This window comes from Magallana gigas, chromosome 10 (genome assembly GCF_963853765.1).
Source record: "Magallana gigas chromosome 10, xbMagGiga1.1, whole genome shotgun sequence".
NCBI classification, from domain to species: domain Eukaryota; kingdom Metazoa; phylum Mollusca; class Bivalvia; order Ostreida; family Ostreidae; genus Magallana; species Magallana gigas.
The window spans coordinates 4,061,427-4,165,761 of NC_088862.1; the positions used below are offsets into that span (position 1 = coordinate 4,061,427).

At 32.6% G+C, this 104,335-nt stretch overlaps 6 protein-coding genes across 20 annotated transcripts; 4 read left to right on the forward strand and 2 right to left on the reverse strand.

Moving 5' to 3' along the window:
* Window positions 1-212: 212 nt before the first annotated feature.
* On the reverse strand, window positions 213-11,902 carry LOC105342718 (RNA-binding protein 45). Of its 7 annotated transcripts, XR_010710045.1 has the most exons (16): window positions 11,687-11,902; window positions 11,412-11,509; window positions 10,944-11,069; window positions 10,605-10,731; window positions 10,182-10,352; window positions 9,478-9,567; window positions 9,109-9,171; window positions 8,589-8,774; window positions 7,611-7,773; window positions 7,270-7,357; window positions 6,596-6,836; window positions 5,877-6,043; window positions 3,407-3,469; window positions 2,861-2,964; window positions 2,652-2,697; window positions 213-629 (listed from the first exon to the last, which is right to left on the reverse strand). XR_010710045.1 is itself a non-coding variant. In XM_066073122.1 (13 exons), the coding sequence occupies exons 1-12, from the start codon at window positions 11,871-11,873 to the stop codon at window positions 5,880-5,882; spliced, it is 1,683 nt and encodes a 560-aa protein (XP_065929194.1). In that variant the 5' UTR covers window positions 11,874-11,902; the 3' UTR covers window positions 4,440-5,209; window positions 5,877-5,879. The 7 variants fall into 7 exon arrangements, 5 of the variants coding, with proteins under 5 accessions (XP_065929194.1, XP_011448046.2, XP_011448045.2 ...); XR_010710044.1 differs by lacking the exon at window positions 3,407-3,469; XM_066073122.1 differs by lacking the exons at window positions 213-629; window positions 2,652-2,697; window positions 2,861-2,964; window positions 3,407-3,469 and adding an exon at window positions 4,440-5,209 and having other exon boundaries at window positions 9,499-9,567.
* A 2,625-nt stretch (window positions 11,903-14,527) lies between these two features.
* Window positions 14,528-33,956, forward strand: LOC105342717 (polypeptide N-acetylgalactosaminyltransferase 13). 4 transcript variants are annotated; one of them, XM_066073926.1, is made up of 16 exons: window positions 14,528-14,879; window positions 15,850-16,102; window positions 17,534-17,647; window positions 17,938-17,979; window positions 19,158-19,326; window positions 19,703-19,875; window positions 20,379-20,483; window positions 21,256-21,358; window positions 21,745-21,915; window positions 22,161-22,278; window positions 22,749-22,929; window positions 23,079-23,218; window positions 23,724-23,822; window positions 25,054-25,188; window positions 28,451-28,529; window positions 29,798-33,956. In XM_066073926.1, exons 2-16 carry the CDS (start codon window positions 15,901-15,903, stop codon window positions 29,851-29,853), a joined length of 1,887 nt encoding a protein of 628 aa, XP_065929998.1. In that variant the 5' UTR covers window positions 14,528-14,879; window positions 15,850-15,900; the 3' UTR covers window positions 29,854-33,956. The 4 variants fall into 4 exon arrangements, with proteins under 4 accessions (XP_065929998.1, XP_065929999.1, XP_065930000.1 ...); XM_066073927.1 differs by lacking the exon at window positions 25,054-25,188 and adding an exon at window positions 25,891-26,016; XM_066073928.1 differs by lacking the exon at window positions 17,938-17,979.
* A 2,197-nt stretch (window positions 33,957-36,153) lies between these two features.
* On the reverse strand, window positions 36,154-45,675 carry LOC105342715 (putative defense protein). 3 transcript variants are annotated; one of them, XM_034453500.2, is made up of 6 exons: window positions 45,539-45,675; window positions 45,270-45,413; window positions 39,199-39,397; window positions 38,405-38,574; window positions 37,314-37,402; window positions 36,154-36,847 (listed from the first exon to the last, which is right to left on the reverse strand). In XM_034453500.2, the coding sequence occupies exons 3-6, from the start codon at window positions 39,386-39,388 to the stop codon at window positions 36,673-36,675; spliced, it is 624 nt and encodes a 207-aa protein (XP_034309391.2). In that variant the 5' UTR covers window positions 39,389-39,397; window positions 45,270-45,413; window positions 45,539-45,675; the 3' UTR covers window positions 36,154-36,672. The 3 variants fall into 3 exon arrangements, with proteins under 3 accessions (XP_034309391.2, XP_034309393.2, XP_065930002.1); XM_034453502.2 differs by lacking the exons at window positions 45,270-45,413; window positions 45,539-45,675 and adding an exon at window positions 42,147-42,297; XM_066073930.1 differs by lacking the exons at window positions 45,270-45,413; window positions 45,539-45,675 and having other exon boundaries at window positions 39,199-39,488.
* Window positions 45,676-52,053: 6,378 nt separating this feature from the next.
* LOC105342714 (uncharacterized) lies at window positions 52,054-58,085 on the forward strand. The gene is made up of 10 exons (XM_066073931.1): window positions 52,054-52,286; window positions 53,563-53,662; window positions 54,004-54,064; window positions 54,998-55,083; window positions 55,173-55,306; window positions 55,514-55,676; window positions 55,909-56,135; window positions 56,379-56,444; window positions 57,027-57,088; window positions 57,492-58,085. Exons 2-7 carry the CDS (start codon window positions 53,583-53,585, stop codon window positions 55,919-55,921), a joined length of 537 nt encoding a protein of 178 aa, XP_065930003.1. The 5' UTR covers window positions 52,054-52,286; window positions 53,563-53,582; the 3' UTR covers window positions 55,922-56,135; window positions 56,379-56,444; window positions 57,027-57,088; window positions 57,492-58,085.
* Window positions 58,086-59,645: 1,560 nt separating this feature from the next.
* LOC105342713 (receptor for retinol uptake stra6) lies at window positions 59,646-72,269 on the forward strand. 3 transcript variants are annotated; one of them, XM_011449734.4, is made up of 18 exons: window positions 59,646-59,742; window positions 63,260-63,366; window positions 63,534-63,594; window positions 64,036-64,121; window positions 64,212-64,345; window positions 64,586-64,749; window positions 64,896-65,122; window positions 65,500-65,579; window positions 65,927-65,988; window positions 66,537-66,684; window positions 66,821-66,896; window positions 67,470-67,548; window positions 67,947-67,995; window positions 68,129-68,240; window positions 68,775-68,876; window positions 69,728-69,891; window positions 70,114-70,257; window positions 70,867-72,269. In XM_011449734.4, exons 2-18 carry the CDS (start codon window positions 63,281-63,283, stop codon window positions 71,094-71,096), a joined length of 2,004 nt encoding a protein of 667 aa, XP_011448036.3. In that variant the 5' UTR covers window positions 59,646-59,742; window positions 63,260-63,280; the 3' UTR covers window positions 71,097-72,269. The 3 variants fall into 3 exon arrangements, with proteins under 3 accessions (XP_011448036.3, XP_034309390.2, XP_011448035.3); XM_034453499.2 differs by lacking the exon at window positions 59,646-59,742 and adding an exon at window positions 59,749-59,909 and having other exon boundaries at window positions 63,309-63,366; XM_011449733.4 differs by lacking the exon at window positions 59,646-59,742 and adding an exon at window positions 59,749-59,909 and having other exon boundaries at window positions 70,867-72,268.
* Window positions 72,270-87,292: 15,023 nt separating this feature from the next.
* On the forward strand, window positions 87,293-93,293 carry LOC105342712 (uncharacterized). Of its 2 annotated transcripts, none has more exons than XM_020073110.3 (5): window positions 87,293-87,429; window positions 89,962-90,073; window positions 90,875-90,947; window positions 91,993-92,137; window positions 93,041-93,293. In XM_020073110.3, the coding sequence occupies exons 2-5, from the start codon at window positions 90,010-90,012 to the stop codon at window positions 93,101-93,103; spliced, it is 345 nt and encodes a 114-aa protein (XP_019928669.3). In that variant the 5' UTR covers window positions 87,293-87,429; window positions 89,962-90,009; the 3' UTR covers window positions 93,104-93,293. The 2 variants fall into 2 exon arrangements, with proteins under 2 accessions (XP_019928669.3, XP_011448034.3); XM_011449732.4 differs by lacking the exon at window positions 87,293-87,429 and adding an exon at window positions 89,456-89,589.
* The last annotated feature ends 11,042 nt before the right edge of the window (window positions 93,294-104,335 follow it).

Consider the following 104,335-nt stretch of genomic DNA (forward strand, 5'->3'; position numbering starts at 1 on the left):
GAAGTTCATAATGTTATGTCAAAATTTGATAGTCAAATATCAAATTATAAGCAAGATCCAGAGTTCATAATTCTTTGTTTTGTAAACAAAGCTGGAATATTGTCATTTTTACACGTGTGTTGTATTGGTGTAAGTTTTAATCAAATGTTTCCTTCTTTTGTTGATAATCATATTTATGAAGATATTGAATAAGTTTAAATTACATGTAAATAACATGTCATTTTGTCTAAGAAATGGCAATTCTCTGCATTACATTTTTTGTAAACAACTATAAGACTCGAGCTTTGTTTACAAAACAATCAATTATTACCTCTGTATCTCAATTGTAAATTGACTTTAACATAAAATACTTTTGTCAATCATTTAAAATGCACCAGTAAACCATTTTATGCATAAAAATTGAAGAAAAAAAATTTTTGATTTCAAATCGTGTCCAAGTCCCGAAACTTCTAACTAATAAAATCATTCAGTCAAACAACCAGATATAACACAAAGTCCTCTTTCCAGTTCTTCATAGTACGTCTTTTCCTCACAGCTAGTTGCTGCTCAGAAAGTTGAATCCTGCTGCAACATATGCTCATTTCACTTTACGGAGACATTCTACCACTTGTCCATTCCTCTGATTGGTCCTAAATAAAAAACCAAATGCAATACATTAGCAAAACATTTACCAATGTATGAAACTGCAGTATTGGTTAACCTTCACAATCATCAGAACCTACCTCTAGAGATTTTAAAAACTTAGTTTCTACAATCATGTATACATGTTCATATATCCCCCCCCCCCCCCAATTAGTGGTGCATAATACAAAAGACAATGCCCTTTTAAAATTTCTTGTTAATTGCACTCACTTTCCAAACTGAAGTTCACAAGGTGATGTTTTGTATTTTTAGCATGCCTTTTTAAGAAAATAACTTTAAATCCAATCCTAACTTCTCACGGTTTGATTTCATTGTGCAGATGGTCGTTATATTTTAAATGAATATGATTTCATTTATTTAATCACCACAGAAAGATTATTATTTTATAATTACAAAACATTCATAAAGAAAATTCATTTATTCAAGAAACAAACAAGTTTTGGGGGAACAATTTTTTGACAAGGTTTTAAGGAAGGTTTTTAGACAAAAATGACAGAAAAAAGCAATTTTATGAATTTTCAATATACTTTACTTTTTAATTATACTTTATTCATTATTCACATTTCTAACATCTGATAAGTTTGTAACATATTCAATAGGTTCTGTGTGTACAAAATCAAATCTTGAGAGAGTGATAGATGTTTAGCATAAAAGCTTGCAAGTGTATAGAAAATGTCTTAAATTTCAAATTTTGCAAGAATTTACCATTGAAGCCATATATCTAAAATTTAACATCACTGACCCCCATTTCTTATATTGTCAAAATGATAATGAATACATATCTAGGCAAACTGGATAACTCTTATAAAATTCTTGATATTCAAAAAGTTTTTTATAGAAATTGTCTATTTTAAGTGCAAAAAGGTCACACACAAAATTTATGCTGCTTCTTTCAATTTTTTTCTCTCGTAATTCCTCTATTCAGAGTGATTAATGTGCATAATTGAAAACAATATTGTTTGAAAAAATAATTTTGCTTCATAAAAAAAATTCTGACAACGAATCCTAATTAGGCTGAAATTGCATTTAAGGTGCAAAAAGGTCAAATTAAAGTGGCCATAACCCAGAGGGATGAGCTCTAACGCCCCATTATTTTTGTATTCTTTAAGCATGTTTTGTCTATAGATTTCAATGGTATACTTCTCAAGAAATTCTTGATACAAGAACATTGAGGAGTGGGATACCGATGAACTTATTTCTAAAACTTTTAATTATCAAAACCAAACTTTATTCATTGGTGCAAACAAACAATATTCAAGTTGCAGCCTGACATATAAAAAGCAGTGCGTTTTATTTCATGGAACAAAATATAATTTATTAACCACATTTAAGGTATCCGATCAATAATAGCCTCAGATTCAATGAATCTTGGTGCATAACAGATATTTACGGGCTTAATACTCATTGTACTTCGACCTACTTTTCCTATTTTAGTATCAATATGTAAGAGTGGAATGTGTCCCAATTAATGACCTTTTCCTTTTTTTGAAGAGTTGTCCCCCTTTGCTTTTATTCTATAAAATTAATTCTAAAAAAATATACAAGGTATAAAATTTATTTGCATCAGTTTTTGTATTCATAATGATAAAATACATCTTTCCACCAAAGCATTTTTTGATATTCCTAATAATTACTTTTTTATTTTAAAAAATGTGCTTGTCTCCATAGACCTTAATGCAATCTTCATTAATAAATACTGCTTAGTTAATAATATTTTTGAAAATTTCTCTCGGTAAATCTTTTTCTTCTCTTAAATGCTTTATATAAATATCAAAGTATGAAATACATGATGAATATTTAAGGTCGGAAAAATTTGGTCCTAATATGGATCGGATACCTTAATACATTTACAGTTAACAGCAAGTATGTACAGAGCTAATCCATCAGGTATTTATTTCATAATTGGATTCTCTTAGTTACATGCATGCTGTTACATATATTTTTTTTCAAAAGTCTTCATTGTAATCAATCTAATATTTTAAGCATAGAAAATCTCAAGTCCAACATACCATAGAGATGATTTTAAAATGCAAGAACTTGTCTTCAACTTCAAATCTGAAACAAGTTAAAAATAAAGTTAAAATCAAATTTGAGAAGACGAGTTTGAAGTATAATCTGAATAAAGCATCTTCAATCTATTAAAATATCATCAACATTGTTTAAAGAATCAAATCAATTAATTTTTAGTCAAAGAATAAAAATTTTTCCTTAAATTTACCCTTTATCCACACAACAAGTATGGTCGTGGTCAGTCAATATGTCACATACAGTTAACACTTGGCAGAGATCAGCAACAGAATACTCCAGTGCTACTTTCGCCATCTGCAATCACATGACGGCAAGTAAAAAAAATATTTATCATATATAATTAATTTCTACTCTTCAAACAAACCCACATGCATCAAAGATTTAAATGGTTTCACAATTCAATAGGTCTCAATACCAATATACCAATCATTGATCTGTTTACTGAGTAATTTAATCCAGCATAACTAATTTTTTCCACTTTTACAGTTTCAACCATCTTTAAAATGAGATATTAATAACTTATAATTCTTTACATCGATTATATATGCAGTTTGAAATTCAAATTCAGAATAGTATTTGATTTGCTTTTTGCTCATTTTAGCAAAATACCATAGTAATTAATCATATTAATTTAATCCTGCAGATGCTTTAAACACAAATGGGGTTTACTTTTAAACTGTCATTTCTTCATAATTTGTAATGTCATCAGTATTTTTGCCCCAACTTAAATTTATACCTGGTCAGGGTTACCTTTACTGGTTCTCTCATGTCTGTCAATGAGTCTTTAACTGGTGGTCTTCTGACAATGTCAAAGAGTCGTAAAAAAAAAGATACTGTCGAACGATATTAATCCAGATGAATAAGAAAATCATATACAATGGATGTGATATATGTTTGGCCTTTTCCTTTTATTGTGCCAATATATGTGTAGTAAATAATTTTTTGATACGTGATGTAAGGACCAACACAATTGCTGTATTCTTTTATTTATTGTCTTCTGCAAATCTAAATATTCAAAGGTGTGTATTAACATCAAGGTTCAAATTATACCAGCAAAGGAACTGCAGTTCATTGTGTTATGTTTGATGAAATTTTTATAACTTTAATTCTTACAGAGAGTGACTGCATTCATAGAATTATAAATGCAACTGGCAAATAAAGTAGTGATGCAGTTGGAATGCAGACACTGTAATTTGTATTGAAAACTCCAACAAATCTGCATGTTGCATGCAGGTTTTTTCATCCTACACAGCAAAACTGACTCGGTTTTAAATCATGTAGCTTGCAATTAGATATGGAGGTTAACTGTCCCATCCATGTAAAGGTCTCAAATCCTTGACATAGTCGGCAACTTTTCACAGCACGTGGCAAAGCTATACAACTTTTTTTTAAAAAGTATTTGCAGAATTATGGCTATCATATATAATGTGGAAAAAGATACAAGTACCAAACAGAGCAAACACCCCACCCCCCCCCCCAAAAAAAAATTGTTTTTGTTTCTCTGAATAAAAATACATTTAATATTTTGGTTACGGTACTGGAAGTATATTAATTTTTCAGAATCAATTTAACAGGACCTTCTGCTAGCATCACCATTTTGTACCACGCCATTTTACTATAGAAAATGAAGAATTTGACCCTCCTTCCTACATCGTTCATCTATTTTATCAAGTAATTTATGGTGTTTCTCGATAAAGAAGGTGATGGGCAATAATCTACCGTACACACTGTGGTATAAGGTTTTGGATGACAGAATGAAAAATTCAATATTTACAATATGCAGTAAATTTATTACCATAAAATGAAACGTGATCAACTAACAGATACAATCATATCAAGCAACAACAGCAATAACGTTCAGGGCTGCATTAAGAAAAGAACTCAGTTAAGAGGGCTGGATGGTTGGGACCATTTTTAGACTGTATTAATCTCTTTTACAAGAAGAGCTCTGTATAAAGATTTTTAAAACTAAAATGGAATTTTTTCTTTACTAAGTAATACTTTATAATTAAATAAATCATCTCTACAATTTTAAAGACCACCAAGCCTCCTAAGACCCATGACCAAATTTATCATTACCTACAAAAAGTTTGAAGTAAATATCAGTGAAATATTTTTATGGCTATTAAAACAGTTCCAAAGAAATGAATTTTAAAATATATGTGCATTAAGGATTTTCCAATTTGTTGTAAGTTCTTTTGTAAAATGCAGCTCAGAAATACAGAAAACAGTGTAAAATCATGATGAAATATAACTGCTTTTAATTGATTTAGATGAGTGATGTTGATCTAAGTCAATAATGTACGTTTTGTAAACGTTCTCTGTCATGTATTATAACCCTGGTTTTTTTCACAGTTATTGTAAGTCAAAATATTTTTTTTTGTCAAGAGTAGAGAACCTTTCCTCTCAGTCGTCCAGTTTTGTCAAGAGTTATTTCCCATTGTCATCTCGAGTCATCCAGAGTTGTCGTTCTTTGGTATTCCTTTTATTCTGTTCAATGTCGTCAGTCGTAATTTTCTGCAGGTCAATGGAAAATCTTCTGTAAACATAAGCATCATATAAAACGCTTAAAGGTAATAAATTTTACGCCAAAAACAATATATATAAATGTGTCGGTTCTCTGGCATCACTCCAAAAAGTTGAATGCTACTGCTTTATTTTATTGCCAAATTGAAAAGAGAACAAAAATAATTTAAAATTGAATATCTGTCTTTGCAAATCATGCAATAAAATAAAATATATGCCTGTCACATTATATTTTCAAACTGTTTGTTTATGAACCAATTATTTTTAAGACCTTGCCAAAAATTTTCATACGAGCTTTCAAAACTTGGTATATCAAATGTTAAATACATGTATGATCATTTCGCTTTGAAAAAAAATAAATTAAATGCATTCTTTTGAGACAAAGGTTTCTGGGAATTACACCATTTACATAGTGTGAGTAGTGTACGAAGTTGTCTGTCTTGTCACTATTTTTTTCTTCCTTAATGTCTAAAACTGTTAATTATTAAATAGAGTTCGAAGTGAAATAATAAACTTTATGATATTAGTTTAAAAATAATTTATAAATACACAAGTGTATACAGAAATTACAATAATGAATAAACTTCAGACTTAGAGAGTCAAACTGTTTCAATTATAAATGACTCTAAAGTCTTCTAGTAAGGATATGCATGGTTAACTTTTAAATATATCATTCTTACCTGTTACATCCTTGGTTTTTTAGAGGGTTCCTCCTCCTCTGGTCCCCGCGGTGGTTCCGCCTCCAGAACTTTCAGCCTGTTTCCTGCCAGGTTTTGGCCGTGTAATGTCTGGATTGCCTTCATTGCACACTCCTTGGTGGCAAACTTGGCATAACCATAGTTACGAGCTGTGAATGGAATAACAATGTGTTTCATTGTATCACAATTATAGGATTAGTTATTGTTACACATTTCATGATAAAGGTTTTACCTTATCAATGATATATTATCATGCTTTCTTGACAAAGATGGACAAAACCCACACTTACATAAAACATCGATTTTTTCAGTTGACAGATAAACAAGAAATATAGAAATTAGTCGATACCTTATAGCTGCCCCTTCTCTACATATTACTGTAGATTCCTAATTAAACGCAAGGAATTAATATTTGTGTAAATATGTTAGAAGCACATCTTGCGAATTTTAAAATCTTGCTTTTATTTTTTGGACATATGTAAACTACATGAAACTTTAATAAACTGTAATAAACATTTGGCATTTGCTATTTTATGTTCTCACAATTTGATGGAAAACGATTGAATTACAGAATTAAGTACTCGCGTAAAATAAGGAATCTACAGTATAGGGGAGTACCTGGAATCATCCTCAACATATCTAGATTACACCCTTCCCCTCAGATTATTAAGGAACACTTATTCTCCCCTCCCCACCCTTACCTGGCAGTAAATACACATCAATGAGGTTCCCCATCCTACAGAAGGCGTCCCTCAGAACTTTCTCCGGGATCCCCGAGGGCTGGCACACAATGAACAGCCTCTGAGCCACCTCTGTGTCCTCAGGCATCATCTGTTTGGGTGGGGGGAGGGGAATGGAACAGTATGGCACGCGCTCAAAGTTGTAGGATGTGTTAAGGATTGTGTCGGGATTCAGACCCGCCTTCTCTAACACTGCCGCAGCCTGTAAAACAAGGAGGCACAAAAATAATGACTTGATGCACTAGTGAATGATCCAAAGGTGAACATCTTGTCATTTGCCATTCATATTTGTTCCAAAATATCTCTCTTTCTCTCTCTCCATGCTGTATTTTTGAGACCAAATTCAGTCACAAGAAAGAGAAGATAAATGGAAAAATTGAAGCTGACGAAAAGAGCTTTCTTTTCAAACAAATTCGATGATTATCATAATGCAAAAATATATTACACTTCTTCAAAACAAAACACAACAACTGAACTAGCAACTGGTATCAAAGAAACTAATAACTTTGGAAAGAAGAGCTCTAGATTGTCCAAATATTACAAAACAAGTAAATAACACAGTTTGGCAAACAAGGGGCTTTCTTAATGACAGAAGGTCCCCATATTCTTTCTATAATTCCAGCCTCTGAACTTACCCGTCTGAGAGTCTCGTTCTGGTTGTCTGGGGGTGGCCCTCCTCCTCCTCCTCCCCCTCCTCTTGGACCAGGGTACCCACCATAACTTCTGTATATAAAAGTACATATATAATAGTTAACACATTTTTTTTCAATTTTTTTTCTTTCTAGTTACATGTCATCTCAAAGTATTTCAAAATCATGAATGTGATAACTTAGTATGCAATTTTTTTCCAGTATCTATTTTTTTAACATGTAAATATTATACCCTAGGAACACAAAGAAACACCTCATTACGCATGCATGAATCTACATGTCAATTTAAAAGCTTATTTTAACAGGTGCCCCCCTTTGGTACTTACGTGTCCATCATGTTTGGAGTCCCCATGGGGGGCCCCTCCATTGGTCTCTGCTCATCAGCAAACCTGACCAACAGGCGGCTACCAATGGGGTACTCAAAACCATTCAGCTTATCTCGGGCGTAGTTTGCACACTGGGGACTTATGTAACGCGCATACGCCACACCTGAAAATTCATGTGTTTTAATGTAAATGTACAAGATTTTGCACACTCAAAGTTTAGTGCAATATTGTCGTTCACATGATATGCATAATCATGAAAAACAGCATTTAAAGCCAAGCTTCTTTGTTTAAATTCCACTTGAATGAGAATGTACTTGATTAAGGATGCTAGATGGTCAACAACCAATTAACCATCAGATCTGCCTTCAACTTCAAAATATGATATTTCTGGCCATGCAGAATTATTCAGTAAAGAAAATAATCTAAATATTTTTGCTTTAGAATTTGCACATTTTCCTATAGAGATCCATATCTACATTAGATTTTTATATGTGCTTTTTTGCCATACACTAACACTTAGTAAAGCAAACACAAAAGCATTTTAATTTTAAACTTATATATTTTCCTAAATAATTTATACAGCGCTCTCCATCTAAAGGAGGTTATTATAGCCAAAAAATGGGCAAAACCATCTACAGGTATCCCTCTTAAGAGGACAGGATGCAGCACAAAAGGTGCTGTAAAATGGTTACTCCTAAGTGTTACAGTAAAACACGGTTAAAGCAAACACGCTTATAATGAATTGACGCTTACAGCGAAGTGATATTTATTCCCCGTGACTATATAACATGTTGTAAACTTGACGGATATAACGAATTACGCTTATAACAAAGCAAAATCACCCATCCCTGGCGCTTCGTTATAACCGTGTTTTACTGTATATGATTACAGTACATCAGCTGTAAAGAGAAAGGCTCTCTACAGAATGTCTCTCATTTAGTATGAATATCCAAGGATACAAATCGTAGAGGAGCTAACCTGTTGTTTCATTCAGGTCACAGTACTCCAGTCCAGGGATGAGGCTGAAGAGACGTGTGAGGTAGCCCTGGGTCAGGCCGATGGGGGCGGTGATCTGTAGCCGCGTACTCATCGTGGAGGTGTTGTAGGACTGTAGGATGTCCATAGGAGTTTGTCCACCACGGTTCACCGGCACAGCAGGAGAAACTAAACAAAAACAGAGAAAATAGTGGGGTAAAAACAAAGGAGCAAAACAAGTTGTAGGAATGTAGGATGTCTGTGTGAGCCTTACCTACATGATACACCAGCACAACTGGAGCAATTAGATAACACAGCAAAGTAGCAAAAACAAGTTGTAGGACAATAGGATGTCTCTATGAGCCTGGCCTCAGGATCATGAAGCTTTTTTGACAATAATTTTGTACAGTTTATACATGCAAACTAAATTCAAATTTTTTGGTTTCCTTTCTCGTTGCTATCTAAATATTTTAAGTGTCAATCTATGATTAATAAATATTTGCTGAATGACTAAAATGTTCACCTAAATCTCGGATCAGTGATCCTGGGCTCAGGCCTCTAAGGTTTACTGGGACTGCAGAGGCAACTTATGAAAAACATGAACAATATTTGGGTTTAACAAAGGAATCAAAACATGTACAACACAGAAAACAATTTAAGTGTGCAACAAGTGTCAAAATAGAGACATTATAGGGGAGAAACACAGGAGCCAATAACTTCAAAATATTTGTACATAATGTTAAAGTGCTCTTGACAAAAACTTCGTATTGGGGTCCAGTACAATTGACGGACAAAAACAAATAAATTAGTATCTTGAGAATTGCAGTAAGATGTGAGGTTTGAATATTTGATTTGCTGAAGGGTTTTGTGTTGCAGGTTGGAGTGTAATCACCAGGAGGTCCAGAATTTGCACCTTCATGCATGTAGGCATCATAAATATCCCGTGGAGGGCCTCTTATCGACTCATACTGTCTCTTTGAACCTACAAAATAAGAACTACAAATAAAGCAGGCTTTATCTTTTTATAATTCTATCAGACAATTTAACAATACTCTCATTTTCAAAACAAATGTGTGGAATAAAATCTAATCAATGCAGTCACATGCAAATATGAATGGAAATTAGACACAAAATTATGTTCTAAAATTTCTTTGGGACATCATTCTCATTAAAGCCTGTATAAGTCATCCAGTCGGAGATTAATACTCAATTAATTTTTTAACCTCTGATCCACAGGGGGCTGATCTAAACAGGATTATATCAAAATAATGCTCAAACAAATGTTGCGTAAAGAAAAACACACCCTTGTGCAAGTACAAGTACAATTTAACTTTGGTGTCTTATATCTCAAATCTCGAGATATCTCACACTTGCCCAATCAAGTTCAAGAATCCAAGGTTTGACTTTGTTGCAAATGAGTACTACAGTAAAACATGGTAATAGAGAGCACGCTTATAATGAGTTGACGCTTACAGCAGGATTGATTTTGATTCCTTGAGACTTAATTACAAGTTGTAAACTTGTCAGATATAACGAATTACACTTATATCGAAGTCCCTGGCACTTTGTTATAAGGGTGCTTTACTGAATACTGACCTCTGTCTCGGGAGTCATAGTCGTTGAAGTCATTGTAGCCACCCCCGAATCGGTTTGTCTCCCGATCATAGCCCCCTCCACCATATCCTCCCCCACTTCCCAGGTCAAAATCACGATCTCGTTCCCGCCCGCGTTCAGAATTCTTAGGGTCTGCAAATTTGGGCTTGAATGCTGAAATAAGAATGAACCACATTTACAATCAAATGTATGTTTGACATGTAAAATGAATTGAGTCTGAGCATCATTACCCCAATAAATGATATATACTGACTTTGTTATTAGCAATAATAATTCATAAATACATGTACATACATCTTCTTTTAATGTAATGAGATGCTAGAAGCTCAAAAAAGTTTATATATTTTTCTTTACAAATTCTTAGCTCCTCCCACAAGTCCTAATTTAGACAATGATAAAACTTACATGGGTCGCAGTTTTCAAATGCAAGAGCTGCATGATAGGGTCTGTGAAAACGGACGTAGCCGAACCCCTTCCTCTCTCCCGAGTGTTTGTCTGATACCACCATTACAGAATCAATGTCCCCAAATTTCTGTAAAAAATAAAGAACTTAAAGGTAGTTGCTTCGATTATGAGGATGAAATCTGTATATTTGGCTTAACTCTAAAATGTGCAAATCTTGACATTATAGTCAGCTAAAGGCTTAATCATCATCTGATAACTCGTAAGTCATAATAATGTACATGTACACCTAAATGCATTTGCACTTTAAATGAATTATATTAACACTGCTACTGCTCTTACCTCAAACTCCTTTTTGAGGTCCTCTTTGCTGTAAGATTTGGGACAGATGACAAACAGACGGAGGTTTTTCTCATCCTCCCTGGGGTCCCTGACTGCACCCTCTCTCTTACTACTGGCAATCAGTACCTACAAACAATAACTATGTGCTGTAAATTGTGAAGTAATCCGACATCTTACTTGATCTAAGAACCTATACTGGCGTGCGACCAGTTCTCACTGAGTACCATTTCTCGCCAGTACATTGTGACGTCATATTTCATCTATAATTTTATGTGTTGATAAAATGACGTCACCATGTACTGGCGAGAAATGGTACTCAGCGAGAACTGGTCGCACGCCAGTAGAGTTGCTAAACAGTTGATCATTTATCTTATGCGGCAAAGGAAAAAGAGAAGAAATCTGACACCTAAAAACCTATAGTGTTGTTAAACAACGGCATCCTCTAGCCCCTTTATATTTAACACTTACTTTGAGTGGTTTGGGGTGACCAGGCAAAGTCTTCATATTCATTTCCTCCATAGCTAGAGCTGCCTCTGATGCCTTGGAGAATTTGATGTAAACGACCCCTGTTTATGATGGAATACAAAACGATTGACAAATAAATATATGAAGCTAAAATGTGAAGTAACTTCAAGCAATAGTTTTTACTTACAATTTCATCATCAAGTTATCTTTTTGCGGTATCAAGAAATAAAAACATAATCAATGTACAGTAATTGAAAACGAAAATAGAAATTTCCAACCCTTCTCTTCCATTGTCCTGCGGTCTTTGACAATCCATATATCTTCCACGGTTCCAAACTTTCCAAAGGCATCCCTAAATGTATCCTCTCTTATTCCTTTGCCGCATAAGATAAATAATCGACTGTTTGGAGGCTTAACATCTTCTTGCATCTCTCGGTGTCTCTTGTCATGCGGTCGGAACGCCATTTTCTATTTGTGGTAACGGAAAATTTAAATATCAAAGTAGGTCGAGCATGGATTGATTCGAAGTCTTAGTGTGACGTTATTTCGCGCTCCTCGCATATTTGGAATCGATGGTGGTTACCTTAGTCCACCTGTTTGGCTGTTCTTTCATCAAATTGTCCTAAATTCTACTAAGCCAGTTTTGTGAAAACATTCATGGCGCACAACTATATGTAATTTTTGGAACGTTTAATAAATTAAGAATCGCATGTTTTAAACTGTTTAAATTTCTCCCGGATCATCATAATTTCACCCAAACTTGTTTAAGTAGATACCATTTTACAACAAAGATAAAAAATCAACAGATATTATATCAACAATACCTACACCTGTTTGGAAAATTTAGGAATATGAAGTTATAAGTGAATCATTCACAAAGACATTTTCATTTTAAATTTGTATCGTTTACATGGAGTTGGAATCAGTGAAATAGAGCAAAAGATAAAACAATATTTCAGTAAAATTTTCTCAGGAAAATGAAAACATTTGCTAAAAGTGTAGTATACACAGCTGAATATATATTATCCCCACTTCATTTTAAAAAAATCAACTAATTGATTTTTCTGATTTTTTTTGTACAGTTCAACCAAACAACTACGACAAATTAATTTCCACTTTATACAGTACGGGGCAGTTTAAAATAAGATGTAAGTTAGAATCCGGCTCTATATATAAACGTAGTAAATATAAATACAAATTGTCAGAGGTATACTTATAATAGATAAAGAAAAAGATAAAATCAAGAATGGACGTTTACTAACAGAACCAATACATGTATTTATGTAGGATTTTGGTATAACGGGTCAGATCAGGTAAACATCAAAGAGGAACAGACAGCATCAAAAATCTTTGACATAAATTCACGCAATTTTCTCATAGATTTAGAATTATGATTTGAAAAGAGTTCAGAGAACTTTAAAATATTTGGTCTTTTACATTATTTTGTGTTTAGACATTTTCCTCATTTCTTCTAAGGCCAAATATGATAAAATACAATAAATAAACTTTTTTTGCGTGCGAGAAAGATGAGCCTCGTAGTCGCGAATCATTCTCGCCGCAACCTAGTTTTTGATGTTTGGGTATAAAGACAATTCAATGTTGAACAAGGCTTGATGGCAAAAAATAGTCTTCGCGAACCAGTTTATCTCTGTTAAAATAAAGTTGCAGCGAATAATAGTTGCATGGTCTCGCGCGACTAGCACGTGTATAATGAAACTCATCACCGGCGAGTTCTTGTTACGCAACGAGCTTGGTCTCTTATTTAGAGGGATACTATACCATGTGGCCGTCTCTACAGCTAGCGAGACGATGGATTTGATGTACGAAATTTCAAGAGAGAAGTGTATAATTTTGAACTCATGCACAAGACTGAATTATTGTTCAGGTTAGTGATTTTGCCCGTGGATCTTTTGATCTTTATCTTTTATAATTTAATTACAAAAAGCACGCGTGTGTGCATAACATATCATAGTGATTTATGATATATCATATTACTCAATATTTCATGTTCAATGATATATAAACAGAAATAATTGATCAATATTGAGGATATTCAAAATATGAAGTACGTCGGCTTTGTAAGATAATTATAGTGAAAACCTTTATTCAAATTAATGAGTTTCTTCTTCACTGAAAAAAATAATCAATGACACTGGGAAACTGATGAAATCTGTCAGTCACTTCATTAATTAGACAATCGTGTGTGTTAATCACGTCCCGTGTGTATTTTTAATGAATTAGATGAAGGGCACCTGACCACACGGGGAAATATAAACAAAACGCGATGGAGTAGCTGACATTTCGTGGTTTGTTATTTTACACCAATTATATAATTAAAGATCGCTCAAGGTATACTGCTTGATTCGTTAACACAAGTATAAAAAGATGCGGTGAATGATTTAATGTAACTGCTCTCTGATATATTATCAAGTAATAATATTAAAGAACAAGAAATTTACATATGTTTAAATATGATTTAACCTATTTATATCTCCCTATGAGCGGATCAATGCAAATTTCTTTTTTTGAACACTTGAATAAAGCTAGGTTCGCGTAGATCTACCACTGAATTCAATATGCACATTTTAATCTGCACTGTAATATTTGAACCCATATATATTTTTTTAAACCTTGGTATTATTAGAATGCAAGTTCTTTACTCTTATACCTACATAAAATTACTGTTGAATTGATAGAGGCAGCGTATTAATTTTACTGATAGCTAAATAATCGTTGGGTATTTGTTTTTAATCGAATATCAAATATTGGATGTTTGATATTATAAAAATTCTTATAAATTTAAACTTTTTATATATTTTTCTAGATAAAAAGGTACATTGAAGTAATTCACACATCTATTTATTGCACATTGGTAAGAAATATGAATATGTTATACTTCTTTAAATATTTCGGCCTATGTATGAAAAGAGGAAATGGAAGTTTACAAGAACAGAATTATTTGGGTTTATTGTTGGGCTAGATAGAAATCGACCCCTGGATCAGTATAAAAGAAGACACAAAGTTTTACTTATATAAAAATTACATGTTTCCTTAAATTCGTGTAGTTATGCAATATTGGGCATAATGAACTTTACGAAATAACTAAGATCGTATTATCTAGACATTTGTCGTCACTTCCGGTGTCACCAAATTGTGAGACGTGGATGAACAGTACGATAACTTTATTTAATTTCTGTGTGGATTACAGCTGTTGCATATTGATTACAGGTGTAAATTTTCCCGCGGAAAGTGAAGTTCTGTAAAAGGTTTCTAGAATACGAGCTTAACACATATATTCTGCAAGTTTGCTCATTTTTATCGATCATCCCCGACCGGGCCAATTTGACATAAATTTCGGCTGATTGTCTTAAGTGACAAGCGTGTCGCGTAAGAATGCACGCGTGTTGTCATTAATGGTCGTAAGCGATACAAAACAGACATGGAAGAGTGAATGGAAATTCTTTATAAAATGTGAGTTTTATCCCCCATTCATATAGGAATTCTTTGCTGTGTGCAATGTATTTGTATTTTCAGAATAAGAAACAGGAAGGAAATAGAATCGCATTCGATTCAACGAAATTTTTCCTGTGGTGTTGAAAATTCACTATTCAAGTTCAATATTTGGCTTTGTTGAGTAGAAGAAAACTCAACAGTTGAATATAGTTGGCCTGTTGATTGTAAAATAACCTGATAGAATTGAGATATCTTTAACTGTTTAAAGCAGATAAAATCTTGACCTGTTGACTGTTATGGTATTTTTTTTTATGAGAGATGTTATTTCTAGAGCTGGACATGAGGTTAGCTGGTGCTAAATCCAGGAAACCAATATGTCCTATGTCAGATTATAACCAAATAACTAAGAAAAAAAAAACACTCCTGAATTATAAGTCATCTATTCTGAGCTGTATTATTGTGCAAGCTTAATTGAGATTGAGTGTTGAATTAACAAAGAGATAAGATGTAGTTAAACTTAAAGAAATGAATACTTTCATATGTACCATTGTGCAGTTTTAATCTCAACATGTGTTTTCTTAGGTTGTCAGCTGAATACTATGATAACATGTTTCCTTATCTCACATTTATGTATGTTACATTATCTCATATGTGAGAAACATTGAGAAATTTCTTCTAAAATGAAATAATCTATTCAATACAGGGTTACATTATTGCATCAATTTTCTATTGTTAACTTGATGAAATATATACTTAAACATTCATGCATAAGTGCATAGGCAGTCTAATACAAATTAATAGCCCTTAAGTTTCATATACATTTATATACATATCAAGTATATATGAGATCTCTCTCTTTTTTCCTCTTGCTAAAAAAGTAAGCTGAATAACAGTAAAAACACAAAACAGACAGAATATGCCACATGATAACTATCAGTAAAATTTTTCTTTCGAATGAAAATTACTTCATTCTTCTTTTGCCTTTCAGGATGTGAATGGTAGTGAGAAGTTTGTTTTGACATTTCAAACAAAAATCAAAATGGTCAGCCGGGTGCGACTCCATTACTGCAAAATAATTCTAGCCACCTCGCTGGTGTGGTTCCTTTTGGATGTGTTTATACTGATGTACTTCACAGACTGCGCGGCGAACAGCGTCAACACCAACTGTAAACAGGACCACCATGAGGAGTCAAAGAAGCAGCAGGACAGCGGCGGCTTCCTGGAGAAACTGTTACCTAAAGGTAAAGAGAGGGAGAAAAAAGAAAGTTCTATTAGATAAAATTAGAGAGAGAGAAATTCCTCTGGTACTCTCCCTAAAGAAACTTACAGAGAGAGAGAGAAAGAGAGGGGGAAGAGAGAAAGAGTCCTGTAGAACTCGTATGTAGGTGTAGGGAGATATATAGTAAGAAAGATGTCTTAATAATGCATTGTGTGTCAGTGTTGGATTCTTAACGTGAAACTCTTAACTCAAAGTTATACAGATCCACCTCTGAGAAGGAGATAGAGAGAGAGACAGAGAGGGAAGAGAGGAAAGAACAGAAAGAAAAGAAAAAACAAGAGAGAGAAGAGAGAGAGAGATCTTTATGGCAGATTTTGTCACAGTGTACATATGTAATTGCAGGATAAAGATCAATGGGAAGTGATATGTTACACCAGAGCTCTTTTGCTTTATAGTTTAGTTTTACACATATCATTTTATTTTGCAATGGTATTTTATTTTTTTCTCAATTTTGAGTATATTTACTGCTTTCAAGCCTTTCATTTTGCAACCAAATGAGTTGAATGTTCTAAAAAGGACTATAACATCAACACAAAAAAAAGACCAATCCTAAAAACATGACACGTCTGATAATTTTTTTTTTCAATGGATATAAAAATATAATAGCATCATGCATTCTGATTAAGTTTCATAAGGATGTGATAATATTATAGTAACAAAATACTATTGAGGTATGAAAATATGATTTGATATATTATTACAGAGTTACTTAGTAGTAATGCATTACTTTATCCATCAACTGATTGATAATGTAGATTTCATTGCATCACTTTCCCCAAGAGGCAATATTTGTTTTGTATTGTGAGAGGTGCATACGTTAGGACAGATATCAGATGTATACATTAACAGGCCAATGTCTGGTAATATTTCCCACAGGGGTATACACCTGTTGAAAATCTATAGGTATGCCACTCCACCCACGTAATAACGAGCTGTCAATCAATCAAACAATATCCAATCACTGTTAATCAGCCTTGTCAAACAACGGCACGTTCAATAATATATTCTGAGTTTGGTATTTTATCTTCAGAACTTTTTTCTTTAAAAAAAGACATCTTTTTATTCTCATTGTCATTCTCTGACAGACACATGTAGCTTGGGATGTACAAATAGCATTTTATATTGAAATAACTGATTTTCAAAGATAAAATTTAGTTTTTCTTCATTGTATCATACACCTGTATGTAGGCCTAAATTATGGTCTCGTCTATTTGATAATGCAGTTTTTGAAACGAATACTAATTGTCAGGATTATATGCACTCGACAAGGTGGTCTGTATTCATTTAGCATTAGTTGGCCAAAAAAAAAACCCCACCACATTGTCTGATCAACTTTAGAACCAGGTGTTCACTAATAATGTATAAATTCATGCTAAAATGTCAATAATTACAGACGAAGCCAAGTCTAAGGACCATGACAAAATTGTCAAACCAGGCTCGGACATTATGTATGTCCCCAAACTCAAACCAAAGCATAAGACCCCGCAAGTGGATGTCAAAAATGAAGGTTTGAGGATATGAATTTATTTTTGCAATGCCCGATGAAAACCCTGCCCAATGGTGGATGAACATTCTTGAATGAGTTGACCTTGACCCCATTTTCTTTGGTGGATGGGCTTTACCCTCAATTTCACTTTCACTTTATTTTTATTCTTTTAAATTGTGGTGTATGGGTGCTAGATCCCTTTTACAATTCTCCTTTGTTTACCTTTAAAGGGCAGCAGAATGGCAAGATTTTCAAATTAATAAAAATGGCTGTTGCTTTAAGGGTTATTTTTCCCTTGTTTTATTTTACAGTATCTCATTCGCGTGCGCACGCAAAAAGAAGCAATACTGAAGGTAGTTATGTGTAGAATGAATTTAACACAGAAGGGAATGTTTTACAGTGCCAGTTGGTTAATAATAACTAGGTGTGGTAGATTAACCATTCATAACATAGTTAAAACCATTGCTGTTTGTTTTGAGATTACAAGACTCCACGATCAAGCAATTTTAGAGATGAAGTCTCACTATTTTCAATTCTGAATTACACTGAAAAATGTGTAGTATACTATATGTTCTGTTTTGAATGTAAGAAAATTAAGATGCAATCTGAATAGCTTCTTACAGCATGAGATATTCAGAAATATTTGGGTAGGGGGTGGGTGGGGTGGGGTGGAGATGATCAGGTACAGGAAGAATATTCTATTTCTAACAATACATGTATTTGTAATTACACTGGTGTCATTTACATGTTTACATGTACCGTTACATTAAATATGAAATAAGAATTATCCATAGTTGTTGCTAAACTTCTATAAGTTTCTATACCAATATGAACAAATATTTTGCAGCCTTCATTATATCTGAAAAATTACGTACACCAGCACAGAAAAACCTGCCCAAATGAAATCTTGTAATCTGTATCACTGTCCATTACGGTTTAAATTGAATGTATGAATTCCTGTACTCCAAAAATCTGTCTGACTTTAAAGAAAATTCTTTTACCAAAGATTGAAGTCAGAGTCATTTTGCACCAAATTCTTTGTTGACAAAATTTAATGTCACAGCTGACAAAAAAATTACTATAACAGTGGAATCATCTTCATTTTTAGTGGCATAGTGTACAGTAAAACTTGCTTATAACAAAGTGCAAGGTACGGACGATTTTGCTTTGTTATAAGTAATGATATCTGTCAAGTTTACAACACATAAATGATAATTAAGTCACGGGGAATGAAAATCACTTCGCACCAAGCGTTGATTCATTATAAGCATGTTTGCTATTACCCTGCTTAATTACTGTGTATTGATTTTGTGGATACTATTCCACAAATTAAGATGATCCCACAGCAAACTAATAAAGCAAGTTTGCTGATACTTGAAAATAAGGAATGACAATATGTTGAAAATAATCGCCAATCATTACTTGCTGGTACATGTATAATACAGAGAGTATCAGACAGGTAAAGTAGGAATGCTGATACATGAAATTAAGGAATGATATATTTGTTAGTAATTGCCCATTTTACTTTCAGGTATTATACAGAGGGTCCCTACAGGGCCAGGAGAAATGGGGAAACCTGTAGTGATCCCCTTGGACAGACAGGCTGAGTCCAAGGAGAAATTCAAAATTAACCAGTTTAATCTGGTGGCCAGCGACATGATATCGCTCAACCGCTCACTTCCTGACTACCGAATGGATGCGTAAGGACACTTTCTCCTTAGTCTTGTAGATCTTATCTGGAATCCTTTGGGGGGATGGGGGTGTGGTTTGCTGAATACAGTGGTGTAGCAGAATTTGAATATTTTTCATTGAATTACATACAGTATAAAATGTCTTAATGATAAAATTAAAAAACAAAAATTCTTGGCATACTGTCACAATAGACAGTTCTCTCTATTTATTGATTTTTCACAATTTAGAATTGTCTTAATGCCCTGTACTTTAAACCAGTTGAAAACAAAGCTGACACAACATTGAATTTATTAATAAATAGAATTAGAAGGAACACTTTCACACAAGAGCTTCCACTGTACTTTAAGTTACAAGGTAATTTTGTTTTTGCCTCCTTTCTTTCAGATGCAAGAGGAAGTCCTATCCCCCCAACTCTGAGCTTCCCGACACCAGCGTGGTGATTGTATTCCATAACGAGGCCTGGTCCACTCTCCTCAGGACCGTTCATAGTATTATAAACCGCTCACCACGGGAGCTACTTAACGAAATCCTATTAGTTGATGATGCCAGTGAAAGAGGTATTATAGAGGGATTAGCTGATTCACATGTTAGCATTTATTTGTTCTCTATTGGCTTTCTGGTCATAATACTTTGTATTTTATTTTGAAAATGCTCTTTTACAACTGGAAGAAGATTTAGTTTTGGGAGCCTGAGATTGAATTTCACATTATTGCTTTATACAGATTTCCCATTTATCTAAATCAATACTACTATAAATTGAGTCTCTTCAGGGCTAGAATAACATCTGTATTCACTAAATATGTATTTATTTTTCCCCCTAAAATAATCCATATTCACATTCATCTTGTTTTTAATGTTTGAACTGAAAAAGAAAAGAAAAACAGCTTTTATGCAAGAGATATCCTAAATATTGAGAATTCAGAATAGCTCATTGTAGTATACACAATTTTTCATTTCTCAGTATGCAGCAGTAAATTGTTTTTTATTTGTTGTCTTAAATCTTTTTTGTCAAGTTATAACGTACTTAACCAGTGACACTCTTTCTTCAATTGTTTTACAGAGGAGCTAGGGAAGAAGTTGGAGGACTACATTGCTCGCTTACCTGTCTCAACTCGTGTCATCAGGTCCGAGGAGAGGACAGGGCTCATCAGAGCCAGGTTAAAAGGTCAGGGTCATGTGCAAATGTCAAGGTCATATATTGAAATCCAGATATGAAAAATTGGGTTAACACATCAGGGTTGTGTAAACAAACCATTTTAAAGGTAGTAGTTTCAACACAAAAGAAAATTTTTTAGGTCTCTAAAAAGTTTAATTTAAAAGAATTTTATAATATTTGTTCCTATTTATCAAAATCATACAGCTGTTTAAGATCAAAGATTAACCTTGAAACATGTTTGAACTTTCTCAATCTCTTTCCGACCACAATTTCCTTTTATCAAATCTTTAATACATAACTTCCTTCTTGATATAAAGATCAGATGTGAATGACTGCTAGAGTTCAAGGTCATTCATCTAATTCATGACAAAATAGATCAGATCAGTGATGTTTGTGATTTTTCAATACCAAGTCATCCTAATATAGTGATGAACAAACATGTCATACATATTTGTGATGTAATGTCAAGTGATAATCATTTTCAATGACTTTGCACTCCACTCTATAAATTGAAACAACAAAATCCGAGGAAAGAAAGTGAATTCAGGGCAGAATTTGACAAACTCCAATAAGAACTATGTGTAGTACTTGGAAAGGATAATCCTACAATCATAGAGATGGACATCCAATACATTGTATTTGATTTGCTGCAGATCTGTAGCTCTATAAGAAAAGTTGGGTTGACATGGCATAACACTACAGTACTTCATGTACAAAAAAACTATTCAAAAGTAATGTGTCTTGTAATGATTTTATTGCAATCTTTGATTTTGTTTTTCAGGTGCCAAACAAGCTAGAGGGAAGGTGATCACTTTCCTGGACGCTCACTGTGAGTGTACTGAGGGCTGGCTGGAACCCTTGTTGTATGAAATCCATAAAGACAGGTACAAAACATTGATAGTTCATCAAATGTATATAAAAACCCATTAGATTACTGTATACGGGGAAATATTTGCTCCCATTTAATTTCGCCCCATTCGCACTTGTTGTCAGCGGGCGAATTTAAGACTGGGCCAATTCAAATGTTTCTAATTATCTCTTTTTAAAATCAATTGCTTCTTAAGACGGGGCAAAACTGTTTGCAATAGTAGAAGGGCGAAAATTACACAGGGCGAAAGTAACCCTGTTTACAGTAGGAAATTTTGGCCAGAGAAACTTCTGTAAACGCACTACCATCAATGTATACAACATTTTATGGACATTGAATTTTCAGCCAGTTAGCATAATTTGATACTGAATTGACTGATGATGTTTTGTCTGATTAAAACAGAACTGCTGTGGTGTGTCCAATCATTGATGTGATAGGGGACGACTCGTTCGAATACATCACTGGCTCGGACATGACCTGGGGAGGCTTCAACTGGAAGTTGAATTTCCGCTGGTACCCTGTCCCCCAGAGGGAACTAGACAGGAGAGGAGGCGACAGGAGCAACCCCACAAAGTGAGTGGCTGTAGACTGAGGTCTCATTTATAATTGTGGGCACCAGTTTTGGTGGATTAACAGGGTTGTCTCATAAAATTGAAGTAGAAGGATATATGAATTTTTAGGCATCAGCTTTGTAGATTAAGTGAAATTGCTGTTTTTATGATACATGTTTCAATCCTAAATATGTACATTGTATATATTCTCAGTAATGTATTGTTTTGTAAGGTCTGTTTTGATCTCTGTTTTGTTTTATTTAACAGGACACCAACCATGGCCGGGGGGTTGTTTTCTATAGACAGGGACTACTTTTATGAGGTCGGTTCCTATGATGAGGGAATGGACATCTGGGGAGGAGAAAACCTAGAAATGTCCTTCAGGGTCTGTACTTTTTAATGATTTAATTGCTAGAAATTGAAAAAAAGTAATTTGAATGTAAGAAGAAAGTTTTCATATTTCACAAAATACCTTATTCAATTTTGTGTGTTTTTGCTAGGCTTCAATTTAAGGTTATAAGATGTAAGCTTTAAAAAGTGTTATTCTAAAACATCAAATTTGAATTTGAATTACTAAAGGCTATTGTTATATACTATTTTTGATGGTGGGGTGGTTGAGGTGGAAAGTACAAAATGGCGATTTCAAATTGTGCTGATTGCCAAAATTTACCTAATTTTGCTTTGTAGGTGTGTATGTGTGGGGTTAAAGTGTAAATAATGACCTTTAATATTTATCTTTGTAGCTGTGGGTAGGAGTGGGGGAGGGGGGTAAAGTGTACAGTGACCTCACTTATCCTTGTAGGTTTGGATGTGTGGTGATGATAGTAACCTCATTGACCTTATTTTCTTTTGTAGGTTTGGATGTGTGGGGGCAAGGTTTACATAGTGACCTGTTCCCGCGTGGGTCATGTGTTCAGGAAGACCTCGCCCTACTCCTGGCCGGGGGGCGTGGCTCGCATCATCAACCACAACACGCAGCGAATCGTGGAGGTCTGGATGGACGAATACAAAGATTTCTTCTATAAAATCAATCCAGGTAAGAGAATTGTGACTGCACTATAAACTATAAATCTTTTTAATTGTGTCTGGCCTAAAGAAAATGTATCTGTTCTCAAATTTATTGAAATGCTGTTAGAAGTGGCTAAGTATAACAATAATTTGCATATTTTCTTGTTTCTCCTGTAGGTGTGAGGAGTACGAGCTATGGGGATGTGTCGGAGAGGAAGGCCCTGAGAGAGAAGCTGCACTGTAAAAGCTTTAAGTGGTACCTACAGAACGTGTACCCAGAGTCACAGATGCCGGTGGAGTATCACGCCCTCGGAGAGGTAACGGCTGATTTGTGTTTATGTGTGTAGTAATACAGCAGGGTTGTCTCTAAAAATTGAAGTAGAAGGAAGAAACAAAAAAGTAGAAGGGGATCTGGAGGTCTAGCTTATAGCTAGATTGTGTTTGAAATGATAAAATAGGTGGGTAAAACGTCACTTTAGGCTGGAGAATACCCCGCCTCCCAGGTCTTAGCGACAACCCTGATACTGTAAAACACGCTTATAGCAAAAATGCTTATAACAAATTGACACTTATTAATAGTGAAGTGATTTTCTTTCCCATGAGTTTATAAACATATTGTTTATCTTAAACAGATTAGTTCGTATCTCTCCCTGAATTTTACTTGTCATAAGTAATTTTCATTTTGATTATCTCCCCTGACAATTATAAGAAAAATTGCATTTCATTGCAGCTTTTCATCTAGTTTTTCTGCCTGTATAATGATAAAATCAAAAACTGTTGCAGTACAGACAGCAATGTCCTTATTGTTGAATGTGTTTGTAGATCAGGAACAAGGCTACAGGGCAGTGTATAGACAGCATGGGCCGCAAGAGTGGGGAGAAAGTGGGCATGGTGCAGTGTCACGGAATGGGCGGCAACCAGGTCAGTACAAGAACCAGTCTATTAAAACATATATAGAGTCATAGCAGTAGTATATGTTAATTGACTGTAAAATCAAAGGAGAGGGCGTTTATATCTGTCACATTGATGAATTTATAGATATTGAAAGAAAGAAAATGAAAAGATTGTTCCTTCTCTGTGCTGGATTAGGGATTGAGAAATTAAGTGCTTGAAATAATATTCACGATACATCTATTAAATTGATCTGTTAAAAGATTTCTTATATATTTACTTGGATTTGATGTACCAATATTTTGATGAACTTTCAGAAATGTTCATCAATATTTTTCTCAATTTCTTGTTAATATTTGAACAAGATGGCTCAAGAAATTATTTTAAAAGTATAAGAAGTAAAGTAGAATTATGGTTTCGCCTTTAAATTTTTTTTGATTTATTGAAAAATTATACTAAGAATCAAGCATCATTTTATATATAAAAAAAAGTTCTGTTTGATATGCATTGTACAAAAAATCATTTCAAGAAAAAGTAGTTTGGAATTCACTGAATTTTAAATCATATTCACCTTGATTTGTTTTTCTCTGAAATTTTTACAAAGAAGTGAAGTACTGACTTTATGAATATTTCATGTATTAGTTAAGACCAAGTTACAACTAAAAGTGTATTGATGATTCTTATTTATGAATGTGGGTGCACAGTGGTAATTTAGATGACTGTACCTACCTTTCTTTGTATCACACCCGACATTAAGCTGTCGCATCAATACCAGCCCTCGGTAAGGTCTCAGACCTTCTAGGTCTATATTGATGTCTCAGGTGCATTAGAAGTTGCGATATAAGGAAAGGTATGTGGTAGTTTTATCACATTCTTGGTAACAAAATACAAAAGGAATAAAAATCTGGTTCTCTAACCTTGGAATATTTCATTTTTTGACTTGGCAGGAAACCTTTATATTGATGAAACCGGTGCATAAACAATATTGTAATCATTTATGAATAAATATGATAAAACAAATTGAATCATTTTAGTTTTCTAAACAGATATGCAATGTTAATCCTTAACCAATGCATTATAGATCCAAAATGGCAAGTCACAGATTAGATTTTATATCATTAAAATGGAATTTATGTCCAAAAGTGAAGAACAAAGTAATTATTACCAAGGAAGTGATGAAAGTTTATAAATGTATGCAATTTACCATATGGCAGAAATAATAATGAAGTTCTATGAGCATTAACCGAGACTTGTGTTACAGATTTTTTCATACACAAAAAAGCAAGCTTTACAGACCGACGATGTCTGCTTAGATGTTTCCTCGCTTCACGGACCAGTTAAATTATTCCAGTGTCATGGTTTAGGGGGAAATCAAAAATGGGAGTATGATCGTCAGGTAAACATATCTCCTGGTGCTGAAGAGTGCATTATAGGGGGGATAACTCCACACTATCTGTGTATTTCTTAAAAGCTGAACTTTCCAATTTGTTTCTCTGATTAATATTTTGTAGCATGGCTGTTTTTGTTTGTGTAGTAGTTTGTGTATTTTTTTTTAAGGGGTTGGGGGGGGGGGTGAGAAAGAAAGATATTTGAGGAATTAGATGTACCTTGAATGAGAATAGTTGGAGAATTCAGTTTTTATTTCTAATCTTTATTTTTGTTTCAGTCTGATATTTTTTAGTGTTTCAGCCCAGTGGACCAAATTTCCCCAGCATGGCCTGTTTCTCTCTCACTGCACAAGCTTGAACTTTTAACCTTTCCCTCCAACATATATATATTTCTTGGGATGTTGGGTTATATGCTCCAATACCAGTGAAAACTATTGACAGAGGAAATAATGATATTCTCTTGAGTGCAATTTTATAATCAGTTTGATAACATTGAAACCCTAACCCCTCCTGACTATTAAGTCTGGCTTAAAGATAAAAGTAAGATAATTATACAGGTAGATAGGAAAGAGTTTCAAAGAGAATCAGGCTGTCCTGCAGTTGAGAGAGGGGCATTGGTTTAGTTAGTTAAGCGTCGGTACGACGGGTCTTAGACTACTGTTAGTAGTGGTAGCCTCTCTTTAATGTCTCCCTCTGCATGACTTACGTAGGTTTTTGCGTACACGGGATCCAAACAACTAGCCACGGATGACAATCTGTGTGTTGACGCGACCTACAACTCTCCCGTATTTACACGCTGTGATTCGGGCAAGGGACAATGGGATTATGTTAAAGAGGTAGAATTTACTAAACATTAATCTGTCTTTTCCCCCACTCCGCTCGGCTTTTACATTATTGCCATTATCCGCCATTGCTTTTATGTATGTTTTATAAAATTGGAAAGGAATAGCATTGGATAGGACATGGTTTAGTTGATGGCTCGGAAAGGAAGGAGTTGTGTTGCATGATGGGAAAAAGAGGCTTGTGGCTTAGAATAAATAGTATAACTGCATGTTTACTCAAAATGGAATTGAATTTCTATGAAAATATGAAAAAAAATATTGAAAGAGAGATAATCTGTTACAAAAAAGTATCTAATTTTGTGATACATGTAATTAAATGCTTATCTGAGAATTAATTAAAATAATAATTTTTGCTACAAATTCTTGTTGCAAAAATTTAAGGAAATACTTTATAGTTAGATTAATAATTGATATTTTTGGAGAAAAAATAGGTTTTTTGGCATTGTATTCAAGGAAGTTGTACACCTGTCTAGTGATTAAGATTAATCGTCCTGTAGTATGATATTTGAAGCCAGGAATGCCTCTCCAATACTCTTGATTTATTCTGATTAGTAGGTTGTCACTTCTCTTTTTTGTTGCTTTGTTTGTGTGTTTGTCTGTCTCTCCTGAGTGTCTATAATTAGATAACCAGACCTTGCCTTTGCTTTGTTCGTGACCTTTTTTTTAATTTTGTCATAGTGGGATAGGTCTTATCTAACATCTAAGAAACTAAGATATTTTAAGTAATTGAACAAAAGAAAATTAGATGAACTCAACAATATTAGAAACATTTCTCTAAAGTGTTTTGAAATATTTCTTCAGAAACAGTCATTCGTATTCTATAAAAATAATTTTACAAATGCTCTTAAGATTAGAAAAAATCCATTTTCATGAATTTTTCATAGCAAAATTTTATTTCTATAATAAGTATCTGCAACTGATTAATTGCTATTTCCAATTTTTAAATCTAGGAAATGAATTGATATCTCTGGTTGCAGAATGAGATTTTTGAGAGACAGAAGAGAATAATGTTTAGAATAGATGGGGTTGCTATAATTTGAAGATATGAAGAACATTTATTTAGTTTCTGTTTGTTAGTCTAGACATCAACTCTTTGATGAGAGGAGGTTGATTTTGTGTGCTTGTGCTTGATGGGTTTGGGATTTTACTTGTCAACTTTTACAGGACTGTGGTTAAAGATATTTTATTACAAGATGTATCTGTAATATGGAAAAGCCACTAACAGATAAACTTTGATATCTCGAAAACTGATATCTCGGAATACAATTGATATTTCGAAGTGATTTGTAGCTCCCAACTACTTATTTTTTAAGTATTTTACCCGCGATATCTCGAATACTCGAATATCTCAAAGTTTTTATACAGTCCCATCTAGTTCGAGATAACAAAGTTTGACTGTATTTTTTTATACAGCACTATCTTTTTAAAATGTGTACAATATTAAGTACTGTATATATTCTGGAGGTGAAGGAATAATAGATATTTTGACAATACATTCTTAACTTTCTTAATTACTTTGATGGAGAAAATAAAAAAGATGCTTTATCATATCTTGCAAATCATTTTTGTTTATTCAACATAGCTTATTTGTAACCAAGAATAAGACTCAAGCAAGCTTTTCTGATCAGTATTTACAAGTCCTCTGTCGTTTTTTACCTTAGAATTATTGGGTAAAATTTACACAAATTAAACTTGGCATAAAGTGATTCAAAGAAGTTTCCCTAGCAATCCTTTGATTTAAAACAAACTACATGTATCCCTTGTTTTCTTTTTCCTATTTTTTTTATTCCTTTGTTAAAGTCAGAATGAAAGCAAAAAAAGAGCTCATCTTTATTTAATGGTACTCGGTGTCAGATTTTTAACTTTCATTGAAACACCTAAAGATTTTAGTGATGCTGTATCCCATTATAACAATATCATGCATAAGTATAGACCCATCTCTGTGTGCTACAAATAGAATCCATATTTCTAATAGTAGAATCAGACTCAAAGAACTTGGACAAGCTCACTTTTTATATCAGTTTCACATATACATTATTTATTGTTGTAAATTGTCAGAAGCAATGATAGGTCCAAAAAATTTTCCCTCCAAAATTAAAAAAAAAAATTGCACAAAATTTGTCCCCCCCCCCCTCCCCATTCCTTAAAGTAGAAATAAATGGTACATGTACAAAAATAGGAAGTTATTATATAAGCTTAAAAAAACTACAAAGATGGACCCAATTTTTTAGGGGGGGGGGGGGTGGGTGGGTAGTGAGCAATGTAATTTTTTATTTGGTTGCGTGCGTTGGCCACCATATTTTATCTTTGGCATTTGACTAATTATAGGCTTTATAAGATTTGCATTATTTAATTTTTTTTTATTTGATGCTTTTTTTAAAAATGGAAGAAAATTCTTCAATTTACAAATGAACCTTACCTTTTTCAGACGCTGGAGTTGAAACATGTAAACAGTAAGCAGTGTCTAGGGGCGGCGGGTCCTAACGACAAGGATGCACCATCCATTGGTAAGTGTGTGGGTGGGTGTGAAGGGGGCGGCGGGTCCTAACGACAAGGATGCTCCATCCATTGGTAAGTGTGTGGGTGGGTGTGAAGGGGGCGGCGGGTCCTAACGAAAAGGAGGCACCATCCATTGGTAAGTGTGTGGGTGGGTGTGAAGGGGGCGGCGGGTCCTAACGAAAAGGATGCTCCATCCATTGGTAAGTGTGTGGGTGGGTGTGAAGGGGGCGGCGGGTCCTAACGAAAAGGATGCACCATCCATTGGTAAGTGTGTGGGTGGGTGTGAAGGGGGCGGCGGGTCCTAACGACAAGGATGCTCCATCCATTGGTAAGTGTGTGGGTGGGTGTGAAGGGGGCGGCGGGTCCTAACGACAAGGATGCTCCATCCATTGGTAAGTGTGTGGGTGGGTGTGAAGGGGGCGGCGGGTCCTAACGAAAAGGATGCACCATCCATTGGTAAGTGTGTGGGTGGGTGTGAAGGGGGCGGCGGGTCCTAACGACAAGGATGCACCATCCATTGGTAAGTGTGTGGGTGGGTGTGAAGGGGGCGGCGGGTCCTAACGACAAGGATGCACCATCCATTGGTAAGTGTGTGGGTGGGTGTGAAGGGGGCGGCGGGTCCTAACGACAAGGATGCTCCATCCATTGGTAAGTGTGTGGGTGGGTGTGAAGGGGGCGGCGGGTCCTAACGACAAGGATGCACCATCCATTGGTAAGTGTGTGGGTTGGTGTGAAGGGGGCGGCGGGTCCTAACGACAAGGATGCACCATCCATTGGTAAGTGTGTGGGTGGGTGTGAAGGGGGCGGCGGGTCCTAACGACAAGGATGCTCCATCCATTGGTAAGTGTGTGGGTGGGTGTGAAGGGGGCGGCGGGTCCTAACGACAAGGATGCACCATCCATTGGTAAGTGTGTGGGTGGGTGTGAAGGGAGGCAATCTCACTGTCAATTGGTTTGTGAGTGTGAGTATGTGATTTGGGGGAGAATGACAGACAGCTTTACTTCCACTATCAAGTTTAAATTTGTTCTTTCTTTAAGAGTCATTATGTAAAAGGAGATGGAAATCTATTTCATGTCTATTTTATCCATTTCATTAAGATTTTTAGATGTCTTTAGTAAATATGTCAATGTTTGATATTTATTTACTTAATAAGTTACAAATTTTTATCCTGCTTTGGTTAAAAGAGAATATGGATGGGATTTAATGGACTCTGTTAATTTGTAAGAAATGAAATGAGATACATGTATATCATGATTTAATCTGTACATCTTTTCAGGGCCTTGTGATGGCAGTGTTCGGCAAAAGTGGGTTCTAACTGACATGAAATGGTAGCCATGATGAATTCTAGTGTCATGTGATAATTGTGAGTCTATGGCTCGAAACCAATCTTATTCAGCGGGGGTCAAGAGGTCAAGAACTCAAACTCTTGAGTCGTTTAACCGAGTGATCCGCAGAAAGTATACGCATATCCAGATTGGTGCTTGGATTTCTAGTCATTGGATCTTAAATGGGTCAAGGTCATTTGACTGACCTGTCCTTGACCTATTTGGAAATGAGAAGTAGAGTAGATAGAAGTGAGTGCTTGGATGAAGAGGCAGTGAGAGGTAGTTCAGAGTTGAATGTGTTTGACTTGAAGGGACTAGAACTTATTGTTGAATATTGAATATATTTTTTGTTACTAATACTGTCTAGATTTTAAAACAGACTCTAATTTATACATAAATGGTTTAAAAGATGGATTTAGAGTTTAGTAGATGTTTGCAAGGCCATTCAGATGTAGATTTTTAATGTCAAGCAGCTTTTTGTTTGGTAATTTATTTATATACAGTGTATATTATAAAGGTCATGTACGGAGTACGCAACTTCTGGTTGTGTTTTTGCATTGAAAATTATTCAGATTTAATGTCATTCATTTTTAATTTATTGCAATCCACATTCTCTGTAGACTGTGGTACAAATTGATGGTATTTTTGAAGTGTAATATTGATAGTATTAATCTTACATCATGTATCTTTGTTTACGTATCCCCTTAAATTTGGTCTCACACAGAGAATAATTCTCATCTTTAATTGGTCACATTTAATCTAGTGGGTTTTTACGATTAGTGAAATTAAAAGGTTCCGATTATTGAATTATATCTCAATATAAGTATATCTGTGTATGGTATGTGTGTATATGCATTAAGTATACTGCAATATGGCTTCTAAGGTTTAAAAAGAGGCTTCCTGTTTGGGTGTGTTGTATCTTGTTTTCGTGTACAATTTTTGTTATTAGTAAGCATCTGTGGAGAAGTTTTGCTATATGAAGAATGATTGATACTCCAATGTTATTTGTCAAGATGTCTGAAAGCTTTAACACTGGTGATGATGCATCACAATGGAATATTAGAGAAAAAGTGATAGACTGTTTTGTTTTTGTAATTTAACCATCTAGATGTTGGTGTGAAAGTATTTTATCTTTTCTTTAACAGTTATATATCTAATTCTGTGTATCAAGTATCTATTTGAGATTGGATTTGTTCAATTTTGTGGATTCAATCTGCTCAAACATATTGTTGCCAATCTTTCTTCATTAGTTGAATTTTCAGTTGGTAAAGATAAGCATCTCTTGTGTTATTCTTTTTGGATATGATTCAAAATTTCTGTGTAAACTAACAACTGCTTTTCAGAGTAATTTTAATCCATTACTTTAAAAAAAAAGATCTTTTTCCCACCCTTAGAATCAACTTAAGTTAGATGATAGATAAAACACTTGATAGATGAAACAAAACTTTTGATAGTTGAAGCAATCTAAAAAATGAAATTATCAATTTTAGTGTTTAAAATATGATTAACTCTGTACTATTCAATTATTTACTCTGATTTGATTTTAATGGAAAAAGATGTAAAAGGTGCAATTTTTGAAATTTGTTTTTGAACGTACGTAGGTATGATAATTAATGTGCATGTATACTATGCAAAATGTCTGTGTATTATTTTATGAATTAATCAGAAAAAAAATGCTCACAAATCTTAAGGGATTTTTTTGTTGCTGACTGGAATCATATAATGATAAGTATTAGCAAAAATTGTCAATATTTTAGTTTTTGATTCTTAAAAACCCTGTAAGAATAAATAGATAGGGTGAACTCCAAATAAGACTAGATATATCAGCAGCATGCAGCATTTAATTGACAAATAAACGAGCATCAGAAAGACTAATTAATCATACAATGCTTGGTGATGTTTGGTTGAGATAAATTGGTCTCCTAAAGTGCTTTGCACACCTTAACACTTCTTTTTAATCTAAAACTGAAACAAGGTTTTGGGAGCATTTTTGGATGATTAAAATTGAATTTTGTTGATTTTTAACAGCCAAGTAATTTGTAATGTTTATCCCATTATCTGTAGGATGCAGATTTTGTCAGTGTTCTTTTATTACTATTCATTTGATTTACACGCATGTATATGAATAGACAACCCTATTCAATTTTTGACAGGCACACAGACCTCGTGTTCCAATCCTATTTTTTCAAATTTTTTTGTTTTATGTATTCAAAACCTTGCAGTAACTCGTCAAACATTGAGTATTCATACTTGAATATGTTCTCAAACCTCATGTCACATATACTTTCTAGTCCAAATCAGTTCCCTTATTTTTTTTACAAAAATGTTCTGTTTAAAACATCAACATTTTATAATTTATAGTATACAGATTTTTATATTTTTTTTCATTCATGTATTGTTTCTTAATTCATCTCTGACCAATGTTGTTCTAGAGCTGTCCAAATCTTAATTTTTCAGACATCTGTTCAAAACTATTCCATTATTGCTACAGCATTCAAAATATTAGGGAATTGAAAACTGTGAACCTTTTGTTATATGAAAGAAACTTGAACATGTATAAATATTTTATTCACATAGGAGTTGATCCATTAGATTTAATCTTACAACAAATTATAGATAGTGACGTATAAGACGAAGAAACTGTTTTCGGTAGAAATGACTTAACATGTATTAATTATGTGCTAAATGGTTGGCTTTAATTGAAGATATTTTTTGTGAAATGGGACATGAGTATGTGACATCTATGTAGTGCTTGTAATATGATATTTAAAATGTATAAACTATTCTAGATTGGTATGAAAGAAGCGTTTAGTTTTAAAATACTGTTATGTGATTAAACTTTGCAGTGTTTTTTCAGATAGCAATGTGAATATAGAGAGAATATATTTAATTAACACGCAGTTTCCAGTGCAGTCGAATTCTGTATGTCATTGAAAGTTGCTATGCATTGCAAATTTTTCCTTTCCTTTTGGACGGATTTTAATTTCTTTAATTATGAAGGGGAATAACTCTTTTGAGAATGAGAGCGTTAGGGATAAAATGAAAAGACGATGCTTTACTTCATTTTTTATGTACCAAAAGTGTAAAACTGATTATTTATACAAATGTTATTTATTTAAAAATATCTTGCCATAGGTATGGATAACCAAGGGAGCACAGAAAAGGTTATGTCATATAAACTATAGAAATTAATATATTTGTGCATGCAGATTTTTTTTCACACTAGGGTTGTCTCCCCTGACATTCCATGCACAGGCGCAACCATTGTTTAAAGAAAATTCAGAACGTGGGCCAAACAAGCTGGGTATATTTCTGTATCGATCATTCCAATTGTTAGTGAGATGGGGTCATTCAGCAAACCTACTGTTTGTACAATTAAGAGGGATGGGTTGTCAATTTTAGACTGTGCTAATATCCTTTAAAGAAGAGCTGTGTATATAGATTTAATAAAGATATTCAAAGCTAAAATATCCAGATCTTTCTTTTTCTAACTTACAGTTAATTGCCATAAAAATCATGCTGGAAATTTTAAGGCAGATTAGGCATATTGTAATTAAGAATTCTTATTTTTATTTACAAAAACATTTACATTTTATAATGAGATTTAAATTTAAAAAAAATTACTTGTTAAAACGTCCGAGAAGTAAGTACCAATGAAAGTAAACGGAATACAGACAGTAGGTTAGCATTGATATTTCTGTCTGATTACTGTGGAATCATTTAAATTCGTGGGGGCCAATTTTCGTGGATCATGACTTTTTTGCTCTTTTGAGGGGGTGTAATTTCGTGGATGCGTCGGTTACTGTTTCAGTAACACAGATAACTCTATATAAATTTGTTTTCGTTGAGAATTTAAATTCGAGGGGGAGGGCTACCCACGAATACCACGAAAATTGAGCCACCACGAATTATAATTTCACAGTATTGGAAGCAACGTGTTTTTTTTAAAAATGTAAATCAAATTGTTAGATATGCATCGGAGAAAAAATCTTGTGTGGATTAATATTTTTCTCTTATCAATTTTCTGATTATTTTTAACTGTGTGGGAAGTTGATTTGATGCAAGAGTATCTATGGAATAAAACTATAGAAATAAAGTAATTTAAAATTAGATTTGTCATCTTGTATGTTTGGAAAACAAATTTGAAACATCTGATGTAGAATCGAGTCGTTTGTACTGAGGATGGATCGTATACTGTGGAATCATTTAAATTCGCGGGGCCAAATTTCGTGGATTGTGGGTTTTTTGCTCATTCGTGGGGATGTAATTCCGTGGATGCATCCGTGTTCAGTTTCAGTAACAAAGATAAATATTTCTAAATTTATTTCGTTGAGGGTGTAAATTCGTGGGCGAGGGATACCCACGAATACCACGAAAAATTGAGCCATCACGAATCCTAATGATTCCACAATTGGTGCGGTGTTGGGAACCTCTTGTTTTAATTCCAAAGATAAGCCCGCAAAACAAACAAAAATAACAATTCAAAAAGAAATCAACGTTTGTGTCTGGTAATCGCATCTTTGGAGAACAACCATGACATTGATTTCACGGTTGCCCTTATAGATTTAGGGCCTGCAACTTTGTCGGCCCGTTTCTGTCTTTTATTTGAATGGTCCATGAAGGGTTTTCACAACTAGAAACGACGAAAACCACAGGATTTATCTCGAGACGCCCATATGTTTAGTAGCAAAAAGAAAAGAAAAGGCGTCCTTCTCTTGTTGACATAAGGGTTGATCCCTATCGTAACTTCTCTGATCTTTTCGGCAGAGCTCGGGGAAACGTTGCTTTCCGCTTGTCCGACTGCCCCACTTAGCGTGCACATCGAACACGTGTGTACATAATGTGTGCATGTTATAGTATATCCGAGCACTACCTCCAACATACATGTAGTAAGTAAAACGTTAATAAACCAAGAAAGTGTTGTCTTTCCTAGAGATTTTCACACCATCCCCCCACCCCCCCCCCCCCCAAAAAAAAATTATTAAAAAAAAACAAACAAAATGTATTTTGTCAGTTGCATTGGTTGTTTCTTTGCGTTAAATGTAACCTGCTGAGAAGAATGAAATACTTTAACGCAGTGATATAGGGGGTTTGTAGCGATGAGCGTACCAATAGAAATCGAAAACTTATATGGCGGTATGGATATGGAAGAGGAATACATAGTAGTGCGTATTAGCTTTTAGAATGAAAAAAAAATAGGCGAAAGTTTATAGCGAGCGGCGCAAAGCGCCGCTCGCGTAGCGAGCTCCATAGACAACGTGTACGAACGGAGGAAATTCGAGTTAAAATCTGCACATTGTTCAAAGAAATTTTAATGAGGCCACGTGAAAAAGTTCTACTATCCCAATGATCCTTTGCGGTGCATAGCAACATGGTGGAACAGGAAGCGTTTCTAAGGAAAATTCTTACCTGTAAATCGCATACATCATTTTCATTTAACAATAAAAAAAAATCCTTTTAAAAACATTAAAGTAAACAACACGTATGCTTACGTAAAAAAAACTGTACCTATCTGAACTTTTGCTGACACATGACGTCATTTCCTTCCCCGAATTTGTCCGACAATTTACGAAAACTGTCGAGCGCAAAAGTTAAGTATTACGTCACAATGATCTCGGGCTATATAATTTCCAGCAATATTCAGAGGTGGATCAAGCATCTGTACTGGATGTAACGTGTAGAAAGTACTCAATATCAGTGTTAACGGTGACTCTTTGGCTGATTAGTTTTGATGATTTTTTTTTGCTCAGTAAATACACATGCAAGTTCCATGCTAAATTTACTGTCATATTGATCCAAACATATATGCATACGTTATAGGTAGGTGACAAAAAATTATTAAAAAAGAAAAGTCCAATAATTGTTAGATCTATGTGCAGCCACGTCATTTTGTAATGAATAAATAAACGAAAAAAATTAAACTGTTAAAATATCTACATGTTTTTGTTATAGTTACATATGTGGTCAAACCTTTAAATAAAATTGGATAACACACACTAAAAAAAAGGTGAGGGCACATGTCTACAACGCTTATATAGCGTACAAAAATTTAAAAGATTAAAAACAAAATTGATACCACAGAGGAACAAAATGAGAGATAACACAGACACACAATTCATTGTTTACTGATTTAAATGATCATTATTAATGCTCAGTGCATGGTAGTTTGTGTAAGTGTATAAGCCTAGGAAGGGACCATTGGAAAAAAAGTTTAATAACTTTGGGTTCCTTGCGGCGGTAAAAGTTTTCAAACAAAGCCCAAGTTTTTTGGTTATTAATTTTTGTATGATGAAAAAACACAAGGATATAAATCTTGTTGTTATTTATTGATTATAAAAATATAACTTTAAATGATGATTGCTAAAGTAACAAAAATAGTAACACTAACTAAGCAATGTTAATTGTATAGTTTGTTAATCTGATTAACTGCATCTTAATTAGAACTTGTATAATTATATATACAATGACGGAATAACAAAAAATACAGCTTATCAATATGTAATAATATCTATGCTAACAACTATATTTCTACTTTAAAAAATATCTTTGCAGAGAATTCGCCAAGAAAATTGATTTATTGAAATAAAAGTTTAATGAACATCAACAATTACATTAATACATGTAAACTCCTGTGACATGGTCAAAATAGTAAACATTAGCGCCATGATAACAGGCATTTTGGGGCCAATGGTCAAATGAACTTTTCTAAAAGTTATAGTTTACGCAGATATGTTAGATTCAAGCTAATAATAATTCTACTAAGTTACCGGTCAATCACATTATTTATGTAGGCAATTATATACATGCAAGTGCTGTTTTAATTCTCTCATCGTAAAAATAAAATGGCGGAGAAAAGTAGAATGATGATTGAGGTCAGAGTGCAGCCGTGAATGGAGGTCACGCCACTACAGGCCTTGACCTCTTCGTTGGAGGTCACGTCTTTGATGAGCGGGGAGAGAACATTGGTCCAAAACAAGGTCTTGTTTTTCACTATGGTACCTCTGTAACGAGAAGGAGAGATTTTTGAAATAAGTTACTTTTTGTTAGGGAAACCTTTAGCTTGCTAGTTTATTTGTTTCATTTCTTTTTGTGTCTCTAAACATATACAAATCACCAGAGATGGACTATCAAGTACCGGTAATAACGATCTATAAAAGTATTTTAATTTATCATTTTTCTTATGAAGTAAATAAATAACACTTTAAGGAGGAACAGAATAGAATGCATATTTTAACTGAGCACTGAACTATTTATTTGGTAAACATGGCTTTGATTGGCTTTGATTTCTTTCTTTCTACGCATATATATTACATGAAAAATGACGGTTGTTCAAGTGTATCAACGTCTTTGTTGTTGTGTATAAGTCTCTTTCATTGTTTTGTTTTTTGCTAAATGCTCCTTTAGCGGTCTGGTGCAAAATTTTAAAAAAACCCAGTTAATTTGATTGAACAAGAGGAAGACTCGTACATGAAATAAATGTGGCCTGTGGGCGCCGGGGCCGTCCAATAAAACATGTTGCTCTCCACGTGACTGTGGTTCTTGTGCACCACGGCGCTCTACAAAAACAATAGAATCAAAGGCCTGTCAGTACTGGAAGTATTTTTTTTCAGAAAGCAGGATAGACTTGCTCAACTAAGTCTAATATTAGTAATAAGTGCTTTTTATATCTTTTAAGGGACATTGTCACGATTTTGATTTTAAAAACCCCTCTGTTTTTTATGTTTTCAATGCTTCAGTGAGGCATTTAATTCTTGTAGTAAATAAAAATTTAATTCTCAGTCTTAAGAGTTAAATTTAGCGCAGGTCACAAAAAGAGTCGTAGTGTTATGTAAACAATGCACATGTCATGTTTTTGTTTAAATTTTGAATGTTGATACGGATATACGGAAACAAAAACATGACAAAGCTTTGTTTACAGAACAAAGAATTGTGAACTCTGCATCTCGTTCATAACTTGACGACTTCCATTTAAATTTTGGTTGACTGTTAGAAATGCCTTGTAAAGCATTGTAAACATTAAAAAATAAATATATTTTGACAAACATCGTGACCATACCCCTTAAATGACTTTAAACAAAGTGTAACCATTTGCTAGCACAACTCCTTACAAAAACTGCCGTTCTCAGATATATAAACAAGGTTCGGTTGTATAGTTTTGCGGTATACTAAGGTTTCATTAATATTCAAGGGTATCAATTTTCGTGGATAAATAGATATAGTTTCATGAATACGTAAATCCGTGGCAAATGACCACATCACGACAAAATTTTAATAGAAATTGCACTTCAATCAAAATTTAATTTCGTGGATCAACTTAACAACGAATCCACGAAAATTGATATTCAACGAATATTGATGATGAAACCACAGTGCTGTTAGAAATGCCTTGTAAAGAATTGTAAACATTAAGCAAAATTGATCAAATCGTGATCATACCCCTTTAAATGAATTTGAACAAAGTGTAACCATTTGCTAGCACAACCCTTTAAAAATGGTCGTTCTCAGATACACATATGTAAACACATTCGGTTGTATAGTTTTGCAGTATACTAGTATACCTGTAGATTGCTTTCACAGTCCATTGTATCGAGGAACCATTCGTTGGCCTGTAGAGAGAACTTCCCGTGGCTCTTGGTCGGTTTGTCGAGATCACAGGCGGACCTACGGGCCTGTATCATCATGCCTTCATAGTACGACACCCCGTGGAGACCAGTCGTATTTATTGTGACTGAAACAAATAGCGAAAACATTAACATTTATGTGAAAAGATGCTGGCAAACATATTTTGTGTATGAGTCACAGCGTGTTACATAGTTGTGTAAAGGCTTCAAAATAAAAATGCTTGAATTGCGACTCTCTGTAAAGTTTGTCTTTAATGATAAGGTTTTGTTAAATTTTTAAATTTCTTTCAATTTTTTTGTCTTCTATATTGTTGCGTTTACTTAGCTTATTAAAAATGTTCAAATTATATTATATTAGAAGAAAATTTAAAACGAGTGTAGCATTACAGAATCGTACACTTTTTTTTCTATTTTGGCTGTGTACACTCATCTTTGATCAATCCAATTAAAATTAGATGCTGTGTGTCCGCTCACATGAGATTACTATGATTATCTATCGTTTATGAGCTCTATCAAAGAATCACATTAAAAAGATATTGATTTGCAATGAATCTTACTTTAAGATAATTATGCTTTTGAAAGAGAACTATAACAACATGATCAGATGCGCATGCACGCACCTTCGAAGGAAACAAAATATCTATCAACGGACGTGCGTTATGGAACGTTTTCTATAAAAAGTCAACTAATGGTTATGGGAGAAAACGTTTTAACGTAAAGTAAGTACTTACTTTGAATAACATCAGCCTCTCTGTATGACGTTGAGTTTACCAGTATTTCGAAAGGCGGGGGCGACTTTTGGGCATCCACTCCGTGACCCTTGGGAAACATGCTCATACAAGCTCCCAGTGGTGGTCCATAGGGGTAAGGTGTTACCCCGGGGATGAAGACCAATGCTGCCAGAAGCACCAAGTTCTGCATGTTGAGTACCTATCAATTACGGGTAGAATTCGTGTAGAATTTAACAAAGTACAAACAAACCAAAATGTCTTTTGTTGTTAGACGTTGTTCTTGTTCTACGGGTAGAATTCGTGTAGAATTTAACAAAGTACAAACAAACCAAAATGTCTTTTGTTGTTAGACGTTGTTCTTGTTCTGCTCGAATTATGCAACTTGCACCGCTTATATATCTAAGAATAGCAGGCACTTGTTGGAACATCAACAATTGTTACGCATCTACAGGGTGTTTTTAAAATGCATCCGACACATTATTAAAAGGTTCGACGAGAAATAAAGCTTATGAATGTAATTTATTATGTTAAAAAAGTACATTGATATCAAAGTGTTAAGAAAAGTCTACAACTGAAATATCAGATACATTTCTTTTACAGTTTCGTATAGTTTTCGCAGTAAGCAAAATCGGTTAAATAGTACTGATTTTTTATCATTAGCATCCGGGTTCAAAAAGTACCGTGACACCGTAAATTCTGTCTTTTAATATCTGACCAATAACACTACTTGATTGATTAAGGAAAAAAATAACTTGAATTTGGATTTTATATTTAGCAAGCACACGTTGTAACATTTTGTTTTCAAGTAGATATAGATTGGGTTATCGGTCGAATTTTGAATATTCTGGATAAGCAATGATATTTTTTTTTTTTAGCAAATGTCTCACGTGGTTTTTTTAAATAGAATTAACACGATTTTTATACAAACGAATTTTACATGAAATTTTTCTTGCCAGATATCACGAAATTCACTTAATATGCGTGAATTTCACGGAACCTCATATTAAGCGGGTGGGGCCAGATGATGCTGTACATTTTGAAATAAGAATGTTAACATTTCTTGAACTGGCTTGTTTCTGTCCGATGCTAACCAAAACTCTTGCCAAAAGATAAAAAAAAACCCATTAAATATGAAGTTCTACACGTTGTTTTTTTAAATGCAAATTATGCATACAGGAATAGAACAATTGCTTTTTTAAACACCCAGAAGAGCTGTCGAACTCCGTAGCTGCGGATTTATTTCTAAGATTTAGATATCTGAAAAAATATGAAGAAGGTTCATTAGGATCTATTCATGGGATCTATTTTTAGAACAAGAAAAATCCAGTCTATACTGAGAACTCCTGTGTCTATGGAGACACATTGACGTCATACTTTTTTTTATTCGAAGAAAATATTATTTGAAATAAATAAAGAAAAACCCCAGATCACACCAATGGTTTATGGATTAAAGTGTCAATTGTTCACACCTGACACTTTAGACCACACTTTACTCAAGCGAATCAGCCCGTGATCGTTTATATGCATATATTCTGTTATCTTTCGATGTTTCGTTGTGAAAATTTCAAGTAATTTCTCTTTCTTCGTTACGCTTCATGTTTTCAAGATCGTATAGAAAGATGAAAGAAAAGAATTTAAGCGATGAAAGAATCATCATTTTCGGTTGCCCAATTTTTGCACACAGGGGAGTTCGTGTGCACCCGACAGGATTTAAATCGATGGACATTCCAATAAGAACGAATACAGAAAACAAATGATTCGATAGCATTTATTTACAGCTTTTTAATGTATGAGCAGCCAACGACATGTTATGTAAAGGATTTTAAGCTACAATTATATTTGTGAATATAGATCTACACTAAAGCTTATCAAAAGGTCAGCAGTAGATGGCCCAGGTCCTCAGTCTGCACGTCTCCTGGACAAGGGAATAAAGGCGCTGATGAGTGTTCACTGTAATATTGAGCTCTAATGATAAGTGGCACCGAGCCCGACGTAAATACCACACTACCAATAATTAAGATCCCTATTTCATTAATACCAGAAACAAGTGACAACCCTTCCCCTCTAATGCCCAACTCCATTCAATTGAATAAGATTACACTAGTGAACTGAAAATAAACGCATAGTTTCATATTCACTATTTTCAGCTCTTTATATACATACCTAATACGTAACGACTACCATTTGCATAGTCATATGATTGTTAACGGTTTATCTACATATATTTCTAGATGCATCTCCTTCACGTCTTATTGTGCAGTGTATGTCTTAGAAATCCAAAAAAATGCTAAACAGATTTTTAATGAAGGCGAATAAATCTGACATACATATAAGGCTACAAATGACCAACTCTCCATATACTAGCTATAGTTTCCTGAAATATTTAACTGTCATGTCCCTCTATCAAACTGAATAGTTACACCGTGGGATGACACATTGTACAGATGTGGACAATAATCAACTCAAGCCATACACTGCCATTGAAGAACAAATAATCAAACAAGACCATAACCATTAGCTAGAGCTCAACAATTGTACCCAAACATAAGTTCAGCAACTAATGCTTACTAACAAAGCAATTGCATGAAACTTTTTTTTTTATAAATAAAAAATTGTTATATCAAGTCCCTTTCACAAGCCGGTAACGAAATCTTTTTAAAACACATAAATTTTACAAACAATTGCTTATGGTCTACCGTAAAAGCAGCCACTTTGTCGTAAGATCTGAGCTGGATTTAATTTTCTGTGGTGTCACACATGCATCCAATGGTTATGAGGTTAGTCATTTCATCTGCCGATCCCACAGGAGTTCATAAAATTGCAGGCAAAGTTTTATTGATTTAGATGAAATGATATTTAAAATACATCAGTAGTTCAAAATCAACTGTAAACAATATAAAAAGGTAAAGAAATATAAAAAATTAACAACAGTGTTTGGCGTGTCTTACCTTTGGGTTTTGAGTATTAATATATCCTTTCCCGCGGTAATACACAAATCAACAACTATAATATTACTTGTATTCTGAACCCACTTGTGATCAAACAGTATTTGGAGTTAGACGGGTCGGACATAAATTTTTCACAATATGTATAGGCTATCACTAAAACAATCAACACGCTCTGCCAGTCACATGTATCTAACTATTTCGGGGAAATGTGTACCATGCAATCAAATCATTCAGATGGATATTTTTTTATTTATTTCTTTTTAAAAACTTAACGCTCCTTATGAAAATGCCCAAGAAATCAGACTAAATCAAGAAAATTTCAACCGCATGTTAAGGAATTAATTTTATTTTCCCTGTAAAACAATGCTGTTTTGGTTAGTATGAATTACATGTATACCTTTGTGATAAGTAAGACTAAATTAAGAGTCGAAGTAAACAAAAGGGAAGATTTCTGTACTTTGGAATAATTTTGTACCAAGTGACAATACTGTAGCTCTGAGCCAAACATGGCCTATCCAGCAGAAACATCTATGACTGAAGATTGTTTCAAACAATGGTTTATATCTGCCACTGAAGCAGTTAATTACAATATTTTTTTTTGAAAGGAGAATGCACATGGAAGCTCATATTGGAAGAATACAAAAAAGGCCTGATGAAATTTTAAGATATTAAATTGAATGAGTAATACTGTTTAGTTGACAGGTTGGAGAAATGATCGAACCCCCCCCCCCCCCTTTTCAACTATTGCATCTAAAAGTTTTAAGATTTTATGATATCCACTGGAGTGCATACTTTTAATGACGGAGGCATTTTAAAAATTCATGCATAATTTAAAGTAAGGTAATGCTCTGGATTTATATTTTATAGAAATATTTTATGACTCCACACCTTGACTTTGTAATTGCAAGAGGGTTTATATAGGCTGTGCCAGTTGCCAATTCCATTTTAATATCAATAAATTATTTTTTAATTTACAGTCACTAACTGACTATCTATGGATATATATTCTTGACCATGATTTTATTAACAAAATTACCACCCCTTATTCCAGCCCGCTCCCCAAGGAAAAGTTCTGGATCCGCGCATATGATGTTGAACATCATCAATTGGAGGTGAGTTTCCTTATCGTTCCAGCGCCTGTGGATCAAGACAGCAACCCTTTTTTTCAGGTTCGCATCCGACATATCGATCTGCAATTCTCCCTCTCATTTTCGAGCACGCTCAATTGGATACCCGGTGTTTTGGTATATCAGAAACATATGGAAAAGCAAACTCATTTGCCTGCAGAAAAACGCTTTGTTTCATGCAAAGCCCTGGTCGTTGAAAAAAAAATTGTAGAATACGCTTCCGTCGCATGGTTAGGTATTTTTCTGCAATGCTCGCTACCTAATTAATCATTGACAATAAAAAACCAATAAATGTATTTCATTATTCTAGTAACACAAACCCTCTACACTTGTTCCCACGATGTAAACATTCCAGACGTTAAAACTTGCTTAACACACCTTACAGAATATATCTGGGGGAGGGGGTCAATATGCTTCTCCCTGCGCTACAGTGCATTTGACATGACCTTTTTGCCAGGCGCGGATCATCACTTCAAACTCGACGTTTCGTTTGATCGGATGATCCGCTCCTTGGAACTTCGTGTGATCTCATTCTCAGGTCAAGTTATTGTTAAATGTATATAATATAATTACTGTATATAATAATAAGACAAATCACACTTAAAATGTTCCGTACATAGTTATAGTTCTGAACATGTGACTTTACAACATAAAAGAAATACAACGTATAACTGATGCGTGAACACCATCTAATATTACAAAGGTGGTTTCTGTATAATATAGAGTGCATGATAAAGGACGAAACGTGTGTCCTTTAAGTAGGAAATGAGGTCATTTAAAAAAAATGTGCATCTGAATGTTAAATTTTGGGGTAACTGCTGAGGTATAAAATGTCTATTGACAGTGGGGTAAACAATAAACCCCTGTCACGATCCGTCAAAGTAGGTCAAAGTAGGTCAAAGTAGGTCAAACAGGGCAGGGTTGCAGAAGCCAGTAAAAAGGCATAAAAGGAGGAAACAGCACAGGGTATCAAAACAATTGGAAGAGAATTTCTAAATAAGAAAAACCAGACTCCCAAATCAGATTTTTAAAAATGATTTTATTCTTCTTGTTTTAAAAACCATTACCCCTTTCTGATATTCAGATTACACGCGAATCATTCAAATTAATTTAGTCAATTTTGATTTGAAATGTTAATTCAAGATCATTTAAAGCAAAAATTACAGAAAGAGGAGGGAGAGGTAAGTGTTGAGGACTCTGAGATTTCTGCACAGACAACGGTGGGATGATTTTACTTCTATCTGGCTCTGGTAACATTTTACAATTTATTGCCTCGTAAAAATTACGCTGGAAGGAAAAAGTTACTGCACCCATAAAGATAAAAACTGGTTTGGCAGATAAGCTATTTATAGAGGCAATCACAACACATTTGTAAACAGAAGTAAACAATTGTAGTAAATGTAATTTTTCCTTTTAGCCTTCTGTCAGAAGAATGTCTTTTCTTTAAACCCGAACGAACGAACAAAAGAAAGAAAGAAAGAAAGACAACTTCCTGTTTTTTGTACATGAATGCAAGCGTACCCTTTTCTTTTAAATTACAAGGTGACATTGAATTAAGATCCATCAAGTTAGGTAATGTTTTTGTCTCCTTAGTTAAATGTGAATTAATTAGCGTTGATAAATTAATTAGAAAGCCTCATTGATCAAACAAAATTAAAAAAGGAGATTTGATAGTTATACGTTTATATTTCATTCCACTGACAGATTTAGGCTAAGAAGGACATCCATGTAATGAAATTTTCAGAATAAAAAAAAATGGATTAAAAAGTATGTTGTGTTCATGTATTTAAAAACAACTTAAAAAATACATGTAGGTTACCTTGACAAAAAAAAATGAGTTACATGTTTCTTGGAATTTAAGTGAGTTCGTTCCATTAATAAAGTTACAGAATTATTTAACTGATATGTGAATAAATATGGGCCCGTTAAACATCTACTATTTCTTTTAAAGCGTTCAATCATCAAAAATGACATATATTTAAAAATTGCAGCTTACCTGGATATGTTGCAAATCTCACACGAACCGGTTGAGAACGGTCTGTGCAAGCCAATATTCGAGGGGTGCAGAATCACTCAAGCAGAAGAATTACGAGAAAAAATTCGGTCATAAGTCACAGGGTGGGGCTATTGGGCCGTGCGTCTGTGAATCGACCCAGGAAAGTAGAAATGGGCAAAATATTAGTTGGTTGGAAATAACAAAGAAGAAATCTCTAGCCCAAAAAATGAAGTTTGAAAGTCAAATTGGGACGAAAACTGTATACCAACCTCTTTCCTTCTACTTGATTAATTTCTATTTGATTGGGTCACAACAAATGGGTCGATGTGCAATGACAACTTGACAAAGCTCAAACATATCAAATAACAAATTCCACGTGTAGTAAAATGTCGGTATAGCTTTCATCTAGAGCTTGTGCGTTAACTTGTATTGGTTTACTCTCCGACGGTGTTGCCAAATTGACGAGCACATGTAGCATTTCACAGAATGCAGACAAGTATCACCCTTGTTGTTTGCAAATTATAGGTGTCGAGGAAACAGTGAGAGGGTGGGAAATCTTTGTCAGACAGGAAGTCACAGGACCCCTTAACAATAAATGCGGCACTCTTTTGCAGGGCAAATTGACAAAGTTTGGTAAGATATGACGTTACGACCATTGTTTAATCTGCATCATCTATTTATTTTTTAATCAATTTTTTTTGCCCTGCAAAAGAGCACTGCCGCAGTTATCGTGAATGGGAGTAACAGACACGAAGCGTCGCTTTTAAGGAGGCCGATTTGGGTTTTTTTGCGGAAAAACTGCAATAGCATAACTCTTTATTTTTTAACCATATGTAATTTAAACCAACTCTAGTTTATTTGCGAAGGTTCATGAAAATCGACCGTCTGGTTCTTTTTAGAGACCATCTCAAAATAGACGTAAATTTACTATAGGAATATATAGGAAACTGTCATTTTCCGCACATCAAAGCAGTTTTAAAAAAATACTACAATAGCTTTTTTTCTCAAATTGTTATATATGATTAGTAATATCATTTCCTACCTTATATGTAAAAACCACAAAATTCTACCGTCTGGTTTTTAGTGGGGGCCATCTCAAAATATCAAAATGCACCAAATTTTGCTATATATTTGGATCATCACGAATGATGATTGGTATAATGGATTCATTCCAAAAATGAGGAAAATGTCCTCGAGGAAAGCATTATTCTGTATATGAAATTTCAACAGCGTACAATTTTAACTTATTCTTTTATGTTATTTCTTACAACGTACTCCTACAAAGCTTCATTTTATCACAACGTCATAAAAGCGCAATGGCAATGCTCCCCTACCGCACAACGTACATGTAAATATCGTGTTAAAAATAAAAATTTCCTTTAAAAATCTAGATATTTTTATCTGTATTTTGTTTATTGTGTTCAATTCTATAAATGATATCGAAAAAAATTCATAAGAAGTATAAATCAACTGTTTCATTTTAGAATGCGCAAAAACATGCGCAATGCAAACTAAAGTCGGCCTCCTTAAAAGTGGGGTGGGAGGGGGAGGGTGACCTTGCCCGGGCACATCTCGAAAAGCAGAAAGGGGATGGGAACACTAACTTGACTAATCCTCAAAATTGTCTTCCTTAGGTGCCTCGTATATCTTCTAATTCAATGTTTAATCGTCAAATGAATATTATTTTTTTTTTGTTCAAATCGTTCGAAAAACAATGGAAGGTCCACTTTATGTCTTCTGGTTCTCTGTTGCCAGGCACCTGATTTACTGTTAGCCGCACACATGCTTTTTTTTTATTTTGAATATCCAGGAACGTTGATCCCCACCTATTGGTTAAAATTATTATGATTATATATATAAAAAAAAAATGGGTTCAGAGAGAAAATTGAACATCTGAGATCTCCAATGAAAATTAGTTGACTTGTTATCTACCTGGTTATACGATTTACACACAATAATGCGGATACACTTTGCAGCAGCTGAAATGAAAACATTTTTGCTTCTTTGGTATCATCCAGTTGAAGTCATGTGGACGGTTCACTTTTAAGCGGTTAGAGTCAACGCTAAACACTTTATGTTATGTAACCAAACTATTACATAACCGGGTGCTTAATCATAGCGCTACCTATGGTGAATCAAAGTATTGAGAAAACTAAAAGCTGGGCCAGTTTGATTTCACTCAAAATTTTTGTTAAAATTAGAGTTGTCTTTCTTTTATTCATAGAGCATCCTGTTTCTTTCTTAAAAAATTTGAACGTGCACCTTGTGCTCCAGGGGCTCGTAACATAAAGGGTACTTAAGTCTAAGACAGTGCTTAAGTAGGACTTATGTACATTTTTAGACTTAAGTCCGTAACTAGAAGAGTGCTTAGCTAAGACAATTTACCCAAAACTTAGGCGGCCGGTAGAGGTGACTTAAGTATGCATATATGTCTTAAGTATTGTTTTCACACAATTAGAAATTTTATTGTTATGAATTATTTAAATTCAGCATATGATTACAGAGTATTAATCACATTATGATATTTACTGGTACTGTACCAGTTATCGGCTAAGACCAGTTATCGGCTAAACATAGAGTTCGGTTTAATAGCACGCGACTTTCCGAAATTTTTTGATTTAGTCGTCTGTTTCGAATGAAAAAAATTTAGTTTGCTTGAAAACTTTCTTGAATGTGTTTTAAACATGAGCTTAAACGATCATTGTTTACCGCTGATTTACATCTTTGCACTTTTAGCAGTGGGGGATGTGACGTAATAAGTTAAAAATAGAATATTACCTCGTTGTAATACGTTATTATATCCCTTCTTTTATTTGACATATAATATCAATACATATAACATGTATAAACAAAAGGAATTCTCTTCTATTCTCTTCTTCCCGAGAGATTCATAGCGCAGTTGAACGCCTGGTTGCACAATTATGTATTACATAGTCAACGATATTGTGTAATTACCGTATGATAACAAACGCATAATTTTATGAGGTTTGTTTATGTGTCATAACCCCTACGACCTTTAGTCTGACCCCACAAGGGGCATAATTCAAATCACATTTTGCCGAGTATAAAATCAACATGTACAGGAATTTTACTACGTTATTATCACGAAGCCGATAACTGGTACAGTAAATCGTGAAAACTCGTCAAATTCGGGGCGTGCTAAAAATCAGAAAACAAGATGTTTTTCGGTTCTAATTAATGATATATTCAAGCAGATGAATAAATAAGAAGTTCACCATTTAAAGTATGTCAGTTGTTATCAAGAAATAACAAGAAATAAGGAAATACGAAAACAAAACGTGTACAGTGCCAGTACACAGAATGAATATCTTATTAAAATATTCACCAATATAAAATTTTTTATTTGATTGATATAAATATTAATAGTGTTCGTAATAATCTGTCACATTTTCCATAAACCGGTAGTATGCAAGTGGACTGCTGAATAGGTTGTATTTACATTCTACTGTTTTTTTCCATTAAATTCGGTGATCTTCAAATGCCTCGAAATGCAACAAGTAGTCAAAGGTCAAATTGACGAGTTTTTGTTATGACGACACAAACGTTAAACGCTGTAAACTGCAACGTCACAAGCGAAAATCAAAGTTCACGCTTGTGGCTGTTGCTGTGGCTCTTCCATTAATATTAACTTACCCTTAGGATAAGATAGGAATTTTAAGGTATGAATCGCATTTGCAGACAAGGCAAGAAGTTAAAATAATGTAAATATAAGCATTAAATCATGATTTTTTGAAGTATACACTCTCATAACTGCAGCGGTGTGTGCATACACATTTTCATAACGCGCTAACGCGCGTTACTCAATTTCTATGCACACACCGCTGCAGTTATGAGAGTGTATACTTCAAAAAATCATGATTCAATGCTATAGTAAACACGTAATGGTCGGTTTACAAGAAGTAACTGCATACATGTATATAATCTCGCGAAACTTAAGAAACTAAAAGAAGGACGTTTCAATATATCGACTTAATGAAGGAATTATACCCAGATTATGTGAATTGCTTATTGGTGAGGTAAGAGGTAGAACAAAAGATAAAAAGAAATCAACTATATAATTATATCAAGTTCTAACGACAGCGCAATATTACGCCACAGGCAGTCTTCGAGAACGACTAAAATAGTAAATATTCGTCAAAACAAACAAGCAACAACAATAGACTAAATATATTGTCCGAGATCCATCGCTTTGAGCTTTTAAAAAATTGTAGGCACATATGTATATATACTCATGAGACCTTGAATGTTGTGTCTATACATTTACATCTACCCCCATCTAATATTAAAGATGTCATGCACGTGTATATATAACAAGAGGCCCATGGGCCACAAATCGCTCACCTGAACAATAGTCCTTGTATCATTTTATTTCGAAAGGGTTTATTATGAAGTGAACTCTGAATAAATATTGTAAAACGCATGTATTTCAAGATTTTGCCATATATTAAACAATACATAAAAAGAAGAAACAATTTTATCTTTGGCATGTTTTTATTCATAGTTATTTTACACATCAAATGAGACTGAATTTTAAGCTCTAAAAGTAACCCATTTGCAGTAAAAAAAAAATCCCATTTCACTGAAAAAATTGAAAAATATTTGTTAAATAATTAAAAGATGATATTGGCATCTGATTTGTATTTCAATCATTAAAAGCTTTTTTTATTGATTCATCAAATAAAAATATTGCAGGTGTGATGAGGACATTATAGGCATGTTAGATTTTGCATTCTCATCGATCATCTGTCTTGTAGACTAAACTCAAAAAACATGGAAAGTCTATATATAGTTGATAAAGTCTATCAATGATTCCTACTTTTTTTCCATAACAATTTTTTATCTTTTGTTCCTTTATCTTTCCTAACTGTGTGTTTGTGAATCAAAACTTCGTAAAAACTAAGATCCACACCTTTTTGAAGTTGTTTGAATTTATGATCTTTGATCCCGATCACTTGGATCCCGATATGTGAGTAATTGATGTCGGGATCGAAATTCCAAAAAAAACGCTAGTCGATAAACATACACATGTATTTCCAGATAATTTAACTTTGATAAACTTATCATGGAAATTTCTTTTTTTTTTTTTTTTTTTTTTGAATACTTCTTTTAATAAAAAATGATTTAAACAATTAAGAATGGGCACTATCGTAGAATGATTGCATAGTAATCTCACAAACTGTTGCATTGTAATTCTTAAAAAGAGAGTTTAAAAACAGTTTCCCATTATATAAGTCTATGTTAAACTTTGAACATATTTTGGAGCCGTACGTAGTATTAGTCCGGGGATCACGGTTTTCACAATTTAGAATCTACACCATCTTAGGGTACTTGTATGGTAATCTCACTAATTTTAGCACTGTAGTCCTTGAGAATACATTTTTAAAAACATTTCCCCCCATAAATTTCTATGTTAAATTTGAGTTTTTTAATCAACTTTGAACCCCTCTTGGGACCCCAGTATTGACCCGGGGATTGCAATTTTTACAATTTAGAATTTTCACTATATATACAAGTTTTGGTGTAAATATTGGCATATCTGGTGCAGTGGTTCTTAAGAAGAAGATTTTTAAAGACACCCACCAAATTTTCGTAGTTTCACAATTATCTCCCTTTTAAAAAGGGTTGTGCCCTTTATTTTAACAATTTAGAATCCCCTTCCCATAAGGATGCTTTGTACCAAGTTTGGTTAATTTTGGCTCAGTGGTTCTAGAGAAGAAGTCAAAAATGTGAAAAGTTTACAGACGGACGGACAGACAGACAGACGGACGGACGGACGGACGACGGACAACAGGTGATCAGAAAAGCTCACTTGAACCTTCGGTTCAGGTGAGCTAAAAACCATTACATTCAAATTCGACAAAAGAAATGAAAAATACGTTTTACTTTTTAACATAAACATGACTTAGCTAAGACATTGCTAAGTTCGCTTTATGTTACGGTATAAAACATTCTTAAGCAGGACTTATGTAGGTCCTAAGATTCCGCCTAAGTCCTACTTATGACCCTTCTTAAGTCAAAATCTTAGCATGCTTTATGTTACGAGCCCCAGGACATTTATATTTATGTCAGCATGGGTAAACGTCGATATGTGTTCACGTATAGGTAAACCAATTTGTTGTCGCCTACAGTGAAATTTTGAGCTGTAGGGATATTGCAAGCTGGTTCATCAATACAACATATAATTATAAGTATCTAGAACGTTTTGGGAATATCAAAGCACAGTGTCAAAGTTGATAACGAGATACAAGAAAACTAATTCTCTCAGTCTCAGCACCCCCCCCCCAAAAAAAAAAAAAAACCAAACCAAAAACACATATCTTCGTCAGTTCAACTCACCACAATATTGCAGAACAAACTTAAAGCTGAATAGAATCAGAACAGTAAGAGTCATGGCCAACTGATTATTATCGAAGGAAATTAATTTGAAAATAATGAACGTTTTAGCGAATATTGTTTTAACAAATTCAATCTTTTCTTTTCAAGAATGTATGTTAAATTTCATTATTGAAGTTTTGCCACGAAAGTTTTGAAATCCCTCTCAAAGATAGTTTACAGTCAATCAAGTGTAGTGCCCTTTGTCATTCATGTAATGTTTTGTTTTATGCAAAACACTACCTTATGTAGACCTAGTATTCATATAACTAAGTTTTGTTCAGTGAAATGTAAAAAAAAAAAAAAATGAAAAAAGATTGTATCATGCAACTTCCTTTAGCGGTCAATAACTTCTCTGTGTTTAATAGAGCAAAGTATGACCCAATAACGCCTCACCTCTTCATTGCCAGTAGTCTAGTTTGCATAAATCGTGTATCAGATGACTTGACAAGTTTGCAATAAGTGGTTTAAAACATTGTATTCAAGGCGCAACTTCAATAACAGTCGTGTGTACTATAAGTTAAACAACGAGGAATGTGAAAGGATGGCGTGATCAGGAAGCGTGTAATAAACCTTTGGAATATTCAGTGAACTGTGGGCCATTTTTGTTGACACTCTCATCAGGTACGTTACTAGGGTAATGATAAGGGAGTGAATTGAAAGGAGGGTGGGTGAAATACCTGTCAGAAAGTTGTCCTGTTCATAAAATCTGTGACAGACAAAACATCCCTTGCTAAGAGTGGATCATTAACAACCTCACTTTTTATTGATTTTCGATGAATTCTTTCTTATTCCCTGTAATCCAAAAAAAAAAAAAAAAAAAAAAAAAAGACGGTCTAAATATTTTATGCCCCTACATCATGTAATTGTAGCCCAACTTCTAGTAATCTTTCAATCAGTCAGTTCGAAAAATCACAGTCCTACCAAAACATTAATTACACCTATTTACGAATACCATGGAACAATATTTGACAGTAAAATAAGTGACGCATAACAAAGAGAGAAGAAATTAATTTATTCAATACCAAGAACGACCTATCATAAAATATTTTTTCTTGTTTTGTTTACCTTAAAATCATCTGCGAGACGGATGTATATACTAAAACCTTCAATGTGTAGAACATAAAACCAAAACAATCCTCATCTCTAGTATAAATAGTATGTTAAATGCGAATTAAGACAGAACGAGATGCTTTTACATTGGGCATTCATTAAAGTGTATTTTATTCAAATTTGGATACATAGACTGTTAAATGATTTTTAGTATTCGATATGAAATTTAATACAAATTTAAGTTGTTGCTTTTGAATATATTAAATCACAAATGAAAGAAAAAATAAGAGAGAGAGAGAGAGAGAGAGAGAGAGAGAAAGAGTCGTATATAATGATATTCATTGTGACAAAAGCAAAATTCTTAATGAGATGATGGATGACAAAAATTTAAATAAGTCTAGTATGAAAAAAAAAGATTCAAAAGTTTTTGTTTACATTAAACGAATAGAGGATGTCAAGAAATGGACATCTCAAGCAATTATGATATGAATTCTAACCACACAAGCAAAGAGGTGAAAATTATTGCCTTTCTATTGGCAACATGTAAAAAAAAATATTTATCACAATCTAAACATAGTACTAGGGAATGGAAAAAAAAATAAAAATTAAAAAAAGACACACTTCAGATTAAGTAAGTAAGCGCCAAAATGAAATTAAAGAAATGCATTGACTGTAGCTCTTATTTTCCGGTGACTGTATTGAAAAAAAAATACTTATTTATTGGTTGTAAAACTGATTGACTGAAATAACAAGTAACAAATGATCTACAGCAAAATCATATGAATATTCGTTATTATCATGGTCTTCTTGTTTGGTTGATTGAACAATAAAGTTCATTTTTTAAAAGGTTGGCTCTAACTCATAATCATGGCATCTATTGGACACCTATTAGGAACCTTCCTGGCATTAGACAGAGTGAACACAAACTTCACATACACACTAGTTTAGTAAGTATAACACCATTATGACAGTCAATGGCGTGTTTTTATACAACCGTAATCATATTAAATGAAGAAAAACAATTAAAGTGTTCTTTATAAGAACCTCAAAATTCTGACATGTATTTTGGGTGTAGGTACTGCATACAGGGAAATATTCGTCCCCGTTATATCTTCGCCCCTCATGCCCTCGTTGTCAACTCCAATGTCTTGTTTTATCTTTCTTTAATTAAATAAAATTGTGTTTGCGCGAATTCAATACGGGGCAAAACTGTTTCCAAGAGTAGAAGGGCGAAAATTACACGGGGCGAATGTATACAGTAATGTTTTTATTGTGTTGTATTATACAGTAGAGGCTGTTTTAAGGTTATCCCTCACCAGGAATTCCGGCTAGATCTACTTATCCTGGCGGTAAGTTTATCCCTACCTCTGACTATTTTCACTACCTTTTCAAATGTACTGATGTATATGTATCCAATTCAAGGGTTAGATGTTTACCAAAATATTTCATAACAAATCCAAATGTTGTAAAATTTGAAAAACTGTTTAATGTCACAAACATAAACCAACTTACCAATATTTGTAAACTATTAGATACTATATTTGAGAGAGTTAGCTCTCTTGCTTAAATTATATCTGTTATCCCTTCATCATGCCTGTACCATTGATTTTCATGTATTATATATATTGTAGTTTGTACATACTGTACATATGTTTTTTCTCTACACTGTAAATTCAGTTATGAGAATAAAGTTCATTGTCATTGTCATTGACAGTCTAAAATTAATTATACTTCATCGAAATATAAATCTTTATTCGTGGCTACAAATAGGCAGCACAACATTTTCCTTTCAAGATGCATACAATATATTGTATTCACTTTTTTAAAATAAAACGAGGTTGACATTTAAGTTAAAAATATACTCATTTGCATTGATAATGTATAGTAATGTTGCATATGAGAAAAGTTGTAAAACTGAGACATAGGGAAATTATTGGTGGTTGAATTCATAGATTTATAATAAATTAACCAAGTAAAACTACACATTTACAATAAGGCAGGTATATGCACAAAAAAACCGCAATGAACCAACAACAATAAGAACCCTAAATTGAAAGAAGAAAGACCATTAAATGAACATTTAAAATACAGTTAAAAAGTCTGCTGGAACCACGGATTAAAAATGTTGAATTAATATTGTAAATATTTTCTTGTGTCTCTAGATAAACATTCGTATACTTAAATTTATATTGTTTTTTAGTAATAGTTATTACTGTAATTTAAGCTGATTTATTTTTTCTTGTAAACTAGACTCATGTAAAATAAATGTAAAACTTTTCCAGGCAATATCAACTATACTTTTGGCATTTTCTACACAACGAACAAAACGAAAACTTCATTTGTTAAATGGACGACCAGGTCTCGTATTGTAAGTCTTAATTAATACACAATTACATTATTAATCTTACTGCAATGCTTTTACAACAGTTAAAACAACCCCAAGTACTATTTTTACAGCCCAATGGATGTAATGAAGAGGTCTCAAAGATTTTCATACGCTGCTGCATTTGGAACACTAGCACAACTTTGTGCATCTATGGTGTTTGATGCTAAACATGCCTTTACTTACGACGGACCAGCTTATCTAAAAGGTTTTTATTACTTTTTCCTGTCTATAAGTTTATTTTGAACCTTCATGTTGCTAGAGCAAATGTTTATATATTTTTTCTTACGAAAATTGAAAAAGAATTTCATTCAGTTTACATATCAATCTCTAATAAAATATCTACTTTCTGTTAAATTAGTAAATTCTGCATTTTGACATTATTCATTAATTTTATTTCGGCTTCTTATTACAGTTTTCATAGCCCTGGTATCCATGTTGATATATGGCATGGGTTACTTCCCCTTGTTTGCAGGAATTACCGTAGGAAGCCCAATGGGATACTTCATAGCAACCTTATTCTTTTGGGTTTTTACGACTGAATTTTTTCAGATTTATTTTGTACACAAGAAATGGTTGTAAGTACTCTGATCATTAGCATGAGATTTATTATTTGCGAGAAAACATGTACGGATAAAACATTAAATTTGAAGTGATGTTGAACAGCTTTTGGATATCATATACTATTTTCTCTGGCATCTACTCAATTTCCGGACAGAACTGCCATCTCTAGATGTAATTTTTTCATTATTTCATTAGCCAGCAAAATAATAGAAATTTACACACAGTTTATATAATTTTAATTTTCAGATTTCCTATTTGATCATAATCATTGGGGTACTACCGGAAATGCTATGTTACGTCTATCTGACTTTTAGTCTCCCCGTCAGATTCATTCTCTTCATTGCAAAACCAGAGAAGACAACAGAACTAGCAGTGGACTTTGAGAGCAGCGAGGACCTCTATGAATCCATTCGCAAGTCTTACCAAGGCATCCAAGTCACAAAGCTGCTTAAACGACCCCCTCCACCTCCTCCGTATGTTGGCGCTTGTTTTACATACATACATCGCTCATTTAACTTAAAATGTATTCGCTTTTGGCCTAACTGTTTTGAAAGTGTAAAAACAAATGTACTTAGTCTAGTTCTACGTGATAAAATATACATTTTTCATAAGATTATTTTCAGTTTCCAAAAATTATAATTTTGACTTGTTTTTTCCTATATAATTTATATTGATAGAGGGTTATTGTAACCAGTATTTTGATTTATTTGATGCAGGCCCCCTGATGGAGCTAAGGAAAAACTGATATTTCTGCTGAAATCCTTTCTACAATAATACAAAAGGTATTCCAGACCTTTTCAAGTAACGTTGATAAGTAAATATTTTTTATTGTTTAATCTCATTATTAAAATAACAAAGTGAAACTGACCACACATTAGCTCTGGTCGTTAATCTCTTGGTTGAGAAGTGATCATCTCAAAACAATTATTGGCAATCCAACGGGTGAAGAACATGATTAATATTTAATGCACCTCCAAAAATAAATGCCCCCCCCCCCCCCCAAAAAAAAAAGAAGAAGTAAAACTAACAAACATAACAACAAAGAAAACACCAAGACAAATTAAAGAAACCGAAATTAATAGCAAAAAAGAAATTAACCAAATACTGTAGAATCATTAGAATTCGTGGTGGCTCAATTTTCGTGGTATTCGTGGGTAGCCCTCCCCCACGAATTTACATCCTCAACGAAAACAAATTTAGAAAGAGTTATCTTTGTTTCTCAAACTGAAAACCGGCGCATCCATGAAATTATATCCCCACGAATAAGCAAAAGAACCACAATCCACGAAAATTGGCCCCCACGAATTTAAATGATTCCACAGTAATATGATTTTTTTAAACATTGTTTATTGTTTTCTTTTAAGGTTTCCGGTATTCAGCTAGGATAGTGAGTGTAATGATGATTGGATTTATATTACTCAATGAGGTAACTAAAAGATAAAACATAACTTATTTCCTCCAAATTAATTTAGAATATTGCATATCAATAACATAAACTTGTGTGATAACAGAACTTAAATGAAACATTTATATATGTACATATTGATTGTTGTCAACTATAGATTACGACAGTCTATAGCAAAGAAATCTTTATTTTTATACAACACAACTGCAACGATTAATATAAGATTGCTTCCATTTTTATAAACAGTACCTTTTTAAGGCTTGTATCATAAAAAAACAATCTACCAGGTATAAAGGATAAAAACCGACCTTGTTTGGTTATAGCGTTTAGAGGTAAATTGTAATGCAATTTATAATCCTCAAAATTGCAATGCTTTTAGATTGATTCACAAATGCAACATATTCATTGACACAATTTTTTTTAGTGAATGGGTCCAAAAAAGAAGAAGATTTTCTGAGATAATGTTTGCTTTATCGGTGGGAATCATCCTTAAAAAACCCAAAATATTGACTTTTTTGTATTTTTTTTAAAAATTTTCAGTTTACCTTTATTCTATTCATTGTGTTTTATCAATTATTCGATATTGCTGAACAAGGTCTGATGGCCAATCTCGATGTTGTTGGACGGGAACAAGTAACTGGAGAAGATCCGTCCACCACGATCCTCAGGGACACTCTGAACATTTCATATTATTTGGTTATAGCATTTAGAGGTAAATTGTAATGCAATTTATAAACCTCCAAATTGCAATGCTTTTAGATTTAGTTGCAAATGCAAAAATAAAGGAGCATATTAATTTGTTTGGTTAATTAACTAAGGAATATGTTATATTTACATTTACTAATATGCCTCTTTATATGAACCATTAGGAAAGCGAAAACGTTCAATTCTGTATAAACCATTTTTTATGACGCAACAATGATTATCACGGCCTATATGCCAATCTAAATTGTAAAATAAGTAATAAACAGCAAGTTAAAAGTTCATTCGTCATATAATACCATAGCATACATGTACCATAGCATAGCATACAAAAGGATTTTTATTTATAACTCGGTTAAAAATATTTTTATTAAAAAGAATGAATTTTCACATTGCAGATTAGTGGTAAACTTTGTCTTCTAATCATTATACTTTGAAATGTGTGGAACTCTTGTGTGTATGGAGGCGTTTTGGTTCAAATCTCATAGCATACCATACCACAGCATAGCATACCATATCATTACACCATTCATTTCGATTTCTCATATCAAAGCATACAAATCTCATAGTATTGCATTAAAATCTCATAGCATATCATTTAAATCGCATACCATAGCATAGCATAAAATTGTAAAAGATATGCATGAAATGACTGTATAATAAAAGTATTTTTATAAGAGAAGTGACTCACACCAAAGATTAGAAACCTTGTACCCAAAAGTTTAACTATCGCACAATTTTATATCTTAAGCAAACTTTATTTTCCTCATTATCTTTATCTTAAAATCGGCAATGAGACAGACGTATATTTTCTTGGCAAGACGACACCTTTAAAATACTTAAACATTATCAAACCCCTACAAGTTTGCAAGTTTTGTACTAAACGTATAAAAGCAGTTAAGACTGAATGCGATTTATATAAAAAGACGTTCAACGCATCATTCAGTATACTTTATTTTTAGGAGGATCAGGATGATGCAGTAAATAATTATTAGCTACCATAATGATTTTTTGCTGTTTTGAAAACATCAACATTAAGATGCCCATATTAACTTGAATCTAGATTTTATTTGTTATCGAAAACTTGTGTAACAGTATTTTATAAAAGTAAGTATAAAATTTTTGATCTCAAATCGTGTCCAAATCCCTTTAAGATGAATCGAGATCAATGCCACTTGATTATTTTCGATGAAAACCTAAGTAATTCATATTTTCGTGAAACTTGTTTGAACGTGATTTTTTTTTCGTCAGCCGACCAAAGAGAATGTATATCAAATAAATTTCAGCGCTGTAGTTTTTCTGTTAACGTTATAAAAATCCCATGTACATAATATAGCTTAAAGTTAATCAAGTGTAGAGGCACTCGTCGTTCATGTATATAAATGTTTTGTTGTATGCAAAACACTACATGTGTGCAAGCTTAGTGTATATATAACTACATGTATGTTATGAAGAAATTTTTTGACGTTACTTCGTTCAGCATGACCCAATAAAGAATGCCTGCTACAGTGCCGTTAGATCGTGTATCGCATTAGTAAAGCTGAACTCCAGTCGTAAAATGCATTGTCTGGTGGTATGCCATATGTCTCTTTCATCGCCGCTATCCCTAACAACCTCTATATAAGCAGTAGACCTTTTAACAGTTCAGAGTAGAGGTCTGTCCTGAGTGGTCGTACATGTTTCCTCGCTGTTTTACTCAGTCGCGATGAAATTATCAATCCTACGCACTTTTTCCAAGTAAGGAGAGTACTAACATCAAATAAACATGTCGATGCATAATTTACATATACAGAATATTCACACAAAAAAACAAGAAATACATGCACAAAATCTAAGACCTTTAAAGGTATACAAAACGTAGGCCACGAGTTTCTAGGTGCAATCGGCTGTAACGAAATCGAAGGGTATATATACCTGTGTGACGGTGCCTATTGAGAAGGGGCTTTCAGCTTGTAAAGAAAAGCTTTAAACAGGTTTGCTGTTTGTGGTTTAAAACATTATTTAGGGCGCACCTTTAGCAGCAGAAGTCTGCACAAAATGTAATGCAACGAGAAAAGCTAAAAATGGCGTAAAGATGCATGCAATACAAGTCTGGATAATTCAATGAACCGTTGACCATTTTAAGTGACTTTACCATAAGGTACGTAACCAGGGTAATGGTAGTTAAGGAAGGTAATTGGACAGATAATGGGTGGTATGCATGTTTGAAATTTTGCCATTAAAAAATCCATGACAGAAGAAAAAATAAATGTACGTAAATGTTATCTTATAATTAAACTTATCGTAACCTTTCAATCAGTACGCCAAAAAAGCATATTTCAATGCCTAGATTTCATTCACACGTGTGTTCAGCTTCAATTAACCCAGTGTATCGTTAGAAAATAAGAAATAACGTTGATTGTGACAAGCGATGTAGTTGATTCCTTTCAAAAGTAATCGATTAAATTACAATTACTCTGGATTTTAAAATAAATTAATTTCAAACCGATTACATCCAATTTTAGGAGTAATCGATTACATTAGATTACTTTTCCTTCTTGTAACCATGATAACTTAATTATGATTACTTTCGATTACATTATCAGTATTTGGTGGGGGGGGGGGGGCTCTCTATATTTCGTTTAATTTGCAACTCGACTTTTGACTTTCAGAGTATGGTTAAGCGTGAAAAGGTATCAATTTACCATTCTAAACATGGAAATTGGAAAAAAAAACTTTGTTTGGCTCCAATCATATCATAGTCACTTTTTAAAAATTGATTCTGAAATTATATTTGTAACGAAATTATTGCCTAGAAATCTGTTATATACAAAAGGATTTTAAATATTTAATGTAAATTCTCAGGACATTAGAACTCTGGTACCAAAAAAGGAGATAAAAGCTCTATCGTCTTCTAGAGATGCTCATCATTAAATTCTGCAATTATAATGCAATCAAAACTTCTATTTTTTCCACTGTTTCATTTATATGAATTGATTCATTTTTGACTAATTTGACTGCTTAGGCGACGCTTGTTTATGTGTTAATACAATAACTGAGTAATTAATTGATGTACGTGATTTAAGGAAAGAATTCAATATCATTTAATATTTACTCGTTTGATGAGATATTGGCGCTTCTGATTGGTCGAAAAATTTCTTGTCCTTTTCCAGAATAATTATAACGAACATATTGGCCTATACACTTTAACGGTAACATTGCTGTTCAAATGTGGTAACGATGATTTTTAAATTTACAAACGTAACGTACATGATCGGTTTTCAGAATAAGCATCGTAAAGCAAAGCTACAGTCATTTCATGTATATCTTTTACAACTTTATTCTTTGCTATGGTATGCGATTTTAATGATATGCTATGAGACTTTTGTATGCTATGAGATTTGTATGCTATGCTATGAGAAATGAAGGGCTTAATGATATGGTATGGTATGGTATGCTATGCTATGGGATTTGAACAAAAACGCCTCCATACACAGAAGAGTTCCACACATTTCGAGGTAAAATAATAAGAAGCCAAAGCTTACCACAAACCTGCAATGTGAACATTTCGTTTTTCAAAATAAAAACATTTAAAACCGAGTTAAAATAATGTTGTATGTTATGCTATGGTATGCTATGGTATGCTATGGTGTGATATGACGAATGGGATTCTATGAGATTGTATGCTATGGTATGAGATTCCAATGGTATGGTATGAGATTTCAATGCTATGCTATGCTATGGTGTATGTTGTAAAAGATATGCTTGAACTGACTGTATGAGTAATGCATCAACTCCTTCGGCGTATTCCAAGCGGCAGATAAACCATTTAAGTACATCACTGGCTATCTAGTTACCACAACGTTTACAAAAGTCGCTTATACATACTAGTACTCTTTGTCGACATATCAACCAGCTACGCGCATTGATGAAGTTTTCCGGTCATTTTTTTCTTTGACGTCGATCAATAGAAAAATTATTATCTTCATTTCATAAATCTATTTTTATTTTTAAGCGGTTTATAAAAAAGCGTAAACTGTTTGAAACCATTTTATATTGTATAGACCTAATAAATATTGAATTCATTGTTTATAATTTTATTTTTTTTACTCTTCATTGTAGATAAAAACGGTCATTTGACCTTTAAAATGACGTATAATTGTACAAAATTCAAACGTAACGTCAGGCGTAACAATGCGATTTTGATGTTAATGTTACAATGACGTAGGCAACATTCTTTATACGATATAAAATAATTTTTAGCCAATCAGAATGCGCGTTACAACCAGAATTAAATTATTATGTTATCAACAAATTGTAATAGCAAAACTGATTATTGTTTTTTATAAGTTATTTTACTGCATTGGAATTTTTATATCTATTTCAATTAAAGTTGAGATTTCCCAAAGACACGTTTTCTCTTAAAGTATACGGACATATACCCAAGCACGTCTACTCTCAGAGAAAACGTAACGCTAATACGGGGATACGATTTTTCACGGTAACGTGTCATTCATTTCTCGTAATACCTCTTTAAACATCATCTAGCGTCAATTCAGTAAATTACTGTTCTTACTATTACTGTTACATCCATTTGTTTTGCATCGGTGTCTGTTGATTTCGCAAACGTGTCTGTTGGTTTTGGTTTAAGCTGGTCTGTTTTGTATTTCGGTATGTTTTTAAAAACTGGTTGCCCGTTTAACATTAACGTGTTTTTTTTCACTTTCACCGCCTATACACCAATTTTTTTCTTTAAAAGATAGTGACACACAAAAAGGAAAGGGAACCTTTCAATACCAAGAAATACCTAATATATTGTTGTATCATCCCTGCTTTGTTTAACTTCAAATTTTCCGCGAGACGGATATTTAAGTACGTGGCAAATCGACAACCTTCCATGAGTGAGGAATTAAACAACCCCAATACATTCTTGCATGCTATATTACGTGTAGAAAGTATGCTTTTAACAAATGAAAAGAAACCTGAAAAAGTTTACATGAATTATCTATTAAGCTGTAATTTATTCACACGGTTATACATAGATTGATTTTAAACATTTGAATTGTTGAATTAAAGGAGAGAGAGAGAGAGAGAGAGAGAGAGAGAGAGAGAGAGAGAGAGAATGGTCCACAGATCTGAATAATTAACAGTTAATGAGTATGACACAACCCTTATGACTTTAAAATAATTCCAGATAAATTGATTTAATATCAAATTTTAATGTTGAAAAGCAAGATTCAGTGTCGGCAAAAACATAGGCAGGTGAAAGTTATTGTATTTCCATCGGGAAGCTTAAGTGAAGAATGATGGGAAAAAATACATTCATAAAAACAAACAAGATACAATATTATCAGTTTAGTTGATTGGCATCCAAATAAACTAAATTAAGCATTGATTATAGTTCTTCATCTTTAATTGCTGTACCTTTAAAAAATATACTTTTTTATTATTATAGAATACATCAGAATAAAATGATGGCATTTTTGAGTAATGATATTTATCTTTTTAAAGGATTTGCTTTCACTCACAATCATGGCGTTTATTGAAGACCTGTTATCAGTTTTCCAGGAAGTTTCAGAGGACGACGGAAACTCAAACTTCACTTACACAATTGTTTAGTAAGTATTACATTTTCTAACAGATAATAACATTAACATATACATGTACCACTGTAACAACAATCAATTAAAAATAAAATAGCTGAAAATCCCCACACAATATTTCTTTACTCTTACGTATGCTTTCGTAGATAAGGTTTTTGTTTATCAGTTGTTGTATTATACAGTGGAGGCTGTTCGAAGGTTATCCCTCACCAGGAATTCCGGCTATATTTACTCATCCCAGCGGTAAGTTTACCTTACCTCCACCTTACTTATACTTCATCTACCCTTTCTTGCCGGCTACATACATATATAAAACACAACATTTTGTTTTAAAGATGCATAAAACAAAATGCATTCACTTTGATTTCTTTATCTTTGTTATCCCTTTTAAAACAAAGTGAAATAGATAATTCAGAACCAGCTTCAATGATTATTCGAAAGCATCAGATACAACATCATGAAATGAAATACTTAATTTAAAAGCTCATTGGAAATTATAACCAACGGGAATTTAAAAATGACATTCTTTATATATTTCTTGCATAAGTATTTCTATATTAATGTTTTGTATATGAATGCATGATGTTTTTGAGATTAAATTCATTTGTTGAATGTAATTCCAATGTCTGAAATTTCTTATACTTGTAAACTTAGTTGTTGTAAGACAAAAGTAAAATATTTTAGGCCATATCTACTGTGCTTTTGGCATTTTCTACACGACGAACGAAACAAAAACTTCATTTGTTAAATGGACGACCAGGACTCATATTGTAAGTTGTTCATTTATTTAATACACAATTACTTTATTAAACATAATACAATGATTTTTAGATAATAAAAAAACAAAAACGATTTTCCAGCCCAATGGATGTTATGAAGAGATCTCACCGATTTTCCTACGCCGCTGCATTCGGGACGCTGGCTCATCTTTGCTCTAATATCGTGTTTGATGCTAAATATGCCTTTAACTATAACGGACCAACATATCTAAAAGGTTTACTTATTTTCTAAATCTCTGAAGCTAATACAGTTTATATCAAAATTTCATATAGTCGAAGCAACTGTACAATTTGTCTTAAACTTGCATCTTGCTAATGCAAATGAAAAGAATTAAAAAGAAAAATTTCTACAGTATATTAATTTAAATGAAATATTTCCCGTTTTGTTAAAATCAGTAAATCAGACAATATATCTTCGACATTATTCTTTTAATTGATTTTGCTTCTTATTACAGTTTTGATAGCTCTGGTATCCATGTTGATATATGGCATGGGTTACTTCCCCTTGTTTGCAGGAATTACCACAGAAAGCCCATTGGGATACCTCGTAGCAACCTTATTCTCTTGGGTTTTTACGGCTGAATTTTTTGCCAATTCATTTTGTACACAAAAAATGAATGTAAGTATTCTGATTTTCAAAACATATTATCATATATGAGGCATTGAATATTAAAGAAAAATGTTCATCCTGACTGAAAATTGTGTTGGTTTTTTTTTTGGAATTTATATATGAATATATATAACTACATTTAATTCGTGTTTTAGATTTCCTATTTGATCCTTATCATTGGGGTACTACCGGAAATGCTATGTTACCTCTATCTGACCTTTAGTCTCCCCGTCAGATTCGTTCTTTCTATTGCAAAACCAGAGAAGAAAACTAAACTAGCAGTGGACTTTGAGAGCAGCGAGGACCTCTATGAATCCGTTCGAAAGTCATACCAAGGCATCCACGTTGCAAAGCTGTTTAAAAGACCCCCTCCTCCTCCCCCGTAGGTCCACGCTTCTATAAAGTTTTACAAACAAAATGTTATTTTTTTTTATATAATGTATGTAATGAAGAGAGATTTTCGCTTATATATAATTTTACTGTTTTTTAAGTAAGCATATATACATATCAATTAAAGTTTTACATGTTATACATATACATCTTGTTTTTTCATCAGATGGACATTTTAAAAATAGTTTTCCCTAAATGATAATTTGAATTGAAAGTGTTCCATATACGCACATATCAATTATATTCGTAAAGGGTTAATTTGTCGTTCTTTATTTATTATTATTTAGAGTTTTGAATATAATTTACACTTTTTATGATATGTGTACCCACTATTTCTTATATTTATTTGTCAATGATTATTTGATGCAGACCTCCAGAAGGTGCTAAAGAAAAACTGATATTTCTACTGAAAAACTTGACTGGAATGGTTTTTTACAAACGTACTAAAGGTATGTCAGGCCTATTTAAATAAAATGAATAAGTAAATAAATGAATCACATTATTTGTTTGACAAAATAAAATGAACTACCTATACGATTTGGCCAATGCTCACCTGGACTAGATAAGTTTCATTGGTCACTTTAAAGCAATACTTGACCTATTACCCAATAACGGGCGAAAAAAAATTAGATTTTAAAGCACACCCAACAAGAAAACTTCGGTAAACTTATATAGACACGCACGCACACAAGCTCCCCGAACCAATTCAAGAAACAAACAATTTAGATAAATATTTAATAATGAAAAAAAACTTAAACGTATATTCTTTTAACATTGCTTTTAAATTTCTTTAAAGGTTTCCGGTATTCAACTAGAATAATGAGTGTAATTGCCATTGGATTTATTTTACTCTGTGAGGTAATAAGATAAGACAAGATATTCTTATTTAATCCATATTTATATAGACTATTGCATATTGAAATGATAAACTTATCTGATAATGTACTGCAAGAAAAAATAGTTATATATGTACATATTAATGGTAGACTTTTACAAATTACGGTAATCTTTAGTAAAGAAATCTTAAATTTAATGCAACATAATTGCAACGACGAACATAATTTTCTTCCATTTTGTAAACGATATCTTAACAAGGCTTGTACAATTGACACAGTCCATTAAGGTAGATGTAATCATCTCGATCTTGATTTTCAAATGCAACCTATTTATGAACAATAAGTATTATTACAATGGCACACTTTTTGTGCGAATGGGTCTAAGAAGAATAGTGTAATATATTTCGCATATTATGGGAAGTACTCAACTGTAAAATTTTCTGGGATGAATGTTTCGATATCTGCAAAAATCCTATTTGACAACATTCTGTGATGGATGTTTTTGATATCTGTAAAAATCATATTCTACAACCTGAATACTTACGTTTTTTTGTTATTTTTAAATTGCAGGTTACCTTTCTTCTGTTCATTGTATTTTATCAAACATTCGAGTATGCGGAAAAAATTCTAAACACTTTAAAAGTCGCAGAAGATTTTTTAACTACGACTGACAGGAAAGCCCTGGACATGTTTTTGTTTTTGTGTACAGCACTTAGAGGTAAACAATGATGTAATTTATCTCCAAATGGCAAACATTATTTTTTATCTTAAGTTGCAAAAACTTTGATAAAGGAGTAATTTTTATGGCTAATTAAACTTGCAATTGTGTTATAAACTTGTTATATTCTTTTCAGGTTGCTTCTTAACTTCTTTGATGGTAGCATATACCATTAATGTTGTGTTTCTTCTTCATTATATGACGTCATACAGGTAGGTGTCATTTCTAATGTCATACATATGTAACATATGAAAAACGTCAACAAAATTTTAACACAGTTGAAATAATGTGTGTATGTGCTTGCTACTGACAGACTGACAAAACAGTATCCGGCTCGGCTTTACTTTACGTTTTATCAATCACAATAACACTTTACAAAAAATGATGTAGCTGATGTTTAAGATAAATAAGAATGTTATCAATGTTACAATTAAAAAAAATTATTTTCTTTACCTGTTTGTGTATACTAAAATTTATTCACAAAGTCAAAAATTGTGAACAAATATTGTTAAAATTAACACAAATTCACCTCTAATTCTATCGTAATGATCAATATAAAAGGATTAAGCTAATGTAACAATTTAATACGTTTATGAAAGGGTGTTCATTTGATATTTAACATTCGACTGAACAGCTAATATCTATGATATCAAATTTGTGTGTCTGTTTCATAAGTGGTCAGTGTTTGTTCATTGTTGTTTGAGCAGTTGACAACCCTTTAAAAAGTCACATGACACAAACTAAAACTTTGACATTGGTATATTTAATTAAGTACGATGTTTCAGGAACAATTTGCTTTTACTGTACAAAGGGAAGAATGAGCATCTCATACCGATGACCGAAAAGTCCAATGCAAGTCTAATCGTAAGTAGAATGTATGTTCAAATAAAAATCACTTTGGAGTTCTACTAGTTTTTTGTTGTAGCATTGAATTTAGCCAAACTTTGCCTTTGATAAGCTCTATAAATGTCGTCAACACAACGTCTTTGCGACTAATGTTTTCATGGTATGATAGAATGAAGAAAAATCATCGATGATTTTACTATTTGCAACTGTTTTATAGTTGAACTTGTCCGTTAACAAAAAAAGTTAGGTTTTGTAAGTTAAAAGTTCAAGTAAAACTCGATTGCTTGAACTGCAATCTTTAAAAGTTCTCAAAAAACCCCAGTGAAATTAGGGTCACGATTTTTTTTTATAGACATGCATAAACAAAAGTTATCAAGTATTTAAAACCTCTTATTCCTACATCTTTTGACTACAAGGTTGGTAGCATGAGATATGCTGGATATCAGGTGGGATACATTGGATGGGGTAGGTGGAATGTAAATGTTTCCATACAAACTTATAGCAAAATATTGATGGGTAAACTGATTGCGATGATAAACATTTGGAATTGTTTTGTGCTTAGAGAATTTCTTTAAAACTCACAAATATTCTTTTTAAGGGTTTTTCATCCAGTTTTTGATGCTGTTGACATTTTCCATTGTAATTGCGACGATAGTGACATTATGGGATGTGATCAAAGACCTTATTTTGCAACAGATAATGATATTATGGTAAATAGAATCACTTTTGTTTTTTCCCCAAATATTAACGATTTTAGCAAAAGATATTTAGTAAAATTGTTTCAATGTATTTTTCACCAAAGGATACTCTGTAATTGAAATTGAAATTCAAAAGCGTCTAATATGAGGTGAAAGATGAACGAAACAAAACGACAGAAAAATGTATAATGTTCCTCTTATGACATGGAAAACGTTTTAATATTGTGTAACAAGCCGTGGCTGGACTATGTATAAGTTGATCAGAAAATATATCGTTAATTAAAAGAAAAATTTTCACAATGTCGAAATCTTCCAAAAAAGTGAAATCTATTTTAATAGCTTCTTTGATATCTTTTTATAAATAGGGCCAATTAGTTAAAACTTTAACCCGTATATGTATTTTTGTATTTTCATTTTTTTTAATTAATTAAAATTTTAACCCGAAAATGTATTTTTGTATTTTTCTTTTTTTTCTTTAGAAATTCGATGATTGAAATATGATTACAATGCAGTGAAAAATGTATGTTTGTTGTATTCTACTTGCAGGCCAGTGTTAATCACCTCCCTGGTGTTAAACATTCTACAGCTTGTATTATCAAAGTTTCTCTTTCTACAAGAAAATGGTGATATTTTAGCCATGGATAACAGGTTAATTTTATTTTAATTGAATGAACATTGTCAGTAATGGATGTAAAGAGTCGAAATAACCTACATATGAAAATTTTAAAATTTGAAGCCGAATAAAAAATTTATATACCTTCACCTGCGTATGGTGTTTTTGTGTCTCAGTTAATTCGATACACAAGGACATGCTCTTTGTATTAACAGTTTCTAAGGCGAGGCAAGCTACTGACAAACAAGTTAATAAAACAGGACTATGAACAGTCTCGTTTGAAGTAATCTTTTCGTAAGTTCTATGGTCGATATTACGACTTGTCAGCAAATACAATCTTCCACTTGGTCGCATGCTGACTGACGTTTTCCATAATAATTGTTTGACCATAATAAATCACCTTATTGTCTACTGACCTTTCCGGTTTTTTTCCCGAGAACGACAAAGAGCACACGGTGGGTGTGACCGGTCAGCAGAGGAAGCTCACTCTTCCATGGCACCTGATCCTACCTCTATCTTTTTAGAGGTCCGTGTTGCTCTGCTTTGAATTTGTATTGTGTTTATGGAATTTTGAGATGGTCGACAGTTTGTTATGGTCATTTTTCCATGAACATATTAGTTAAAGACACACTTAAATATAATCTTATTCAATTGTTATAAATTACCATGTTTATACCATTAGATCTTTACAGAGGAAGAGCACTATATAAATACAATATTGTATATAGAAAACTATCCAAATGTAAAATGCAAAAAATTTGGATTTCGATTTAGTTAAAAATAGGTTATAGATTAACAAATCATATCTGAAAGTTTTTGATATATCTTCTGGTTAATTTGCGGACCAACGAGCCTCCTTAACTTTAGTTTTTTTGTAATGTTATAGGCGGCTGTTCTTCATCTTTACATACTTCATGTTTTTCTACAACATCTTTATTGGAATCTTCTCGTGTCTGATGAGGATAATTAAAGCCATCATCCTGGGAGCGCTTTTCCTTCCACGACTTGACCACAGTACTCTTCCTAAAAAATTCCAACGGATGGACCCTGGTAACTCTTATTACAAAAAAATCGTTTGTTTTACGTAAGATATAATTCATGTTAAATGTTTAGTTTTTTTTATTTAGTTTGATGTTGCTATGTATTTATTGAAAATAATATTTTGAAAATTTTTACATATTTTACGCCAAAAGCCTTTCATGTATTTTTTTTCTATTCAGTTTAACATGATTTGGCTCTTTAAATTTTGTAAATGTTTGTTTTGTATTTAAGGTTTTGATGCATACTGTGGATTCATGCATGTAGAAAGTACTCATACAAATCCCGTTGCAATGGTGTTTATCAGTATTTTGCAAGCAGAATCGCTAACGGCGTTGAAAAGGAAGGAAAAGAAAATTCTTAATATTATTTTACGGGGTGAGTTTTTTTAATATCAAGACCAGTACTTTGTTAGTATATTTTGATTAATTGTACATGTAAGTAATATAGATAGTTAACAGTGTTGCGTTTTTCATAATTGACGTTGAACAAAAAAAAGACGTTATCATTACAGTGTTAAAAATTCGGCTCAATTTTCTCGTTAACAGTGTTGCACTTTTTATAATTGTTTATCATGTATTGATGTTATTGACGGCTCAATTCTCTCGTCAAAATGGCACGTTTGGTGCATTCTGATTGACAATTGTTTAAATGTTTGTTGTAAATAAATTCATTCATAAAACTTGTCACTAATACGATTTAGTTTGATTTACCGCGAAGGTATAGGAAAAATAATGGTAGTATTTTTTGAAGAATATTTGTTTTTTTACTTAAGAAAAGAGAAAAAAGATGTAAAGAAAAAAAATATTACCGTCCAATAGATTTTGTTAGCAAATATATATTTACATTCAATGAGAAATAATTAACTTGGCTATAACATTGTTTTATTATAATGTCGCATAGAATCAAAATGCATGATATTCATTCACATTTTTGAACATTATAAAAAAAGAACTGTTTTGATATTGCAATATATGTTTCAAATAGATGAATATCAAGAGATGTTGGCCAAGAAGAGAAGGAAAGTCCGATGGAAGTGGCTTTTAGCCTACACTCTCGTAAATAATCCGGAAATCTCCCTACAACGGAGACTCGTCTTAGCAAAGGAACGAAACGAGAATATCAAGGAGATTTTCTTCTCTCACTCATCATCGTTTACAGTTAACTCAACAAAACTCGATCTAGAAGATGTCATTATACAGAGCGAAAGATTATAGTTTGCCTGTAACATTTAATGGATGTTAGGAAATAGACTTGAAATCTGCAACGAGTTTTAGTGTAATGGTCATGCATGATGAATGTACATTTATAATGTGCATCGATGAGCATACTTCTACGAATGAAACTTAGGACATCGGTACATCCATTTACATTTTTTGTACATGTATCATAATTAACAAAGAAAAAAAATAATTTTTCCATATTAACAAAAAAATCTAAAAATCGAAAAATACGAGACAAAGAGCAGTTACATGAGTTATCGTTCTTATACTTTCAAGTCAGCTAATGCACACGAAGCATACCCACTCAAAATGTGAAAGATTTAGTTAGTTACAAAGTGCATTTATAGCAAGGAAAATAAAAGAAGAGCGGATTATAGAATTTTGTATTTGAATATTCCATATGTTGTCATACTATTGATAAGCAATACAGCGAAATTTATACGTTACAATACATTCGCTAAGAAAAAGGTACACGCCATCTTTATGGAACATGTAGCAAATAGCTTATAGAGACGAATTATTCCCATTGTATTCTATTTTGCATATTGAGAATCCTAAAAAACGAAATAATCGTCATTAAAATGTTTTAGGTCATTTTGTATATTCAATTATTGTGGTTCACATTATGGACCATTTAGGTTTCTCATTTCAAGATTCATCTACTTTTGTTATCAAGTTGTATTAAATAATTCTACTTGCTCTTAAAAAAGAAGAAAATTTGGAGGCTCAGTGATTCTGATCGTACTAGTTGATTTAACTATAGTCATTTGGGTGACTGATCCAAAGATCACTTTTTAACAATGAGTACCAGTTGCCTATTGAGGTTTTTTTTTTATTGAATGTATCCAATTTTTTAAGATAAAATAAAATTTATTAAAAATCAGCTTGCTATCCTGAAGAAGTGTTTGTTCTCTTTTTTCGAAAGGCAAAAAACCCCCCAAAACAACAATATTTCGTAAGAATGTGGGGAAGGAATGTAAAATTTGAAGTGTTTCACAATCATATGATGTTGATGGTACGAAAGGCCACGTGAGAGTTGTTTTTGTTTTGTATAATGAAAGTATCTTGTGCTTGAAGATAAAACTGTACTTTTTAAAATATCAGCTTGTTATCCTGGTGAAATGTATGTACTTTTTTTTTTACAAGGCCATTTTGAATTTAAAAATATGCAAATGATTTAATAAAAAGTAAAAACATGCAAAGACATTTTATTCGTAATTTTTGTTTAGACAATGCTCACTATATTATTTCCGTTATATATTTATACAAAACAGACCGATCATACAAGAATCAATTATGGTTGATTCAAACAGAAATATGCATAACCTACATAATGAGGAGCAAATTAGATTTACTATATACCTACTTAATTGATTCTCAAAATGAATTTGTTTTCAACAGAGTATGCATGACAACGCAAAGAGTTTATTATTTTTTCCATGCAATATCTACGCTTTCTTTAAAATTTATAAGACCTAGATAAAGACCCCCCCCCCCCATTTTTGATCAATTTTAAATAATAGAACTTAAATTTGAAAACTCTTCCCAAAGTTTTATTCCTTGTTTAAAGTTTTTTTTCAGTAAGATTTTATTAATTCGTACTTAGCTTTTTCTGCTTGAAAAGGGCTAGCTGGTTGTCTCTATAGTACAATAACATACTAAGCATTACTCACGCTTGTTCCCTTTCAGATGCAACTTACAAATTGTTGACATTCCCTTTGTTCATTCAAAAAGCTAATAAGACCTAATCTTAAATTTTGGATGTTCTTACATGAAATAAACTACATGTTAAATGTACTTGTTTTAAAAATTTAATAGGTAAGGAAACCTATTGGTAAAAGGAAATATACTGAAAACCACATGACTAGTAGAATTAATATTCAAATTTTGAAATGTTTTCCCAAAATATATCCAACCGGGTGTTTGGAATGCATGGACAAGGCATTATGATATGTTAATGCTTCGTGTGTTCATCGCATGTTAAATTAGCACTCGTCATTTATCATTTAACATGAAAAATGCAGCGATCAAACTTTCGTCAATCGTTCGGCATCAGTTTTTCACCTTATATAAGTTTGGTTTAAATAGCCTACGTTTAATAATAGTAAGTGAAATCAAAACTTGCTTGTATTTATAAACCTTTTAAGGAGACTCGGTGCGCAACAAATTCGCCATCAGATCTATCTTAAATTTTCAAAATATGTATGCTGCATACACACACCTCGTTTATATCATGAGGTACAGAATACCGTGGTTTCATTAATATTCAAGAACATCAAGAACATAAAGTGAAAATCACAGTTTCAAGGCTACGTATATTCGTGGCCAATGACCCTATCAATACAAAATGTTAATAAAAATTGCACTTCAATGAACATTTAATTTCGTGGATCAACTAAATAACAAAATCCACGAAAATTGGTATTCAACGAATATTGATGAGACCACAGTATTCAGTCGATGAAAAAAGAATTTGATTATAAATACATTTTTTTTTATTAATTCAATGATTCACAATACATATTATATGAATGCTTTGAAATATCCGTGTATGATAGTTATTGTCTTCAGTGACTCTAGATTTGTGTTTCTTTCTTTGATGGTTGGTAATAAATACAACCATTTAGTTCGTTTTGTGTTGTAGCACTTTTACAAATCAAATTATAGGTGATAAACGACGTTTTGTTGATTTTTTTCTCACCATCTTCTTGAAAAAAAATAAAAGGTACATTATATAATAAGTACGAAGGTTCCTGTTAAATGTCATTAATCGCTGCTGAACTTTAGAGGGTTAGATGGTCGTAGCAATTTTTCACCTTTATCGCTCTCTTTAAAAAATGCATGGATTTAATTGCGGAAAAAATATAATCATGTACGGTATGAAAGTGTAATAAAAAGGGAATTTGTTGACCACAAAACTTCCTTAAAGATTAATGTTATTCATTTTTACCAGCTGCTGAACTTAGACGCAACAGAAAAATTGTAACGAACAGGAACGTTATTTTAAACGAGCTCATTGTCTTTAGACACATGAGAATCTAGAACAACAAGAAGGTTCCCGTCGCTGATACGTCATGATTTGTTTTTTTATCTGATAGAAGAGTAACTATAGATTGGTCCACGGGTAATTCGGTTACTTGATCGAAAGATTTTCTGATATTATGCTACGTAAGTTAAAGAACCGAATTTAAATCATTAGTTTTTGATATAAAAAAAAATCCCCCAAATTTAACATGAATCTCTTTCATTTGTTTGTTGTTTATATGAATCAATATGCCGTTATCTCTTATATTCTCCATATTTTGACACACTTTTGATCGAAATCAACAATAAAATCAATTATTAATTTGAGTTTAAAAGTATATCGTTTTCTTTCCAAAAATTATGACATAACAGCAAAGCGTAATGGATTACAGAGTTAACTACAAATCTTTAAGTCATGAGTTCGAATCCCCCTGGGTTTTTATTTATAATTGTTGCATTTCAAAATTTTTAATCCAAACCTTGTTTTCAAATATTGTGAAATTAAAAACGATTAACCAATGATTTTTTCAATTATAAAATACATTTATTAACGTAAAAATTGACAAGTCCCAAACCACCTTAATTTGATATCTTATCTCAATATTGTCACCAACTTTTGTAAACATTTCTTTTAATGAACTTTCAATTGTTTTTTTTAACAATATCCAAAAGTATATCATAACAAAACGCATAAGCAATCAATCGATCGACAAAAAATAACTATTTGTTGATTTTAATACTGTAAGGAAAATATACCAATCTCCCACAACCTGAAAAGAACTTTAAAACATATTTCTATTTCATTCATATGAATAAAGTGGTTTGATTCACGTTTTGAATCATGTTGTTGTATGGTCATGCTGTTTTAAAACAAAACTACATAATACAGCCTTTATGCACGTTTGAAGTTAGAGAAATCGTTTATACTGGAGGCTGACATGATGTAGAACTTTTCTGTATTTCAAAAAACCCCTATTTTTTCCCGGTTTGATTTACATATACCTTATATATATAAAATACCTTCCATATGCACTGTACACAGTGCTCTGAATAAAACGATTTTGTATGTCTTTTTGTTGTAAATTATAAAAACTAAACAGTTTAATTGCAAAATTAAATACTCGCGTAAAAACCCCCCATCTATCAGCAGTATTTGTTTTGTTTTTCATTTTGTATCTTGAACAAGTACTCATATCCTCCCATAGGGCGGACTTAGTACCCTGGGATGACACCCCTTGAAAAACAGATTGACCATGGATAGGGTATCTCTTTATATTGTCGCACTATCATTTTGAATAAACAATCACATTTAAAAAAAATTCAGAAATAGAATAGCCCCCCCCCCCCCCCCCAAAAAAAATGGTTTGTTTTAAACCATTTCGCAAAAGTTTCAGACATTTAATGATTGAATAAATATTGTGAAATTTTAATTTAAAAAAATTGAATTCAGCTAGTGATATTAATGTTCAGGATGGTTAACATTAGTATTATAAATGCTGAGTCAAAATGTGAAAAATCGAGTTACAAGCAATTGCAAGGTACAGAGTTCAGAATACTTTGTTTTGTAAGCAAAGGTCGAGCTTGTTTTTGTTTATCAATGGGTTGTTAGGGTGTATGTTAAATCAGATGATGATAAAAGTTATTCAAACACCTGATTAGTGTATATTGTTCGCCATGAGTCATTTTGTCGAAAAAAAATTATAATTTCTTACTTTACATTAATTGCAAGCAATTAATAAATCTTGAGTTCGGATAACAAAACTATGCAGTCTTAACCTCTGTGTTTCGCTTGTAACTTGACTTCTAACATTTAAATTTTGGTAAATTACTCAAAATGCACAAAGAACATTTTAAACATAAAAAATATTTTTTTTAATACATATCGTGTATAGGTGCCATTAAAATCGAGCGACCGTGCAAGCAAGACGAAAAAATATGATATAACACACAAAGAGCTATAAAGGCGTTAGATAGTTTTGAACTTTTAGAACTTGTTCTTGTATTTTGACAGTGTACCCTAGTACTTGAACACAGGTAAATGACCGGTTTCTAAAGGAGTTTGACACCTTTAGAGAACTACCATAGTCAGGTGACACTGCAATTAAAACTGAAACTTCATTTACATAACCAAAATCTATTTTCACACTAAAAAAATTTATATTAACATCTGTACTGTTGTTCATAATTGTAAAGATTGAATTTCTATACATAGTTCGTCATTATGTTCTCCGCCTTTGATCAACTTAAATAAATATTACTCATGACTGGATTGTTTAGACAGAAATAAATAACCCACTTGTGTTTAGTGTTTTTTAAATCAAGGAGAATAACTCATATGTCCTGATAGCTGTCCCTTTTGATCTTTATGTCTACTTTATGCTTCCAATAAGAAAACTTTTTGGAAAAAAAGAAAGAGTTGCAAAAGGGGCAACTTTTTAAAAAAAATTATTAAAACTATTTTTACAAACTTTACAATATTCAAGGAGCGAGAGAGAGAGAGAGAGAATTTCAACGACAATAATTTTTTTATTTACTTCTACTCCTTTATGTCAATACTAATTATAATATATAATTGTGTGTTGGAAACATTTTACTAAAAGATTTTTCCCATGGACCATAAAGCGCGTAAATTGTCTCAAGTTAAATGTGTATAATATATTTAAACATCGGTAGAAATTAAATTCATTCCCAGATAATTAAATTCATTTCTAAAAATATAAACAAATGACCTTCTTGGAATCGTTCTCATATGATATACAAAATATACCCCCCCCCCCACCCCATGTTAACGTTACCTCAACCAATGTGACTCTCTACAAGGTGAAAGTCGGTCAGCTGAGAGTGAATTAAGACGTGACAAAACATAGAAACGTTGCCTTTTGGTAACCTTTCCGTAATTTTCTGTTTACATTAAGATTTTTGGGTGGCCAAGGTCCATCCCGTGACAGATAAAGTGTTTATATTAACGTCATGTGTATGTTAATTGTAAAAATATCTTTGAAGTTTGAATAAGAAATATCAGAGGCATGTTTAGAAAAAGTTATATATTGTCATGTACAGTATCGGTTTGAATAATATACTCTATCTTTTTCAGTGCAGATATATCAAGTAAAATGCATTAAATGTAGCATATTGAGCAAACTGTTGATTTTGAGTTAATACAGGTTTGTCGATTTAATAAAGTAAAATAAATTAAAACAAACTAGGAGACTTTTGATAACAGGAATATTTCCCTAAGATAAAACGGCATTCAGAAGTTGGAATTCTTATCGCTTTTCGCTATTCACTATAGAATTCTGTGGTCAGTTTTCTATTCAAATTACCGTAAACATGGTAATAAACGTAAATTCAAAATTCCATATAAATTTTTTAATTGAAAGAAACAGTTATATTGTAAAAATTATTACTTGCTGACCTGAAATTGAACATTGACATAATGTATACGCCCAAAAAGAGGCTTAGCTAGCCTGGCAGAAATGGGACATTTCGTATAATACAGTTACAATGGGATTTCTTTCCAGGGGCTGGCTTACACCCTGTATCCCATATTTAGGCCATCATTTTTTTTGAAGATTTGGCCCCGGAAATGCCCAGTCCACCCTCAAAAGGAATTGGGTTTACAAGACCAGTAAAAGGCAAAGCTAGCCTAACGAAAATGGGAAATTTCGTATAATACAGTTATAATGTGATTTCTTCGAAAGGGCTGCCCTAAACCTTGTTTCCCATACTTGGGCCTTCATATTTGGTGAGGATGGGGCCCCGGGAGTGCCCAGTCGACCATCAAAAGTAATTGGGTTTACACAACCAGTAAGAAGCTTAACCACCCTGGCGAAAATGCGATAATGTATCTTTCAAGGGGCTGGCTGACACCCTGTGTTCCATATTTTGGTTTTCATATTTGATGAAGATTGGGCCCCGGGAATGCCCAGTCGACCCTTAAAAGGAATGGGGTTTACACGACCAGTACGAGGCTTAGCTAGCCATGTGAAAATGGGAAATTTCGTACTCCAACTTCTGAATGCTAGATAACACAGTGATAATATTGACTTGTAATCTATGGTTCGTTGCTGCAGTTTTGGCAACAGCAAATAGTTTCATGAAAAGGGCTGGCATGTTAAAGATGTTATAATTTGAATTGGTGCCGATAGTTTGTTTACATTACATAATCTAATGTTCGTAAAGAAAATATGTATACCATTTAGGAGATGTAAAGCATTGATAATTAGAATCATAAGGGCTCAAAACAATTTCACATCTTCAAAGTTCCTGAGACAACGCTCTTTAACAAAATTACACACTCCGAAAAACAAACTTAATGTAACGTAAGTTTTCACAAGGTGACGCACGTATACACTTTTTTATAATGAAGAGACTATAAATTTTGCCAAAAAAATGCACTTCACATTCTGGAAATAAATGTACACTCATAGCACAGATTTGCTCAAAGTTGTTCTGAGCCCTGATGCTTCTAATTATTAATGCTTTATATCTCCTAAATGACATACATGTTTATTTTCACATATATTAGATTATGTGCATGTAAATAGACTATCGGCATAACTCAAATTATAACATCTGTAACATATTAGCCCTTTTCATGAAATTAATCGTTAATTCTTTATGAAGTTTTTTCTGAATTAATTCTGGCATCAGAGACAAATGTATTAATTTAGAATAAAAACAATCAAAAGCATGACCAAACAAAGTTTCAAATGACAAAAAGTCATTATTATGTAAAAGACCGTGAGGATTTACAGTCATTTCATGCATATCTTTTACAATTTTATGCTATGCTATGGTATGCGATTTAAATGATATGCTACGAGATTTTAATGCAATGCAATGAGATTTGTATGCTTTCCTATGAGAAATTGAAATGAATGGTTTAATGATATGGTATGCTATGCTGTGGTATGGTATGCAATGAGATTTGAACCAAAACGCCTCCATACACACGAGAGTTCCACACATTTCAAAGTAAAATGATTAGAAGACAAAGTTTACCACTAATCTGCAATGTGAAAATTCATTCTTTTTAATAAAATATTTTTAACCGAGTTAAAATCCTTTTGTATGCTATGTTATGGTATGCTATAGTATGATATGACGAATGAGAATCTATGATATTGTATGCTATGGTATGATATTTCAATGCTATGGTATGAGATTCCGATGCTATTCTATGAGATTTCAATGCAATGCTATGCTATGGTGTATGTTGTAAAAGATATGCTTGAACTGACTGTATGACATGCTTGATTAATTGAACAATTTACATATTTTACAAAAGAATAATCAGAAATATACAGTAATTAAGGTGATTTTCGCGGTGAACTATTTTTCGCTTTCCCGCAATTTCTTTCACATTGCAAATTATAGAAAACATAGAAATTATATTTCTTTTTTTTTTATAATTTTTTTTTTCTGTAGGCCACTTTTGAAACACAAATAATGATTGACGCATATTAAAAATGTTTTTCGTTTTCCACACCCTGTTTTTGTGAAACGTGAAAAACTCCCGGAAATATTGTATTCAAACAAATTTATGTTAAAAAAAAAAGAAAATAAAAGGTAACTTGCTCAGTTGGAATAATGACCACGGGACTAAAGTTGATATAGTGTTTGTCTTTAAATATCCATGACAAATTCATGTCTATGTTTTCAAGGTTTCTAAACGATACGGAAATATAACTATGCATCGCAAGCAAGTAAAACCAAATTATGCTTTGTCTTGAAATACTGACAAGAGATTTGTCTTACGGTTGATCACCGAGCAACGATTTACGTTCATTTTGTTGAGGACCTAAACCTATTGTAAAAACGCTTCAGCCCCCAAGCTGTTGTCTAAAATCTACAGAGATAAAGGCTATCCCAACTTCATGTGTCTTTTTAATGAACGGAAAATGTTATGTTGGATAACCACGAAAAAATGCGATAACATAAATCACGTGGCGCAATTTGATAGAAACCCGTGCGACGACTTCCTAGTCCGTTGCAGAACAAAACATTTTGATGTGTTAGTATATAAACGTTCATGTTGCATAGAGCGGAATGAAGATAAAGCAAGTGTACAGTATAAATGTAGAGATGTAGATGTGTAGAGATGCAAATTAGATAAAACACGAGGCCATGTTTTCAGTTAACCTTGTCCATACATCTGAACATAAAATTTACTAGTAGGAAAAAAATCTAAAAACTAATGAAACCCATAAAAATCTAGGCGAGGGCCTAGTTAATATATAAAAATTAATTCAAGATTTGGCAAAAAATATTATTATTTGGGTTATTTTTTATTCGAATTTAACGGAATGTTTGATATATGTGTCAAACTTAATGGATTTAACTCATTATATATTTAAAAAAGGTCCATTTTCTTCTTGAGTAACTTTGATCGTTATTGGGATATACAAGTATTCAAACTTTTGCAAAATGAATTCCTCGTTACATGCTAATATGCGTTTGTGAGTATGGTTTTTCTTATGTTTGTTGTTGCCACTTTGTGCATCTCCTTTCTTTGTTCACTGTTGCTTTCTACTTTTTTTAGTTTGTATTATTGGCTAAGTTACAATGTGTTTTGTGGTATGTCAGGTAACCTTTTAAAATAAAACTGTAATTAATCTACGATTTTACATTCAACCCAGTGAATATGTCAATACATATTATTCAACTTTAAACAATACACCTGTTGTAGCATCTGCAAGTTATTTAAATTTTGAATTAATAAAGTAGTCAAGAGTTTTCCTTTTTTTAACTGTTAGAAACAGTAGCATAACATGCTTCTTTCTGCAAAAATCTGTTTCCGTTCACAGAAATAAATAATGTTTGAATGAATGAATCGATCTATGTATCTACATTTTGTAACGGAGAAATCACATTCTTCCCGAGTGCCTGCGCACTGTATGACCATATACAAGTTAAGGTAATTTAACACAGTCTAGACAGGAAGACATTTAGGTTGACAAGCTCATGCTGACACGTATGACAGGTTCCATCCTACCATTGGATGTACTCCCCTGTCTGTAAATAATATTTTTGTGGAAAAGCTTTTTCGGATTGAAGCAAAGTTACATTTATATCATTTTTGATACAAAACACGAGTAAAACGTGTTTTCCTGATAATGCTAATATTACAAAACTACACAAAACATTATTTCTGAATATTTACATTTTCCAGTGTCTTTGCCTGTAATAACACTATGTATCGATTTTGTACTATATAATCCATAACTTCAAATGACGCCAAATTGAAGCGCCAGCAGGGTTTTCTTATTAATATTAAATTATTTAATTGTACGATGGCTTAAATTATATAAATAAAAGTAATAAGGAATCATTCTTTGTATATTATGAGGTGATAATTTCGGTCGGGGCGTGATCAAATACATCATAAAGCCCTTCGGGCTTTATTTGATTTGATCACGCCTGGACCAAAATTATGACCTCATAATACACAAAGAATGAATCTTTATTCCGTAGTGAAATTCGTTGTTTAAACCGTTCATTAAGTTGACTGCACTAGAGAACTTCATACTGTGATACTACCCTTACCAAAGTAAAATTATTGCTGCAACAATGCCGCAATATTGCGGCATTGTTGCAGCAACACATTTTTGTTACCAGAAACCAGATTTTGAGACTAGTGAAATGTTGCCGCTAGCTGCAACAACTTCTGGTAAGATTTCGGCAATACTGCTGAAATGTTGCCGCTAGCGGCAATAACTTCTGGCAACATTCTGGCAATATTATTAGAGTTATTTCTGTAAAAAATTATATTAACATGCACCTAGAATATTGCAACTAGCTGCAACGACTTCTGGTGATATTCTGGCTACACTCAGTATCATACTGCCAGAAATAATTTTTTGGTAACATCTTCATGTATTTGATCATTTAAATCATGAACTAATTTATACATAATATATAATTCGATCTGGCAATACTGCTAGGCATTATATTTGATTTCTGCTTTAATCATATTTTAAGGAGAAGCCAAGCAGTGGAGGGGGGTTAAAAAATTGTCAAGTATTTAGATATGATTTCAGTTATAACACCTCAAAATTTGCCAGAAGTTTACCACAAACTTTTCTTTTTCCTCTGATTTATTATGCTTACAGAGTTTGCAAAAGCTTTAGCAGAATTTAGACTTATAAAATTTTACACATTCAGCACAAGTCTAAAACTGTCAATTATAATTGCATGAATTGATTTTGTATACATGTTTTTCCCCCAAAAATAATAAGTCGAAAAATTTGAATCAAATAAATATTTTATGATTAAAGTCTTATTCTAAGAAAGTCTCAATTAAAAAAATCCAGTGATATTCTCTTCAATGGCATATAACTGTTATGAATGGTTAATTTATACGATGTTTGACTATAAAAGACAGTTTGAATCAACCCCCCCCCCCCAACTCATGTTTTACGTGAATACCCACCTGTCTGTTCTTTTGTAGCGGTATATTCTTTTTTATTAAGTTAAAATATCAGTCTACTTAGATTGAGGTATCTAAACTGCTCGATGCATGTTGAATTTCAAAAGAATTTTCGTATGCTGTTTGTTTCCAGTTTTACTTTCGTTTCAATGTTAAGTTACGCGCGCGCTGATTGGTCGATCAAATCGCTAGCCGCCAATTTTCACATTCGAAGCTGCCATGTTGTCTGCCATCGAGCCTCCTGCCATCACTGGAGATGGTGAAATGAATGAAATACGGGAATTATCTGTAAACAAGGTTAAAAAAAAACTGTCAATGGAGTGTTTATCTGTAAAAAAAAAATCAACGGCTGAACTGAGGACGAATCTGAGAGAACAAATCGAGTGTTGGCATCCCCTGCACCATCTGCATGAGCACGTTTTTGAAAAAAGTAAGTTTAGCAATAAAGATGTATTCATTGAATGGCAGTTTAAACATGTTTGTTATAAGAAAAAAAACCCGAAAGACTGCGATCTACCATTATACCAATGGGTTCAATACTGTTTAAGAACCATGTGCGGATCTAGAATTTTATTCGGGGGGGGGGGGGGTCCGACGGTTATTTGAGTTTGCCAGGGGAAGGGGTCCGAGGCATATTTTTGGTAATTTTATATTGAATTTTAAAAAGATTGAAGGGGGGGGGGGGTATGGACCCCCTGACCCTACTTGAAACTGCTTAAAATCTGAAAGCTCTGCCCTGGGTTACACAGACCTGAAGAAAACCATGAAAAAAGCTGTCACCTTACTGATTAAATGAAAGGTGCAACTGGCAACCCAAAAAGAATGATGACGTAATTTGTTTAAAATTATGGAGAGGAACATATACACAACAGTGCTGAATTTCAATGTGGATATTGTTGTGATATTCTGATAGCTGTTTTTGTGATTGTTTATGTGTGAAATTAGAATGCCAACGAGACTGTCAAAAAAGGACATTTGGAATGCTTAGGACGAATGCCTTGATCAATCGTAATACAGCAAGTGGTTGTGCAGGACTTGTGAACTATATGGTTTGAGCTTTGCTTACGTAAACAGTGAACTTTTGTTTATATCCGTCTGTGCGCGTTGTGTCAATCCGTCTGTGTGCGTTGTGTCAATCAAACTGCAATAAATGTTATTCTGCAGCAATAAATTGTCACTGATTGGCTGAGTACTTTTAGTCAAGTTTCATCATGATTTGTTCATTATATTTGTGTTTATTGTATTTATAAAATGTGTTAAATTTAAAGATTATTAATTTTAACTGGTGTCCTTTATGTTGAAATTCCAGTTTCAGGTCTCTAATATTATGAATTATATTTTTAATTCAATACTTATTTTGTGCATGTTACATTGAATAAAATTATTTTTTTTCTTCATCACACTCTTTTTTATTTTTTATTTTTGAAAAGCCCAAATTGAATGTAATGCAAAATATTTGTCTTGTTGTAACCTTTTTGCATCTTTAAAAAAATAAAACTGTAATGGCAATTAAAGATTTTTTGTTCATTTTGGTTGTATATTAATATAATATACATGACTGCTTTACTGTATACATTTATTATTTATGAATATTGCATATATTGTACCATTGATGCCAGAGCACAGAAAATGCATTGAACCAATATTTCTGCAATGTCATTTTTCTTATGCAAATATATTGCCAGAAAGGTGTTGCAGCAAAATTTTTGCCGTAACACTTTTCTGGCAATATTGCTGCAATCTCAAGTATTGCCAGAAAGGTGTTGTCGCAACAATATGTTGCAGCAAAACTTTTGCGGCAACATCTTTCTGGCAATATTGCCGCAATCTCATTTGCATACGAAAAACGCCACTGCAGCAACATTGCCGCAATGTATTGCCAGAATGTTGCTGCAGTATTGCTGCAATAATGCCAGAATGTGTTTCCAGAAGGTCAATATTTTGGTAAGGGTAGTTTTATATATAAATTTCAAGTATAACAAAAAGTGTAAAATCAAATCAAAGACTTGTGTTACTTAATAGCTTTAAATATAGACAAATACTCCCGAAGAAGCACACAAAGTTACGATTTAATACTGAACAGGCATACTATAATTCATTTGATCGTATGAAATTTATATGATTGTCGGAATTTATGATACAACATTTGCATTCTTTTCCTTTTACTTTTTGGTCATTATCTTTCAATGTACAGAGATGTATACCAGATAAAAAGACAATTACGTGTTCAAAACGTCGAACAGTGGCAATTGAACTATGGTGATTGTGCATTTACATACGTGCATTTACATGCGTTTTATACAAAATTTTTACTGTTCATTTTCTGTTTTGAACCCAATGCACAGCCACACAACTATCGGGGGTTAAATCGATAAATCGGGACATCTCTGGATTGACCCTAAGTATATCGGTACAAAGCTATTACTCTAAATTTCAAAAACTTAAGTGTTACACATAAATTTTAACTTTTACATTTTTTTTCTTCATTGAAACAGTTGATGATTGTTATCCGTTACACAGCTTTACAAACAAACCGTGATAACCTCACGTAAATGTATGGTTACTTTAATTATACTTGACAACCAATAGATTCGGTCTTATCGCTATATTCAATCACTTTGACGGCATCCTTTCTGGCTGAATTAGGGCAGGATAGATTGTTCTTCAACATTGCTTTCTCTAGTATTAAAAATTTTATTGCAAGTCACAGATTAACACTTTATTAAGGGTTTTACTAAAATTACATCAAAAAACATCTACGACAAAAATTAATCTATTGCAAACTTTTTGAATATAAATAATGTTACATATTCTTTGATGTTAATATCAAGAATCAGCTATTATATTTTTAATGTTAATCTAAACATATCTGATTGAATGAATTGAATAGGATTGGACAATTGACATAGCCTTTGCATATCCTCTCCTTGTAATAAAAGGGAAATTTACATAAATTGTATAAGAATATTGTAAAGTATACATATCTAGCTATACTCAAGTATTTGATAAATAACCTAAGCACATAAATAGTGAGTTGTAGAGATGCAACAATTTATAAGTATCTTAATTATGATTATCTATATCTAGTTAAATACACGTGTAGTTAATTGTACTTTGAGGATTATTAGTAAACTGAATATATATATGAATTTTGCTTTTAAAAACACAATAAGACATTATAAGCATCTTAAGAAGTACAAATGATAATTTAAAAAAAGGAAAACACATGAAATATATAAAGTCAATAGATTATATTCTGAAACATCTAAAATGTTTCTCCTTTTTAATAATTTAGTTTTTCTCTTCCCTGTAAAGATCAAAACGTAAACCATGGTTACTAAGTTTGGCTTCATGCATTTATTTCGAAAAGCAAATGGTTTTGAAAACGACTTTTACAACAATGATGTCTTGCCGACTAAATCGAACGATAAAACTAATTAATCTTTGCTACTTTATCACTTCTAAATTACTTTAATTTAAAAATGTGATTTATAGTTGTTTATCATGGTAATGATTTGACCCGAGATTTGACAAATGTAATAATGTAATATGTACGTCGCTTTTACTAATAACATTAGATCTCACGTACAACCTCACTCCTGTATATCTCATTTTGAGAGCAATTTTAGCTTTAGAATTTTTTTAACGTTTACGTCTCTTCAGTCTATTGTAGCTTTGTCATTCTCATACTATAATGTATGTTATCTATACACAACCTTGTCGATTATCAATGAAACAAGTGAACAAAAAAACCCACTTGGCATACAAATAAAAATGTTCTTAACGTGTCATTATCATGATGTATAGTACAGACCTAAACCCATGTGTCGTTCCAATAACTCTTTATCCCAATACAATTCTGCAATATTCATCTTTCAACGCCATGCAACGTAGCTCAGTGCATTTCCGATGCATCAGACTGATTAAAAACCTGGTGTAATAAATACAGAATTACGCAGTCCGTTTATTTATAGTGTGATTTCAGTTTTCAGCAGTTTAAAAATTATCCTTTTAAAAACATTTTTTGCAAAAGAAGCAATTGTTAAGCCAAAAATATATAAATATGTTTATAATCATTTTTTGCTGTTGCAAAAAAAAAAAAAAAAAAAAAAAAAAAATACACTCTACTTTTATTGTTAAAAGAGGTCAAGTTTAAAACTGTTTAAATAAACTTTTAAAAAAGGACTTTCAAAAATCAATGACCACATTAGTTTTAAATCGGCAACTGCCAAAAAACTGTTCTGTAATTCAGAGAAACAGATTAAAATGATAATGATAATCTAATTCATTGTACACTTTATGCATATATGACTTTGTGTCAAAACGGGTGAGAATGTATATAACTTTGGTGTAATTTTATTGACTATGAATATGAAAAATAACACGGCGTAATATATGCTAATTATTTTAAATTCCTTTCGTCTGGAATAAAATAATTTGTTTTTATCAAAGAAAAAAAGCCATACAATTTCTCCGAAGATATTCATTATTATTTTCACAAAAAAGACATAAATAATTTGAAACGTTTAAGAAGGGAAGTTTGACTTAATTGCACCTGAGAACGGGTTGTGTGGGATATTTTTAAGCTATTGCGATATCATCACAAGACACAGCGTTTGGATCACGGGATAATCACAAGATTTCACTTACACTTGCTTGCGTTAGAGATTCAAGGTCACAACACAGGAACCGCCATGTCAATTTCCGTACGACAGCTGTTTGTTTTCACCTGATTAAATACCTGTAATATATTTATATATCACAAACCAAAGCATGTCGAGACTGTATTTCGTTCCTAAGGACTGAAAATAAATGGTATTTCTTTAGCTGGATTTGGATGGCTTACTAAAGTGCCATCTTTCTAAACTAAACGTAAGGCATTTTATCTTCACTGTACATGCATATGAAATCAACTGATTCGACATTCATTTGCAAATTTAATAGAATACGTTTTTTAGTTTATAAAATATTTACTTTGAAATAACCACTCCGACAAGAAAGTTAACTTTATTTGCTGTTTTATATTGTGCTTTAAATCTTTTGAACGTTTATACTTTTCTTTATTTTGTAAAGAGAAATTTTTGATTAATTTTGAATATTGAATCAATATGAAAGCAAATTCGTTAACTGAATAAATATTGATAAATCGAAAAAAAAATCATTTACTGGAAAAATGGCATTGGTTTCGTTTTTGATTTAGCACTCATTATTAAATGAAACTCATTTTTTAAAAAGAATTTGATCCTTTCTAAAAGAAATAAATGATATTGACGTGATTTATCAAAAGTTTATTTCGTTTATTTTTTTTTAAACATAAAATCCATATTTCATCAAATTCTAAGTCAAGATTGTTTTTAATTTTTAATATACAACTCAGTTTTTTTTTTAAAATAATGTGAATCATTTATAAAACTAAAGAATAATCACTATATCCTCATCCGTATGTGTCTCTAAAAAAAATGTGAATAAAAATCAAGTTAGCAAATTCAATTTATTGAATAACACAAAAAACCTACAGAAAACAAAATAAACAAACCCCATTATAAATCCGATGTAACATTTACGATAGTTTTTTTAATTATAACTAGTTAAAGATTTGGATTTTTGGATTGTAATATAAAACTGTTGTCTATAAAATTAACATCAGATCTTTTCATTAATCATCTTGAGATATTTGCATCATCATAAATCGGTCCAATTAACGCCAAGGATTATTTCAACATTAAATGTGTCGTTTGAATATGTATGTAATTGCTAATTGATGTCTCAAGTCTTTTTAAACTAAAGGAAAGAAGAAGGTCCTAGAATGTTCATGCACGGTTATAAACGATAGAAAGGACAAAGTATATTGCACGAACTAATCTGTTATCATAAATCTTTAATACAAAGAAAGTGTAAAAGTTACTCCACAGGTTTGATAAATTATTTCAGAAAGTCAAATTTCTAATGCGTATGTTCATCCAATGATGAAAACTATACTAATGACTGTTTTCATTTTCTATTCATTGTCATGTGAATAAGCAAAGGAAAATAAAAATAAACAAATTAAGAGATCAAATTCACTTCATTTTAACAACGCGTTTAAAATCTACGCTCAAAGGCTAGATATGGGGTAGACCGTTGTTTTTTTGTTGGGACCGGATAAATACATTTATCAAACTAAAATTTAATACCTCTGATTTGTATTTCAAAATCAAATAGGAAACCTACCAGACCGATTAATCATTTAAATGGTTAAATAATTGACACACATTTGGCATGCATCGGGATGAAAAACATCAATCAATTCTTTTTTTAATTTTCCTTCCAAAATATTTCAAACTTCAACCAAATATATCAATAGATAAATCGTTTGAGAACTTATGATAGACCGTTTACGTTTGATGAATAACTTTATATGAATTTTAATATCAATTCCTTTGGAAAAAAACATAACCATTCCACTTGAAATACCGGTATCAATCGTCAATGATTAATGGAAATATTTTCGCCTTTTACGCCTAGTCGAGAATATCAAATGATGCTAATAACATAGAACTTCCCGACTTGAAATATATTTCATTTTATAGAAAAGGAATTGAGATTGTAAAGAAGTACTGAATATGGTCGAAATGATTTATTAATGTATTGGTTTCATTGAAAAAAAATCTCCGACCTGATTTCAAAGTTGTTTAGCTTTTTAACCTCTTGGATCAGATATTTTTTTTAATTAACATGAAAAAAAAGGTCAGAAGCAATGGTAAAGTTTGTTTATGTATTATCAATGTTACCTTCCTACGACTGGTTTAAATCATCATTTACTTTGAGTAATAACATAATGACATGCGCGATTCACATGTACATTAGCATGCAGCTGTCACTTATCTGGATCTAATTTATTCAAGACCACTCAGAAAGGTGTGCGAGCTGCGCGCGACGCGCCATAGTGATGTATGCCTTGTTTCCATAGACTTTGATGAATTTAAACATTACGATCATTATTTGCGTTGCATTTCAAAGTTTGGTCTATACCTGAGTAGCGACATTTTACTGGTAGGCAGAGAATTTGTCGATTTTACTTTTCTTTTGTCTTATAATACAAATTTTAATATATGTCATATTTTTACAAATAAATAAAACGTAATGTAAAACATCAATACTTACTGAAAAAAAAAGTAAATAAATCTTCTAAAATTGATAGCTTGAAGTTTTAGTTGATGTATTAATTTACTAAATAGTTTATTCGATTTTTCGTTTAATGTGATTTCTTAAAACTGCCATTTGATTTATTATTGGATTTGGTTTTTAATAAAATGAAGAATTATAAACAGAAACGGACACATCTATCTTTGGAATTTTTGTTTTTTTATCTACGTTGAGGCGAATAATCTGTCTAGTAAAGCTATACTTCTACCTTCTATGCAGATATGGAATATCAATAGCCGTTGAGTGTATTGTTAAAAATTGAAGCAGATGAAGAAGCTAGCGTTACCTAAGATGAATTTGTACTACAGAAGAAAAATGAAGAGAAAAAAAGGTATAGACTTGACTGAATGTCCTTTGTTTTTACATTCAGTCATTTTTAATTTTGTAGAAATTAATGATGAGAAATAATTTTATATAATTATATAATCAATATATATAGATATAGATATAGATATATATAAAACACAAAATTGATGTCCAAAATCTATTGGAAAACTCCTTTTTTAAAATAAAATTATTGATGTTTGCGTTTTAAAGGGTCTTTGACAGGATTTGAGCTTAAAGTTTTAGAATTCATTTTGCTATTTTTAATTTTTTAAATGCTAAATATGGATTTAATGCTTTGTAAAAATTTGAAAGTCAAAGTTTGAGTTATAAGCAAGATAAATTCTTTGTTTTGTAAACAAATCACTAACCTCGTCACTGTTTTCATGTTTTATTGATTTAAGTTTCAAATAGATATTGCTTTCTCCTATTGATAAAATTAATTATGAACATATGATTTACTTTACCCTTGTTTGCCATAAGTCATTTTGTCAAAGAAATGGTTAATTCCATGCTTTACATTATTTGCAAACAAATATAAGATTCGAGCTATGTTTACATAACAACGATTTCTATTCTCTGTATCTCACTTTTAACATGACTTCTTATAGTAAAACAAATCGTCAATCATTCGAAATGCGAAATTTAACCATTGTATACATAAAAATTAAAAAATAAAATTTTAATCTAAGATCGTGTCGTAGTCCCTTTAATGCACATAAAGAGATTGAGTAAGATCCTAAAAGAACAAAGAATGTATTATTGCCATATATATATAAAGGGTCATTTTTTGTATTTTGCTCAATAGCAAGAAAGAGCGGAAACGTAAGGCACCGAAGCTCAGACAATGGGGACCATGCATTGCCCGACAGCAATTCATTGTAAGTAAATCATTATTTTTATAAAGTACATTTTAGGAAGGACAAGTGTAATACAAAAAATGATTTCTGAGATATACAGAGTTTATATCTAAATAATACATACACAAATTTTATGGTGCAAAAATAAAACTATTGGCTGAATAAAGTTTGATAGAACGGTAAAGATTGTATAATCTATAAATTTTGTACAGGAAATGTCAGACGTTCCATTTCAAGATATTGATATAGATATATTCAAATAAAAGTTAAGGATATTTTCAAATTGTGTAATTTCTTCCAAACTAAACAATAAAATTACCTATAACTTTGTTTTTTCTTCTATCTTTTATTGTCTTATAGCTTTGCGCAATGGCTTCAAGTTTAAAAGAAAAACATTTCCATTGTCAAATATTGTACAGTTTGAAAATTTTAAGCAATTATTACTTTTAAATAAGGCGTACTTTTATTTTTATCAATTTCAATATCGCAAGGTGCCATTTACTACATAAAACATTCTGTTTCCATGAAGCATTAAAAAACTGCAGATTCATACGAATATGTATATATAGTAAAATTTGTCATCTCTTTTGACTAGGCGTAAAAGATTGTTTAATAGAACTGATTTCATTTGGTTTAAAAAAAATGTCTCCTTTTCACAAATACAGAGTAATTGGGCGGATACACACTAAATACAGGTATAAACACAATTATCGCAGTTGATACATATAACTTTTTTAGATATCTCATGGTAAGAAAGGACACCTTTGATTTTTATTTTCTATTCAAATCCATACAAAGTCTATTTTACTGTGATCAAAAATGTATTTGATTTTGTTTTCATAGGCTTTAAACACAATTTAAAAAATTCTTAGACCGAAAAACTATGAATAGTGAATAGTTTTCAATTTGAATGTGAAATGCACCTTGCATTTAAGCATAATTATGTTTATAGTTCAATGTGACATATAATTTTAAAAAAAATCAACATCTAAAGTTGTATTTCTCGGCTATTTGCGTTATATGATCTTAAGTTGAACATGTGTTTATCTTCGATTTTTCCCATCAGAACAAGTCCACAGAGAGTAACGATAGACGACTGGATACAAAACATTAAGGACAGCAGAGAGGAAAATACCAGGCGTGTGTCAGAGATAGAGAAAAATTACCAAAAGATTTGTCTAATGCATCAATACATAGATCAGAGGATCACGGCAAGTACTCTTTAGAGGGTTCGATGGTCGTGCATCTTTAGACTGTATTGATCTCCTTTTAAAGAAGAGCTCTTATCAAATAAAATATACAACGTGACTATTTATTTGATAAAATGAAATATATCGGAAAGGACACTTTTACAAATATATAAAGAATGCTTAAATTTAAAAAAGGTTAACTTTAAAGGAATTTTTAATTAAAATAATAGTTAAAAGATAAGTTCTACCATATCATAAAATTCTAGGTAAGTATGATAAATACATGTATTTTGTTGACAATCAAGCCTCCTTAATGATTAACACTTACAATATCTAGTCCTAAGTCGGTACTTAAACTGTTACTGGCATCTTTTAGTCCACACAAGAGAAAAAGTGGAAAATTTCTCTTATATATTAGAGATAAAAACAATGCTTGGTGTGTTGACTACTTGCAACTGCATGACATAAATATGACTTCTGGCATGACTGCCTTTGAAAAACAGTAAAGTCATGGAATCCTCCAACTAACGAAACACATGTGAAATTGATTCCAGTAAATGTTTCATGTTGAAACACACACGCACGCACGCACACAGGAACTTTCGTACCACTAAATAAGGATGTATGGTTAACGCATTACATATCAGGTCTCCACTAAAACTTTTGATATACATTTTTTAACAATTCACCAATTTTAAGTAACAAGAAATATTTAAGTTTTTAAATTTCAATATGTCATACTAAGCTCTTCTTCCCCAGGAGATTATTATGGTCTTAAAATGACAACGACCCTCAAGCGCTGTTAATATTTTGTATGTACAGTAATTACACATGCTACGTATTTAAGAATATTTCATTATAATTAGCTTTATAGTTTATCCTTAAAAAGTGTAAATGTACAGTATTTTGTACCTTACATTCCAGGCTTTAGAGCGCCTCTTTGAAGTTTGTACAAGTGATCTATCGGATTCAGAGGAAGAATCTTAATTGCACTTTGCACTGGTTTACGCACGTGATAAATATGTGCATTTACAGATAAAAGATGCATGCTTGCTTTGGAATTCAATAATCCCTAGGCATATCATCTTCAACAACAAATGGTATTGTGTCACTTTGTTTTTGTTTCTTTGTGTTTTATAAGAAAAAAATAAAACCTTTTGAAGGATTGTTAAATTGAGTTTGTGTTGACACTTTATTTGTAGATAAGCAATTTCACGGATTTCTGCCCATGAAAAGGGTACAAATATCAATTCACAATGCATATATGGACCACACGCTGTTTGTTTACCAATCATTATACATGCACTGAATCAAAATGAAAAATCCCTTATATGAATTAGATAAACTAATAATAAATAATGTTCTTATTTTGAAAAAAAAATGATGCAAACTGCTCTATATGAATAAACAAGGTAAGATATTATACTGAAATAATACCTTGATTAGCATGATTACTGCTTAAATGCTGGCAGCTAGTGCCACGGTTTTAGTCCTAAAAACGTTAAAGAAAAGGGACAAGTCAAATTGTCATAAAAAATATTTAAACCTGCACAAGATAAACCTCAAGTACATCTAGGTCTTTAAAATTTCTATTTTGGAAGTTTGACATTTACACAGCCGCGCTTGCTATTGAGAATTTATTCGTATATGGATTGAAAAATCGATTCATAAACTGAATAGATAGATTTGACTTTTCATCGGTACATTGACTTTCTTCAAATTATATGTGATTTAAATCACCCAATGAATTTAGACTGCATAACTTGCTACTTATTCATTATTCGAACAGGAAAAGAAACTTTTCATTTTAAAATATTTAACAAAGCGATTCAGTTAACGTTATTTTTTTGTTTAATAGATAAGTAAACATGATATTGACCTAATGTAAACTCTTTGGTGTGTTAATGAACATGCTCAAGTAAACAATAAACGTTAATAGCCTACAAATATACATAAATATATCACCATTTTCCCCTTCATTGAAGAACTTTTGTTACTCGTAATTACATGTATCAATAGATAATTAAATCGTAGAATACCGCAGAAAGTTCCATTTCATATTAATGGACAGTATTTGTGTTTAGTTTCAATTTTCCTAAAACATGCTCTTTGGTAATGTATAATAAGCTTTCAGGGGGATGGATGATATGACTTATTAGAGGAATAAGGAATCATTATTTGAGTATTATGAGGTGATAATTTCGGTCGGGGCGTGGTCAAATCAAATAAAGCCCGAAATGCGTTATGATCGATATGACCACGCTCCGACCGAAATTATCACCTCATAGAATTCAAAGAATGATTAATATTTTGTCCAATGTGAACAATTTAAACAACATTATTTAAAACCACTTTTTTATGTGGCCCATGCTATATGTATTACTACGCGGTGCAGCCAATACCGTTTCTCGGTTATGCTTTAAAATTGATTCCTAATGTTATCACAGACAAAGACAGTTGAAAATGTAAATATTTTTAGACTATATTAATTACCTTGGAAAAAAGGACTCTTTATAAAGACTAAAATATTAAGTATTTAATAGAACATGAAGATTTTTTCTTTCATAGATAAAAGATTACTGGTACTGTACCAGTTAATCGGCTAAGACCAGTTATCGGCTAAACTGAGGGTTCGGGTCTATAACACGCGAATATCCGTGATTTTTTAATTCAATCATCTGTTTCTAATAAACAAAAGTAAGTTTGCTTGAAAACTTTCTTCAATATGTTTTCAACATGAGCTTTAACAATCATTGTTTACCGCTGATTTATATCTTTGCACTTTCAGCTGTGGGGGAAGTGACGTAATAAGTTAAAAATAGACTATTACGTCTTTGTGATACGTAATTATATCCCTTCTTTGATTTGACATATAATATCAATAGAGAAAAAATTTATAAAGAAAAGGAACTCCTTAAATTCCGAGAGATTTATGGTATAATTATGCATTAGCGTACGATTGTATGTATTACCGTATGATGATTAAAGAATAATTCTATGAGTTTAATTTATGTATAATAACCCCTTCGACCTACAGGCTGACCCCGCAAGGGACCTAATTCAATCAACACTTTGCAGAATATAAAATCAACATGTACAAGGATTTTACTATGTTATTATCACGAAGCCGATAACTGGAACAGTAAATCATAAAACCTAGGCAAAATCGGGGCTTGCTAAAAAGCACAGAAACAATATGTTTTGGGTTCTAAATGATGATATCATCGAACCGATGGATAAATAAGGAGTTCACAATTTAAAGTATGAAAAGTTTTATTCCAATATATCAAGAAATAAGGAAACACGAAAAGAAAACGTAAAATTATAGCCGATAACTGGTACAGTGCCAGTATGGCCAAAAAAAAATAATAATCATATTTACAATCTAAAAGGTTATCTGCCGACCACCCAGTAAGTAAGTTTACATGTCCTAATTGTCACCAGCTGTGACCCGTTTTATTTTCCGCGATTCAGAACAATGGTAGGTATCGGCGACATTCCAGGGAAGCTAACGAGAATGATTTCCGAATGCTTCACCTTGAAATTATCGCCATTTTTATGCACAAAGGTCTCACATGATGGTTGACCCTTCCTTGCTATAATATGATTGATAGTGACAGATCTGTCAAATATTCTTTGTGTAAATACAAGACGGATTTTTTAAAAATTTCTTTCATCAAATGTATTACACTCCCATAAGCTAGACCCCATAAATTATTAACTCCCCCTATAAATTAATAAACCACGTATGAATGTTTAGTGAAGTTAACATCGTTATGAATACCTCGTGACAGCTAGTTCTAGAACATTTTATGATCGCTGATCTACTTTCGATTCTACTTTCAATTTCACGATGTAAAACAGGGGAAATTCAACATCAAATGAATCTGCTAATGAGATTCTTCCCCTGAGGAATTTTTAGTTTCCATTACACTTATTTCAAATAAAACTTGCGATTTAAATGACTTTGCCATCGTTTTAAACACGAATTACTTTAAGTTTTCGCTTGCATAAATTTAACATCATATATCAAGCATGCTACGGAATTCATATTTAAGTATTTAAATACCTTCCTCCTTTAGAGATATGCAATAATTGTGTTTTGGAAGGTCAAAACATATCTCGTATGATTAAAAAAAAATTATATTGATTGTTACCAAAGATCATCGATTTGCAGTTCAATATAATATTTGAATTCATGTTATTTCTAAAAATCTGTGTAATTCATTTTAAAATCAGTTTTCATTATGTTCACAAATTAATTTGATGAATTTATTTAGATATTTCTGTTATAAATATTTAATGCATTATTAATAATGCAGGTGTCAAAACATGGCTGAGGCAAAATATTCCCGAATTTTCCTTCGAATTTGGGGCGTTTTTTATGAGATGAAAAAACAACGTGTAAGAGGTCTAACTATGTTTCCGGAGGGGGGGGGGGGGGGGGGGGTGAAAAGGCCCGGGCTTGATTTTCAAGCACATGTAACTTCGAGGTAAACAAAGTCTCACGCCTTGCTGGATGCACGTGTGTATTTTGCTAGAAAATTGTAAATGAAGTGTTGTTTAAAAAGATGTCAAGAGGATTTTTTCCAGAAATTCGTTTTGAATTTTTAATCTATATATAAAATTGTGCAATTTTGGTAAGAATATATAGTAAAAATTAATACTGTAGTGCAAACTTAAAATAAATATTTACACACCAATCAAAAATCTATTTGGTAGAACGTCGGGTTAAATTAAGTAGTTCCTTGCAAATAAAACAGCGCTAAAACTAAATTAATGAATGCATTTGCAGAGGTTATTTTTAGTGCGAAGTCATCTTAAACGACTTAATGTTTTTTAATTGTGCATATTCTTATCACATTTCAACCATCAACTCATCACAGTCTGCAATGTAAGGTTACACAATTTTTCTTAAAAGAAATTAATATATGCCAGATCTAAAATTATGTATGAAATATCACGAGCTCGAGCATTCACAAATAAACAGTCTAATATATAGTATCTAGTTTAAAAACCCAGTATCCCATGCAGATTTTTTTTTTTAATAAACGATACTTTTAAAAGAACCAGAAATGATTGAAGGCGATGTGTTTGCGTCCCGCTCGTTCCGAGATATGACCGATATTCCATAAAGTGAGGATATAAGTTCAAAACAGCACTTTTAAAATTTTGACATACAAAAGGCCAGTAGACTGGTTTTCAGTAGGGGAGGACATTGATTATCGTTTTGGGGTTCAAGGTGTCATCGTTCCTCTGCATCAGAGTCCGGGACTAGAGCACACAATTTATCATAACGCACTAACGCGTGTGTCTCAATTTGTCTGCTCACCTGGCGGCAGTATACACACGACGACGTCAAAAATATAATTTATAAAATCATTCAATGCTATAATAATGGTCCTTAATTTCTTAAATGTAAATAATACGTCCTTTCTTTTGAACAGGACAAACTAACTTGAATGATGTAAGAATGGAATTCCTTAATTAATCATTGTAAGGAATTTTCAAATCAGATGCAATTAAGGTATAATATTTTTAATCATTGTACACAGAGTCAGACTCATTTTAGATTTGTTTTCTTTTCCCAAGGAATATTTCGGTACCATCTACTCAATGCTAGTAATTATATACTCCTCTCGCTCTTTATTATAGCGAGCGCAGCTCGCCTGCGTGCAGCGCCGGTGCTAAGCGAGCTTTACCGGCAAGGCGTGTGTGAATAGAAAATTTGGACTAGTTGCACATTCCTTCAACGGATTTTTTTGGCGTCAGTAAATCGGACCAGTAATCGTCCCAGTAGTTCCCTGTAATCAACCCCTCGCTTCAACGCTTCAGTGACCTATTTTCGAAGATGTGCTAGTACTTTCAACATAACTATATATACTACAAAAATTGATATAAAATGGATTTTGTCAACGATATAAATTACAAATATGAAGAAAAACACATAACTGCGTAGCATAGGCGTCGGAACCGGAGGGCTTTTTTTGGGGGGAGGGGCTCCCCCCCCCCCCCCACTTCTTTTGCAAAGTTATACATAACCTCACGTTCTCGCGAGAATCAAAGTAAAACTAATAGTGAGAAGCATATAAGATGTGTAATTTTAAGAAGATCATGCTTTTTAAGTAAATAAAACAGTATACCTCGCGTACTTTTATTTCTCAGGAGAGTTTTAAAGAGTCAGGCGACACTTAACCAACGTGAACTTTAACGTCACAATAAAGGGAAATTACTTTAAGTGAAGTTATTGTAAGTCTACTGAAATGACCAAAAATCCTCTCAAAATCTTGCAAAGCTAAAGAATGAGGACATTTCTTCAGTTAAAGGAAACAGTTGTAACTTTCACTCATTTGGATGAATGCTCACATCTTTTTTATTCACTATAATTACGGTAAAAAAGGGGGTTGGTGGTGGGTGGATGGCAGCCTCATCCAAAAAATCTTTACAAGCAAAAAGAAAAAAAAAGGATAACTCTCAAAATCATGACAATTCTAATCCTTCAGCTCTTTAGCAGTTCAATGTTTTTTTTTAATTTTCACTTCCATTTATTACATGTTTCCAATATTTTTAAGTGTAAATGAAAAAAAATAATTAACGGTCGCACCGTAAAACATATTAAAATAAACTTTATTGTTATACTTTCATGTTAAATACGGAAATCTGATTGGTTAAGACGCAGTTAATAATATTTACTATTACGCTCAGCGTTAGCAACGCACTTGGCAACGGGTAATATTAAAAAATGTTACATGTGCGAAAATTATGCGCGTACGGTTCGCTGTAGAATTCACGTTATTCCTATATAAAAGCAGTAAAATTTTCTTAAAAATTTTAAAAAAGACATTCAGTATAACAAAATAAATAGTGCCTGTTTGGGAGGATAACAGTTGAAATTGACACCCCTCGAAAACCATTGTCAACCTCCGCTTCGCGTCGGTTGACAATGGTTTTCTCGGGGTGTCAATTTCAACTGTTACCCTCCCAAACAGGCACTATTTATATACTATCACATGTTTATCTCAATATACGGTGGATATCACTCATGGGATAAATTTTTGATATTCCACTGTGTTTTCAATTAAACATTACGTACCTTTAGGCAGATTATTGACGTAGAATGAACAAGTAACAAAATAATTCAGATGAAAAGCGTAGATTATAAATGTGCAGCATTTAATGCTGTTTAAAATCTTTTTATAAATTGATAAAAATATACAAGAAAATCAAATGTTTGTTTGTTAATTTTCACTTTTTTCCATGCGGAAAGGTGTTGACGTCTTGTAGTGAATGTTGCGGTTTAACAAAAACCCGAGGTTCAACTTGTGGAAAAACATGTGATAAAAACAATCTCTCATGATTGTTGTGTTTTTTCTATCCCCTGTCCAAGGCTAGGGGATAGAAAACACACAACTCGTTGGATTAAAATCATATACCATCGCAACTCATAAGAGATCCTATATCTAAACATGCAAAAAAATGCAAATGCGTTTTTATATCTTATCGCGTGACTTATCTACGTAAATCCTTTAAAAAGAGAGGTATTGATAATTTTATACATGTGTATCTTATGTGCGATCGTTATTTTACCTAAAATATATCACGAAATTTCATTCTAGACTAAGGAACTTAAATAGAATCCTAAATTTGTTTTCACGAAATGCGCATTTACACTAACAGTATAAAAATAAGATACATATGTCTTGCAACAAAAATGGACAAACAGGTTATACAATCTATAAAAAAAATAATATTTGAAGGTTGACATATTTTACAAATTAAATTAAGAGCCATACTAGTGGCATGAAAAATGAACTTGTTATTGTCGTTTCATTACATGGATTTCACCAGAGTTGGTTGATGCACCTCATGTGATGTAGCATATAAGGGCAAACAAATACTAAGCTTAAGCCATGGCTTAATATGGGTTTTATTCAATTGTAGAATTGATAAGAATATAACAAATACCAATATTTACATCATCCAGAAATACTGTCGGTAGATTTTATTACCTTTTTGTTGCCGAGATTATCTGGTTATATAAATATTTGTGGGGTTGTGCAATTTAAGGAATAAACTTTATGTTTTTTGAATTTATATTATAGAATTGGTTTAAAGCAGTTTACGCAAAATCCTTCATACAATTTACAATTGTCATGTGACTGGCTAGTCAAATTAACAAAAAAAATTATCATGGGAAATTAAATTATTTACAATAGAATGCTTTCTTTGGGATTGATAAGGGAGGAAGGTAGTGACATTACAACAAAAATATATAACCTGCGTTAGCAATGATCGCTACCTTCATAAACCCGCATACCAGAATAAATGATTGTTTATATTTACAGCTTTCTTAATGAATTGATCGTAAAAAGAAAGTGAAAGTAATCAAATTGATGCAAATATACATCAGTTCGTTAGATAAAGAAATTGCCAAGTCGACTTATATGAGAACTTGAGTCTGACATCACCATGATTTTTTCGTGCAGTCCGTGATTTTTCTGAAGTTGACGAAGGTAAAACTTAAACCCATTGATAAACTGGATAGAACTGGGTCGTGTAAATTTCAGTTCTGTCACTTTCTATACAGCTGTAAATTACAAGCAATTTCTGTTAATCATACTTAGAGGATGTAAATGCGTGTAAAAACGTTGACAACCTGACTCAAAGACAGATGAGCCACTTAAAGCAATATGATTATTAAGTCGCAATCCACACATCCAGTTACTCTTTCTATACGAGGGTTGTTATAGTCTGTCCCAAGATATTTATGCAGCACATTTGGACGATTTTTTAAAAAAAATACACATACCTGTGAAAGAAGTGCACTTGTAATAGTTGAAAGGGATAATTTCCAATTGCAAGATAATTTCATTGACACATTATCAATTGTCACTCAGAAAAATTTACAGGAACGAAAACAGATTCCTTACGGATATTTATAATGGGGAATGTTTACAGCTTTTCTCCATTCGGAATACACTCGGAATACATCGCGCAATTTTTCAACGTTATCATCCGGGCTTGCTGCAATACAAAATCTCCGTAGACATCACATTTTTTAGCATTGTATTGAACCTGATACGCTAACAGGGGGCGTTTCGACTGAGAAATCTTGGAAATTTTTTATACTTTTGAATGAACATCGTTTGAACCCTGAGGTATTTATAAATATCAAGCAATTAAGCAAAATGTGAATCCAAAATATCTTGGGACAGACTATAGAAAAGTTCGCGGACAAAGTGATTTACAGCAAAATGACTGTGTACTTTGTAGGATGACGTATGTTTTATTAAATGACCACCAATTGAAAATAAGTATGCAAAAAATCATATGATTTTGAAAATGTTTTCAAAAGATTCAGCGATTTTTATTTTGCATGAATTGGATTTACGGAGCTCCATTCATATTTCAACGACGTCAGGTGACGTCAAACTACTGAAATGCAATCTAAACCTGTCATCATTTTTCAAAGTAAACACCTTTTAGTTCACACACTTTTCATGCCATTAACCCATTTATAAAACGCATGTTCACACCATTATTTGTCAAATTTTGTATAATGTCTTTTGTGTCATATCATAGATCATTTAGGTCCGTAAAACTCTGTCCACGCAGTTTCGGCTTCAAATAAGGAAATAAAGTAAAATCCATAGATGCAGGATCCGGGCTGTATGGTGGTGGGGGAGCTGCAAGAGCTCAAGATATCAGCATTTCCATTTTCAAATCTTCAATTCCAAGTGTGGTTCAAATTGTAAACCTTTGTCCTGTAAAACTAGCAGCATCTAAGAACTTTTCGGTTTCTATCGGAGATTTTTCTGCGTGCACACAAAATATAATGACGGCCCGGTGCTCCAAGGTGTCCATTTACATGTACATGTACGTTAACGTGTTTGGCTCACTTTAACGGATTACCAACTGCGTCTAAACCAATCAGATTTCAGTATTTAACATGAAAGTATAATAAAATATAGATAGTGCCTGCTTTGAAATTGACACCCCGAGAAAACCATTGTCAACCTCCGCTTAGCGTCGGTTGACAATGGTTTTCTCGGGGTGTCAATTTCAACTCTTACCATCCTAAGCAGGCACTATCCATTTTATTATACTGAATGTCTTAATTTAAAAGAAAACTTTACTGATTTTATATAGGAATGACGTGAATTCTATGGCGAATCGTACGCGCATAATTTACGTGCATGTAACAATTCGTTGTGTTATCCGTTGCCAAGTGCGTTGATAACGCTGAGGGTAATAATATACAATTATTTAATGCTTGAGCAGTCAATAGACCAGAATATTTTTCCTGAGGTGCAGGGAACAGCTGTGCTGTTCCCTGCACCAAGGGAAAAAATTCTGGTCTATTGACTGTTCAAGCATTAAATAATTGTTTTATTACCTAATTCCTTTTTTAGTTTTCGGGGTTTACAATTTGCATATTGCAGATGGTTTTCGTGCAATTATGCAAAATACTCGGATTTTATTTTCATCTTTTACATGCACAAAACCTGTTGCATGCATTACAACATATCAATTTAATATTAGTTTACACAAATAAGGAGGAATCTTCAACACATTAGATTTTAAATAGTCTTTTACCTTACATAAAGCTTTAAAACTGTTGATTATTTGATTATCTATGCATTTTGATAACATTGAATTTGGTTTCACCAAGTACTAAAAACAGCGTCAATGTAAAGGAATATACATTCCCTGAGAACCGTCGAAAGGATGTAACATTAACATACCCGCGTTCTGAAATACGTTGCCGGTCCAATGGATCGAAGTCTATTGACCGGCGGTCTAATAGATCGCAGTCTATTGAACGGCAGTTCAAAATAGACGCAAGTATTTAATTTGTAATAAAACAACAAAATCCCTTTGATTAGGTAATAGAACGGATTATTAACTGCGTCTTAACCAATCAGATTTCAGTATTTAAAATACCATGTATAATAATAAAAAAGGTACACGGTATCGGGTGTTCTTATCTACGTCTTTGTCATCAGCTCTTTTTGTTAAAAGTTTTAATTTATAACTTCCAAAAGGGTTTTACTATGTCCGCGCTATATCTACATTAATTTATAACTAAAGGGATTATACATGTACATGTAACAAGTATTTTTTTTTCTCATAATATAAATTCACCTTTTTCTTTTGCATGATACGGAGAATGTTGTTTCGTTTAAAGGTCGTAAAAATATAGGTTTAACTTAAGATGTTTATAAAGTCAGCTGCTAGGGACATTTTGTTCCTGTGATGTGGAGCGACAATGACAATCGCTGAACTTGGAAGGAAGCTATCTTGTATGACTTCATTATATTTTACCTTGATCGTATCGCCACGTTCATACATAAAGGCCTCACATGATAGTTTAACCTCCATCGGTAGATCATAATTTATGATGACAAATCTTTCAATATGAGTAAAATCCTGTATACATGTGTACATGCATGTCATGGATTTATTTATGAATAGAAATATTTTGTTTTTTCGTATGCCACATAAATATGTATAACACTTCACGTAATAATAATATTTCTATTTTTAATTCCTTATCATGCACAAAGCAGAGAGACGCAGAGATCATCTTAATCCGATAATGAATTTGTTACCTTAAGAAAAATTCATTTACAAATCACTTTTTTATAAAATCAAATATTTTATTTAACTTTCACAGTAACGTTAATACAACTGATGTTTTACGATTCATCAAAATATCTTCCAAATGATTTAAAAAAGAACCCCTCTCAAATTTCATGGATCATTCCTTTTCACATTTGCATTTAAGAGGGTTCGATGGCTGTGGCCTTGTTTATATTGAAACGATCCCCCCGGCGTGTTTGCAGTAAAACAAGTTTTCCCGGTTCTTTATTTATTCATTAGATCAAGTATTGGTGTTGAAGAATCTTGATTTAGCAATTTATACTTGAGCAATTCGTTTAGTTTTTACCATATTTGAATTATAATACAACTCCACTAAACTTTAAAAAATCTGAACAATTTGGTGGTTTTTTTTTTTTGGTATGACGGGTTCAATTAAGTAGTTCAATGTCATCTCAGTGATGTATATGTATGTCACTGCATTACATGTACATGCGCGCATCTCGAAGGAGGTAGGGGGTTGGTCGGAGGACGGTCCCCTCCCCCTGCCCCCCCCCCCCCCCCCCCTACACACAAACACAGTGTCATTTGGTTCATGTTTGGTTCTGAACAAGATTT

What these genes read in the sequence shown, in the direction of transcription:
- LOC105342717 (XM_066073926.1), top strand. Translation starts at nt 15,901, where the DNA reads ATGGTCAGCCGGGTGCGACTCCATTACTGCAAAATAATTCTAGCCACC. An exon ending in AAAAAGAAGCAATACTGAAG is followed by an intron (nt 17,980 to 19,157) that starts GTAGTTATGTGT and finishes TTTTACTTTCAG; the next exon opens with GTATTATACAGAGGGTCCCT. An exon ending in TGATGATGCCAGTGAAAGAG is followed by an intron (nt 19,876 to 20,378) that starts GTATTATAGAGG and finishes ATTGTTTTACAG; the next exon opens with AGGAGCTAGGGAAGAAGTTG.
- LOC105342712 (XM_020073110.3), top strand. Translation starts at nt 90,010, where the DNA reads ATGAAGAAGCTAGCGTTACCTAAGATGAATTTGTACTACAGAAGAAAA. An exon ending in AAAAATGAAGAGAAAAAAAG is followed by an intron (nt 90,074 to 90,874) that starts GTATAGACTTGA and finishes TTTGCTCAATAG; the next exon opens with CAAGAAAGAGCGGAAACGTA. An exon ending in TTGCCCGACAGCAATTCATT is followed by an intron (nt 90,948 to 91,992) that starts GTAAGTAAATCA and finishes TTTTCCCATCAG; the next exon opens with AACAAGTCCACAGAGAGTAA.
- LOC105342713 (XM_011449734.4), top strand. Translation starts at nt 63,281, where the DNA reads ATGGCGTTTATTGAAGACCTGTTATCAGTTTTCCAGGAAGTTTCAGAG. An exon ending in GGACGACCAGGACTCATATT is followed by an intron (nt 64,122 to 64,211) that starts GTAAGTTGTTCA and finishes ACGATTTTCCAG; the next exon opens with CCCAATGGATGTTATGAAGA. An exon ending in GATTTATTTTACTCTGTGAG is followed by an intron (nt 65,989 to 66,536) that starts GTAATAAGATAA and finishes TTTAAATTGCAG; the next exon opens with GTTACCTTTCTTCTGTTCAT.
- LOC105342715 (XM_034453500.2), bottom strand. Translation starts at nt 39,388, where the DNA reads ATGCAGAACTTGGTGCTTCTGGCAGCATTGGTCTTCATCCCCGGGGTA. An exon ending in ACTGTGAAAGCAATCTACAG is followed by an intron (nt 37,403 to 38,404) that starts GTATACTAGTAT and finishes TTGTTTTTGTAG; the next exon opens with AGCGCCGTGGTGCACAAGAA. An exon ending in ACAGGCCACATTTATTTCAT is followed by an intron (nt 36,848 to 37,313) that starts GTACGAGTCTTC and finishes TTCTCGTTACAG; the next exon opens with AGGTACCATAGTGAAAAACA.
- LOC105342714 (XM_066073931.1), top strand. Translation starts at nt 53,583, where the DNA reads ATGGCATCTATTGGACACCTATTAGGAACCTTCCTGGCATTAGACAGA. An exon ending in TAGATCTACTTATCCTGGCG is followed by an intron (nt 54,065 to 54,997) that starts GTAAGTTTATCC and finishes AAACTTTTCCAG; the next exon opens with GCAATATCAACTATACTTTT. An exon ending in CGGACCAGCTTATCTAAAAG is followed by an intron (nt 55,307 to 55,513) that starts GTTTTTATTACT and finishes TTCTTATTACAG; the next exon opens with TTTTCATAGCCCTGGTATCC.
- LOC105342718 (XM_011449744.4), bottom strand. Translation starts at nt 11,873, where the DNA reads ATGGCGTTCCGACCGCATGACAAGAGACACCGAGAGATGCAAGAAGAT. An exon ending in CTATGACTCCCGAGACAGAG is followed by an intron (nt 9,568 to 10,181) that starts GTCAGTATTCAG and finishes CTTATTTTGTAG; the next exon opens with GTTCAAAGAGACAGTATGAG. An exon ending in AGAACGAGACTCTCAGACGG is followed by an intron (nt 6,837 to 7,269) that starts GTAAGTTCAGAG and finishes CTTGTTTTACAG; the next exon opens with GCTGCGGCAGTGTTAGAGAA.